Here is a 121,896-nt window from a genome sequence, read left to right on the forward strand (position 1 = left end):
ATGGCTCAGTAGGTAGAGGCACTTGGCACCCAAGCCTGATGCCCTGAGTTTGGTGTCCCGACTCTGCATGCAGGTAGGAGAGAAGCCGCCCCTTGGATTGTGGAATGAGCCTCCCCACATCTCACACACACACCAATAATAATATATTTAATAGAAAAATGATCTAGACTTGTAGCCAAGTGTGGTAGCTCATTTAGGAGGCTGAAACAGGAGGATTGCCATGAGGTTGAGGCTAGCCAGGGCTGCACGGTTAGCTCCAAGTCAGTCTGGGTTGCAGAGGGAGACCCTGTCTCACAAAAGCTGGCATAGTTGTTGAGGGAAAGCTTCTCTTGTTCTCATGTTTAAGCAACACCATGTTATTAAGTGTCCAAGTTACATAAAGAATGCAGATTCATCTCCGCTGGGGATATATGGAGCTCAATGGTAGAGTACATGCCTAGCATAAAAGACCCTGGGTTCAATCTCTAGCAAAGAAAGAAGAGAGAAAACTCATGGCATGTGCCATGGTCCAGAGTTGTATTCTCCAGGTGAGGAGATGGCACACAGTGTAATTTTGGTTCAGTGCTTGCTGGCTACTTTTTAGTGGCTTATGATGCTGTCTGTTAATAGTGGACCGTGTACCTTACCTTGTATTCTCACTATTATCCATAATGCCGAAAGATGGGAAGAGCAGAAATGCTCTGCCCTTACCCAAGTCCTTATGACGTGCTTCTGAAGGTTTCTGCTGATGAAGTGTCCTGTTAGTTCAATGACCTCTCCTCTTTATCTTTTGAACCTTAGATGGTTTGGTCTACAGCTTCGGGACCCTTCCTTGGAAAAGCGAATCAGCAGACATCTGTCCAAGCAGCCCTCTTCTAGAAAGTGCCTTGGTTGGGCACCATGTTGTTACGGTGGCAGCGGGGAGCTTCCACAGTGGAGCGGTGACAGAAAGCGGGGCGGTGTACATGTGGGGGGAGAATGCGGCTGGCCAGTGTGCAGTCGCTAACCAGCGGTCTGTGCCGGAGCCGAGTCCCGTCAGCATCTCTGACTCGGAGACCAGCCCTTTGTTGGCGGTGAGGATTCTGCAGTTGGCATGTGGCGAGGAACACACACTGGCACTGTCCATCAGCAGAGAAATCTGGGCATGGGGCACCGGCTGTCAGCTGGGTCTCATCACCACCACCTTCCCAGTGACAAAGCCACAAAAGGTGGAGCACCTTGCCGGCCGGGTGGTGCTCCAGGTCGCCTGCGGTGCGTTCCACAGCCTGGCACTTGTACAGTGCCTCCCCCCGCAGGACCTGAAGCCGGTCCCGGAGAGGTGCGTCCAATGCAGCCAGCTGCTCATCACCATGACAGACAAAGAGGACCATGTGATAATCTCAGACAGCCACTGCTGCCCTTTAGGGGTGACGCTGTCCGAGTCCCAGGCAGAAGATCACGTCAGCACGGCCCCCAGCCCCCACGCAGAGCCGGAGACGCTGGACGGGCAGGGGGAGGTGTTTGAGAACGCTTCGGCAGACGCTGACCCGAATGTGGGGACCGTGCAGACCACAAGTGGCAGTGCCGTTTCCTCTCAGCAGAACATCGAGGGGACGCCCGAAGGGTCTTCAGCCAGAACGGCGCCCTCATACCCCGACACCCAGGCGGTAACTGCATACCTGCAGAAGCTGTCCGAGCAGCCAGTGAGGGAGAACCAGGAGCATGGAGAAAAGCCACCCCAGCTCCAGGTAGCTGCTACATTTATAACATAAAGGTTTTCTTGGAGTTAAAGGATTTGTTTCTTTAGGAACTAAGTCCTGAATCTTGGCAGACGATTTTATTTTTTCCCCTTGTCAGGCTGCTGTAATTCTGTCTTGCTAGGCCTAAAGAGGGAGGCGCCTGAGTTAAATCAGATGGCTCTTTATTTGACCCTTCCTAATGTTGAAAGATGTCATGCTGGGCTTGCTTTAGCAGACTGAGAGAGCTGCTTGTTTATTTCCTTGTGTGTTGCCATCCTGGCCGAGTCATCACATTTTGGTAGTCCCCAGAAGAGTTTAACTTGGTGTAACCATTGGCTCGCAGAGCTGCTTCTGGACTGCACTGGTGCATCCCTTTAGAGTTCTGTAAAACTCTTTCCCTCTGTCTAGGGAGGATACCCGTTTGCAGACTGTTCAGTGGAAGGCAGATGTGTAACAGTTAACAGTTTCTAGACGTGCTGGTGCATGCCTGTAATCTCAACATTCAGGAGGCCAAGGCAGGAGGATTGTTGTGAGTTTGAGGCTAGCCTATGCTACATAGTATCAAGCTAGTCAGGGCTACAATTAACAGTCTCATAAAACAAAAGGAAACAAAAAGAGAGAAAAGAAACTTCAAGGCTTTATATTGTGTTTCAGATTGATTTTTTTGTTTGTTTGTTTTCAGTTATGACTGGGCCTTACTGGGCCTTATTTGAGGTGGGGAAATACTTTTGTCTTGTTTAAAATATTCTCATTTAAAGACTAATGAAATGGGGGACATTGCTGTTGGAAACACATTGTTCCAAAAGGTTTTCTCTGGGATTATCTTCTGATTTGCTTTGTGCCAAAGGGGGTTGTGGGGGGCGGGGCGACAGACTCACCTAATCACATCCACCTAATCACTTTGGAACTGTTGTCTGCTCTCTTTTTAACTCAGGGTCTTTAAAGTCACAAGAGCTCGCAGTTCTTTATCCCACGTCTACACTGCCAGAGTGAGAAAGTGGGATATTTTTAGATAGTCCTGCTTCACGCATGTGCTCTGAACTTGGTAGTATTTGACTTTTTTTTTTCTTCCAATTAAGAGTAAGCTGTTTATAAAAAAGTATTACAAAAATCCAAACAAAGCAGCATTAATTTATTGAGAATGTTTGTAGAAAATTCTTAAGACTGTACATGTTTATAAAAGCATTGACTTTGCTAGATCTCAAGTTTGAGGTTACTACAGGCTGTAGAGAACTTGTCTCAAAAACAAACACAGAAATCAAAAAAGTCTGTCCTTCTAGAAGTCATTCCTCCATTGAAGATAAAGCTAAAAGCTTGCTGTATACAGTCATTTGGCTCTCAAACTGCCACTGTCAAAAAAAAAAAACAACAACAAAAGAAATTGCCTTTTCCTTTGAACTTATTTTGATAAACGTTTGAAGTTTTTATCATGTATGTTGATTTTGACAGTGTGTGTTCCCACTAAATTTAGCTTAATCTTTGTAAATAACGTTTTAGCCTTACATCCAACAGTGAAAATTTTATATGCTATTCTTTATTATTGGTTGACTATGAATTCTAAAATTATGTCTTGAATCAAAATGACTAGTAATTGGTTTTTCATTACTTTATTCATTTAACTACAATAAATAGCTAGAATGTAGCTCAGTGGTAGAGCACTTACCTAGCATGCTTGAGGCTTTCAGCACCTCAAAATAAAGAATTTCAAAGTATCCATCCATCCATCCATCCACCCACCCACCCACCCACCCACCCACCCATCCATCCATCCATCCATTCATCCATCCACCTACCCACCCACCCATCCATCCATCCATCCATCCATTCATCCATCCATCCACCCACCCATCCACCCACCCATCCATCCATCCATCTATCCATCCACCCATCCATGTATATTTAGTAGATAGTAGCTTGAGGTTTGTGGGCCGTGTTCTCTGCCTTTCCTCTAATGGTAAGAGCCCCATTAGACTCCCAGAGTAGTCCCTCTCAGATACTATCAGTGCACTTTTAGGAGCCGTCAATAACAGAGGGTAGAAATCACCACATCACACTGAACAACTTGTCATGAGAACTAAATCAACAAAGTGCTTGTCTTTAACTGGATGCAGTTTCCAAACCTCTGCTGTTTGCCTGTTTGCATAGAAGTAACTTCTAAATTTAATATGTAATTTGACAAACTATATTGAGTACCCACTGTATACCAGATACTGTGCTAGGCACTGGGAAGTACTACAAGAAAATCAGAAGCCAGTGTTATTTCTGGTTTTTGTTGTTTCTGAGATAACATCTCACTGTGTAGCCCAGGCTGGCCTGCAGATCTGCAACCATGCTTTGCTGGGTTTGGTTCTGAATGCAGGACAGATGAAGGAACAATGTACATATCTTTGGGATCTTTGAGTATAAGAATCAAATTTTAAAAACAATTATTATTATTATTAATTTGTTTGTTTTTGTTTTTTTGAGACAGGGTTTCTCTGTATAGCCTTGGCTATCCTGGAACTCACTCTGTAGACCAGACTGGCCTCAAACTCACAGAGATCCTCCTGTCTCTGCTTCCTGAGTGCTGAGATTAAAGGCATGCGCCACCACTGCCCTGCTTATTTTTATTATTTTCAGTTATATGTGGGTATATGTCTGCATGTGGGTGTGTGGGTGTTGATATTTGGGAACTGGAGTTGCAGGTGGTTGTGAGCCACCTGGCATGGGTGCTGGGAACTGAACCTGCGTCCTCTGCAAGATCAGCAAGTACTCTTAACCACTGAGCTATCTTTGCAGCCCTCAGCTCCCATAAGAAGAAATAATTTTTCAGTGTAACTATGCTTATATCAAAAGTTTTTTTGTGTTATTGGGTATATTTAATGATTTTTTTTCCCTTTTAGTAAACAGTGGTATTTGATATTTCAACCTACTTTTCATTGGTACTGGACATTTTTTGGTTGAACTTTTTAATATTCCCATGAAGCATGCTACAAACACCAGCTCCACGTATTTAATTATTAACCCGTCACTTTCATCCTCTGTGGTAACCGGAGCAAAGGTTGTGACATGCCCAGCTCCTGTGTCATGGGAGGTAACTCACCAATAGGTCAGCCTAAGAAGGTGGTGTAAGGGATGGCAGGTCAGGGGCTTAACATTTTCTCCTCTACATCCTGTATCTAAATTTTCATTGGAAAATGTTTAAAAACGCCTCCTTTTCTTAAAATCTTATTTCTTCTCCTGTTTCTTAGCAGCACGCAATCATTTCCCTCAAAGTACTCAAGTAATAGATTGGAGTTTTCCCAACCTTCTGCAGGGCACTTTGTATTAAATCCAATGTTTTTCTTTTTTCTGTCTATTTAGTTTTTGAGACAGAGGCTCGCTGTGAAGCTGTGCTGGCTTTGACCTTGAGCGCCTCTTGCCTCAGCCTCCCAAGGGCCGCAGCCAGGGCCTCTCCTACCTTCTCTACCTCACTCTCCTTTCCCCAAGCTTGGTTTCATAAAGCAGCTAGAGAGCATTTTATTTTATTTATTTATTTATTTTTGGTTTTTCGAGACAGGGTTTCTCTGTGTAGCTTTGCACCTTTCCTGGAACTCACTTTGGAGACCAGGCTGGCCTTGAACTCACAGATTCGCCTGCCTCTGCCTCCCGAGTGCTGGGATTAAAGGCGTGCGCCACCACTGCCTGGCCTAGAGAGCATTTTAACATGCCCCTAAAAAACATGACACCCAGACAAGAGGAAGAACTTAGGTAAAGCACTATGTTTTAAGTGCCGTTTCCATAGCCTCTGTTAACTCTACAACCGGGAGGGGTAGTCTGGGATGGAAGATGAGTGGTTCTGCTGTTGTTGCCCTGGCAACATCCTTCACGCTCCGGTTACAGACAGGGTCTATTTTAGATTTTTTATGCAGGTAGCCATGAGCGTAGACCCCTCTTGACTGCATGGTAATACCTGGTGTTTTGTAAACTGTGTGTGCGCAGCTTCCTGTAGCAGAAGCCGTCCCTGACCTTCACAGTCCACCGACCACAAGCACCTCAGCCCTCAACAGTCTAGTGGTCTCCTGTGCATCTGCTGTCGGCGTGAGAGTGGCGGCCACGTACGAAGCCGGGGCCTTGTCTCTCAAGAAAGTCATGAACTTTTACAGCACTTCCCCTGGTGAGACAGGAGCCCAGGCGGGCAGTGCTCCCACAGGCCCGGAAAGTCTGAAAGATCTCAGGGGAGAGCAGGTGAAGCAGGAGTCAATGCAAGGGAAGAAGAGCTCGAGTCTCGTGGATATCAGAGAGGAGGAGGCCGAGGGAGGCAGTCGAAGACTCTCCCTCCCAGGATTGTTGTCACAGGGTAAGGCGTGGGGGGGCTGACTTCCGGAGACTCCTAGGTGCTCCCAGCATCACGTGCTGATGATCGAAGCTGGCATACTCAGATTCCGAGGTCTCTGTAATGGTGGTTTACTAGAATGGTGCCTTTAAGAGAAAGCTCCCTGTTTCTCTGCTTCAGAAGTAGTTACAGAACATAACTTCAGTTTTTTAAATGACTTTATTTAAAGTTTGTCCTGCTACCAAATTGATGTGTAAGATTTACTTCATGTTATACATTGTTTTCAACATCATAAAAGCTGGTAACTTTCTTTCAAAAGACTAATTGAATAAAACATTAACCTAGCAAGGCATAGTGACCCACACCTCTAATCCCAGAAGCACAGGCAAGCAGACTTCTGAATTGGCGGACAGACTGGTCTACATGCTGAGTTATAGGGCAGCCAGGCCACATAGTGAGACCCTATCTCAAAACAAAACAAACCAACCAGAAAAATAAACAAGCAAAAAAAAAAAAACAAAAACCCATTAACCTATATAGTCATCCAAAATATGTAAAGGCTTTTTTATTTTTAAATTATTTTCTGTATACAAGTGTTTTGCTTGCATGTATGTTTGTGCACAATCAAGACCTTCTCTCCTGCCCAGGGAGTCCAGAAGAGGGTGTCAGATTGTCTGGAACTGGAATTATACTTGTAAGCCACCATGTGGGTGCTGGGAATTGAACCTGGGTCCTCTGGAAGGGTAATCAGTGCTCTTACCTGCTGAGCCATCTCTCCAGCCCCTATAAAGATTTTTGATGCTCCCCTTTTAAAGCTTCATAGTTTAAAATTTTATGTCTGAAAATTAATCCTTTATTACAGTTGTTTGTTGTATATTTGAAATTAAAACTTGGCTTAGAAAGTATTAGCATTTAACTATATTTTGAAATAGGAAAGGTATTTGTCAACCTTGTGGTATTTTTATTTTTAGTATTTTTTTTTTAAGATTATTTATTAAGTATACAGTGTTCTGTCTCTGCATGTATGTCTGCAGGCCAGAAGGGGGCACCAGATCTCATTATGGATGGTTGAGAGCCACCATGTGGTTGCTGGGAACTGAACTCAGGTCCTCTGGAAGAGCAGTCAGTGCATTTAACCACTGGGCCATCTCTCCAGCCCCCTGTTTTTGTTTTTTGTTTGTTTTCTTGATGCAGGGTTTTACACTGTAGTCCAGGCTGGCCTGGAACTCTAGTTCAGGATGGCCTCAGACTCTCAGCAGGCCCCTTGGCTCATCAAGTAATACAGGCCTGAGGCACCACACCCATTTCTTTATCATAGTCCTTAGAATATACGTGCTCTGGGATGTTGATGAGAGTTCCATAGGGAAGCGGTCTGCGGCCAAACATTTGACAATATGGCAGGTTAAACATTTCAATAGGCTTCTAATTGCAGGTCTCACGAGCATTTTCTGCAGGCTAATGCGTGAGACTGTGCAGGGGAGAGAGAGGCAGGATGCAGAATAGTAGGAGCATTTCCCAAGCTCACTTGACCAGCAGAGTCAGTCTTCTGCAGAGAAGCTGAAAGGTGTTTTCCAAACACCCTGTTAGTGCCTGTCTTCAGAATGTCAAAGCGACTCTCCTTCACCTCCTCTCTCGTCTGTTTACAGTTTCCCCCAGGCTCTTAAGGAAGGCTGCAAGGGTCAAAACTCGGACAGTGGTTCTGACTCCCACATACAGTGGAGAAGCAGATGCCCTGCTGCCTTCCCTGCGGACAGAGGTGTGGACCTGGGGGAAAGGCAAGGAAGGACAGCTGGGGCACGGCGACGTCCTGCCCAGGTGAGTGCGCCAGTGGTCACTGACGAGGTCAGCTCAGGCAGGAGCCCTTCTCCTGAGGCCTCCACACGCCCATCTTCTCCAACAGGACAGTCACTGTGCACCTCAGTCCTCGGTGCCTAGCGGGGTACAGGGCTGGAGGCTGGACATGGTGGCCATGTGAGTCTGAGGCCAGTCTGGTCTACATAATGAGTTACATGCCAGCTAGGACTGTATAGAGAGACCCTGTCTGAGAACAAATAATAACCAACCAATAAAGGACTAGAGTATTCATGTACACTAGTCCATGTCCATTTTGACGCAAAAACAAATAATAACAAACCAATAAAGGACTAGAGTATTCATGTACACTAGTCCATGTCCATTTTGACGCAAAAACAAATAATAACAAACCAATAAAGGACTAGAGTATTCATGTACACTTGTCCATGTCCATTTTGACGCACGTTCATCCTAGAATGCAGAAAATGGTGTTAGGGATAAGATGGTATTTCATTGAAACATTTGAATAGTTACATTTTAACTTAGGAAGAGGAGCACGAGTTTCTGACCCCAAAAGATGTAGCTGTGCTCTTTAAAATAAGTGCCACTAAAGCTTTAAACTGTCTGTACATCAGAGAAGGCTGTCATTCTGTGTAATATGCACCCTCAGACTGTTACCATGCTTGAGTTCTGACGCTGAAGGTGTGGAAATAGACTGTACAGCGGTGGGCTGACATGTCTCCAGCGGTGGGCTGACATGTCCCCAGCGGAGTGCAGGGAACTGAAGTAAACAGTTGCCTTGCTTCTCCCTGTCGGTCTTCCTGTTCTACTGAGCCATGGGTAGTTAGTTCTATGGTCATTACATTTCTCTCTTACTTTGATTTGAGATAGAGTTGTATATGTGACTTAGACTGGGCTTGAGGCGGGGATCCTCCTGTCTCCAGGTGCTGGGATTTAGGCCTATGCATCACTTCTAGCTCAGCTTTCTTAATAGATTCTTAATTGCACGGGTTAAATTAGTGAGGATAGACAGCGCTTAAAACTAATGAAAACTGGGTGTAATGTTTAGAAGTAGTTTGATCATGTCCTCATTATTTTTGACATTTTATTTTTATTTAACAGCACTGACTGCAATTTGAAGGGCCTTGATTGATGCTGAAAAGATGTTGACTTTGCGTGTGTGCGTGTGTTTGTTTCCTTTAAGGCTTCAGCCATTGTGTGTCAAGTGTCTGGATGGTAAAGAGGTGATTCACCTGGAGGCAGCCGGTTCCCACTCTCTTGCACTTACTGCGAAATCTCAGGTAAGGGCAGACTCTGGAGGGATGGAAAAAAGGCCAGTAGGGAGCTTGTGTATGGGGGTGTCTATATTGGTGTGTGTGTGTGTATGAAGTTGGGGTGTCTGTATGATGTATGTGTAGGTGTTTGTGTATGATGTTGGGGTGTCTATATGATGTATGTGTAGGTGTTTGTGTATGAAGTTGGGGTGTCTGTATGATGTATGTGTAGGTGTTTGTGTATGATGTTGGGGTGTCTGTATGATGTATGTGTAGGTGTTTGTGTATGAAGTTGGGGTGTCTGTATGATGTATGTGTAGGTGTTTGTGTATGATGTTGGGGTGTCTGTATGATGTATGTGTAGGTGTTTGTGTATGATGTTGGGGTGTCTGTATGATGTATGTGTAGGTGTTTGTGTATGAAGTTGGGGTGTCTGTATGATGTATGTGTAGGTGTTTGTGTATGATGTTGGGGTGTCTGTATGATGTATGTGTAGGTGTTTGTGTATGAAGTTGGGGTGTCTGTATGATGTATGTGTAGGTGTTTGTGTATGATGTTGGGGTGTCTGTATGATGTATGTGTAGGTGTTTGTGTATGATGTTGGGGTGTCTGTATGATGTATGTGTAGGTGTTTGTGTATAATTAAGGGGTGTCTGTATGATGTATGTGTAGGTGTTTGTGTATGATGTTGGGATGTCTGTATGATGTATGTGTAGGTGTTTGTGTATGATGTTGGGGTGTCTGTATGATGTATGTGTAGGTGTTTGTGTATGAAGTTGGGGTGTCTGTATGATGTATGTGTAGGTGTTTGTGTATGATGTTGGGGTGTCTGTATGATGTATGTGTAGGTGTTTGTGTATGAAGTTGGGGTGTCTGTATGATGTATGTGTAGGTGTTTGTGTATGATGTTGGGGTGTCTGTATGATGTATGTGTAGGTGTTTGTGTATGAAGTTGGGGTGTCTGTATGATGTATGTGTAGGTGTTTGTGTATGATGTTGGGGTGTCTGTATGATGTATGTGTAGGTGTTTGTGTATGAAGTTGGGGTGTCTGTATGATGTATGTGTAGGTGTTTGTGTATGATGTTGGGGTGTCTGTATGATGTATGTGTAGGTGTTTGTGTATGAAGTTGGGGTGTCTGTATGATGTATGTGTAGGTGTTTGTGTATGATGTTGGGGTGTCTGTATGATGTATGTGTAGGTGTTTGTGTATAATTAAGGGGTGTCTGTATGATGTATTTGTAGGTGTTTGTGTATGATGTTGGGATGTCTGTATGATGTATGTGTAGGTGTTTGTGTATGATGTTGGGGTGTCTGTATGATGTATGTGTAGGTGTTTGTATATGATGTGAGAGTGTATGTGTATGCTATGTGGATATCTGTAGGATCTGTGGCTTTGCCCATGCTATGGCACATGGGGAAGTCAGAACAACTTTATGGGTTGGTTCTCTCCTTTTCCTTTACTTGGTCCTGGGGATGAACTCGTGCTGCCAGGATCACCAAGTCCAACACTTCTCCTGATTTGAGCCCTAGAACTGACCCTGTTGGAGGGTTTACAGTATCCTTTAGAATAACTAACCTGCTAATAATCCGGTAATTAGGTAGTGGAGGCATACCCACAATGGAGTTTTATGTAGTTATTAAAAGTGGTGGTGTATTTTTGTTTGTTTTTGAAATGGAATCTCACCTGCGGCTCAGGTTGGCTTCTGACTCAGCCTCTTGAGTGCTGGACTTTGAGGTATGAACTGTCACAAAAATGCTGATTGAGCTGGGCATGATGATGCAGTGCTTTAATGTCAGTACCTGGGACACTGAGGCAGAATTGCCTGTACTAAAGAAGCAGTGATAATTTCCTTAATCTATGGATCTATGTTTTGTTTCCTGTTTTATTAACACATTCTACATAACAACGTGTCTTAGGACATTTTCATTGTACGGAGTGTATTGTTCTCACTCCCTACTAGTCCCCTCCCTCTTCCCAGCCAGTCTCCCTTCTGCCTGCACATACCTACATGTGTGCACATCTGGTGGGTCCAGTAGGGCTCTTACAGGAGCACACGTACCTCTCAGTGCTCCACCACTGAAGAAGAGCCGTCTGGGGGTGGGACCATGACTCCTCTCTAATCCATGGCAGGGTGTTGGCAGACTTAAATCTTGTGGGGATCCTGTGCAGGTAGACTGGCCTCAAACCAGAGATCCCCCTGTCTCAGCCTCCTGACTGTGCTGTGATTACAAGCTTGTACTGCCATGCCAGGTTTCATTTCAGCTTTCTTCTTCTCCTCCTCCTCCTCCTCCTCCTCCTCCTCCTCCTCTTTTTCCTCTTCCTCCTCTTGAGATGGAACGAGACAGGTTCTCGCTTTGTAGCCCAGGCTGGCCACACACTGACAGTTTAGCTCAGACTAGGAGCTTTTCCCACCTCCACACTCCAGAGTGTGGGTATTTCAGGTGCAAGCCTCTATGTCCAGCTAGTGTCCGTTATTTTAGAGTATAGAAAAGGAGTGTGAACAGTTTCTGTGATTATAGGTGTAGTCTTACAAAGGTTCAGCGTTTACATGCAGAATCAAATGCACGTTCTTACCTGTGCGTCTGTTGTTTCTGACAGGTTTACTCCTGGGGCAGTAACACCTTTGGTCAGCTCGGGCATTCTGATTTCCCAACAACAGTTCCTCGACTCTCAAAGGTACTTTGTGAACTTAATAGCAATATATTCTGGAATTCTGTGCTAAAGCACTTTATATGTCTAAGGAAATTGTTTCTGTAGCCAAATTTAGTTTATAAATATAATTTTCCTAAAAAATTGATTAAAAAATGGTTTTATAACATGAAGCCACTCCCTTTTTAGCTAAATGTAATTTTTTTAAAAATGTTTTTATTTCATAGTCTTAGCTGTTCATTGAATATTTGTAGTATTTCTGTCCTTTTTTAGAAAAAGAAAAAAAAAAAGAAGAAAAGAAATAGAAAGTGCCTTCTTTTAAACAATTTTATTTGTTTGGTGTGTTCTGTGCTAAATGCCATCAAATAGTTTCTACTCTGCTTCTCTCTTAAATTTGGTTTTGACAAGCAATACTTTCCTGGTGTTGTTTGTATGGGTTTTTTTTATAGCTTACATCACAGTAAACCTTTTGTTAACCCTTTTCTGTAGCAAAACTAAAGGTTCAGAGGACCCCTTCTCTGCTTTATAAATGGGTTTTCACTTATGTAACACTGTTGAGAGAGTCGTAGCTTCTGGTCCCTTCCGTTTCGTTCTTGATCGGTTTCCCAGCCTCCCCAACACATTGGAGAAGTGCTGGACTGCAGCCACTAGTGCTGGTCCCTGCTGTGGGTTTAGAGGCAGGGGGCTGGGAGCTGGGAGCCGTGAGCAGGGGGCTGGGAGCCGGCCTCAGAGTGGGACTAGTGCTGGGCTGTGTTTCCCGTCCAAGATGGACGGACGGACGGATGCTCTGCTGAGAGCCATGAAGAGTAACGGGCTGGCTAGCTGCCTTAGTTTTGGGACCGTGTGAAGCTCTGGTGTGAACTTCAGCTAATAACCGTCAGTGAACTTAACTCTACTTGAACAGGACGACTGAAGGAAACACTGGGAAATGTTAACACATCACTGCTTGTAGTTTCAGTAGTAAATACTGAATTTCTTTTTAATTAAAATTTCCTTTTTGTTTTTGTTTGTTTGTTTGTTTTGGAGACAGGATTTCTCTGTGTAACCCTGGCTGTGTTGGAACTCGCTCTGTAGACCAGGCTGGCCTCGAACTCATAGAGATTCTCTGCCTCTCCCTCCAGGATTAAGCCACCATCTTAAAAAATTCTTCATTATAAATGTGTGTGGGTGCCCACAGAGTTCAGATGGGAGCATCTGATTCCGCAGAGCTTGAATTTCAGGTAACTGAGCTGCTGACAGGTGCTGGGAACTTAGGTGCTCTGTAAGAGCAGAACATGCACTTAACCGCTGAGCCATCATTCCAGCCCTGCCTTTAGCCTAAAACATTTCCTCAATATTCATCCCAGTTTCTATTACTGAAACGCAAAGATACAGCAAATCATTGCTCCTTGTTATTTTAATACAGTAGGAAGCGCTCTTATTCATATGAGGGAAAGGTTTTTAAGCCAGATCTTGTGGCAGCAAGCCTGTAATCCCAACTCCTGGAAAGGCTGAGGCATAAGGATTGGAATTCAAGTTCAGCCTAGGCTACAGAGCAAGTTCAGGGCCAACCTGGACAATGCAGAAAGACCCTGTTTCAAAGCCTTCCAGGAAGGGATGGGACTCTTACACACAAGTGTGAGGCCCTGGGTTCCATTCCAGCATTATGAAAATAAAGTAACAAAAAGCAAACAAAAGGAAACCTTATCAGAGAAAATGCCGTCCTGGAGTCAGAGAACTTGAAAGTCTGGCTTGCATTTAGCCTCTAGCATGGTGGAATTGGTTTCGAGGTTGGTCTCAGAACTCTGCATACAGAAATACAGCACTGGGGTTTTGCTTTCTTTACTTGGGAATGGGTGTGTGTTTGTTTGCTTCTCAAGGTCTGGAGGTGAGACCTAAGGCCTTCCCTGTGGCAGGCAGGACCTCCAACTCTGAGCTCCAGCCCACCCCACCCCACCACAGCCACAGCCCAAGCACAGATGACCTGAAATCCTCCCACTTACTCTACGAAAGCTAAAAATCCAGTGAGATTTGAGTTAGGGTTTTTGCTTATTTTACTTACTTGTTTGTTTGTTTGTTTGTTTTTTGTTTGATTTTTTTTTGAGGCATACTGTCATTATCAAGTTCAACTGGCTTTAAATTCTTGATCCTCCTGCTTCATTCAGTCTCCAGACTACTGAGGCTACTGCCGGCAAGTGCCACCATCACCATGCCCAGTTCTGAAATTGGAGTGTTTTTTGTTGTTGTTTTGTTTTGTTTTTAAAATGTGGTTTTCTGACAATTAACTCAGGCTTTAGAGGCAAGTACCTTTGTCCTTTGAGCCATTGCTCAGGCCCTCTTCTGTTAGTCTCGTTACAATTTATTTATTTATTTTACTTGTATGAATGTTTTGCTGGCATGTATGTAAGTGTATTGCATACATGTCTCAGATCCTCTGGAATTGGAGGTACAGATCGTTCGTTGTGAACCATCATGTGGGTTCTGGGAATTGAACCCAGGTCTTTGGCAAAAGCAACAAGTGCTCTTAACAGCTGAGCCATATCTCCAGCCCCCGAATTTGTTTTGATTGGAGATTATGTTGCCAATACTTGCAGGCTTGTTGGACTTGGTAGTTGGACTTGATAGTGCCACCTCCTGGTACTCAGGAGGTGGGAGCATTCAAGGCTAGCCTAGGCTGCATGGCAGAGAACCTGTCTCAAACACACAGATTGGGTGATTCTTGTAAACCTTGTAGTTCACTCTTCTCACAGTGAACTAGAAGTCAGTTGTTTGGATGGCTTGATTTTGAGAACAGTGTCATGTCGAAAGAGGTAGCTATGAGTAAGCAGTGAAGGTGTGTGCACACATGCACCTTCACACAGCCACCTAGAACTCTGAAGCAGTGGAGACGTGTGCACACACATGCACCTTCACACAGTCACCTAGAACTCTGAAGCAGTGGAGATGTGTACACACACATGCACCTTCACACAGCTACCTAGAACTCTGAAGCAGTGGAGATGTGTGCACACACATGCACCTTCACACAGCCACCTAGAACTCTGAAGCAGTGGAGATGTGTGCACACACACACTCACACAGTCATCTGGTTCTCAGAGCCTAACTGGATGGAAAGGATCTGTGGATTAGGGGTTTTGTTTATCTGCATAGGGGTGGAGGGAAGCTGGAGGTTGGGGCAGTGTTTTGTTGTAGCACACTTTCTTAATGAAATCTTAGGAGGAATGGCGTGCATTAGACAGAACCTTAGGGAATACTATTAATTAGGTGGTGGATTACAGGGCACCCAGAGCATTGGCTCCTGTCTTTAGATGGAAGCTCCTGCATCGCTATGTGGACTCCTGAGGTTTGAAAACCATCAGTTTCCAGCCATCTTCAGCTTGGTTCTCAAGCATTTGCATCTGTCAGAGTCACCTGGAGGGCCTGTTAAGACAGAAAGCCGATCCCTCCTGGGTAATCTGTGGCTGAGAGTTTGCGTTTCTAACATGTTTCTAGGTGATTGCTCCTGCTGCTGCTGCAAAGGCCACACTTTGAGAGCCACTGGCCTAGGTCCACGTAGATGGCTTCTCAGGGGTCCTGCCTGTTTCAGCATCCTGGGAGTTGGCACAGTGAAGTCACATCAGAGAGATAGTGAGTTACAAGTGGGAAACTGAATTCCAGCACCCAAGGTTTAGTTGGCAATAATGAAATTTAGCCTTTTTAGATTTTTTTCTTTTTCTTTTGATTTTTGACACACAGCCGAATGTGGATGGACAAAGGTGCATTCTAGGTGTTACTTTTAGAGCAGGACTCTAGAGCCTTCTCACTGTAAAATAAGCTGCTTATAGAGACCTATACAAATAACATTAAAAACTATTAAGAACTATGCCTTTTCCTTTCCATATTCTACTTTCTCAGCTTTTTATAAAAGTCCAATTGAGGTGTAAAAGCTGGTCAGGTTTCCTTTTTCTTCTGCTCTGTTCTGCAGTAATTGGGTACCATGCTGGGTGAGGTTCACGCTGAGGTGTGGCTGACCGCCTGTGCCTGCCTAAGTAACCTGTTCCATGCACCTGGACTTCTCCTCGGTTGCCTTGGACAGACGCTATCTTTCTGTCGTTTCAGGTTAACGGTGGAAACGGGGTCTGGAGTATAGCTGCAGGCCAGGATTATTCCTTGTTTTTAGTGGACACCGACGACTTCCAGCCTGGGCTGTATTACAGTGGCCGGCAGGACCCTGCAGAAGGTGACACCCTTCCAGAGAATCCCAGTGGGACAAAGACTCCAGTCCTTCTCTCCTGTAGCAAGGTGAACAGAGTTACAAAACAAACAGACAAAGAGCCAACAAGCAGAAAGCACAGGCGTAGCATTCCTCCATGAAAACGCTGCCTCGGCTGCTGCCCAGAGCGTATGCACTCTGCTGGGGTGAGCGCGCACACCAGTGATCCCGGTATCTCAGGAGGAGGCCGAGGGCTGCACAGGCCCGCTCCTGTGGCTTTTCATTCCTGTCAGTCTAGACACTGCCGCCTCTCGAAGATCTGATTAATTAATGTCTGCCTTTCTACCTCCTGCCTCGTTTTGTACACTGAGACCCTTAGCTTGTTTCTGCTTTTCCTGTTAAAGCAGCTCACATCCTCAGAGAGACGTGTCAGCAGGGGCTGTAACCCCAAGTGCTGGTACAGCCTAGACTTTGCATTCTCGTTGGAAAATGTGCTTTACGGACTGTATAGACTGTGGCTTTCTGGTTAGTAAGCTCTGAATGTATTGAGATAAGACCTTAATTGCCAGAGGCAGCGTTGGCCAACGTTTGGCTCTTGACTTACATGCAGTTTGTTTGGGGTGTGCTGATTGGCTCCATGCAGTAGCTGGCCTGTCACCACATGCCCTGTGAAAGACTTCAGTCTAAAGGATGAAATGGTGTGTGTCACTGATTTCCTTGGTAGGTTAATATTTACAGAGTGTACAGCCTATAATAAGTAAATGTGAAAAACGACATTGGATGTTTTGTTCATAGTGGGAAGAGCAAATGTTTAAAAAAAGTTCCTTTCAGAGAAAAACCTTAGCACACACTAGTTATAGACAGTTGTGGGTTACATGTGACATTCAGCACATGTGTACAAGGGGTAACGACCACATCATGGTATATTACTTACTTAGTATGCAGCATGTACACCTGCAGGCCAGAAGAGGGCACCAGATCTCTTTACAGATGGTTGTGAGCCACCATGTGGGTGCTGGGAATTGAACTCAGGCCTCTGGAAGAGCAGCCAGTGCTCTTAACCTCTGAGCCATCTCTCTAACCCAGATGTCATCTTGACATACTGATTTTCGCTCCTCTGCAACTATTCTGAGTAGTGGGGTTGCTGGATGGTGTGGTAGTTCTGTCTCTAGGTTTGTTTGTTTGTTTGTTTGTTTGTTTTGAGGGGCCATGTGAGTGTCCTCTTTGACAGCTTCTCCTTAGGTCAGTTTCCCACTTTTTAATTGGATGATTTGGGACTTTTTGATACTGAGATTTTTCAGTTCCTCTTCTGCTCTGGATATCCCTTCATCGGATAATAATCCAAAGGCATCTTCTCCCATTCTGTAGACCGTCTCTTCACTTCATTGCTTTTCCCCTGTGGAGTGGAGCTTTTGGTATAAGATGGTGTCCTTTGCCCTTGTGTGTGTGTGTGTGTGTGTGTGTGTGTGTGTGTGTGTGTGTGTGTTTATATTTTGGGGTCATATCCAGAAAAACCTTTCCCCAGGCCAATATCCTGAAGCATGTCCCCTGTGTTTTCCTTATTTTGTTTCTTGATTTCGATTTGTGAAGTAGAACCTTATATAGCCAAGGCTAGCCTCAAACTGATCCCCTACCTGGAACTGCAGGTGTGGCCACCATACCAACTCCTTTTTTTTTTTTTTTTTTTTTTAGTGCAGGGTTTCATACTTAGCCCAGACTAACCTAGAACTCACTGTGTAGCCAGGACGGCCTTGAACTCCCAGCATGCCTCCTGCTTCAGCCTCTGAGTGCTGGAATTACAGGCACAGACAACCATCATATCGGCCCTATGTTTTCTTGAAGAAAATCTCTTTATGTTGGCACTTTTAGGAGACAAGATGACACACAGACCTTTGGTTTAGCACAGGGTTCTGCTTTTTCTCATTAGTCTTATTTCCTGCCAAGTGAGTCTTGAGATGTGTAATTCTTATAGATGTCCAAGATAGCTTGAAATAAATACAAATAAGTGTATACAGTTATTCACATTTCACAGTGGTTTGTGAATAAACCAACTCCAAGACAAGTGAAAAGAGCGCTACTGTACAGTGTTGTAAATCTTCACCTTTAAGGTTTGGTAGTTTAGTAACCTGCTTACCAACTCTGGATGTCTTCACCTTTGGCTGACCTATCTGTGGCTATGAGCCCATGCAACATACCAGATCATCGCCCAGAAATTACACGTTATCAGCGATCTTTTTCCCTTTTCAGCTTGGCTATATAAGCAGAGTGACAGCTGGAAAAGATAGCTATCTTGCCTTGGTGGACAAGAACGTCATGGGGTATATCGCCAGTCTCCATGAATTGGCTACTACGGAAAGGCGGTTTTACTCAAAACTCAGCGATATCAAATCTCAGATACTCAGGCCTCTTCTTAGTTTAGGTAAGTTGACACCGTCCACTGTCCCCATTCCTGGACCATCAGGGCTCTCATTTTAGCTTCCTTTCTGGATTGTCAGGAAGCCCATTTGTTTGCTTGCTTTTTAGATAGGGTGTCCTGTAGCCCAGGTTGGCCCAACTAACTCTATAGCTGAGGAAGCTCTTGAATTCTTGATCCTTTTGCCTCCACCATCCAGTTGCTGAGATTAAAGGTGTGATTAAAAATAACTGGGGTACGTGGTAAGACCCTGTCCCAGAAACAGCCCCTGTCCCAACTTCCAGCTTGTCTAGGTCTGGCCCTGTACTCAGAAAACAGGTGAGATTTTCTCTTTGCTTCTCTCCCTGGCCTCAGTTAGGGCTTAGAACTTAGGCTAGCAGTCTAGCACATCAGCTTTACCCTATTAAGGGAATGTTGGCTTGTGTGGTGAGCTCATTGCTTCTAATGGAAAAATCCCCACTTTAAACAACCAGCTTAGCAATTTGTTTTTATTTATGTGGAGTTTGTTTGGAGTTAGGGTCTCATGTAGTCCTGGTCAGTCTGCAACTCTCTATGTAGCTAGATGACTTTGAACTCCGGTTCCTCATACCTTCCCCCCAAATACTGCAGCTACAGGCTTGGACCACCACTTCTGACTCATTGAACCATATTTGTGAATACAGTCCATATGTACGTTGAGGATTTTGTATTTTGTAAGTGTTGTGGAGCCCCTGTTGTATAAACTCTCCTCCAGAGGATGGGCTCAGAACTTAGGCAGGAGAAGGAAGCAGGGGGCACTTCCCAGGTTGCTCTCAAGGAAAGAGGAGCCTGGCGTCCGACCAGGTCTTGATCTGTCTGTTGATCTCGCTGTTCCCGTCATCAGTCTCATCGCTAGAAGTGAGGAACTTCAGGCTGGGAGGGCCAGACAGTCTACCGATGTCCCAGACCTGAGCGTGGCCTAGGCCTCCGGAAGCTTAGGTTTCCTGTGTGCTGAAGAGCTGGGTTCGACCATGGGCGCAGCATCGTGCAAGTTCCAAATGCTGAGTGAGAGCTCTCTGAGCTGGGGGTGTAGCTCAGCCCCCGAGGGTTTACCTGGAATACTCAAGGCCCTGGTTCAGCTCCCAGCACTGCATGGAACAGGGCGTGGCAGCATACACCTGTAAGTTAGCTCTGGGAGCTAGAAGCCGGGGATATGAAAGTTCAGGGTCATCCTGGGTCATAAGAAGACTTATCTCTAGAAGAGAAACATATCTATCTCTACCCTGTTACCATTGTGTGAAGTTAATAATTCATTTCCCTAGCTTTGTTTTACATTACCTATTTTCAAAATGTAACAAACATTAGCTTCAGTGGGTCTCTGGCTTGGCTGATAATTAAAAAATCACCTGGGGAAATATTTTCAGAAAGTCATAATAAAGCACTTGGTTTTCATGTTGTTATCATTTTGTTGCAGAAAATTTGGGCACTGTGACTACTGTCCAGCTGTTGCAGGAAGTCGCAAGCCGGTTCAGCAAGTTGTGTTACCTCATTGGGCAGCATGGAGTCTCGCTTAGCAGCTTCCTGCAGGGCGTGAAGGAAGCCAGGAACCTGGTCATCATGAAGCACTCGAGTCTTTTCTTGGACAGTTACACAGAGCAAGTATCACTCAGTCCATTGTCATGTCCAGTCTCAGCAGGGTGGTTCTGCGGGGACCGCACCTCAGTCAGGAGAGGCCCCGGGGAGAGTGCTCCTAGGCACCAGGACTGACCAGCAGTGTTGAATCTTAGCCAGCCCTAGTTCTGCAGTGCTCAAGTTCAGTGTTCTTTACAGGGGAAAAGGGCTAACATTACTGTTCCCCCATTTCCTTCTGTATCCAACAGAGATTGACAGCGCACTTTATTTACATACAATGTCCTGTCATGAGTCTGGTTATTTTGCTCACTTAAATACATTATACCACAATTTGAGGAAACGAAGAAGTGTTATTTAAAGAGCAGCTGAAGTGTGAGCCTGGTTTTACTGCTGTGTGACGGCACACTTTAGTTACATCTAACATAACAGTGTTTTCTGAATAACCCTAGGGATGATTATCCAAGGCGCTTTTCATGTTTTATAAGTAAGATATACCAAGATATTTGTAAGCTTAAACTGTTTCTCACTTTTTCTTGATTTGTATTTTGATACCAGGATTCAAGGGAATAATTTGTTATGTTAATGTATACCAGGTGATGCTGTTGATCTGATGGGTGTGTTGTTTTTATATGTAGTTATTTATTCCCCAACCATCTGACAGAAATTGACTCAGTGCCACCAAGTACCAGGCATTGCACAGAGTGACAGCATGGGGCCAGTGAGAAACACCTGTTGCCAGGGAGTTATAAATAACCCAAGGACTAATGCGTGTTTATTGTCAAGAGCTGCAGGCAACACTAATCAGAAGGATCTTTAAGGTTGCCCCTTTTCTCACCAGTAGAAACAGCCTGCCTGCAGTCGCCATTTCTGAGTTAGGATGTAAGTGACTTCAGCCCCAGGCAGATTAAATATACTGGAACTGTTGTCTAGGAAGAAGTATCTTGGCTTTATTCTTCTAACTCATCAACCATGAATAATAATGATAGAACTTGGCACACTGGTTTATTTTAAAAATTAGACTTTGTTATTTGTGTGAAGGTTTCAGCTTTAGTGCAGTTCCCCCCACCCACCCCTTTTTTTTCTTCTTGTATTCACTCCACCATGCCTCCATTTCTTTTCCCTCTCTGTTACTCGTGGCCTTATGCTTTAGAGTGCAGTTTTGATGCCTTGGGCTGCTGTTAAAGTGTAATAGTTATTCCTATAGGTAAGATAAAACGAAGTTACCTTTGGGGGCGGGGGGTCAGTGTTGAGACAGGGTTTCTCTGTGTAACAACAGCTCTGGCTCTCCTGGAACTCGCTTTGGAGACCAGGCTGGTGTTGAACTCACAGAGATCTGCCTGCTTCTGCCTCCCGAGTGTGCCAGCACCCCAGCTCAGTAATTTATATTTTTAAAGTCTGTACCACCATGGCTCCTTTCAGAAAGACTTTCCCGTCTCTGTCAGTATCAGCTGCTTGCTAGTCCAGGAGAATGATAGGAGCAGTCTGTCTATGTTTGTTCGGGAGCACTGGCGGTATTGAATCAGCGTGTTCTAATAGTGGTCTCACCCAGATCCCTAAGTGTTTTCTTAACCTTCAGTGTCCATTTCCTGAAGACTTAATTGGAGAACTGGAAACGAAGATTAGGTTTTCATTAAAAATCCTACAATTTGAACCATGTTCTGTCCAGCTTGTTAGGTTAGTAAGTGTCACCTGCCAGGCAGACCTGCTTGGCACAAGGTGCTTTTGAAATCCCTTTTCTGTTAACATCCCTACCCGCCTGGATTTATCACGCCCCTGCTGTGTCCATCTACCTGTTCTCCTCTCCAGTGGTAAAAGTTCATTAAGTTGACGTCACAAAAGTTCTGAAATCGGTGGGTAAGACTTCAGAAAGTGTCTAGATATGCATTTGGAACTCCACAGAGCTAATGTGCATTCCGTCACTAATATCTGTGTTCCACCCAAGGTACTGCGCGTCAGTTTCAAACTTCCTGGTGATGGGAGGATTCCAGCTCCTCGCAAAGCCTGCCATGTAAGCAGCCTGCACTTCCCTTGCCTCCTAACAGCCGCAGATCATAGCTTTGGGGATGGCTTTGGTTTTCCTGTTTTATTATTTCTGTTTTGTTTATTTCTTGAGAATTTCATACATCATATTTTTATCATATTCTTTCTCCTCCCCAAGCTCCTCCCAGGTCCTTCTCCTGCAAACCCACCCAGTTTTATGTCTTTTTCTCTTTTAAAAAACAAAACTGCCGGGTGGTGGTGGCGCATGCCTTTAGTCCCAGCACTCAGGAGGCAGAGGCAGGCGGATCTCTGTGAGTTCGAGGCCAGCCTGGGCTACCAAGTGAGTTCCAGGAAAGGCGCAAAGCCACACAGAGAAACCCTGTCTCGAAAAAACCAAAAAAAAAAAAAACCCAAAACTAAAAATCATGGGGTCAGTTCTGTGTTCAGCTACCTCTGAGCTTGAGGGTGTGGTTAATATACCCAGTGTCGGGGTACCGTTGTAGAGTGCTGACTTCCCTCTCCCGGCAGCTGTCAATCACATAGAGCTTCCTGGTTAGGGGTGGAACTTGTGTCCACCTCTCGTTTTCAGTGTTGAGACTTTGTCTGGTTTGACTCTGTCCAGGTTGTGTGCATGCTGTCACAGTCTCTGCGAGTTCATGTGTTCATCAGCCCTGCTACGTCTGGAAGATGATGGTTCCTTAGAGTCTCTTAAAAATCTTTGTCCCCTCTTCTGCACAGACCCCTGAGCCTTGAGGGGCGGGGGTGATAAAGTCATCCCACTCAGGGTTGAGTGCACCCTCACTCTCTGCACGCGGTCCACCTGTGGGTTTCTGTGTTACTCACCGTCTACCGCAGGAAGAAGCTTCTCGATGAAGACTGAGCAGTAGGTCAAGGGGTAGAGCAGTGTGTCTAGGAGTTGTTTTACTGCTGTGCTTGTTTAGCAGATTAAGTAGTAGTAGGGCCCGTGACCCACCTAGTCTCAGGTTCTTGACCTCATTAACATTGTCAGACACAGGCTCCATCTCCGGTGGTGGGCCTTAAATGCCGTTTTGAGTGGTTGGTTACCCCTGTGACGTTTGTGCCGTTATCGCCCCAGTGAGCATCTCTTGGAGGCCCAGCACTGTTGGAGCTTGCAGAGTTCACAGCTGGGTGAAACTGATGACGAGCTTCTTCCCCCAGGACTGTGTATTTTATATACACCTTATAGCACTATGATCACTAGTCAGTAGGGGTGACGCCTCCAATTGAGCAGCTACTCAGCTTCTCCATGTTCTGTGCATAGATGTGTAATGTTTTCAGCAATAGGGTCTCGCCGTCAGGGGACCAGTAAAGTAACACTGGCAATCGCCTGTAATGTTGAGGGGGTCTATAGGATCCCTTTGGCCAACAACTCCAAAAGATGTAACCTATTCTTGACACCGAGGGTTTCATTTGGTAGCATATGGTGTCTAGTTGGGGTATTGTCTCCCTCATCATATGATGACTCCATTTAAGCTCCTTTTATATATATTAGGAAGCTTCTACAGTGGGGGGGTTCCACATGGCCTTTTGAAGGGCCTTAGAATTTGTTATAGTGTGGGTATTTGGAACGCCATGGGACAGTATTGGCATTGAGTCATTAACTGTTAGGACAGGTATCGTTAGCCCCTGACTGTCATTAGGTGTAGGAGGGTTCTGAAGAGCACTGAGGTCAGAGGTGCAAGATGTGGTCCTTCTTCCGTGCTGCCTCTTGTTAGACCAGACTTGTTGGCCGGCTCTCCACAGCAGGAGCCGACCTGATTTTCATCTGAAAAGGTGAGAAGGTCTTCTCCCCTGTTGGTAAAGAACAGATAATGTCCGTCATGATCCCAGAAAGGTATATCTCGCACAGATCGCATCTGGCTTTTGGACGAATAATATAAAAGCCTCTGATAAAATACATTGATCTACTCATAAAGGCAAACCGATAATTCTCTATTTCAGTAGAAAATAATTCAGATATTTGCTCACCACCCACACTTACCAGGTTTGGCCAGGTTTGCTTTTATTTTTCTGTGCTATAGGAGTGGGGGGTGACATCTTGGCCTCACTTCTGGTTTTTGTCAGTCTAATTTTTTTTTTTTTTTTATTTAATGTGGCCTGTTTTCAGAAAAGGATTGCACTAGAAATTCTAAAATGAGTTGAGGCGCTTCCTCTTTTCTGTTTTCTGGAATAGTTTCTATGAGCGACTGTATCGTGAAGATTGGATAGAATGCATCTGTGAAAAAAAACTGTGTGCCCTTCTTTGGGAGTGTTTCCTGTGGGGAGTTTCTGAACTGGTGGTTTCGTCTGGAATGAATAAGTCTGTCTGGGTCTTGTTTCTTATGGCTTTAGTCATTATTTATTGAGAAGTCACTCCTTTCATCTGTTTCAAGTTCATGAACATTTCTCTAGTATAGTCTTCAGGGGTTTTCACCCCACAGCTGCAGTTCTTCCCACTGATGTTATTTCAGCCTTTAGTTGTTTGATTGTTTTGTTTATTGGGCTTTATAGGGTTTACTTAAAAGAATGTGGGTGAGGGGTCACTCACAGGAGCAGAAATGACTCAAAGACAGCTGCATCACCAAAGTCCACCCCAGCATGGGTGACAGCTCACACAGCTGGGAACCTGGAGCCCAGTGCACAGCCTGCAGGCTTCTCACCAGGTTGGAGAGTGTCTCTTCTAAGCGACTCCAGTCTAAAACTCTTCCAGGTAGCCGGTCTGGTCTCAGAGTCTTCTTTGCAGCTTGGCTTGTTTATACTTGGAAAGAAGGCACCTAGAGAATCTGGTCAGTTTCAGGAACTTCCTGGAGCTGTTTGGAGTTGTTTACCTTCCTGCTTAAGGAGCTTCCCTGCAGGGCGGAAAGATTGAGCTTTCCTCACTCTAAGAGGAAACTGTTACCCAGTACTTCACCTCTCCTAGCTGTTAGATTCTCTCTGTCCCTTCTCCTCAGTGATCCCAGAGCCTTAGAGGGATGACTGTAGATGTCCACCTCTGGCAGCTGCTTGTCCTCAGGAGCTCCACCAGTGTTTATGAGTTGAGGCTGACACCGTCGGTGATCTGCTCCTCTGGCTGGAGTCTGTTTTATTTATTTTAAAAATTATGACCATCTTGTCAGCAGTTGGCTCCCTCTTAATATTTTCCAAAGGTTGGTTGCTGTTGCTCATTTTAAAAAATGTTACATTAGCACACATTAATCATACGTAATAATGGCCTAATTAATTACAACATTTACACACATGTGTAGAATGTATTTTGATCATACTGCCCTCTCTTGCCTTCCTCCCACTCCCTCTGACCCCTTCTTCTTCCACCCTGTACCCTTCCTCTTTTATGTCTTTTTTTTAAACGTCCCAATGGTGTTGTAGGGTTGCTGACAGGACCATGGGTAAGGGGTTATATAATGTCCCGCTGGTATTGTAGGGTTGCTGACAGGACCATGGGTAAGGGGTTGTACACCAGGAGCACCATACTAGTGACTGTACCACTGAAGAAAGCGCCTTTCCCTTCCCCATTGACTTCTTATAAGTCCTTAGGGAGGGGTGGAGACTCCTGCTTTTTATTTCATTAACTTTCGGTGTTTCATTTGTGTTCGCCCATGAATCTTTCTGAGGCGTAAATTTAGACAGTTCATTACTTTTTCATTATTATTATCGAGACAGAGTAGCCAAGGCTGGCTTTCAGCTTGCTACATTGCTGAGGTTCTCCTTGAGCTACGCGCGCGCGCGCGCACACACACACACACACACACACACACACACAGCCTCTGCCTCCTGAATTCTGGGATTACAGGCATGTGCCACCACCCCCGGCATGTTTTACTCCTCTAAGGCTAGTTCAATGGTCATCTTGTGTTGACAGTTGAGTGAGAAGGAATAACTTAGACGCGCTTAGTTCCCTGTAGTGCTTGGGGCAGGAGCTCTGCTTCTCCTCTGTGTCGTTCCAGCACAGCTCAGCAGAGTGGCCAGACCCTCCAGATCCCTGTGACTCCGGGCTGTGAAAGTAACGGAATGGTGTCATTCATCCCCTGAAACTGTGGGACACGAGGAAACACTTCTATCAGAGTTACTGTTGCTACATTTAAAGTTCTATTTTATAGGTTAAAATATTATAGTTCTGTGAATTATACCTGGGTCATTTATACTATCTGTGTTCATTTTCATAGCACCAAGGCTGTGCGTTCCAAACAGTTACTGTAGTGAAACTTTCATGTAATATCATTCATATTATTTATACCAAATGATCAACTGAATCTTGTTTCCCTCTTTTTCAGTGATTTCCTAAATAAAAACCAAGAACTCCTACAAGATTTGTCAGAAGTGAATGATGAGAACACTCAGTTGATGGAAATACTGAATACGCTGTTTTTCTTGCCAATCAGACGACTTCATAATTACGCAAAAGTGTTGCTAAAGCTCGCCACTTGCTTTGAAGTGGTGGGTTCCCTGCGTGCCCCCTTGAATACTGGGGAAGGAAGCCAAGAGTCCAAGTAGTTTGGATCTCGTCACCGTGAGATGTTGCCCTGTTAAGCTGACTAAGATTGCTTTCTCTGTGAGGAAGTGGAAGGAGAGAGAAGCAGGGAGAGTGAGCTCGTCTCGAAGCTGTGGAGTCCATTTCCACTCAGGACCGTATTCAGAGCGCACTCACTGTGAAGCTGTCTAGTCTAGAGCCCGCTGTGAGCGCTGCTCCTTCAGGAACCTCAGGGTTGTGCGGTCTGAGTCACAGTCACATACATTGACTTAACACATTGCACCTTCCAGTCACGGTTCCTGCAAGACAGGGTTTCTCTGTGTAGTCCTGGCTGTCCTGGAATTAATTGGTTTTGTAGTCTAGGCTGGCCTTGAACTCAGAGATCTGAGTGCTGAGATTAAAGACCTGCGCCAGCACATGTAGCTTTTTGGTCACTGTTGTGAGCGTGTTCCGTATTTTCATTTAGCACACAACAGCCCTGTGTAGGTGTGACTATTACCCCCACCATATAGACGAGAGAACTGAGACACACCTGAGAAGTGCTCGCTTCCCGACTGCTGCCAGGGTCTGCCCCGTTTCACACGAACCCTAGCGGAGTGAGATCAGCCTCTCTGCCTGGCTCCCTTAGTGTGCCACTGTGTCCTCAGGCTGAATTTTCCTGGCTTGGCTATGACATACCTGAGCCCCACAGAGGCTGCAGCTTGGGGATAATGGCTTATACTCTCCCCCTTGGTTATTGCTCTCCAGGCATCTCCAGAGTATCAAAAGCTGCAGGATTCCAGCTCTTGTTATGAGTCTCTTGCTCTCCATCTCGGCAGGAAGAGGAAGGAAGCAGAGTACACGCTGGGCTTCTGGAAGACCTTTCCTGGAAAAATGACGGTAGTCCCGCCCACTGCCAGTCCCGCCCACTGTCAGTCCCGCCCACTGTCCTCCAGCAGCCTCTCTGCTCCTCACTGGCTTTTGACAGCAGCGTTACAATGAAGCCTTTCTGAGAACAGCAGCAGTGGGTGTTCTGGGTCCCAGCCCCTTCCATGGTTCCCGGGAGTCCTCTGCAGGCTCTCTGCTGCCTTTGTCTGTCTTGCTGCTGTCTCAGTCCCCTTGGGGCTCTGACATGAGCAAGTGTTCAGTGCTGCAGTGCGCCATGACTAGAAGCTTACCCTAACTGTGCCCAGTCCGTCCCCTTCACACACTTGAATGACTTTGACGGTTTGCTTGTAGGATTCCTTGAGGAAGCCAGAGCGCAGACTGCTGTGTGAGAGCAGCAACCGGGCCCTCTCCCTGCAGCATGCGGGCAGGTTTTCTGTGAACTGGTTCATCCTCTTCAACGACGCCCTGGTCCACGCTCAGGTAGGCTGGATGCCTAGCCGAAGAGAAGCCTTGGGAAGGCGTGAGCTGTAGCATGACAGGCTGGGCTGCAAGAAATGCAGTCGGGCGATTTTGTGGTTACACGAGTGTCAGTGTGCTCACAGACTCTGGAAGGGACAGCCTGCGGCACACCCAGGCCATAGGGTACAGGCTAGTGCGCCAGGCTGTGACCTACACAGCAGGTTACTGTACTGAACATGGTAAGCAGCGGCTCAGATCACGAGGCAAAGGAAGTTTTCACCTGGTGTGTCTCGGGGCTGTCATTGTCTCATTGACTGATACGTCATGTAGCCCGTGGCTATGTACCGTCAATTTATAGTAAGCATTGCTGTGATTTCTTTGTAATTATTGGATAAAAGAGAATGTTTAACTACCTACGGTGTTGGCTACATTTGAGAGAATTTTTCCCTCTCTCTTTTTTAATGCTAGGGCCTGAATCCAGGACCTCCTAAATATGAAGTGAAACACCTCCTCTCCCATTAAGCTACACCTTGAGCCAAGTTTTTTTTCTAGCTTGAGAGTGAGTGTCACCCATGTGAAAGGTCCTGTAGCAGAGGTGGGAAGGCCCTGAGAGGGGCTGTGATACGGTGATTGTAGCCGAGAAGGTGCCACCGACGTGTTCTAACCCTCTCTCTCGAGAGGTTTGTGCTCTAGGGCCCACCTGAGCTGACGAGGAGAAAAGACCTAGCAGAGACCGGAGGGTGCCGTGAGCTCCTCACAGATGTGCCTTCTCGTTCTCTGTTTCAGTTCTCCACACACCACGTGTTCCCTCTGGCCACGCTCTGGGCAGAGCCACTTTCTGAAGAAGCCGGCAGCGTGTAAGTGTGCCTCCTGTTCCCACTCTTCTTATTTCCTGAAGTGGGACGGTGGGGAAAGCTGGGGCGGGGGCATAGGAAGCTGGTTCCTCATCCACACTTCCAGCGCACTGGGTAGTAAAGTGTCTGTTGGTAATAAAGTGCCCTGTTGTGAAGGTTGTGGAAATACGTGGCGGGCGGGCGTCTTCGCTGCTTGAGTGGCCGTGGGGACACAGAGCCCTGCTGCTCGGCATCGGCTCCCCCTGTGGAGCTCACATTTGGAGCATGAGCATTTACGAGGTCTTCTCCTTGAATAATTGGGCAGTGCTCATGGACGGGAGCGGGGAGGGTCTGCCGTTAGAATGCAGCTTGCTGTATCTGCTGGTGTCTGTCCTGGGAATGTTTTAGGAATGGCTTAAAGATAACCACGCCGGAGGAACAGTTCACGCTCATTTCCTCAACACCCCAGGAAAAGGTTAGTCCTGCATGGTGTCTTCTTTCCAGTTTGACCTCTCCTGTCTGTTTTGTGAGTCAAGAAGAAACGTTGTTGTCGCTTCATTTATAGCCCTTAAGTCGAAACTAGATTTTTACCTTTTTGTTTTGTTTTCCTTAAACAAAGTCTTGCTGTGGAGCCCTGGCTAGCCTTGAACTCCTAAAATTCTTTTTGCCTTAACCTCTCAATTGCAGGATTGCAGGAGTGTGCCATGATGCCTGGCTGGCCTTTGTAGTTCATTTGATTGGTTGGTTTTGGTTGTTGTTGTTTGGTTGGTTGTTTTAGGTAGGGTCTCACTGTGTGCTCCAGGCAGGGCTGGCCCTCTCACAGCAACCCTTCTTGCTCTATAAAGAGTGACTTAACTTTAAACCAGTAGCAGTAACTTGTAAGAGCTGGTTCCTGTCGGTAGGAAAAGTGACAGGCGATGGAAAGGGTACAGCGAGGATAGCCTGCCGTACTCAGTGCTGCAGTGCCTGGTGGGTTATTGCCGGAAGCATCCGGACGTGAACTTTCTGCTCCTAGACCAAGTGGCTTCGGGCCATCAGCCAAGCCGTGGACCAGGCCTTGAGGGGGACGTCTGATTTCCCACTTTACGGAGGCGGCAGCAGTGTTCAGAGGCAGGAGCCACCCATCTCAAGAAGTGCCAAATATACTTTCTACAAGGATCCTCGCCTGAAGGATGCCACTTACGATGGGCGCTGGCTTTCGGGGAAGCCTCATGGCAGGTGAAAAATGCTGCTTCTCTGTTCCCGGGGAAGGGAGGGTGACCGTCACATTATGGAAAAAAGGGGTTGATTGTCTGAAACATTAGCTGACAGTTGTTACTTTTGTTTATATCTTCCAGGGGTGTTTTGAAGTGGCCTGATGGAAAGATGTATTCTGGCATGTTCAGGAATGGCTTGGAAGATGGGTAAGGAAACTGTTGAAACTGGAAGATGAATTTCAGTCTGGTCCCAAGTCACTGACTGTCAGTTGTTTTTCAAGGAAGTGGTTGATTTCTGTTGTTCAGGCTTGTGGGTGCTGCCCTAGGACTCATGCAGAAGATTTGCAGGCCCCTAGACAGCTGGGGCAGTGTTTATGGGAGTCAGCAGGCACGGCAGGGCCACCTTACAGAGGTCACAGAAATTGATTTTCAGTAGTTTTACAGAAATAGGTCCCCCCTCTTGCTGCTTTGAGGATGGACTCCAGGGCCTTGGGAGCACTGGGCAAGTATTCTACCACTGGGTTACAACCCCAGGCCGGCTTTTCCGTAGTTTCAAACTCGTTTCTCTGTTAAAAGGCAACATCTTTGAAGTGGTGTTATTGTAATGATATTCTACCGACGTTAATTTAGGAGAAGTTTGTCATTTTTATCACATTTATTACTTAATTCATTTCATTACATATTTGTGTGTGTGTGTGGGTGTGTATGTGTGCGTGCACATGTGCCATGTCACACATGGCCAGAGGACAGCTCCGTCGGTCCTCTCCTTTTGCTATGTGAATACTGAGGATTTGAACTCCGGCCACTAGGCTTGTCAGCGGGTGGCTAGTGTTTTTACCTGCTGAGCCATCTTGTGACCTGTCTTGTCATATTTGACAACATTGCAGATATATTTACAGGAGAAATTTATGGCAGTTAAATGTCTTGTGTCCTGCTAAGAAATTTGTCTTATTATAAAAGGATACATAAAATGGAGACGTTACTGTGCATGTGTGACAGTGTCAGATCTTGTGACTTCAAGCTCTTAAACAGGTGCTTAGAACGAAAGGAGAATTTGGATGATCTGTTTCCCCTACTAACTAGAGGGATACCCGAGCTGTTGTGTGCCTTGACTTCCCCAAAGAGGTGCTGCAGATTAGTGACAAAGATGGAGAGCACACAGGTGCGCTCAGGAGCAGGCCTGGGTGCCCTCAGCCTGTCAGAGGGCTTCATCCAAGAGAGACGAGCATGGCATCTCCGCGTCTTCTTACGCTTTTCATTGTCCTTGGCAGATATGGTGAATACAGAATCCCCAACAAGGCCCTAAACAAAGAAGATCATTATGTAGGCCATTGGAAAGAAGGAAAGATGTGTGGCCAAGGAGTCTATAGGTAATGGCATGATTGTCGATCTGGTGTTGCCTTTTCAAAGAACTGTAAAGCCAAAGTTCATGTGGACAGAACTTCTAAGGAGTAAACTATTTGTCTTTGTTTGTTTGTTTGTTTGTTTTCGAGACAGGGTTTCTCTGTGTAGTTTTGGTGCCTGTCCTGGAACTCATCTCACTCTGTAGACCAGGCTGGCCTAGAACTCACAGAGATCCGCCTGGCTCTGCCTCCCAAGTGCTGGGATTAAAGGTGTGCGCCACGATCATTTGGCTCTATTCATCTTTTTTAATCACCAAAACTATGTGCAGAGTCCTCCTTTAAGAGTATGCCCTGCAAAGCTACGCAGAGAAACCCTGTCTCGAAAAACCAAAAAAAAAAAAAAAAAAAGAGTATGCCCTGTCTGTGGCATGATGACAGTGTTATTAAATGTGCTTTGTAGCTCCATTGTACTACCGAGTAACTTTAATTTTTGAGGCTTAGTCCTTCAAACTGAGGGTTTTGATTTTTTTATGCTCATATAAACAAATAATTATAGCTACCTGTAAAAGCATAGCATTGTGTTTCCTGCACTTTGTAATATCCATGTTATCTTTCTGTCCTTTCCAACCACAGCTATGCCTCTGGTGAAGTGTTTGAAGGCTGCTTTCAAGATAACATGCGCCATGGGCATGGTCTCCTCCGGAGTGGAAAGCTGACTTCTTCTTCTCCTAGCATGTTCATTGGCCAGTGGGTAATGGATAAGAAAGCAGGATATGGCGTCTTTGATGATATCACTAGGTACAGTGCTCTGCTTCTGTCTTAGTGTGTACAGTGAGAAGATAAGGTTCCTAGACCACCCCTCATGCTATTTCTTTATTTTTAATTATGCGTGCACTGGTGTGTGTGTGTGTGTGTGTACATGTGTGTGTGTACACGTGTGTACACGTGGGTGCAGTACCTAAGGATGACAGAAGAGGGCATTGGATACCCTGGAGGTGGAGTTACCAGTGGTTGTGAGCTACCAATGTGGGTACTGGGAACCAAACTCGGGTCCTCTATAAGAACAGTACAAGTTGTTAATTGCTGAGCCACCTCTCTAGCCCCCTAAACCATGATACTTTTATGAAGACTTGAGCATCTTACATTTGTTCTTAACCAGAAGACCAAGAAGCAGTTGAGTGGAGCATCTTTTTTTTTTTTTAATTAATTTATTTATTTTATATTTATTTCATGTGCATTGCTGTTTTGCCATGGGTGTCAGATCCCCTGGAACTGAATTTACGGACAGTTCTGAGCTGCCATGTGGGTGCTGGGAATTGAACCTGGGTTCTCTGGAAGAGCAGTCAATGCCCTTAACCACTGAGCCATCTCTCCAGCCCCGAGTCGAGAATCTCAATTTGACAACATTAAGAAAACTTTTCAGTTTGAGGTGGTGGCACTTAGTGGTGCATGCCTTTAATCCCAGCTGAGGGAGGCTGAGGCAGGAAGATGGAAAGTTTGAGGCCAGCCTGGATTACGTAGAGATGAGTTCACTCCACCCAGCATGCCAGTGAAAAGAGAAAGAGAGCTTGCCATAAGGAGACGGTTGTCAGGAACCTTTTTTTTCCATTTTCTTATGGGCCAAACAATAAACTACTTCACAAAGTCAGGGTCATTCAGAATTCACATAGGTACTGTTTTTCCTATACATTTGTACATGCAAGTTTTTATTGCCTAAAAAAGCTACCAAATCTTTTTTATTTACTTATTTATTTTAGTTGAGATCAGCTCCATAGCCCAGGTTGGTCTCAAACTCCTTATATAAGTCAAGGATAACCCTAAATTTCATGTTCCAGTTTATACCTTCTAAGTGCTGGGTATAGGTAGCTGAGGTTAGCCTTGAACTCCTGATTCCCCCTCCCATTGCCTCTCATATTCTAGGATTATGGGCATGTGCCCCCAGGCCCTGCCATAATGTGAGTTTTTTTCAGTTACTTTTATGCTCCAGCAAGGTGACTCCGTATATGAAGGCATTTGCCACTGGGCTTAAGGACCCGAGTACAGTCCCAGGACACATGTGATGGAAGGAAAGAACTAACCACAGATTGTCCTCTGACCTCCACACATGTATTTGTGGCATTCATGCATCCTCCCGACCCCGACACAAACACAAGATGAATAAACAAAGTGTAAAAACTTTTATTTCTTTTACTAATAAACTATATGATGTTTATTCTTTTTTGAGACAAGATCTCTCTACATAGCCTTGGGTAGCCTGGGACTTAAAATGTAGACCAGGCTGACCTCGAACTCACACAGAAATCCTTGCCTCCTGAGCTGGAATTAAAGGTGTGTACCACCATGCCCAGCAAAATGTATGATTTAGCAAGTAGTTTATATTTCTCTGCCTCCCTATTACCTGTCTCCCTCTCTACCCAGGGCTTTGAACTTGCTCCCAAACCACAGTACTACTGAGCTACATCCTGGCCTTGTTTTATTGTTATCTTTTCTTTTTGAGACAAGGTCCTGCTCTCTAGCTCAGGTCTGACTCAAACTTGAAATCCCCCGGCTTAGCCTTCCAGGAGGTAGGACTGTAGTAATATACTACAGTACCTAATTCACATTTGATTTTAACCCCTCTGTGGAGCCCTGTCTGTTCTGGAACTCACTCTGTAGACCAGACTGGCCTCGAACTCACAGAGATCCTCCTGCCTCTGTCTCACAAGTGCTGGGATTAAAAGCATGCACCACTGCCACCCGGCCACTTTTTATCTTTTTAGTGGCGATAGTAAAAACCTTCTGAGTTTAAGTGGGTGAAAATTAAAGCCTTTATGACAAACTTTGGATAAGGAAAATAAAGTTTGATTCCATTATAGTTTGAATTTGTGGTACTCTTTTCAAATTACATATTTTATTTTGAGACAAGAGTCAAACTGTAGCGCTGGCTAGTCTTGATCTCTCAGAGGTCTGCCTGCCTCTTGCCTCCTGAGTGTTGGAATTTAAGGTATACTCCACCATATCTGACTTAATAACATTTTAAAGTTATCAAGGAAGTGTATGGAGTGTATTCAGTCTGTTGGGTGGAAGACAATGTCAGATTCCTGTGTGAATATTGCTCTGACTGAGATGTCTTTGGCATCACACTGTCTTGTTTGAAGAGGCAGAGTGAACGGCTTTAACTAGAGTGATGGCTCCAGTTCAACCCGGATCCCCTGATGACATTCAGATCCCCAATAGTAGTTTTTCTCTACTCTGTCCTTTGATTTGATTTTTCATCTTTCTTTCTTCTTATTTCTGTGCAGGGGAGAAAAGTACATGGGAATGTGGCAAGATGATGTGTGCCAAGGGAATGGGGTGGTAGTTACCCAGTTTGGGTTATATTACGAAGGCAACTTCCATCTTAATAAAATGACGGTGAGTGAAATGTGTGTATTTGGTTCACATTGGATTTTAAAATCTCCTATGTCCCTAACCTTTAAAGTCTTTCAATTAATGTTTTACTTTGGTTTCGGCTTCTTTGAGATGAGGTCTCACTCTGTAACCCAGGCCAGTCTGGGACTCGCTGTGTGACTACCTGCCTGGCCTGGGGCTCACGGAAAAACTGCTTCTGCCTCCTGATCCTGGGACTCCAGGCCTGAGCCCTGCTTGACTTTCTTGGATGGATGGAGGCTTTGGGGGCGTTGCTGCGTGTGCTTTAAGGCCTCCTGAAGGCTGTGCTGTGCTTCTCCACACAGGGAAATGGAGTTCTGCTTTCGGAAGATGATACTATCTATGAAGGAGAATTTTCCGACGACTGGACCCTTAGTGGAAAGGTTGGAAAACAGCTTTGTTCTTTTTTTACACTCTCTCTTATTTTTCTTGACTTTAAATTGTTTTAAAGAGTCTAAACTACTTTTTGTGCATTAATATTTAATTGCCTCAGCACCTTTTCCAGTTAAGTCTCCTTGATGCCTGTTGGAACTCACTGGCCGTAAACTCCCTAGAGAGTTAAGGATAAACCTGAACTTCCAGTCCTCCTGCCTCCATCTCGCACATTAGGGAGCGTACCATGATGCTCAACTTCTTTTTTTTTTTTTTGTATGTTTTCAAAAAAAGCAACTTAGATGAAGTGCGCATGGGTTGGGTTTCATCTGTTCACATCCTAGTTTTCTAGGATAGTGTCAGGTTACGGACTCAGGTGCCTTAGCGTTTCCTAAGACAGATGTGAACAGATGTGAGCAGCCGTGACTTTGAGCACCGCTTCAGCTGTGAATGGGGTCAGTGAGTGTGTTTCACACACACGACTAAAAAGGCTGCCCGTTTCCTGGGGGTTCTTTCTCCTTTACCATGAACTGTTCTCATACATTCTTTCTGGGCATGTGCATGCATGCATCTTTTGTTTGTCTACCAGAATTGACTGGCCAAGAACAAACTAAAACGGAAAGTGTTGTGCAGTTAGTGCCTTCTCCTGTTAATTTTGTGAATTTAAACACTCTTCTAACTCCACTTCTCTTTGGATTTACCCAGGGAACACTGACCATGCCAAATGGAGATTATATTGAAGGTTATTTTAGTGGAGAATGGGGGTCTGGGATAAAAATCACTGGGACCTACTTCAAACCAAGCCTGTATGAGAGCGAGAAAGACAGGCCCAAAGCCCTGTGAGTACCAACCCTGGAGTAATTACTGGGGGTTTTGAGTTGTCTTGCTTTCATCAAAGTTTCTTAATATTTTAAGACAAATTCAAGTTTTACAATTGTCCTTTTTAAACAAGCTATAACTTCCATAAATTACTGGCTGCCACCTGTATAGATGGCTACATCTGTAACCCTGGCTGAAAGTATAAGTCATAGTGCAGAGGTGTTTCAGAGTTGCAGATTTGGAAATGACCCGCTGGGAAGGGTGCACACAGGTGTGCATACACACACACACACACACACACACACACACCAGTACAACCTGCATCAATGAAGAAAAAGCAGAATCTAAGTATAATTTGTTCTCTCAAGTTTTGGGTTGTGTTTTCTCTATTGATTGCATCTTAAGCTTTGGAGTCTTTGGTTTTTGAGATGTCTTACTGTGTATCCCTGGCTGGCCTTGGACTCTTAATCCTCCTGCCTCAGACTCCTGAAGACTAAGATTGCAGCTGTGGACTACACACTCTCTGTTGTTGTTGTTTTGGGGGTTGATTTTTTTTTTTAAGATTTGTGTTTATATGTTATATTTTGGTGTTTACTGGTATAGAGGCCGTGGGACCTAGGAAAATGGAGCTGAAAAATGAGGTGGACTAAAGTCTTTATTCAGAGCATCAAATAATTTATACCAGTGGTTCTCAACCTGTGAGTTGTGACCCCTTTATCAAAACCTCTGTCCCCAAGAATATTTACATTGTGATTCATAACAGTAACAAAATTACTACTAGTTCTGAAGTAGCAATGGAAATAATTCTATGATTTGGGGTCACCACAACATGAGAAACTATATGAAAGAGTTGCCACATTAGGAAGGTTAAGAACCACTGATTTTATGCTCTGAGGGTTAAGAACAGTTTCATGTGTATGGTGGACAATCACAAGGACAAGCTGCATGTGGCAAAAACATGTTTTTTCATAGAGGCACATGAGTAACTAACAATAATTTTTTTTTTTTTTTTTTTTTTTTTTTGGTTTTTCGAGACAAGGTTTCTCTATGTAGCTTTGCGCCTTTCCTGGATCTCTCTCTGTAGACCAGGCTGGCCTCGAACTCACAGAGATCCGCCTGCCTCTGCCTCCCAAGTGCTGGGATTAAAGGCATGCTCCACCACTGCCCGGCAGCTAACAATAATTTGAGTAATCTGAAGTAAGCTCACTCCTGTGTGCCACATCTAGGAAGAGCACTAAAACATTCCAAGATCAGTTCCATGTTTTGAAGAAACTCGTCACAAGACTCTTGTCTTATTTTCTCGGAGTTTTCTTCCAAGCATTCAGAAGTCTTATAGGATTCCATTCTTGGACCATGTTCTGACATTTGGTATCATTTCAACATTCTCTGTTCCAGTGAGAACTTACTGCATTTTCTGTCCATGTTGATTTTTTGTTTGTTTTCAAAGTATTTTTATAAACCCGTATGTAACACAGTTCACAATTCTTACCATAAAATGTTTGAAGTACAGAAAACCACTGTTTTTTCAGGAGTCTATTTTTCAAAGTCAGTTCTGTAGAAACGTGGACATCAGAATCAATACTGTTATATGTGACAGTCCATATGCATTAGTATCTGGTAAACAAATTAAATACTAATTAACCAAAGTAAATCCCTTCTAAATTTCCTTCCAGTGTTTTGAGATAGGGCTCCCACTGGTATATTGGCACTTTGGCTCACAAAGTATCTTGAGTTGTATATTGGAAAGTTTTTCTTCTTGGGGATGATTTTTCACAAAGGTACGATGACTTGAAGGCTGGTGTGACTTTATTAGCAGGAAGCTGGGCAACCTGGCAGTGGCCGCAGATGAGAAATGGAGAGCAGTGTTCGATGAATGTTGGCACCAGCTGGGCTGCGAGGGCCCAGGCCAAGGGGAAGTTTGGAAAGCGTGGGATAACATTGCCGTGGCCTTGACCACCAGCCGACGCCAGCACAGAGACAGGTGAGCAGACAGCACACGGCAGAGCATGTGAAGTCAGAACCTGGAACCAGGCAGTAGTCAGTTTGTGTGCTCAGCACAAATGTAGCAGAGAGTCAGTGAGGGGCACTCCCATGCATGGTGCATTGTGGGTAGCTTGGACTGCTCTTCCTCCAGAAGAATGCCCTTGGAAAGGAAGGAAAGTGTGTTTTAACCCTTGAGCCTGGAGCTAAGCTCATTGTCAATCGGAAGGCTCTCTGGAGGAAGAGGCAGTATGGCTATAAATTTGCCTAGGGCTGCAGCCCTGCCAGCTATGGGAGAAATGTGGGTGGCAGAAACTCCTGGTGTGCCAGGCTTGGTGGCCTCTGTTCCTCCTGGTTTCTGCAAGACAGCCTTCTGCCCCGTGCAGCCTGATCAGTGAGCATCCAGCAAAGGGTTGAGCAAGGAAAGGCTCAGCACTGCAGGCTGTCTGCAGAGCCATGTTCAGAAAAGGAGTTGATGGAGAAGTGACGCCTGCAGCTGGACACAGAGGACAGCGTGCACACCTTTAGCTAACTGTACAAGCCCTGCTGATGAGATTCGGGAAAGGGCGATAGGCGGTCAGTGAGGCTTCTTTGCAAACCTCGAGGAGAGTCATAGGGAAGCAAAGTAAGTTCTCCGTAGAGAAGTCGATAATCTCCTTCCCGGGATCTTGAACGTTAGTGTCTGTTCATGAGTGACACAGCGTGGGCCACTGTGCCAACTCTCTCTCTCTCTCTGTCTCCCTCTCTCTCCTTGGTCCCTTCACTTGTGCTGTTGGCATCGTTTTAGTTTGGGTAGGCTGAGATTGTTGATTCAGGCACCTAGAGGCTCTAGGCTCCTTCGGAAGAAACCTTACTGCATTCAATAGAATCAGTGCACATGGGCTGTGCACAAGATGGGTTCCTCATATCACATAGAGTTTTGATCTTTAGTCTGAACTTGTGCTGAACTATATTTCCTGAGCCCTTCTTTTTTGTAAGATTCATTTTTATTTTTAATTTGGGTGTGTGTGGGGTATGTGTGTGTGTGGTGTGTATATGGTGTGTGTGGGGGGGTGGTGTGTGTGGGGGTGTGAGGTAGGCATGTGCATACGATGCATGTACCTGCGGAAGCCAGCGACTTTGGATGCCCTGAAACTGGAGTTACAGGCATTTTTGAGCCACCCTCTGGTTGCGGGAACCTAGCTAGGAGCCTCTACAAGAGTTGTGCAGTCTTAACCCATGAGCCATCTCTTGCCCAATATTTTGAGCCTTTCTATGTGAAAACAAAGAGGTCATTTTAATGCCTTGGCATGCATAGTTTCATTGCTGAGATTATTTGCTTAAAGGCCAAAATTTTGTGCTGAAGAGATGACTCAACTCATTTGAGAGCGGATAGTCTGCGGGCCTGGGCCAGAGATGGACAGTGTTGGGGTTAGGCTGGCAAAAACTTAAAAACAAGGATGGCGGAAGTGCTCTGGTAAGCAGTCATGGCCATCCTTGAAACAGATGTTAAAATGAAATTATCATAAAAAAAAAAAAAAAAACAGAAGACATAAAGAAGAAGCAAGTCTGCCAGGCAGAGGTGGTGCATGCATTTAATCACAGCAGCAGGAGGCAGAGGCAGGCAGATCTCTGAGTTTGAGGCTAGCCTGGTCTCCAGAATGAGTTCTACGACAGCCAGGGCTACACAGACAAACTCTTATCTGGGTGGGGTGACCTGAAAATAAAGAAAGAGAGAGAGAAAGAAAGAAAGAACCAAATTCAAGATTTAGATCTGAAAAGTGCAGTCACCTGAAGAACTCAGCGTGGACTTGGGAGCAGAAGTGGGAGGCTGATGGAAGAGACCGTGGACTTGAGGGTAGGTCAGAAGGACCAGCTGGTGTTAGCAGCACAGGAAAACCCTGGCTGGGGGTGGGGATGAACAGAGCCTGGAGAACTGATGAGTTTAAATGTGTGTGCTTAAGAGAAGAGCTGGAGAGATGCTCAGTGGTAAGAGCACTGGTGTTCTCCCAGAGGACCAAAACAAACAAACAACAACAAAAAACCAATTCTACAAAAGAAGAAATAATGATATGGGGTGGAAAAAATTTTTGAAGCAGTAATGGTTGAGAAAGGTTTGTAGTTTGGTAAAAGATGTGAACCTGTAAATTTAAGGAGCTGGGCATTTCTTGGGGAAAGTCAGAGGTAATCATGTTCAGAAGCATCACTTTCAAATTCGAAGAGAAAGATCTTGAAGGTGGCTAGAGAAAAGTTGCATCACATGTGGGTGCCACAGTGGGTGTGGGTGTGCTCAGTCTCAGCAGGAGCCTGCAGCCCAATATTTCCAGAACACTAGAGGAAAATTAGGTGAACTTTCATTCGTCTTCCCTCTCTTCGTTCCTTTTCTCCCTTTCTCCATCTGCCTTTCTTCACTTTTCCTAAGCCCACAAGCGTTGCTGAGCAGGCAACTGAATTTCTAGCCCCCGAACAGTCCGAGTGTGCTTGCAGGTGGTTGGTGGCACTGTTCCTTGCTGTAAACAGCAGGAAGTGCTCCTGGAGCTCTCAGGACAGCACTGGCTGCTCTGGTAGAGGACCCACATGGTGACTCACAGTTGCCTGTAACTCCAGTGCCAGGGGATGGGACCCTCTTCTGATATAGGTGGCCAAAAGGCACACATATGGTAAGCACACACAAGTACTCAGGCAAAACATTTATATGCATAAAGTAAATCTAAAGAATTAAATATCAAGAAGTGCTTAGTTTGCTCTTTGTGCAGAGATGCAAACATTTGATCTTTTAAAAGTTAGGTTTATGCTACTTTTCATTTGCATCTGATAATTGCTTTCCAATATCCAGCAATTAAAGAAAATTCAAATTTTGACCTTCAGCATATAATGACACCAGGAAATGTGTGGTAAAGGTAAACTAGAGTAGAATTGCATGGGCTTCCTTAACCAATGGCCCCCGAGGTTACCCACGCTCCTTGCTGTGGGCAGTGAGGCCTTGCTTCTCTAACCATTTTCATCTCTTTCTCTGCTCATTCATTTATTTATTTTTAGCTCTTCCCTTATTGCGTTTTCTTTTCATGATTTCCTGTAGTTGACATGAAGTAATGTCAAGTGCTGTTTTGAATAGATTTATGTAACAGCAGGTCATCTGCCATTGATGATCATGTGGGGCCTGTGCTAGTCAGTGGATGCTCAGAGTAGCAGCTCAGCCACGTTGAGCAAGATGCTCCATTTCCTCCTCAGCTGGTGACTGATGTGCACAATTACAAATGTTTTGCTTTCTCATGTGAAATGCCGGACTTTCTCTTCTTCACAGTCCAGAAATGTTAAGCCGTTCACAGACTCAGACGCTAGAGAGTTTGGAGTACATTCCCCAGCACGTTGGCGCCTTCTCTGTGGAGAAATATGACAACATCAAGAAGTATTTAATAAAGGTAACAAGTCAGAATGGTGACCTGGCTTTTGTCAGTTAGTGGTGAAAGGGCTGTAGATGAGCTGGGTGTGGTCATACACACCTGAAATCTCAGCGCCTGCGAAGACCAGGAGTTTAAGACCATGTGCTCGTAATTCTGAAGCCAGCCTAAGCCACAGGAAGCCTGTCTCACCCCCCCCCCCCCCCCCCCCCCCCCCCGCTTCACCCCCAAATCCTCCAAAACAAACAAAGTCATCATTCAGATGCTAACCCAGTCTGGGTTTTACTTTGTTCTGTTTGCTAAATCTTTGACCTTGAACTCAGGGCACTCCTTCTCCCTTAGCCTCCCAAATGCTGAGGCTTTAGTCGCTGTACTTGGCTCTAATTTTGTGTGATTGTTTGTAATGGACAGAAAATAATGTAGGGGTCCAAGGAAACGCTGAAGGGAGACCCCAGACTCCAACAGTGTGCAAGAACAAAGAGGATCTATTTACCGGCGTACGTGGGGTTGTTCACCTTTACAAAATGGGGACGACCTCTAGAGGAGAGCGCGCAGGCCCCCTTTAAGCACAGCTAGGGGAATTTTCAGGTCGTCTCAAACGTAATTGGTTAAGCAGGCAGCAGTTATGTTAGCAAGTTTGGATAGGCTGAGGTTCTGGTTTTTATCTGTGGACATATTTGGGCAAGTCCGGGCCTGTTTCAGGGGGTTACAGGAACGGTCTTTTGCTGGTCACTGTCTTGTGATACTGTGGGGCTGATTCAAGCCTTGTACATGCTTGTTCTCCCCCCCCCCCCACCACCATCTCATTCCTGCTGTCAGGGGTGTTGTTTGATTAATAGCCCTTTGTTTAAGAAACTGAAACTTGTTTCCACTTAAAAAAACAAAAACAAAAACCTGAAACCTAGATCTGGTTGTAAAATGGGGGAAATTTAGACCTCTCAGTAATTACATGTTTGTGGGGAACAATATGATGTCTCAGTACACTTATATATTATGTATTGATCATTTCAGGATACTTAGATATCTTTGTGATGACAAATCCAAATCCTTTCTTCTGTCTGTTTCGAGCTACACAATACTGTTAACCACAGTCCCCCACCACCACCACTAATTTTCTACAGTAGAAAACTGTTTAGCCATAAAAAATGACAAAATGAAATCCTGATAGAGAATACCACTACCAGAAAGATTTTAACATTTTAAACCTACCAAAAGACAGCCAGGCACAGTGGCACCCTGCTGTAATTTTAGCCCCTGAGAAGCTAAGGCAGGAGGATGACAAGTTGAGGCCAACCTAAGCTGCACACCAGGACCCTGTCTCCAAGACAAACAAACCAGCAGCAGTAAGTATTGTAGGTGCTGGGGAGACGGCTCAGCAGCCAGAGCAGAGGCCCCAGGCCCCCCATCAGGCAGCTCACAACTGCGTGTCACTCCAGCTCCAGGGCACTGCGGATTCGGCCTCCATGAGCACCTGCACTCAGGCACACACACATAATTAAACAAACAAAATCTTTGCAATATATAAAAAAGAAAACAAAAATAAAACAGGTCACAAGTGTGTATGGAATGTTGTTACCTTGAAGAAAGCAAATAGTGACGGTTGTTCTTACTGGTCCACAGTGTGAGACCTGTCTCAGATAACAGTAAGCGTTCACAACTCTAGCTCCTTACAGTTTAGATTGACTCTATATTTACAGAGTTAAGATTTTTTTCCTGACCCCCAATTGGCTCCGGGTATTGGGGAAATGGTTTATTCCCTGTGAAGGGTTTGTTGTGGACTGGTTTCTGCTGCTCTCACTGCATGTTGACCGACATCCTTGCCCCTGCCCCCTAGGCCTGTGACACCCCTCTGCACCCGCTGGGCAGGCTGGTGGAGACCCTGGTGGCCGTGTATAGAATGACGTACGTGGGTGTGGGGGCCAACCGGCGCTTACTGCAGGAGGCTGTCAAGGAGATTAAGTCCTACCTCAAGCGGATCTTCCAGCTGGTGAGGTAAGAGAGCATTACCCTGATGTTTGAAAACCCAGAGTGTTCTGTGAAGACAGAGTCTTCAACCTAAGCTATGTGTTACATCTTTGTGAGATGCCCGAGTGTCTGCTCCATCATAGGAAGCATTCATCGAGAGAATGGTTTCATGCTGCAGGTCCTTAAATAGATTAATGGAAGTACATTTCTAATTGGTTCATGCTTGTGCATTGAAAAAGATGAGCCCTAGCCAATGATACTTACTATTTTATTAGTGTTCTCATTAAATGTAAGTGCAGGCTAAAATAAGTGTGTGTTCGGTTTGCCAAGTCTAATTTGGTATAAAATATAGCAGTGTTATTTGTATTTAGCTTCTAGGCTAAGTCAGGTCTCCAAAACCTAGCGACAGAACAGATAGAGTTCACTGGAAGGCTGGTCTCTGAGGACACGTCCAGTCCCTTCACTGCAGCTCCATGTATACACATTTACTCTGTAGTGCCCGCTGAGCGCTCGTCTCTCAACCAAGCAAAACACTGAAAAAACAGTTTTCCTTCAGTTTGCGAGCCAGAGTGAGGAAGAGCAGATAGCACGTGCCGTGTGCCAGCCTGATGAGTTCTTTCGAGAACATAAGGAGGGACGGTGGGCTGGGGCCAGAAGAGAGGCTGCTGCCTGCCTCGGGGCTCCCTGTCCGAGCAGGAAGTGCCGAGCAGAGACCAGCAGTGGTGAGATGAGTCGTCAGTAAGAGGACAGATTCGGGCAGCAGCCACTGGAGCCTGGGAGCTGGGTTTAAACAAGTGACCTCTATTGCGTCACCCAGGACTTCCCTTGTTGTCACCAAGCTCAGAACTGCTGAGCGCATTTGGAAAGTGTCAGGTGTGGAGAGGGCGGTGTGTCTAGGGAAAAATCACAGAAGTGCAAGTGCTTCAGCTCCAGCCTTAGCTAGTAGGTGCGATGAACAGAACTGTCTACTTTGTGGTTTTAATATTCCCAACCATGCATTTAGAGCAGAGGTGACTGGCACAAACGGGCAGAATGACAAAGGCCACGAGGTAAGTCTCTGGAATAAAGCGGACAATACCAGAGGTCAGAGATGAAGACCTAGAGCAATGCTCTCAACCTTCCTGATGCTGTGCGGACCCCGCACAAGGTTGTGTGGTTGCTGCCTCATAACTGTAATTTTGCTACTGTCATGAATTATAAATGGAACTATCTGACATGGGACCGGTTTGTGGTCATGACCCACAGGTTGGGGACCACTGAGTTAGAGCAAAATATCAAGGCACAGAGGGAAAGCAAAACTAGGACATCCTTAATAATGTTTAGTCCCTTGTCATCATTTGATTCTCAGCAAGCGCATTTTAGAAAAGGCTTTGAATGCACATTTAGATGGCTATAGTTCACGTGTTCCATTCTGAGACTGGTGTTCAGAGTTAATGCGAGTGTCTGTTAGAGCTGATGCCAGTTGGCCTCAAGGGAGACTTCCCAGGAAGAAGACGTGTGTATCGTGGGGAGATGAGGACTCCTTAGTTACTGGACAGAACGAAGCCCCTGCTCAGGAGGGCTTTTGGAAATGTCACCTGACCTGAAGGGACGCTAGCCCACTCAAGCATGTGGCTCTGGCTGGCCTTGCCCTTCCCCCCCATTCCCTCGCCTTAATAAATTCCTAGATTCCATTCCTAAAGCCACCCCCCAAGGTCTTTTCCCTTTTGGCCACCTTCTTTCCTGAGACTGATTACCAAGTCTGTTAATCAAAAGCCCTCTTTGGCTCATCTAATTAACATGTCCAATTAAAATTAAACACCTCGCCGGGCGTTGGTGGCGCACGCCTTTAATCCCAGCACTCGGGAGGCAGAGTCAGGCGGATCTCTGTGAGTTCGAGGCCAGCCTGGGCTACCAAGTGAGCTCCAGGAAAGGCGCAAAGCTACACAGAGAAACCCTGTCTCGAAAAAACCAAAAAAAATAAAATAAAATAAAATAAAATAAAATAAAATAAAATTAAACACCTCATCCTAACACGGATTTTTTCCCTCTACCTTTATAAACCGCCATTTGCCCATGTGCCATGTCTGTCCCCTCTATCCAGAGGCCGTCCTTTGTCCTCTGGGACAGATGTCCCTCCCCCTTTCCTGTGTCCTCTCCCCCTCTCCCTCCTCCCCTCCCTCCTTTCCCACTGCACCCCAGCCCATTCTAACCCCGACCTCCCCTTTTCTCTTCTTAAGAATGGACCTGCAAGGTCACAGTCAGAAAGCAGCCACTTTAACTTTCCTCCCTGCTTAATGAAGGATCTCTGTGAAACAGGTGTTCGGGGGTCTGGAAGGGAACACACACACACACACACACACACACACACACACACACACACACACACACACGTTGTGTGGGAGTCCCCTTCACAGCCACTGCATTCCCATTCTGTAAGAATCATTGTTTGAGAGTCTCAGGGAACTGAAATAGTTCACGATACATTTTGATTTCATGGGCCCTTGGATAGCTCAGCTACTAGAAACTGATACTTCCTTTTGTCAGCTGCTCTGGACATAGAAATTTCTGGTTTGTTTTCAATCATTGCTTAGGTTCTTATTTCCTGAGCTTCCTGAAGAGGGCAGCACAATTCCTCTGTCTGCTCCTCCGCCCACCGGAAGGAGGTCCTTCTGCACTGGGAAATCAGATTCCACATCTGAGTCCCCAGAGCCAGGGTAAGTTGAGCTGGGTGAGGTGGTGAAGACGTGGGGTGCGGGCTGCATGGACTCCTGAAGAACCCCAAAGATAGTGCTTTCCCCAGGCCCCGTTCCTCATTTCCTCAGTGACCCTCCAAGGTTCCTAGTGGGACCAGTCACTGTCCAGGAAGGAGCAGCCGCACACAGCCAGGCAGGAAGGCTGCTGAGCAAAGGTGACGCGTGCTGAGTTAGGGGACCCCGCAGGAGCAGCCTCAGGATGGAAGCAAGAGAGATTTCAGTTTGCTTTCTGGCCTGACAGTTGGCCCAAGGCAGTCAGCTCGGGGTGTATAGAGCAGCTCTCTCATGTCCTGTGAGCCTTGTAGTCTGGAGAGGACGCTCGTCTCTGAACCCGTGTTAACGCTCCCGCCTTCCCACACCTTGGTTGTAGTTACGTAGTAACGAGTTCCGGCTTAGTGCTCCCTGTGCTGCTGCCCCGGCTCTACCCGCCGCTCTTCATGCTTTATGCCCTGGACAATGACCGCGAGGAAGACGTTTACTGGGAGTGTGTGCTTCGCCTAAACAAGCAAGCAGATATCGCTCTCCTGGGCTTTCTCGGAGTGCAGAGGTTGGTACCGTCAGGAGAGAACCAAAAGTTGGAATTGAAAATCCTTCAGCACCGCCAGGAACTCATAGGCATCTCCCTGTGTGTATGTGTGTGTGTCGTTTTCCGACCTGCTCATGGTCTTCATTTCTGAGAATGTTCATAGAGAGTTATGAAGTTGCTTATTCATCTGAACATGTTCATTATCATGTGAACTAAATGACTCGTCTGACCTACTGAAGATGCATAATTTATATTCCTGTTCCTTAGAAGAAGTTAATTTCTTTAAATCCTTGGTGTTCCTCGTCTCTTTTTCTTTCCCTCCTCATTTGCAATTTAGAATTTCAGATCACAAAAGTTTTCTATCTCAGACCATTGGTTCTTGTTCTGGGGAATTACATGATCATCCTTTCTAGAGCAATGATAAAGCTCATCCCCAACCCACCCAAGAATTATGTATTCATGCTGTATGAGAAGTTGATTTTTTCTAATAGACTATTTTAGCAATAAAAATGTGATAAAAGCAAATGAAGGAAGCGTTCTGGGCTGTAGTGTGAGGTGATTGGAATATAGAGTGCCAAACCTCTTTGGGATATGGTAAATGCTATTGTCAACATAAAACCCACAGCCCTCATCTTAAAGGGAATACAAGATTTAGGTTACCCCAAACCCCATGTTTCAACATGGAAGCAGATTTATGGGATTTTTATAGTTTTATACAACAAAGAAGTCAAGGCAAGTTTAAAATGCATTGGTGGGTACAGCAGACAGCAGGTCCATTGAGATGGGGGAGCAATTCCATAGACCCACAATGCTGTGTGATGATGCAGAGTAGAGCCAGGAATGGCTACTCCAGAAGGCTAAAACTGGTCCAAGGTAAAGTAATCAGCCTCTGGACCTGCGGGATTCCACTATTGCCACAGCACTGGAATTCCAGTCAGTCCCTCAGGCTCTACAGACACAGACTTCTTCCAGGAGTTTTTCGTTCACATCTAGACACAGCTCCTTTTCGGGAATTTTATTCACACTCTTAAATCATTTCCATGATATCTACTAAACAGGAAGAATAGAAATAAAAACGTGAAACTCAGAACCAATTTGTAGAGAAGTTGTTTTTAATGGGAACAGGGAGACCAATGTAACAATTACCTTTTTAAAGGGGGGTGTATCTACCAAAATGGTCTATTAACAATTGATGGTTTCATTGTAGGAAATTTTGGCCAGCAACCCTGTCAGTCCTTGGAGAGAGCAAAAAGGTATAGTAGAGTTTAGTTCCCACCAAACACGCTCTTCTTTGCGGAGAAGTGTCCACTTTCGTGAGTAGTGCTCGGGTTGATGTCAGTTCCCACCAGCTGTCGGGCCCCACAGGACCGTGCGGAAGATGCCTGCCTGATTGACGGCCGCTCTCCCTCTGCAGGTTTTGCCAACCACAAAAGACGCTTGTTTTGCCTCTGCGGTGGAGTGCCTGCAGCAGATCAGGTAAGCCCACGCTGTTGACAAGTCGTACAGTCGAGTAGTGGCCAGTCTGCAGGAGGGCAGAAAGAATGTCCCTGCCCTTCTCTCCATGTCATTTCCTCCACGCCTGGATGTTGTGAGAATTAGCAGGAAGATGACCAGGTCTCTGGAACTTGCGGGCTGTTTCACTCTAAAATACCCTGGTTTTCCAAGGCATGGAGAGCCTGCCTGGAGGCTCACCTGTGTGTTCCTGTCTTTAGCCGAATGGAAATGAACCAGCTTCTCATTCAGAAAAGAGATTCCTTCGACCAGTGGATCGAAGGAGCATTCTGTCAGAGTTCTCCCACGGGAATCTCTGGCAGCTGGAGGCTTCTTTGCCCAGACACTGCAGGATCGCAGAGGCCTTCCCCGCCACGCTGTGGTTGCCTATGGTGTCTAATTTGAGGCATGTGAGACCCAAGAGAGACTGTTTTTCTAAAAAATGAGTAAGAGATGGGTTTATCAGGAAAATCTAGGCTATCTTTTCACACTTTGTTTCCACTACAGCACAACCTTTACTCCGTCAGACAAACTTAAAGTCATTCAGCAGACCTTTGAAGAGATCTCCCAGAGTGTCCTGGCCTCACTGCAGGAGGACTTCCTGTGGTCCATGGATGACTTGTTCCCTGTCTTCTTATATGTGGTGCTACGGGCCAGGTATCCAGTCTTTTCTGAGGTCATTGTTATTCACTCTGGCACTGTTTGTTTTCCAAGTCTGCCCTTTGCTTCTCTTGAATGGATGATAGCAGGATGCCACCATTAGACTAGAAACCCACTTCTCTTAACCCATTCCACAATGGCAGTGTTTGAACCTGTGGGTCGCAACTGCCGTGGGGTCGAACGACATCAGTATCCTGTGTGTCAGATATTTACGTTCTGACTCCTAACAGTAGCAAAATTACAGTTATGAAGTAGCAGTGAAATAATGTTATGGTTGGGGTCACACATGTGTTAAAGGGTCTTAGCACTAGGAAGGTTGAGAGCCACTGCCCTATGCTACTGTCTTTGTGTTACACGCTCTTCTTTCTCTGCCACCGTCTGTTGACAGAAAAGGAAAGTCTGCTTGAAGCAGAATGAACTTCTCATCTTTTTCTGTCTGGGACAGGATTCGGAATTTAGGTTCTGAAGTCCACCTCATTGAGGATCTGATGGACCCCTATCTCCAGCATGGGGAGCAAGGCATAATGTTCACCACCTTGAAGGTGAGTGTAGCACTTAACAGTGTTGAACCTTAATCTGCCCGTCATCTACCATATTATATATAAATCAGTCAGTAGCCACGTTTCCTCACTTTCTCCTTTTTTGGGGGGATGTTGTTCTGAGAATGGGGTCTTACTCTATAGCTCAGGTTAGCCTGGAACACTTAGTCACCTTTCCACCAGCGCTTCCCAAGGGCTACAATTGCAAGGGAGAGCCACCCTGCCTGATCCACTCTCTTCTTTATGAAAACATTCAGTGTAGACTTCACTTTTTTCTTTAATTAAAAATAGATTTTTCATACAATATATTCTGATTATGGTCTCCCCCCTCCCCATTCCTCCTAGTTCCCACCTATCCTCCCATCCAGATCCACACCCTTTCTGTTCTTGTTAGAAATCAAACAGGCATCTAAGGAATAGTAGTAAAATACAGTACGATAAATACAAAACAAGCAGATTGGAATAGGGCAAAACAAAAACAAGAAAAAGCACAAGAAACACAGAGACACAGAGACACACTGTTCACACACAGGAATCTCATAAAAACACAAAACTGGAAGCTATAACGTAGATGCAAATGACCTGTAGGTTAAGAGAAACAAAAGCCCTGACTTGACATTATGAGACGAAGAAGCTCCACTGATAGTGTTGAGTTCGTTTTGTGTTGGCCATCTACTGCTGGTCATGGTGCCTGCCCTGAAGCTTCCTAGTGAGACTCCCTTGGAGAAACCAGTTTTTCATTGGCTCTCAATTGAAGATAGCCTCTGGGTTAGGGATGGGGGTCTGTGTCCATTCGCCTTTCAGTTCTGGGACCCCATATGGGGCAGATGTGTGCAGGCCCTGTGCATGCCACGGTGCATGCATCAATCCTGTTGCGTCTGGAAGGCCTTGATTCCCTGGTGTCTTCATCCCTCCTGGCTCTCACACTCTTCTGCCTCCTCTTCTGCAGGGTTCCTCCAGCCCTGAGAGGAGGGATTTGATGGAGACATCCCTTTAAGGGCTGAGTGTTCCAAGGTCTCTCACTCTCTGCATATTGTCTGGCTGTGGGTCTCTGTATTAGTTCCTGTCTGCTGAGGGAGGAGGCTTCTCTGATGGCTGAGCTGGATCTATGAGTATAGCAGAATGTTATCAGGAGTCGTTCATTTTTATGTTCCTTGAGCAGAACAGCAGTATTTGGTTTTCCCCTAGGTCCCTGGCTTGTCTAGTACCTAGTGGTTCTTGGCCACTCAAGCAGCACTGGGTATGGGTTCCATTTCATGGAGTGGGCGGTCTTAGTTAGGGTTTCTGTTGCTGTAAAGATACACCATGCCGCAACTCTTAAAAGGAAAACATTTAGTTGAGGTGGCAGCTTATAGTTTCAGAGGTTTGGAACATTATCATGGCAGGTGACATGGCAGTGTGCAGGAAGACATGCTTCTGGGGAAGAGCTGCTACACCTTGATATGCAGGCATCAGGAAGTAGACTGCCTCACTGGGCGTGGCTTGAGCATATATGAACCCTCAAAGCCCACCCCCACAGGGACACCCTTCCTCGACAAGACCACACCCACTCCGACACAGGCACACCTCCTAATAGTGCCACTCCCTTTGGAGGCCATTTTCTTTCCAACCACCCCATGGGCCTTGACTGAAATCAGATATTGTTAGATATTCCCACAAGCTTCGTGCTAGTACTTGGGGATCACTGGAGATGCTGCTCTGAAATGTGTTCTTGCAGGCAGGGTCGCTCTTACAGATGGATGCGTGTGTAGGGGTTGGTGTTTCTCTTTTGGTCGTGTTCAGAGGGCCTTCCAGTCCCCTGAACACTAGTCAGCAGGGACGAAGGCTCTGGGTGGGCACCAGCTCGACTCCTCCATGGTCCGTGAGTTGTGTAGGTGTTGACTTCAGCAATGGGTAGGGCCTTGCCATCGGTTTGGGGAGAGCCACCAAAAGCCTTGGCAACAACCAGAGCTGTTTGGGGGTTCCCATGGGGCCCCTTTGGCCAAGAGCTCAGTTAGATGTAACCCAGTCCTGGCACTGGAAGCTTCATTTGGTGACAGATGGCCAGTAGGAGCTCTGTTTCCTCTGTTACTTGGTGATGTCAGTTAAATTGCCTTCATCTATGGATTTTCATTTATTAAGCTTCTACTGGATTAGACCCTTCAAAAGCCCTTAGTTTTGGCTGTCTTTCCCCACATCTCTCCCTCCCTTCCTCCCTCCCCTGACCCATCCGTAACTATCTCTTCCATTACTGCTTCCTAGGGAGATCCATCTCCCCTCTAGTCCCTTACTCTGTACCTGATCTCTGTAGTTGTATGGATTGTGGCTTGCTTATCCATGACTTAACAGCTAATATCCACATATAAGAAAATACATACCATATTTGTCTTTCTGGGTCTGAATTGCCTCTCAGAGTAGACTAAATATCTTCAGACTCTATGTTGTTGGTACTAAAAGCATGATAATACATTAAATTAGGACAAATTAGACCTATACTGCCAAGTAATAAAATTTTAAAAATTATAATCTTTAATATGAAGTAGTATGTTATGGTCACATGAATAGAAAGTCCCTAGTGGAAAGGATAATGTTCATATTAACATTATAGTAATACAATTTCACATTAGAAATGGAAGGCGCAAACTAAAATTGGTAAAGATATTTAATAAATGTCAAAAAAGCATTATTGTCATTTGCAGCTGTCTTGGAGGTAGGCTGAGGCAGCAAGGCATGTGTGCTGTGGGGTTTGTAGAAAAAGGATGAGCAAAGGAAAGACAAGGCCGTGAAAATGAGCAAAACCTTAGAGCTGAACATCAGGTTTGTGGCTTGAACTAACTTTTAAACTTTTTCATGAATATTTCTGTTATATAAACTGGGAGAGAGAAAGTAGAGTGCATACTGTCTACAAATTACTTTATTAGTATTTCCTTGAAGAGTATGAAACATTCCAAAGGAAAATAAGTAAATGTGGGTGAGGACAAATGCTCAAAATCCTAGAAGTCCAAACCGAAGTTTGCTGTGCCTAAAATACCAGCAGATCTGTGTTCTGCTTCACCCAGTGCTGGTAGAGGTGCAGTGAGGTCACTTTCCACAGTGCTGGCAGTGGGGGAGTGCAGTGAGGTCACTTTCCACAGTGCTGGCAGTGGGGGAGTGCAGTGAGGTCACTTTCCACATGCTGACAGTGGGGGAGTGCAGTGAGGTCACTTTCCACATGCTGGCAGTGGGGGAGTGCAGTGAGGTCACTTTCCACATGCTGGCAGTGGGGGAGTGCAGTGAGGTCACTTTCCACAGTGCTTACAGTGGGGGAGTGCAGTGAGGTCACTTTCCACATGCTGACAGTGGGAGAGTACAGTGAGGTCACTTTCCACATGCTGGCAGTGGGGGAGTACAGTGAGGTCACTTTCCACATGCTGACAGTGGGGGAGTACAGTGAGGTCACTTTCCACATGCTGACAGTGGGGGAGTACAGTGAGGTCACTTTCCACATGCTGGCAGTGGGGGGGTGCAGTGAGGTCACTTTCCACATGCTGACAGTGGGGGAGGGGTGCAGTGAGTTCAATTTCCACAGTGCTGGCAGTGGGGGAGTGCAGTGAGGTCACTTTCCACAGTGCTGACAGTGGGGGAGTGCAGTGAGGTCACTTTTCACAGTGCTGACAGTGGGGGGAGTGCAGTGAGGTCACTTTCCACATGCTAACAGTGGGGGAGTGCAGTGAGGTCACTTTCCACGGTGCTGACAGTGGGGGAGTGCAGTGAGGTCACTTTCCACATGCTGACAGTGGGGGAGTACAGTGAGGTCACTTTCCACATGCTGACAGTGGGGGAGTACAGTGAGGTCACTTTCCACATGCTGACAGTGGGGGAGTGCAGTGAGGTCACTTTCCACATGCTGACAGTGGGGTACACGAGGTTCAACTGCTCGTGTGTGAGCAGTTCCGAGAGGTTATTAACATTCTGATCAACAACCGCAAAGTGTTGGTATGTTTGACTCAGGACCCTACTCCCTGGAATTCATCCCAGGAAACAAAACTCAAGAGTGGAAAGCATGCATCACCCTGGTGTGGCGTGCGTCACCCTGGTGTGGCGTGCGTTGTAGTTTGTAACTCCTAAGTATGACCACCGAAGGATCCCTGAACACGCTTCCCCAAAAGCATTCTTGGAAATTCTGACCTGCTGTGTGCGGGGCCACTCAGATCCTTTGGCCTGAGCCGTCTCGGGGAACTCTGGTCACACATGTCCTTATGTCCCTTCAGACCTCCCAGTCACTAGTGAATGTCGTGTTTCTAACCAGTAAAGACTAGTACACAGCTGATACAGCCTTGCTTCAGAAATAGAGGGACGTATGTACAATTGTGTTGTTGTTAATTACAGCTAGGCTGCACATAGGCATTGGATGGAGTCACAGGGAAGAAGAGCAGGGCATCTGTGTTAATAAGGGATTGTTCCTTCCCTACTCTTAAAAGGAAAACTTGGATTTGTTTTGAATTTTTCCAGGCATGTTACTACCAGATTCAGCGTGAGAAGCTTAACTAGGGGACCTGACAGCTTAAGAACTGGATTATCTGCTTCGGAGGCTGCAGCACCATCTGGCATCGTCTGATGGCGGCAAAAGGAACGGTGTTGAAATTGGAATGGACTGTGTGTTGTTTTGGTTGTCATTTCTGAGCCTTACTAATAATTAGAGCCCTGAGCTCAGGGTGGAATACCTACTGTATAGTTCAAATGGAGAATGGAAAAGGAAATAGGAATCCGCTTAGACAGTCTTTGCTGTGCTAAGATCCATACACCTACTTAGAAAAGGAAGCCGGTTACCTCTTTCCTGTAGTGAAAGGTGTCAGCTCCGTGGAATTGCAGGAAAATTTCCCAAGAAAGCTGCTTATGTGAAAGAAGTTGCTGACTGTTTTTAAGTTCCTGGTTTGTCCACATCCATTCGCAGTTAACCCCACATCCCTGGGCAAGGAGTAGGTTGTACTTGAGACTGAAGTAGCCGTACCTTGCCTTCCTAGGTCCCTTCCAGTCACTTGAGCAGCATGCTGCTTTGCTGGGGGAAGAAGAGGAATTTTTAAATTGCAGTTTTAATCTTTTATAAGCTCCTCCACCAGGGTATTTGTGGTGGGAGAGGTTCCATGAGGTGACTACGGCATCCTGGTCCAGACATGGAATACATCCAAATAGGAACTTCTGCCTCCTGATTGAAAGGACGTAGGAATACACTGGAATTCAGACCCTGATGCTGAGCTGCTACAGAGCCTCGCTGGTCCAGGCAGCTGCGTTCCCAGGAGGCCAGCACAGGCTTTGTGGAGCCGGAAGACTGGGAAATGTGGAAGGAAGGAAGCAGGGGGCTGCAGCCTGTGGCCTTCCCTCTACCTCACACTGAACTCAGAAGGGAAGAAAGGAAAGACACACCGGGCTGTTCCCACCTCAGAAGTATTGTGACACCACACTTCCAGGGTCGGCTTCCTGACAAACCCCCTGTAGGTCGTAGCTGTTTGGTTACACAGGTGCTCTTCCCGTCTCATCTGCTGTACCCCTGGGGAGCCGTGTCCTGACTCATGTGAAATGACTCGGCAGGCATTAATTACTTTTGAAAAGGATCATGATTTCCGAGCTACTTTATAATCAAGACAAGTGTTTGTTAAAATACTGTTTTGGAATGTTGGCTGTAATGTAACAGCAGTTTTCATAATAAAAGGCATTCATCTCCATGAAGTTGTTCTCTGACTGTGGACGAAACGACATAGGACAGACTAGAAGTGTAAAGAGTGCTCAGCTCAGTATTTCTTTGTCCACCTTGGAATAAATAATGCATGCCTCTGACCTCAGGACACCCTGGGGTTTTAGCTCACTTAACTGCAGCCCATTTTGATAATCCAAGGACAAGAGTCTTAAAGTCTGTTTCCTTGACTAAGACATTTGGTGGTGGTTCACTTTGTTCGTCTTTAGGGAAGGGAAGGTTGGAGCAGTCTCCAAGGAAGTTCCACCTTCCCACTCACTGCCCTCTGCCAGAATGAGCCTGCACCCTATGGGAGGGGACCAGGGCTCACTCCCTTCTGGGGATTTCCCACTTCAAATATTTTTGACTTTGTGGACCAACACTCAAATGCCACATTTGGCTAGTAAAGATAAAGTAATTAAACAAATAGCTCCTTGAGACAGAGAGATGGGATAATAGTGGAAATGGACGAAGACTCAGATAATGGAACCAGACAAATTCTCAAATGCCAGCACGCCATCTCCTCTCTGGTCACACATTGCAGTTCATCCTATTTCAGTCTTCAGTGGAGCTGTCTTAACACTACTGAGTCCTCATTCTATATGCTTTTTGAGTTGCTTCTTTAAAATGATACATTTTCAGGTTGTGTGTGGAAAATCCTAAATCTCCAGGCCACCAAGGGTGACTAGAAATGCCCAGCACCCACACAACTGATAAAGAGATCCCGATGGATGCTCACAGCAGCCCTCACAGGCAAGTGTCCATCCCAGCTCTCCCCGTTTTCCAGCCGTGAAGAGCTGTGGTTTGCTCTGCCCCTGAGCTGGGACTCCAACCCAGAGCTTCCCTCCTCTCCGCTCCTCTCTCCTGCCTGTGACAGATTAAGACTTCAGAAACTGAAGTTTAAAGGAAAACCCTGGTGGGGTGGTGGCACACATTTGTGATCGCAGCCCTTGGGAAATGGAGGTGAAGGCATGAGAATGAGGAAGTCAGAATTGTCTTCGGCGACACACACGCAGTCTGAGGCCACCTGGGCTCCATGAGACCCTGTCTCAAAAAATAATTAATAAATTTTAATAAAAATGTATTTAATAAAATAAAATAAAAACTAAAGAGTAGAGAAGAAAATCTGGTGGGATATCTGCTGTCCTGAAATAGTCAACAACAATATTGGCGACTGTAGTGGAGTGTGGTAGCAGTGTGAGAGGAAACTTGGTGAGGTGGGGGATAATGCAAATGAGATGCTTCCACCGAGGACCGGAAGGATTGGCGAGGGCCGAGGGCCGGCTTACAGGGAGGGAGTCAGTGGTTGGGCTGCAAGGTCAGGATTAAACCCCAGCATGGGCAGGGACTTTAGCCGGAGCCTCCAGGTGACTTTGGCAGCTGACAGCCGCCAGGAGTTCCTGCTTGCTCTTCTCTTGACAAGTGACAGCTACGTGTGTCCATCCAGGCAGGTAAGAGACTGCTCGCAATCCCGCATTTCCTGTAGGTGCCTCCCACAGCTGAACAGACTCTTGGGTGGTCTATTTCACAGTGGTTGACACCTCAGGTCACCTATAAAACGTTATGATTTTGAGAGGCCCATCTCTTTAACTGGAACAGTGAGTTATCACAGACTTCAAGTGAAACTGAGTGTTTATGGTCCCCATCTTCTTCCCTGGGGGCCTTTGATGCAGGGAAGCCAGCAGGCCGTTTCTCATGGTTACACATGTGCTTTGCTCGGGATTTCCATATTGAAAGATACTTTGGAAAACATGCATAATGGGTAGGAGGTCAGAATTTTAAAGCAGTTAGTGTGTCTGTAAAGCAGAAGGAAATGCTGCCTTAAAACATTTTCATTACATTTGTGTGTGTGTGTGTGTGTGTGTGTGTGTGTGTGTGTGTGTGTGTGCGCTCACATACACGTTTGTGGGGGGCCCCCGCTTGTAGAGGTCAGAACAACTTTTGGGAAACAGTTCTACTGTGTGGATTCAAGGTCATCAGGCTTGGCAGCAAATGCCTTCCCCTGCTGAGCCATCTCAAAGGCCAAATCTGACTTAAGGTAATGTTCAAGTTCCAGGTATTCATAATGTTCACGTGCTTGATAAAACAGCTTTTAGTGGCTTTTTTATACTCCCTGCCTCTTTACCCTATAAATTACATGTGGTAATATATTGTGTACCCTAGTAAACTTGCCTGGGGATCAGAGGACAGAGCCAGCCACTACATTAGACATAGAGGTCAGGCACTTGAGACCTCATGCCTTTGCTTGGGAAGCACACACGCCTTTAATCCCAAGAAGAGATGTCTGGGCAGAGAAAAGTATATAAGGCGTGAGGAAACAGGAACTCACTCTCTTTAGGCTGAGGATTTTGTAGAGGTAAGAACTAGTGGCTGGCTGTTCTGCTTCTCTGATCTTTCAGCTTCCACTCTGATATCTGGCTCTGGAGGGGTTTTTTGTTTGTTTGTTTGTTTGTTTGTTTGTTTGTTTGTTAAAAGATCATCTAAGATTCAAACAACAATTACACCTGTCTAGAATCCTCGATTCTGGGGAAACTCAAACCAAAGCACTTAGACACATGAGGTTAGTTTCCCATTCCACATAATGTCCTACCAATAACAAAAAGGACAGGTTAAAGAAAGATAGCAGGGCCGGGTTTGGAGCTCAGTTTGGCAGAGTGCTTGCCTAGTGTATGTGAAGTCTAGGGTTCAGCCCCCAGCACCGCATGAGCCAGATGTGGTCACACACACAGCACTCGGGAGGTGGAGGCAGGAGGATCATTTGTTTATCCTTGGCTACATAGCGAGTTTGAGGTCAGCCTGGGCTATATGAGACACTGCTTCAAAACAAAAGAAACCAACCAACAACAGCAACAAAAACCAAAACAACAACAAGAAAAACCGAAATAGCTGATCATAAGGCGTGTATTTCAATGTGTGGATGTGGACATCACCTTAAACACAGTTGAAACTACACAAAACCCAGAAAGGATGTAGCAACCTGGAATGCAGATACAGATACAATCACTGCAAAGTGTTGTAGTGATTTCCTAAGTCACAAGCAGGATTACCGTTGGCGAAATGATTTTCTGATTGGGTGGACTATTTGGTCAGATTTAATGTGCAATGAATTAAATTAATTCTCCAATCGTGGTGGTAGCATTTGCCCAAATTCTGTGTGTTTCAAAATTGCCAATTATTTTGTGTTTATGAAGGAAATTGTGTTCTAAGTTCGCATCATTCTAGGCTTGGTTTGGGTTGGTTTCTCCAGGGACACGAGAGTCCAATGAGACACTTGCAGGTTCTGCAGGCGCAGTGAATTGTTTTAGTTAAGGTTTCTATTGCTGTGAAGAGACATCATGACCATGGCAACTCTTACGAATGAAAACATTTAATTATGGTGGCTCACAGTTCAGAGGTTTAGTCCATTATCATCATGGCGGGGAGCATGGCAGCATGCAGGCAGACATGGTGCTGGAGAGGAGCTGAGAGTTCTATATCTTGCAGGCAACCGGAGGTGGTCTGTAACACTGAGAGACACTTAAGCAAAAGAGATGTCAAAGCCCGCCCCCACAGTGACACACTTCCTCCAACAAGGCCACACTTCCTAACAGTGCCACTCCCTCTGGGGGCCGTTTCCTTTCAAACCACTACAGTGATTGTTTATCATGTAGAACTACTTCTAAAACATTCCTGAAGACCCCATCTCCCCTTTGCCCTTCTTTTCTTAACCCTTTCGTCATCCTGCTGGCTGAAATGTAGAGGTGACGGCTGGAAATCATGCCGCCATCTTGGAGCAGATAGATGTGTGCTGTATGCATCCCGGGGTTGGGACGGTGAGCTGGCAGGACCCCATTACCTCAATACTTTATGGACTGAGGCTGACCTACCAAGTCTGGATTGTCTCTGCTTCTGAACTGTCAAATAAGGAACGCAGAAACTTCTAGGCCGCTGTTATTTTGGATCTCTATTTTGTGAGAGTAAATAGATCTAAAGCAATGCTGTTGGAAGTACATTAAATTAAGCTGTTCAAACTGGTTGTTAAAGATGTGTACTGAAACTGATAGGGCTAAGATATAACGCAAAACCTACGGGGCACTGTTGTCTAGGTTTTAGACAGGTTATAGGGTGAACCAGGAAGGCTATCAGGGGGCCTGGGGAGCCAGGTCGCTGTTACGTTGTCTCTAGATTAAGACTGTGTATGCCAGGACAGTAGTCTGTTTCACATAACGCAGTCCAGTCTTCTAACAGGAATTGTGCAGTGAGATCTATGAAGAATGCAAAGTGCAATATACAGAATGGGGCATCAGTGTGCATTCGGGCCAGGGAGACCCTCTGAGCTCTCAACAATGGGTAATTCACCCAGGAAAGCAAGTAGATAGACTATGACTTGGCAGTTATTGGAAAAGATGATAGGATTGTGAGATGACTCAGTACATACAAGCAAGGTTAACAACCTGAGATCTATCCCTACAACCCACATGAAGGAGGAAGAGAACTGACTCCTGCAAGTTATCCTCTGACCTCTAAACCGGAGCTGAGTCACATGCATATGAGTCTGTGTGTGTGTGTGTGTGTGTGTGTGTGTGTGTGTGTGTGTGTGTGTGTGTGTGTGTAAACATGATATAAAAGAATTAATTTTAGAAAAACAATGGAGTGGGGAAGTGTTTATGGAATAATAGTTTTCTCTTTCACACAGTTAGTAGCAGCTGATTTGGAGAGGAAGTGTCACAGGACAAGGCTATGTTGTATTTGATGTATACCCCAGTATGTGTGACTTAGTACTTGGCATACAGAATAACTGTTGCTGAAAATGTACTCCAGTACGCTGAGCGTTGTGTGGCTGGTGTGGCCGAGTGACGGCATGCTGCCGTTTGTCAGTCTGCTTCCTGTCTCTGACTTCCCTTTCCAAGTGTGCCAGCAGGGAGGATGAAACAGTCCGACAGAGGAGCAGAGCTGACGGACGAGGACGGGACACTCTCCGCATCGCCCAGTCCTGAGAACGGTATGTGTTACCAGAGTTCCTTTCCGAGGTCAGAGAAGACTTACCGTACTGTCTGCCTTTGGGATCAAGTACACAGAGACACCTGCTGTGGTCATTTCCAGAGGCTTATTCTACACCTGTGCCCACTGGCACTCATGCCAGTGATTCTGACAGCAGCTGTCAGTACAAAAAAGACAATTGCCCTGGGAGAGTCAGAGCCCCACAGGCCGCACTGTCTATATGAAACTCAGAACTGCGTACCTTGTTCACATCCAGAGTAACACTTGAAAGATTTTTGTTTTGTTTTGTTTGTTTGTTTTGTTTTGTTTTTGTTTTTGTTTTTTTGTTTTTTGAGGCAGGATTTCTCTGTGCAGTTTTGGTGGCTGTCCTGGATCTCGCTCTGTAGACCAGGCTGGCCTCGAACTCATAGAGATCTGCCTGGCTCTGCCTCCCGAGTGCTGGGATTAAAAGCATACGCTTCCAACTGCCCGGCCAATTTTTGTTTTTGTAATGAAAACAAACAAACAAACAACTGAGGACTTACTATGTATGTAGTTCTTTTGCTCGGTAGAATGTTGAAATTTATAATTGGAAGTCTGGGGGTAGTGAGTGAGGAGGGTGCTTGTCATCAGGGCTGGTGACCTGAGTTAGAAGGAGACAACCAAGCCCCTCAAATTGCCCTCTGACCCCCCACAGATGCATTTGCATATGCACACAATAAACAAACAAACAACAAATAAATAAATAAATAAATCTGAAAAAAATGTAACAGGAGGGCCATTCAGATGGCCCAGTGGGTAGAGATACTTGCCACCAGGGTTGACAACATCAGTTCCACCCCTGGGACCCACATGGTCTAAAGAGAGACCTGACTCCTACAAAGCATCCTCCGGCTTCCACACAAATGCTGTGGCCTGCATGCCCCCAGCCCCACACAAGTAAATAAAGAACTCAATGTAATTTTAAAACTTCAAAGTCCAGCGGGAGAGGTTTTCGGGAACACTCTCAATAAGTATTTTCAAAAAGGGTACAAATAGCCAACTGTGTCTGGCTTAGAGAAAGAAGGCCCAGAAAACAACTGGATGGTTTAGGGATAAATTCCTGCGTGGCAAGGCGGAAGAGGGGAGGTGGTGGCATCATCCTCACGGTATCCCATGTCCGCACATCACCATCATTCACCTACTGTTAGTCTCAGCCCCGCGAGAAAGCTAGCTGATTTGCAGTTTGCCAAAAGGAACTTTTTCCCACAATCACATGGTCTTCTGAAAGGCATAGCAGAAATGATGGGCCAGGGCTTGGAGCCACCCTGAGGCCTTAAATCCAGCGTTGCCCCACTCATACAGTGTCTGGCAAGCCTGGCATTCCAAGCAGCGTTGGTCACCCCTTCCCACCCCTCCTTGTGCCCCCCCCCACCCCACCAGCTGACCTCTGTCCTCCTTTCCTAGGCCTCTCCGGAATCCTGAGACTGCTGCTGCAGGAGCTGAGCCTTTTCTACAGCCGAGATGTGAACGGCGTGTGTCTCTTATATGACCTCCTCCGTTCCCCGTGGCTGCAGGCTCTGCTGAAGGTGAGTGCGCCAAGCCTTTGATCCTTGGCTGGCAAAAGCCAGTGTCTTGCTTGGACCCTTCAAGTTGCTGTCAAAGCATGCCGAAGATGTTGGCTTGTTGATTTGCTGCATCTTCTTTGTTTTGCATACTTTTAATTTCAGAACAAAAACAAAAAATAACAACAACAAAAGTCTCCATAAAACCCCAGCACACAACCTTGCTGTCAGCTTGAGGGGAGAATTTTCCTGGTTTAAGAAACAAGTATGGGAAAGAAGAAGTCAGTAGAGAGCCAGGTGGATGAAGGCCAGTCTCGCTGCTGGAGGAGCCAGGGGCTAAAACAGTACAAAGGTCGCAAGCTTCCCAGGGGGAACTCGATATAAACTGCTTCCATGTGAGATGCGTTCTCAGCACCCTCATGCAGGAGGCCAGCATCAGGGACAGTGATGCTGGACACCTCCACTGATGCTTGTCTTCATCAGGAGGCGGCATCAGAGACAGTGATGCTGGATGCCTCCACTGATGCATCAAGGACAGTGATGCTGGACACCTCCACTGATGCTTGTCTTCATCAGGAGGTGGCATCAGGGACAGTGATGCTGGACTCCCCCACTGATGCTTGTCTTCATCAGTGCCCAGGCCAGTTGTGATCATAGTTGGAGTTCTTCCGGGGATCCACATGTGAGAAGCCGGAAAGGAGAAGCAAAGCTTTTAACAGCAGTGCCACAGGGTCCTTGACAGCCCTGCTTTTGCCAGTCCCAGTCAGCTGCTGCAGGATCTCCACGATTGGGTGGGCAGGGTTGATTTCCAAGTGCCTTTCGACCATGATGTAGCCCCTGATGGAGTTGTCTCCTAGTGCCGGGGCCTTCGTGAACTGCCCTGCAGGCGCTGTCCAGCTACAGGTGCTCGTCATAATGCAGCCGAGTGAGGACGCATGCCTGTTGGAGACTGTCACCTTCTCCACCTTCTTACGCAAGCAACTGGGGGTTGCTTACAGTTTTAGAGGGTTAGTCCATGATCATCATGACAGGAAGCAGATGGGCACTTCACTAGAACCAGAGCCGAGAGCTTTATATTCTGAGCCATGGGCGGCCAACAGAGAGAGAGGGAGAGACACTGGGCCTGGCGCAGGCTTTGGAAACCCCAACGCCCACCCCAGTAGCACACCTCCTCCAGCAAGGCCACACCTCCTCCAGCAAAGCCACACCTCCTCCAACAAGGCCACACCTCCTCCAACAAGGCCACACCTCCTCCAGCAAGGCCACACCTCCTCCAGCAAGGCCACACCTCCTCCAGCAAGGCCACACCTCCTCCAACAAGGCCACACCTATTCCTTTCCAAACAGTGCCACTCCCTGGTGACTAAAACATTCAACCTATGAGCCCATGGGAGCCATTCTCTTTCAAACTACTACACCAGGCAAGATGGTGCACACCTGTAATCCCAGAACTCAGGAATAGAGGCAGAGTAATCAGAAGTTCAAGGTCATTCATGGCTAAAAGTCAATCTGAAGCCAGCCTGGAATCAATGAGACCCTATCTCAAAAAAAGTTGGGGTGGGGAGATACAGAGAGAAAGAGACAGACAGACAGACAGACAGACACACACACACACAAGGAGACAGAGACAGAGACAGAGAAACATATATATAGACACATCCCTGTTAGCTTTGGAAGCATTTGGGAATGCAAAACTATGTCTGATCCTTTCTTTACTGTCCCCAACTTATTTTTTCAGAGGCCCCTAAGATCACAATATAATTACCACAATAGCCACCAGTAGCTCCCCACAGTCTTTTGTCCTTAAGGCCAACTCCAGACAAATAATGCTTTTTACAAAAGCCACTTCTGCTTAGATGTAGTGGCGCACGCCTTTAGTCCCAGCACTTGGGAGGCAGAGGCAGGTGGGTCTCTGTGAGGCAGCCTTACCTACAGAGTAAGTTTCAGGTGGTAAGGAATGCATACTAAAACCCTGTCTCAAGAAACAAAACAAAACATCATTTCTCCTTTGTTAAAACCAGGAACTAAAACATCCATGGATCTGGTTGGAACTCTTAACATTTCCTTACCCTGATAGAATCTTCTAAGATTTGATTAAAAATTTGTGCACCTTACAGAGTAGATGTTCTAAACAGGTGTTCTTAAAAAAAGATCCTTTTGAAGTTATTTTTGGGGATATGGATTATCTAATTAAGCATGAAATATGGTCAGCCTTATAGTGCATGCTCATGTTATCGTCTTTAGAATGGAAGTGGTAACATCCTCTGTATGACCAAAGATGCACATCACTTGTTTTAAATCCCTTGGTCCCAGGTCTCACAGTTTAGTCTTGGCTGGCCTGGAACTCAGTATGTAGACCATACCTAGCTAGCACTTGACCCCTACCAGGAACACACTTGAGTACCAACCCTGCAGTACTGCAGGAAGCTTGCTCATCCCAGATAGAGATGGAAAGGCTAAGGTGCCTCCTGAAACTCCTTTCTCCATCTGTAAGATGAATTTGATTCCCAGAATAAGATGAAGGGCAGCACTGTGAAGCCAAGGCGAGCTTTGCTTACCCACCCTGATTTCTCGTCCAGTATGGAAAAGAATCCCCAAGGATCAGGAGAGATGAAGCTGGAATTTGCACTGGAGGATTGCCTGAGGAAAGAGAACTGAACAGCTTTGAGCACATTCCAAAGGTCTGACTTCTTATCCTGGACCCTTGGTGGGCCGAGAGCCACACAATGCATACCCTGCCCATCTGCCCAGCACAGAGGTCCTAAGGGGTCTCTACCCCATAGACCCTCCCTTGAGAAGCCCCTGTGTGCATTGTCTATAGATCCCTGTTGGCATCAGCATCAGAAACCTTCTCTTTACCTTCCTCACCTAAACAAGGGAAACATTTGTATACTTTTTATTAATGAAATTTCCCTGGGGCTACCAGTCTCCAGGTAGCAGCCAGGAGTGATGTCACTGAGGCACTGGGACCTCCACTCAGCCGCTGGAGTCACACGGTGTCGCTTGCTCAGGTGTCAGCGGTACAGCCACCTTGGCTGTTTCTTCCTTTGAGACCCTTTTCTCTAAAATGTGACCGGTCACATCTTCCATATCATTCTCACACTTGTGCCCTTCTGCAGGTCTATGACTGCCTCCAGAAGTTTAAAGAAAAGAAGCTCCTTCCTGCTACAACCCATGCACAGATCCTATCCTGTGAGGTAAGATGGCTCTGCCCAGAAGGCCCATAGAGCCTCTGATGATGTCCTGTGACCTGGAGTGTTTGTTTAAATGGAGGTTTCTGTTGGGAGAACTTGGTCAATGACTATGCACTTTAATAAATGTCCTTAATTAAATTTAATATAAAGCAGAAAATTGTCTTTCAAAACTAACACACATGCATGCATACACACACACACACACACACACACACACACACACACACACACGCATTCATGCACACACGCATGTACATTTTTATGAATCCTGTAGGTTTTTTTTTTTTTTTTTTTTTGATTTTTCGAGACAGGGTTTCTCTGTGTAGCTTTGTGCCTTTCCTGGGACTCACTTGGTAGCCCAGGCTGGCCTCGAACTCACAGAGATCTGCCTGGCTCTGCCTCCCGAGTGCTGGGATTAAAGGCGTGCGCCACCACCGCCCGGCCGCATGTACATTTTTAGCACATGACCATCTCTGCCTTTGCCCTGTCCTTCACATTCACTTGGCCCTATGTGTACAAGGTGACATTGTGGTAATGATTCTCCAGTTTCTATCTCCAACATGGATCTGGATCTTGTTTGGATTCCTGTCTTCGCTACCCAACTTCCTCCTGCCCGTCTTCCTCGAAGTTGGATGCACACGTCTAAGTTAGCATGTCCTCACATGTCCCCTTCGACTCACCCCAATCACAGCTTTTCCTGTCTCTGTCACTGCAGTACTATTGTCAGGCCGGAATCTTGTTGTAATCTGGGAGTCTGTTCTTTCTCTCAGATCTCACCAGTCATGTGGCAAACCTTGTCAGCTCCACTTCCAGACGCATCTGGATCTGGATCTCACCAGTGGTTTTTTGGTTTTTGGTTTGTTTTTTTTTTTTTAACTCTTTTGGGGGCCCCGCCACTCAGCTCCCAAATAAATCACACATGGAGACTTATTCTTATTTATGAATGCCTAGCCTTAGCTTGGCTTAGTTTCTAGCCAGCCTTCCTTAACTTTAAATTATCCCATCTACCTTTAGCCTCTGGGATTTTCCTGTTCTCCTACTTCTGTAAATCTTACTCTTACTCTGTAGCTGGCTGTGTAGCTGGGTGGCTGGCCCCTGGAGTCCTCTTCTGGCTACCTCTTCTCTCCTTTTTTTCCTCCCAGATTTGTTCTTCTGTTTATCCTCTCTGCCTGCCAGCCCTACCTGTTCCTTCTCCTGCCTTGCTATTGGCCGGTCAGCTCTTTATTAGACCATCAGGTATTTTAGACAGGCACAGTATCACAGCTTCACAGAGTTAAACAAATACAACATAAACAAAAGTCACACGCCTTACAATAGCATTCCACAGCACACCCATCCTGTGCCACCTAACGTAATTCAGTAGAAGCCATTGACACCCTTACAAATAACTGGGTGTTCCCTCTACCGGCTCCTCCAGCCCCACCTTTACTCCCCAATGTCTGCTTCCAACAGAGAAGCCTTAGACGCAAGCCAGACCAGTTGTTTCTCTGCCCCAGTCCCCCTTATGACCCCCCAACTCTGAAAAAACAAAAACAAAAACAAAAAAAAAAACCAAGATCCCAACACACTTGTACATGACTGAGCCTCTCTGGTGGCTTTATTTCATACTTATTTCCTCCACCTGCGCTCTCTGCTCCAACCATGTTGGCCTCATGATCGACAAGCTCCTGTTGCATCCTTTCTGCCCTGGCCTGTCCTTCAGCCACTCATGTCCTTGCTCATGAGTCCTCATGACCTTCCTATTCCATCGGTCAAAGGCCACATTCCAGGAAAAGTTTTCCTGGCCACTCATCTAAAATTGGACTCCTTCCTGGAACTCCCTGGCCAACGTCCCTGGTTTGTTTTTCCTCTTAACTCTTTATATCAGACAAAAACATTCATTTCTGTTGTATTTATTGCCTATGCCTCCCCCACCGGGATGTGAACTCCAAGAGAGTGAGAATTTCTGTCTGCCTGTTAACTATTCAAACAGTGTCCGTTACATAAAATGTGTTCAAAACCATAGAAGGAGTCAAAGAGAGGGGGAGGGGGTGAGAAAAAAAGGAAGAGACTGTGCCCTCCATTTCAGCAATCAGCAGTTCAGACTCTCCCCAGTTGTCTGCAGGGTAACGCACACACGGCATCTTACTCACTCTAACCCCCGTGGACAGGTGTGAAGCCTGGGACCTGCATGCTTTATTTGGCCATGTGCAGTGATGTGTGTTGCTGGGGATTCATACTTTGAAAAATGCTGTGCTGTGGGATGTCTTTCTGTATACTGTGAATACATGTTGTTCTGATTGGTTGATAAATAAAGCTTCAATGACCTGTAGTTGTAAGTTTTCCTGTGTCCCACCCGGTCCCACAACCCCTTGGGCCCAAGTAAACACACAGAGGCTTATTATTACTTACAAACTGTATAGCCTGTGGGCCAGGCTTCTTGCTAGCTAGCTCTTATAACCCAACCCATTTCTATTAATATATATGTTGCCATGTGGCTGTGATGTTACTAGTTTGCTGGCATCTTGTTGCTCCTTTGGTGGCGGGCTGGAGTCTCCCCTGTCTCCACCCTTCTTTGTCTTGTCTTTAGTTTGAATGTCCTGCCTAGCCTTATCCTGCCTTGCCATAGGCCAATGCAACTTTATTTATCAACCAATCAGAACAACAACATCACAGCATACAGAAAGACATTCCATAGCAATACCGTGTCCTCTGAAAGCAGGTCTACAGTTTGTTCTAAGTCATTTCACATTTGCAGCAAGTATCGAAATTGCTGATAAAATGATGTACTTTAAAATAAAAATCATCATTCCCATTTTCTACTCAAAGAATGGAGCTTCTCATGAGACTGAGTGGCCTGAATTCTCGGCTCCCCTGTAGCTCAGCTTCACCTGCCTGTAATGTACTGCATTAATAAAAAGCCATTTTAGCAATACCAGAGGAAAAGGCCTTGCTACTTAGGCTACCACGGGTTTAATCTACCTTGAGTCTTGGCTTCTGTCTGCTATGGTAAAGTCTAACAGCTAAGGAAAGACACTAGGCCCTGTCTCTGGAGACAGAAGGCTTCAGTAACAATGTCTCTTAGGTCAACATCATATTAGTACATCTACTTTTCAGCCTGTGTGAAGTTGACTAGGTGATAAAGATTGTTGTTATGAATGTGTATATGTCTGTGTAAGTGTTTAGTACATGTGTGGGGTGCCCTCAGAGGCCAGCTGGAGTTATGGGCAGTTGTAACCCATCTGAACGGGTGCTGGGAACCAGACTTGGGTCCTCTAAAAGATCTCTCAAAACCCCTAAGCCATCTCTCCAGCCCCAGGTGATGAAGATTTTAAGTATTTGATTTCATTTCATTTTGCTTTTTGGAAACAGGGTCTCACCTGTAGGCCAGGGTGGTCTGTGACTCACTTTGGAGCTAAGCTAGTTTCAGAATTTTGGTCACCCTCGTGACCTGGTCTCTCAAGTTCTAGGATTACAGCCATAAGGCACCTGGCTTAAAAACACTTTATGCTGTATCTTTTTCCATCATGAATCAGGTCTTGGAGCTGTTACCCAAAGCCTCCAGTTCTCCTGAGATCCAAGAGCTGAGGCAGGTCCTCCAGGCTCCACACTGCAAGGTAAGCATTTGCCAAAATGGACAAAGTTTGCCCATCTGCCATGTGACAGAGATGGGAAGAGTAAATACAAAGGATATAAAACATTGTCTCTGAACATATATTCTGTTTCTGTACATGAATGACAAACCGATTATACTTGAAGATGTGGGGCTCACATGTGATTGACTAATCACTGAGCCAATGCTCTCTCACATGTATGAGGAGACACTCAGAACTTTCCGGGGTGTCTTGTTCTCCCAAAAAGATACTATGCCTCTAAAATTCTGGGCAGTCATCCAGGGCAGCTCCTGGTTACACAGAAAAAAATCGCTATCCTTTCTCTCCATGTTGGGAAGATTTTGACTTTTGAATACAATGTATGAAATTATTTGGGATGTACATTTACTTGTATATATGTATATGTACCTTTATGAGTTTATGTGCACCACATGTGTGCAGATGCCTGCAGAGACCAGAAGGGGGCATCAGATCCCCTGGAACTGGAATCACAGACAATTGTAAACTGCCTGATGTGGGTGCTGGGAACAGAACCCAGGTCCACTGAAAGAGAGCAAGCTCTTTATTAACCTCTTAACCTCTGATCCATCTCTCCAGCCCCTGAAAGAGATTTCTGTACACTTTTTATTTTTTTTTATTTTATTTATTTATTTATTTTGGTTTTTCGAGACAAGGTTTCTCTGTGTAGCTTTGCGCCTTTCCTGGAGCTCACTTGGTAGCCTAGGCTGGCCTCAAACTCACAGAGATCCGCCTGGCTCTGCCTCCCGAGTGCTGGGATTAAAGGCGTGCGCCACCACCGCCTGGCTTCTGTACACTTTTTAACCTCTGTATTCCCGGACCCCTTGTCCATAATCAGGGAGCAATAAATACACACCTATCTCATAAGGTGACTGTGACTGAATTTGCTTAGGATTGTGCCTGACATGTAGGCGTGGTGTGTGTGGTTGGGTGTCATATAGTATCAAGTCACCGTCTTTCAGGGGCGTGTGTGCCACGTGTGACGTTACTCACCCTTCTCTTTCTGTTCCCAGGCTCTGCTCAGTGCCCATGATACGGTAGCTCAGAAAGATTTTGAACCTTTTCTACCCCCGCTGCCGGATGACATCCCCGACAGCGAAGAAGCCATGAGGATCGTGTGTTTGGTGAAAAACCAGCAGCCCCTGGTAAGGAAATCATTTATTTCTTCTTTAGGGTTATGCCAGGGCTCCTTGTGATCTAAGTTGTATCTAATGGTTACTTGACTGGTGGTTTTGTCTCAGTCACACACAGAGTGGAAATAACGACATGATAGCCCGTGTACTTTTTCCTGTGGTTCAAATGCTCTGCTGGACATAATGTTTTCATGACCAAAAGGTTTCTGTTAAGTATTTTTTCTTTCATGAGAAGACAAGATATAATATAAACTTTTTGGTGAAAAGACATCTGTATTATATATTTTATTTGTCTTTCATATATTTTACTCAATTCTAATGCACTGGCCTACATCTTTCTCTTTTACTAATAGGAAGTGGGTAAGACATTAATTGATTCTCTAAGAGTGCTTCCTTCTATTAGATTATAATCAAGGACACTTTATTTTAGGAAGACTCTAAATATTCTATTTCTATATATTATATGGAGGCCTTATGAGGCCAAGGTCTGATGGCCCTTCCTTTTTGATGGCATGATGTGGCTGATGGCCACAGGGTGACTGGGGGCCCCTTCTGGTTAGTAAGAAAATCATAGTCTGAAAGACAAGAGCTGTGCTAACTGAAGCTACCAGAAAAATGGTCGTGTTAGTAAGCCCAGAACCTATTGTGTTCTCTCTTTAGGGAGCCACCATCAAGCGCCATGAGATAACAGGGGATATCCTGGTGGCCAGGGTCATCCATGGCGGCCTGGTGGAGAGGAGCGGTAAGCTGGGGTGGCATGGTGTAAGCCAGACCCAGGAACACTGGATTCTGTGGCTTTTTCAGAAGCAAGACGTCTCTTTGTGCTCTTAGGTCAGGGCCTTCAGATGCTCCTTTGCTTGGCTAGTAAAAAAACAGGGACAAACGTTCCAGGGGACTCCAGCCCCCCTGGTTCAGAGCGCCCCTACATGCTAGGCTCTGTGGGAATGCATTCTTTTTATCATCCTCAAGGCAACGGAACAATGCAAGCATGATCATGATATTTCACAGATGGAAGAACCGGGCCTTACCTGGTGTGAAGAAAACCTTTTTGTTCTAAGAATTTGCTCTAGGGCTGGAGAGGAGGGGAGATCTGAGCTTGATTTGCACCAGAAGCAAAACTACGCACCTAGGAGACAGGCTGTGTCTCCATAAGGGTGTTTACCTTAACCCGGGGCCTCAGGGGCCTAGCGGGTGGTCTGACCAGCTGTTCTGTCTGTCCCTTGTCCTTGGATGCTTGTCTGGAGCTGGCCCTACCTTTGGATGTAGCTTAAAAGGATATTTGCAGAAGGCAGACATCTAATGCAAATGCTAAAAAGGGAACAGGGAGCCTGGAGCCTGGAGGCAGAAGGCCTTGTCTATGTGACCTTATCCAAGTACTTTGAGTGTTTATGCCCAAGGCATGATCCATCCACACTGTTATAAGTTCTTGGGGAAATTATGAGAGCGCACAAGAAATTCAGGGCAGGAAACAGCTGATATACTAAAAGCCGAATAACTCTAAATACTCCCTGAGATTTGGCTTTTTCCTCCAGAAGAATCCCTTGATTCTTCCAGGTATATCTTTACCATATACAGCTGAATCTCTGTTTCATATTCCTGTGACTCGTAGCAGTTTATGTGTGTGTGTGTGTGTGTGTATGTGTGTATTTATATATACATGTGTATATGTTTGTGTATGTTTGTTTATATGTGTGTATATGTTTGTGTATGTTTATATATGTTTGTTTATGTGTGTATGTGTGTCTATGTATGCATGTTTATGTATGTATGTGTTTATGTTTATGTGTGTTTATGTGTCTCTGTATGTTTGTGTATGGTATGTTTATATGTATGTTAATATGTGTATGTATGAATATTTATATGTGTGTGTTTATATGTGTGTATGCATATTTATACGCATGTATATGTATGCTTAGGTGTGTGTGTGTGTCTGTGTGTGTTGTTAGGGACTGAACCCAGACCTTGAACATCCTAGGCAGGTGCTCTACCACTGAGCCATGACCTTGAACTCACCCCCCCAGCTTCTGCTTCCCTGATGCTAGTGTTATAGATGTGTGTCACCACACCCTGTTCAAGGCTTCATCTTATCCCCCAAGTTGTTCCACACTGAATCTTTTGAAGAATAATTCATTCCTTTTCCTTTTCATGTGTCCTTCACTCACCCCCTGATGTCTTAGGTGCTCTTCTGGTCAGCATTTTGGTTCCATGTTACAACATCAGGGTAGAAAAAAATATACGCTCTTGGTGCCGGCAAAGAGGTAGAAAATAGAGCGCTCACAGATGGTTGTGGTGTTTAAGTCGAAGTGAACAGTTTAATTTTTATTTAAAAATTTCGAACATGCTTGGGGGTGTGAGCTTGTAGTCGTTGGAATGGTGGCCTCTGCCAGACCCTTCCCGTTTGTGTTCCCGTTCCTAGGGCTGCTGTACGCTGGAGACAAGCTGGTGGAAGTTAACGGTGTTTCAGTGGAGGGCCTGGACCCCGAGGAAGTGATCCACATCCTGGTAACTCTTACCTCCAGTCTTCGTTAGAGACTTAGTGACATGCCAAGCCCTACGGTGTATGTGCTGTGACTTGACAGGGCTTGAGTCCTGTAGCTGGAGTTTTCTCCAGTCCTGCCTGGCCCACGGTCAGGACAAATCTCTCTCACCCGCCACTTCTGCAGCCGCTCAGACCCAACCAAGTAAACACACAGAAGACTTATATTTCTTATAAACTGTATGGCCATGGCAGGCTTCTTGTTAACTAGTTCTTATATCTTAAATTAACCCATATCTATTAGTCTAAAAGTTGCCACATGGCTTGTGGCTTACCGGTACCTTACATCTTGCTTTTCATGGCAGCAGCTGGCAGCGTCTCTCTGCCTCAGTCTTCCACTTCCCAGAATTCTCCTCCTCCTTGTCCTGCCTACCCTATCCTTCCTGCCTGGCCAATCAGCGTTTTATCTATCAATCAACCATCCACAGCAGAGTCCCTCTGGCAGCTTTCTGCCTCCAGCCCTAGACCTTGTCTGTTGCCAGGTAACTCATCAAGCTTCGTGTTTAACCCCCAGAAGTCCTGGCAAAGGCTGGGGACATCCCTTCCCAAGCATCTCCTCCATAGGACCAGTCACCCCCAACACACACACACACACACACACACACACACACACACACACACACACACACACACACGTCCCTCATCGCCTGTGCTCAGCGGGAAACCAAGCCAGGGCAGAGTGAGGTTTCGGAGACAGTTTGAACCTGAGAAACATCCCCTCACTCCCTAATATATTCATACAGCTTACGTCTGTTTGACATCTTTCTCTGGGCAGCTTTGGGTGGGTGGAGAGAGGAGTCACCAGAAGCCATCATGTGGGCAGGGATAATGCTTTTTGCTCCTGTTCCTTGGTGGCTGGTGCTGGGAATTTTAGAAACTGAAGCGGTTCTTCAGGGTGGGTCCAGTGTCTGCCCAGCCTGTGTGCCTAAGCATCTCAGCCTTTCATCTCCAGTCCTCATTCTCACGTGTCGGGACTGTCAGCTGTTCAGCACTTACTCCGCGTAGAAACGTGGAAATGCTCATCCCCCCAGGTACACCTCTCCCCCAGGTACTCCCTAGGTTCACTCTAGGCTTTCACAGTGGTGGCTGAGAGATGAATAATAAGAAATACAGCCAGAGCACCTAAACATTTTGTAAGCTACCACCACAAGATCCCATGTGACACGGAAGGTCCTGCAAAGGGCATTAGAAGTATATCCATCTTGGACCAAGCAGCTCTGTACCTCAGCCTCCTGGCTGGCTCCAGCTGCGGAGTGGCTGGGAAGATGCTTCTTGGGAAGCTGCCAGGAGAAGAAATGAGGTCCGACTAATCTGCTGCCTGTCACCGGGTCTGTAGCTCACATCAAGCCAGGAGGGTCTCTTCTAGCCTGTTCTTTTGAAGGGCTCCTCCTATCCAGTTTTAGTTTGGAAGCTTGTTGGTTCTCTCAGAAGATGCAGGGGACCCCTTTATCCTTCCCGTCAGACTGGGGCAGCCGGCTTTGAACCGAGTGTTCAGGAAATGCTCACTGAGTGAGGAAGGACGTCAACGATGTTGTCTTCTCCCCAGGGTGTGTGGGAGAGAGACCTTGCTGAGTGAGGCATCCTTCAGCAGTGTGGAGGGTCCTGGGGAGAGGCCACCTCAGTGTGTGTTTCCATAGCCAGTGACCCTGGTGCCCCGCACGGAGGCAGATACAGAGGTCAAGTGCCTCCCAGTTTCCATTTCTAGGTGGTGACGGTTGCTGTGGTGAATGTTGTCCTTAGACCTGGACACATTCAGGCATTCCTCTGTCTCTGCACCGTGGAGCCCATGCTTTGCCATCCTTCCTCTTTGCTGTCTTCTAGACTCTGTCTTGTGGTACGATCATGTTCAAGGTGGTCCCGGTGTCCGCCCCTCCTGTGAGCAGCCAGCAGATGGTAAGAACTTCCCGCCTTTCCGCCTCCCACACAATGACGGTTCCTAGGTGTGCTGTGTAACGGTCCTGTCCACTAGACTGTTTGGGACAAGGGTTCAGTGTTCTGGGTGTTTCTCGGTGCTGATGACGTGAAATGGGGAATGGGTAAAGGAACACAGACAGCAGTGGAGAGCGACACCGTGAAGTTGAGATGTGGCCTCAAAAATGGTAAAAATCTGAACAAAAGTGTGTCAGAGCTGAGGGATGCTACCACACATTTTAAATGTTTCATAGCATCTGTTAACATCTACAGTAATGGGTTTCACTATGACATTTCAGACATATACTATATATATATAGTATATATAGTATATATAATATACTATATACTATATATACTATATATAGTATATATATAATGTATTTTGATCGTATTTAATCTGTCTTATTACTCGCTCATGTTCCACTCCCATTAATCTTCTTTATCTTCCCAACTAGCACCATTTCTACCTTCATATGTGTGTCCTCAGTGTGTGTGTGTGTGTGTGTGTGTGTGTGTGTGTGTGTGTGTGTCTGTGTGTGTCTGTGCGTGTCAATGAGATTTAGTTGGAGTTGTTAACACTGAAGCAAATGTCTCAATCTCCCCGTCAACCATTGACTGTTTATAAACCCTGAGGGGGAGGGGAGGGGACCCCATGAGCCCTCTGACAGGGTGTTGACCTGCCCAGTCATGTAGGTGATCACAGCGGCTGTGAGTTCAAGAGTGCAACAGCTTGTCTTGCCTGTGAGTCAGTATCCACACCACCTTTCCCACTTCCTCCGGCTCCTACATTATTTCCGCCCATCTACAGTGCTCTCTGAGCTGTGGGGTAGATAATAAAGATGTCCCGTTTGTGGCCATTTGTTCAATAAGCATCAGTCTCGGTACTCTGGCCACTTAAGAGTCTTTGCAGTAGCTGCTAGCCGCTCCACAAAGAAACTTCTCTGACCAGAGCGGACAGCATCACCGATCCATGAGTTTAAGCACAGTTATTGAGAAAGCAACTGGACAGCCACATCATGCCCGTTTAGCAGAATGTCAGCAATGGCTTCCCACTAGGACCTAGGACCTCCTCAGCCGCAGACTTTTGACAGTGTTTACAGCACTGAATGTGGGTTCTCTCTATGGAGTGAGCATCACATCCAGCTGGAATGTGGTTGGTGGTGGCCATAACAGACTTGCCACTGCTGCATCGAAGATCTCACTGTGCCTGGCTGGCTGCTATTACTACATACAGGTCCACGGATAAGTAAAGCTATTGATGACAATTCCTCCCCAGCAGCTAGCTAGCAGGGAGGAAGCTTCCGGCCTGATTTCTCTATGTCCTGTGACCAAGACACCAACAGCAACCCTCTTCCTCCACCATTTAGTTTAGAAGAGCAACTCTTTTTTTATGGTGAGGGTAGACAAGAAAGATGAGAGCCGCGGGCCGACGAGGGGGCCGATGGTTTAGTTGGGGTGGTTCTCGGGCAAGCGTTCCTCTGACAGAGCCGTTCTGCACCTGCTGTCAGGTTTATGTTCGTGCCATGATTGATTACTGGCCCCAGGAGGATCCTGACATCCCCTGCATGGATGCCGGATTGCCTTTCCTGAAAGGAGACATTCTACAGATTGTGGACCAGAACGACGCCCTCTGGTGGCAGGCCCGGAAAATCTCAGACCTGGCCGTCTGTGCCGGGCTAATCCCTTCTGACCACCTGCTGAAGAGGTGGGTGACCTGGCGTCAGAATTAGGCCATCAGGCAGTGCTTGGGACAACAAGTGTCTGAATATGTGACAAAGACACAAGCAGGTGGAAGAACATAGACCCAAAGTTTATAAAAACCAAAGCGTCAATTTACAGATAGACTTTCAGCTTCTTAAACACTAAGGGGACCAGGATACTTACATCAGCTAGAAGGGATAGAAAAGCACTTGTGAGGCTAAATTAAACTTTAAAATGTCTATGGTCTGAATATGTTGACCCAAGCCCCCATTTATGTGGTGAAATGTAATCCCCAGAGCAACAGTACTAAAAGGCAAGGCCTTTGGGAGTTGACTGGGATATGGAATAAGATTAAAGGATTATAGAATCAGCAGATTACTGAGAATGTGACTGTGGAGGTGTTGGCAGGAATAAGAGGCGTGAGAAATGAAATCCTGGAGAGTTTGCAGCTGTTGGGAGGGCACAGCCCCGGGGCGTGGCCGTGGGAGGCAGTGTCTGAGGAAGGATGAGCCTAAGGCTGCCGGGTATAAGATCAAGACCCCATGGGGTGGTGGTGCACACCTTTAATCCCAGCACTCAGGGGGCAGAGGCAGGCGGATCTCTGTGAGTTCAAGGCTAGCCTGGGCTACAGAGCAAGATTCAGGACAGCCAGGGATAGACAGACAAACCCTGTCTTGGGGGGGAAAAAAAGGAAAAAAAAAAAAGATCAAGACCCCAAGAAGCCCAGGTGTTAGAAGGAACATTTGCCTGCTTTAAACCATCCAGAATTACAGCTAGTGTTGAGAGCGTGGGAGCCGTCAGGAAGAATGGGAAATGACATTCCAAACGGGGACTCTTAAAGGAAAGGAAGGGTCTTTTCTGGAAACATTGGTGGGAATCCGGTACAGCCTCTGCCTCAGGCTCAGTGGAATAGAGTTGCTCAGCGCCACGCCCTGAGAGAACCCGCAAAGTCAGCCTGTCTCTGCTCTCTTTCTGCCTAGGAGGCAGCGGGAATTCTGGTGGTCTCAGCCGTACCAGCCTCACACCTGCCTCAAATCCACCCGATGCGAATGTGAGTATGTGAGTGTGTGCAGAGACCTCCAACTCCGCATGCACATCCCGGTCTCAGGCTAGCGTTCTGCTTGAGAGAGGGGCTTAAATATTCTCGCTGTCCCAAGACAATCCCCCTGCCTCCACCAGCCGTCAGAAATCCTACCGTAGGCTTTCCTTCCTTCAGTTTTCAGTTGACGAAAAGGAGTCTTAACATTTTTATTGCAGTGATAAACACCAAGACCAGAAGTGACTTGGGGAGGATAGGGTTTATCTGGCTTATACTTCCACATCATAGTCCGTCATCGAAGGAAGTCAGATAGGAACCTGGAGGCAGGTCCTGAAGCAGAGGAGGAACACTGTGTACCGGTTGGCTCTTTACTGGGCTTGTTCAGTGCGCTTTCTTCTACAATCCAGGACCGCCAGCCTAGGGATGGTACCACCCACAGTGAGCTGGGCCCTCCCCCATCAACCGTTAATCGAGACAATACCCCAACAGACTTGTCAGTCTGATGGAGGCGTCCTCTCAACAGGAGTTCCTCCTCCCAGATATGTTTATGTGGAGCTGACAAAACCAGCCAGCACAAGCCAGACACAGCCTCGTCACTTCCCCCCAACTTCAAGTCCTCCAAGACCCCTGCAACAATGTGGGTGTCGTACCTGGACACAGGCCTGTGGCTGTGCACCTGCATGATCTCCCTCTGTGTCTTTCCTTTTTTAATATTACGATTTATTTTCTTATTGTTACCTTGTGTGTTTGGGGGCGTGGTTTGCCTGCAGGAATGTCTGTGCACCACATGCATGCAGTGCCCCAGGAGGCCAGAAGAGGGCGTCAGGATCCTTGGGACCGGAGTTACAGAGAGTTGTGAGCCTCCGTGTGGGTGCTGGGGACCGAACCCAGGTCCCCTGGAAGAGCAGCCAGTGCCCGGAACTCGGAGCCGTCTCTCCGGCCCCCACTCCCTTTCTTTTTCCTACTGTAGATTGGACCTAGGACTTGATGCACTGAGTAAGCGCTCCCCCTCTAGGTAATGTCCCCAGCCCCAGTCCTGGGCCTTTGTGACTAAATACGAGACTGAGTTACCACTCAAGAAACTCAGTGTGGTCTTTATCCAGGGCTCTTCAAACAGGAGGGGAGGGGTCAGGAAGGGATCCTCAGCCATAAGTGCCTGCAAACTGCCGAAGGCCCTCTTAATGAAGCTGAGGGCAGTGGGAGAGTGGCCAAGGCAGGCTGACAGACAGCAGAGCTCACCGGAGCCTGCTGAGTGAGGCCTTCAGAAACGGCCCTCTGGCAGGCTCTGTAGGGGTTCAGGCTGGGGAGAGATGGGACATAGAGAGAACACACAGAGGAGACTCCATGTAGACCACCGACAGCAGCACCAGTATCACAGATTTGCAAATGGCATGACTTCCTGTTTGTTGTTTTCCAGTTTTCAAGCCAAAGATTGTTTTTCTTTGATTTTGTATTGAAAAAAATGTCATAATGCCCATGAATAGGTTTTTCTTTTTCTCTTCTTTGCTTTTTCCCGCCCCCCCCCCCCCCCCCCCCCGCAGTGTCTCATGCAGCCCACGCTGGCCCAGAACTGGCTATGTGCCTGAAGACGACTTTAATTCCTGATCCTCCTGCCTCCACCTCCCAAGCGTTAGATTAGGAGCGTGCACCGACTCAGCTCACAGAGGAGACATCCATGCAGTGCCTTCTCTGACACTGTGTTAACTTGTCTATCGGTTACAGACGCGTGTCTACACGCCACAGCAAATGCTCTAATGCCGCTGTTTCTTCTCTTACCTTCTCTTCAGAAGCATTTCACACCATCATCTTCCCAGTGACGTTTTATTTTGAAAAGAATTAACGGGTATAGATGGAAAGCGTCCTTTAGTTCACTCTCCTGTGAACTAAAGAATCATGGAGATGCTGTTGGCTTCTTAGTCAGTATCTGGTAACGAGTATGACCAGAGGTTGACACGCAGTCTGCTTGTGTGTCCTAAGTGTGATTTACGGTACATATTTTTAGAAGTCCATATAGAAAGCTGGCTCTGTCAGTGCTGGCACCCAGCCCCAAGTGTGGAAGACCAGGTCAGAGCCATTGCCTTACAGGATCATGGTTTTTTTTTTTTTTTTTTTTTTTGTTTGTTTGTTTTTGTTTTTTTTTTTTTTTGGTTTTTCGAGACAGGGTTTCTCTGTGTAGCTTTGCGCCTTTCCTGGGACTCACTTGGTACCCCAGGCTGGCCTCAGACTCACAGAGATCCACCTGGCTCTGCCTCCCGAGTGCTGGGATTAAAGGTGTGCGCCACCACCGCCCGGCAGGATCATGTTTCTTTTTTTTTTTTTTTTTGCTTACAAACTGTATGGCCGTGGCAGGCTTCTTGCTAGCTATTCTTATAGCTTAAATTAATCCATTTCCATAAATCTATACCTTGCCACGTGGCTGGTGGCTTACCGGCGTCTTCACATGCTGCTGGTCATGGCGTCGGCTGCAGTGTCTCTCTACCTCAGCCTTCCGCTTCCCAGAATTCTCCTCTCTCCTTGTCCCACCTACTTCCTGCCTGGCCACTGGCCAATCAGTGTTTTATTTATTCACCAATCAGAGCAATTTGACATATAGACCATCCCACAGCACTTCCCCTTTTCTTTTTTTAAAAAGGAAGGTTTTAACTTTTACATATCTCCAAAGCCAGCTTGGTATATTTGGGAATTTGGGCGTAGCTTCTCTTACTACTTCCTGCTGGAGGGGGGCGCTGTATCTTATGGGGACACAAAGAAAATTTAAGGATCATGGAGTAGTCCGTGAGGCTGTATCGTCTGAGCCAGTTGCCTTGAAACAATTCTGGATGTTGGATCATCTGGGCCATGGTGTCATCGGAGACCTTGGAAGAACTTTCAGGTGGTCTTGGCTGGTCAAACCTGATGGATCTTAATCTGGAACAAATCCACAGCCTCTGGCTTTCTGTAGAAACAAAAGCAGAGCCTCCTTTCCAAAGCAACATATCCTTACATCCAAATTTTGAAGTTAAGGTACCTTTAAAATACACATTTTGGCATAACTCAACAGCTTTTGCAATCAAATGTTTCTCTTCAGTTACGAATATCAAAGAGAACATAATCCAGATTCTCTGTGTGGTAGCCATCTTTATGTGGCTTATTTTTTATATTAGCTTGAGCCTATTGCTTTTAATTGAGGCCTATTGCAGCCTTTTAAGCCTGAAACGGCACTGTGGCTGCTGACTCTGCCCACTTCAGCTTCCCAACATGGCGGTGGTACGTTTTCCGCCAGTTCTGGGAGCCATCAATTTTCAGAAATAGTGGGTCTATGCTTCTTATCAAAGCAGCGTGTAGCCCAGAAACCTCTTTTTGTTTTGTACTAGCAAAAGCTAAATCCACCATGCAGCTTAATGTGCCACTTGCAGAGGCCTCATTCCCGCCATACTGCAGGTTAAGCACACACGCCAGGAACCCGCCAGTAACTCAAACCGGCAGGCTGCCGCTCATTTGAGAGAGACAATTAGGAAGCTGTTTTTAGTTCCATTTTAGAATCTTTTCTCAGGTTTTAGGTGGAAATTCTTGCCAACACGTTGGGCGCCATTTGTAGCTTTAGTTTTCCGCCTTGCCCACAGTCAGGACAAATCTTTGTCACCCACCAGTCCCACAGCCGCTCAGACCCAACCAAGTAAACACAGAGACTTATATTGCTTACAAACTGTATGGCCGTGGCAGGCTTCTTGCTAGCTATTCTTATAGCTTAAATTAATCCATTTCCATAAATCTATACCTTGCCACGTGGCTGGTGGCTTACCGGCGTCTTCACATGCTGCTGGTCAGGGCGTCGGCTGCAGTGTCTCTCTCAGGATCATGTTTCTTAAGGAATGCTTCTGATGGAGCACATCATGGCCCCAAACTGCTAGGTCAGTTCTTCCCGCTGCCATGCATGGTGCTGTGGTAAATGCTCTTCTTTTTCCCCTCTGTGTAAATCCTACCACATAGAAACACGTGTCGTGGACAGGCTGCTAGTGAAGGAATAGACCATCTAATTAACCAAGTTTTTGAGCATTCTAGTCCTGTGTTAGGTCATGCATGGTTAGTAAAAAGTTGCTTACCGTAATGCATTTATTGTCATCCTGTTTCATGCTCTCCCTTCCTCCCCTCCCCTACTCTCTCCCTTCCTTCCGTGCTAGAGTTGAGTTCCTACAACATGCTGTGCTAACTCAGACTTGAGAAGAACATGACTCCTACAGGGCATGTTGAGAAGGCATGTAATGCCTTTTCCAGCCATTCTAAACACATATTCATTTCTGAAGGGCAGTCATCAGGTGTCTCCATGAATCCCAGAATGCTAGTTGCAATGGTGATGCTTTGCCTTTTTTATTGCAAGTTAATCTGAAAAAACACAAGAATATGAACCACTATTCCTTTTTCTCCCTGTCTCCAGCATTTCCTATGGAAGAAGGTAAGAAATGGGGTTCAGGGAAACACCCTTACCTCCAAATACTCGTAGGAATTTCCTCTAATCTTCAAAATTCATTTCCGTTCCACTCAGCTATGTGAGGCTTTCCCTGTGTATCTGGTAGCGTGTTAGCACAAGGCAGGGAATTATCCTGATCTGAGGATCAAGGAGGGGGACGTGATGTTTATGCCTCCTGTTAGAGCCCTCGAGTCTCACAGAGCACAGGGCAAGAACAGCTCAGTGGGAGGTAAGAGTCCAGCAGGCTTCGCTTCAACCGTTTTATACAAATTTCGTGACATTGTAGGGAAGTTATTATTATTCTCATACTATGTATGAAAAACTGAGGTTCAGAAGAAGAGAATGCGTGTCTGAAATTGAAAACAGGTGGTCTGGAGGTTCACACTTCCATCTGGAGGCCTGTGTTGGGGGCTAAATGGGACCTTTGGGGATTATCTTTCCATTTGTTCTTGTTCGTTCTCTCTCTCTCTCTCTCTCTCTCTCTCTCTCTCTCTCTCTCTCTCTCTCTCTCTCTCTCTCTCTCTCTCCTCTCTCTTCTTGCTGTTTGTCTGGTCTCTCTTTTCACTCTCTCTGTCTCTGTCTCCCTCTCAGCTGCAGTGAAGGAAGTAGCCCTTTGTCTTTTGACCAGTATGAGAGTCTATATTAAGTGTTGTCCACTGCAAGAAGTTTCTCTGGCCAAGATGGCTACAGCGCTAGTCTTAGGGTACAAGCATAAGTATTTAGAAGGTAGTTTGTCCATATATCAATAGTAAATTATGCCCTAGGGCCTGTGACATCCAAGCCATAGGTTTTGGTCCAGGTTGTCAATATCAGTTTTGCATTTCTTTTCGTGGAACAGGCTTCAGATCCAATCAGAAATTGGCATCAGTGGGGGCCCCTTGCCCGGCCGGTCAGCACTGTAGTTTTCAGGATCCGCACTAGGTGGCGCTGTTGATGCCTTTCCCAGCAGGCTGCACGCTTCCTCCGGCACCATGAACACAAGCCAATGCTACCTAAGTTGTAGCGTTTTGTGTCCTGTTGTTCACAACATGCATTTCCCCCCCTCTGACACAGTAGAATTAGTTTTATCTCTCCCAGTGAGCAGTAGTTCTAGGGTAATACTGAAAGGTGGTCTGAGTTTGATTGACATCTCCTCAACAGGATTTTGGTTTGAATGTGGGCCCGTCTTAAGTTCTAAGTCCCCGCTCTGTTCTCTTCTAGAAGATAACATGAGGATCGACGAGAAGTGCGTGGAAGCAGGTAACATTTCCCCCGATTGAGTCACCACCGAAACGGGAAGCACCTCAGCTCTAGATGACCAGATGTAGAGGTGTCAAGGGGCCACCAGTCCCTTCCTTTGGAAGACATGTGTAAAATGAGCCCATCCATGCGCCTTTACTGTGGCTCTACACTTGGAAGGAGAGGCGAAGCTGGGGGGTGTCTCCAGGGTTCCATCCTGGAGTTGATCTCAGAACACAGAGATAGCCAGTGAGGTGGCGGCACAACGGGACGCCCACGCTCCTTGTGGAGTAGATGAAAAGAGCGTGATACCAAAGATTTAAAATGCAAAATATGCTTTTGTTATTACATTTAATGATTCTAGTCTGGGCAGATAGAAGTGGGCTCTATTTCTGTACTTAATGGTTTTTGTAAAATCTGGAGAGATTTTTCTCAAATTCAGCAGTGGTACAAGGACCGGCTCATGAGCCACTAGGTTTTGCGAGGAAACCATTTGGAGAGGCATTGGTCTGATAGGTGGGCTTGTTTGCTTTTTCTTTTGAGACAGGCTCTCACTCTGGATCTCAGGCTGGCCTGGTGCTCACTACCCAGTCTAGGCTGGCCTCTACTGCTCAGCAATCCTCATGACTTAGCCTCCTGGGTGCACGGATTATAAGTATGAGCCATCATGCCCCTCTCTAATGGATGACTTTGTCTTGACGTCATGGACTATTGTAGTGTTTAGAAATGAAAGAATTGGGCTGGGCGGTGGTGGCGCACGCCTTTAATCCCAGCACTCGGGAGGCAGAGCCAGGCGGATCTCTGTGAATTTGAGGCCAGCCTGGGCTACCAAGTGAGCTCCAGGAAAGGCGCAAAGCTACGCAGAGAAACCCTGTCTCAAAAAACCAAAAAAAAAAAAAAAAAAAAAAGAAATGAAAGAATTGTTTTTGAAAGATTCATGTATATATATTTCTGAGACTAGTTACAGACTAATATGTGCACTTTAAAAAAAAACCAAGATCCATAATCTTTTTCTTAAACTTGAGGTACTATTAATTTCCTTTGTACAGTTTAAATTATATTCTGTTAATGAATATATTGACATAGTTCAAAATTCAAAAAAGCACAGTCAATTAGAAGTTCCTCTCTGTGTGTTCCCTTGCTCCATTTCCCTTTTTAAAATGATGATGATGATGATGGGCTGGTGGAGGTGGAGGTGTGTGTAGGGGCCAAAGGACAACTTTTGGAATGAGTTCTTTCCTTTCAGCCTTAACTGGGTTCCAGGGTTCAAACCCAGATTGCCACGCTTGTGCAAGCAACTTCTTTTACCTGCTGAGCCGCCTTGCCCGCCCTCGGTCACCTGCAGTATCCCTCCAAACATACTCTTTGCAGATAAAAACAGTGGGGTGTGCTCTTCTCCCTGCCTTCCCGATGCCTTTCCCCCAAACACAGAAGCGCACATCCTTTCACAGTGCTCTCTTGCTCTGCATCTCTCCCCTCTCTCACATACAGTACTAAATACATAAGTTTATGAGAATAGCAAAAGTTGTTCCAACTACTGAGGTTGGCTTATCTCATCACTTGAACAAGCCTCCTCAAGCCAGCCATTCTTTAGTTCACTCCCCTTCCTATGCCCTCTGGCGGGGAGACCTTGACTCTGCAGGGAACGTACACACCTCCTACCCTGCTGACCCCGGGAGCAGTCTGTGTACCACATCCAGCGGTCTGGAGGAGTTGCCTATGGTGTTCCCCTTTTTACATTTATTTTCTTCTCTCCCATTATTTTATTTCTTTATTTAATGCTGCATCCCTCTTGGTTACTATAGCCCAACTGTTGAATGCAGTCATTTAAGTCATTTAAGACATATGGATGCCATACAGCTAACACTGACTTGATCTTGATCTCATACAGACACTTTAAAGGTAGTGCATGGGCAGAAGCATGGAGCAGGCTTACCCTGCTAAAATGTAGACTTGCTGAGGACAGTCATGTAATGATCATTTTGCTTTTCATCTCCACTGAACACCGTAGATGAGGAAACTTTTGAATCGGGTAAGTTAAAAAATGCGTATTTAGTACTAACTTTTAAATGTATATTCTATGTTTTGGTATAATTTAAACATATTTAGAAATATAACACAGTAATTGTTTAAATGAGAGTAAAATAATAAAGATCTAAAACCATGTGAGATGATAGCCAGGTTCATTTGTCTCACTACAGTAGCTTTTTTTTACCTATGCATATCTCCAAATTTGTTTCAGACTTCAGATAAGAACTGTGTAGCTAGAGTTTTCCTGGTCCTGCCTGGCCCACGGTCAGGACAAATCACTCTCACCCGCCAGTCCTGCAGCCACTTAGACCCAACCAAGTAAACACACAGAGACTTATATCGCTTACAAACTGTATGGCCATGGCAGGCTTCTTGTTATCTAGTTCTTCTATCTTAAATTATCTTAAATTAACCCATATCTATACTTTGCCACGTGGCTCGTGGCTTACCGGTATCTTCTCATGGCAGCGTCTGGCAGCGTCTCTCTGGCTCAGCCTTCCTGTTCCCAGAATTCTCTTCTCTGCTTGTCCCGCCTATACTTCCTGCCTGGCTACTGGCCAATCAGCGTTTTATTTATACAGAGCGATATCCACAGCAGAACTGAAACTGTATTTATTTATGAAATACTGTAATTTTCACCTACCCAGTTGCTTCTCACAGGACCAGGGCTGTCCTAGAGGAGGGTGCAGCTGGATTTCCGTGGGGCACTTCTTGATTGTTGCATCCATTGAGAGTAGTAGCATCCTCTGACTGGTCGGATTAGGAATGCCAGTGTCCTGCCGTGTATCAACCATCCCGCACCATAAAGGGCTGTCTCTAGACCCACATGTGTGCCCACTGGGCAGCAATAATTGCAGTTACAGATAAGTGTCCCTTTAATACATGATAGCGATGTAAACGTTTATAGTCCATGTGTATAGAAGGCGGCAGCGGGGGGCGGGGGGGGGGGATGACTCTGTGGATAAAGACCTTGCCGAGTAAGTGCAAGGACCTAAGTTTGAATCCCTATAGCCCAAGTAAAGCCAGGCACGGTGGTGTGCCTCTGTAATCAGAGTGCTCCTGTGTGGAAATGTGAGGCAGTGACAAGAGACTCCCCCGAAGCTTGCAGGCCAGCTAGCCTGGCACAGACAAGGGCAGGGCAACCAAGAGATGGCTCCAGAGAGGGTGGAAGGTGAGAACACGCACCTCAGCTTGTACTCACACTTCCCCACGTGACTGTGGCACACATGCTCCCTCTCAAGAATGTGTGCCTGCACCTGCATACACACACACACACACACACACACACACACACACACACACTCATGCTCACACACTCACTCATTCTCACACACTCATGCTCACACACTCACTCATTCTCACACACTCATGCTCACACACTCACTCATTCTCACACACTCATGCTCACATACTCACACTCATGCTCACACACTCACACAAAGAAGGCAGTCATTCTGGTGTCTCAGAATCAAGACATTGCCTTGTAGCTACTGAAGCCTTAATTTTCCACACTCTAGTCCACATGGTCAGCAAAGAGGATGGGAAGTCCAGTGTTTAGGAAGAATAAGCTTTCTTTCTTTTTTTTTTTTTTTGGTTAATAGATTACTTGTAATAATTAAGGCACTTTCCATGATCTATTTTTCAAAATACCATTGACATCATTCGTAGCAGACTAGATCCTATAGTGTAACTGGTTTCTGTGTTTAAATGGGCACCCTGTCCGGGTGTGCTATTAACTTGATTCTCAGTTTTCCTGTCTCATCAGTCTCTACAGTTCTTGGTGTGTTGTCTCTACTTTAACGGAGGCAGCTCCCCCCTTTACCACGTGTACATAAACTAGCCCATCATCACTCAGCAGGACACTTGAACGTTAAAGTTCACCCACCCCTTGGCTCTGTGCTCTTCTGCACTTCTATAAGGAATATCCACTGGTCCTCACACTTCTTTTAAAACCAGTGCTTCATCATGTGAAGTAGATATCAGTGTCTAGTGGTTTCTTCTATCTGCTGGAAAAATTATGCCGAAGAATTTATATTTGATATATATACTTTTCAAATATGAATGGCTTTGTTAAAAAATATCCTTGACAATAGAGTCAAGACATTGTATCAATCTTTTATAATTAGATGTGTGATAGATTATTTCTCCTATGAATTCATTTCCTACACATAGAGAGATCTGGAGCCAGAGAGATGGCCGAGTGGTTAAGAGCACTGGCTGCTCTTGCAGAGGACCTGGGTTCAATCCCCATCACCCATATGGTGACTCACAACCATCTGTAACTCCAGCTCTAGGAGATCTGGTGCCCTCTTCTGGCTTTCACGTGCTATAGCCATATACAAGGTACACATGCATACATGCAGACAAGCATTCATGTACATAAGTAAGTAAGTCTTTTTTAAAAAAAAGTATAGAGAGGTCACTATAGTATTCATCACTAAAGATGCATGAAGACAGATGAAGTTGTGAATCATTTAACTTATTTATTTACTAATGTTTTTTTCTTTTCTAAATGCCTGTTTTCCATGAGATGGTTGGCCCATTATGGATGATTTAATTTTCTGTACTTGGCTCAAAGTTTATGGTTGGCTTCATATGAATATTTTTAGATTATACTCATCCTTCTTTGTTCTGGTCATCTCATCATTTTTCCTGGAAAATTCTCTGCCCTCCAAAGTGATACTCAAGACCCAGAGATATTCACAGGGTCTGTGAAAGGAGAGGCTTGGAGTGGGCACACTGTACACCGGAGCCACATGGTCCAGGTATGACCGTGGGCTCTGTGGCCCTCCACCTCCTTGGCCTTCAGGTTCCACATCTCTAAAATGAGCAACACTCTCCACAAGTAGGGCGTTCAGAACAGAGCCCAGCATACAGTGAGCACTACATGGGCGTTAGCTGATGCTGCGGTTATGAAATCATTCACAGGGGTGGCCAGCTGCTGGCTCTCTAAGACCAGCATGTCCAAAGAAAGCACGCAGCTAACACAGAGCTCTCAAGAATGCTTTTCAAGTTGGCTCTCTTCGGAGCTCAATTAAGGAGTCGCTGTGCCCAGCTGGCATGTTTTCTAAGCAGATAACCCTTGGCAGTCATTCGTGAGACTCCTGTTGCTGGACAACTTAGTGGCTAGTTACGGCTCTTCGGTTTCTGCCTCTGCCTCTGAGTGAACTATAATGTGACCTTCTTGACTCTCTCCAGGGGGCAGTGATACAGCCTATTTAACTAGAAAAATCATGTAACAACAGCAGCAGAAAATCCAGCCACTTGAATATGTCTAGATAACAACAAGCAAAAATACCCAAACAATTTGCTCTGTGTTCAGACAGCACCCCCACCCCACCACCTCAGTCTTCACAGGACCAGCTGGAAAAGAAAGTGGTGTGTGTGTGTGTGTGTGTGTGTGTGTGTGTGTGTGTGTGTGTGTTAGGCCAGCCAGGGTGGAGGGATGATGACGTCAGGCCAGCGTAGAGTCTGCCCATCTGCCTAACTAACACCCTTCCCAGGAATGTGGCAATATGGCTGTGGGAAAGGAGAGAGAAGACTCAAAGCCATTGCCTTCCTATTCTTTCTTTCAAGTACAGTTTTGTGCCAATCAGTAGTCTTCATGAATGAACACCACCTTCAGGGACAGTGTTGATACACAACTTGCAGGACAAATTACTGTCCCCCGATGGTAGAGTCAGATCGCGTAGGTTTCTGAGTCCCAATGGTGTGGCTTTCATCTGCCTTGCCGATGATGTGGTGACACATCTTCCCTGCGGCGTCGTTCACATTTGTTTAATGGTTCACATTTATTTAATGGTCAACTCGGTCTTTGCAAGATTCATTTTTCACGTTTCTTTCTGCACTTGCTCTACTATCCAGAGGAACTTGCAGAAGGTAAGTGTTCATTTTTATCTCCTGTGTGTACCACGTAGTGCTACGCCGAGGTCTTTCGCCTCATAACTTTCAAGAAGAGATGACTTTTTTAAAGGTCAGATCAATAACTAGTCGGTGTCATAGAAAACATTTTAAATGAGCAATGAAGGCGATGAAGCTTTGTGAATCCACACGTTAGTGAGATTTCCTTGTGAACGTGTCCACATAACGTAGAAAAATGTGACTAGTCACTAGGAGATGGGATTAATTTTTATTTGTGTGTATGTGCTTGTGTGAGTGTATGTATGCCATGTATACACGGGTGCTTGTGGAGGCCAGAAGAGGGCGTCAAATCCCTTGGAGCCGGAGTTACAGGTGGTTGTGGGCCACCCACATGGGTGCTGGGAACACAAGTCCTCTGGAAGGGCAGGGGCCTCTCTTCCCCATGGGACCATTTCCCCAGCCCCTGAGGTTTTCTTTGTATTTTAAAATGTATTCTTAAGGCCAGGGACAGTAGCATATGCGTATAATTTCAGCACTTGGGTGGCGGCGGCAGGAGGATCACGAGTTCAAGGTCACCCTCAGCTACATAGCAAATTTGATGCCAGCCTAGACTACCTGAGGCCTTGTCGTAACAAACAAAACAATTCTTAAAAAGAAGGTTGTCTCTGTGAGTTCATCCTATGAACAAATGCTCGATGTTCATTATATCAGTAATCAAAACAGATCTGTTTAAGTTGAAAGGGGTTTAAATAAAAACAACTTGAAACTGGCTTTTATAAGATTTCCTAGAGTTTATTTCTGAGTTCCAAGGAGAAGCAGAAACAGGAGCCCGAACCAGCCCTGGAGGCTGTGGGGGCTGGGCATCTCCCCTCCTTCGTCTCGGGTGTTCCTGGCCACCCCAGAGCAAGGGCTGCTTTTTAGAAAATGAACAAACCACTTTTTACGGGAGGAAATGAAGACCCAGTAACACCTCTGCCCTAGCTGCCTATCTGTGAGAAAATATTTTTTTTACAGAAGCAGCTTCAGGGAGAAAGGGCCTGATTAGCTTACAGTTCTACATTGCAGTGTGTCCCTGTGGGGAAGCTGAGGCAGGAACTTCAAGCGGCTAGTCATAGCCACCGTCGAGGGCAGAGAGAAAATACATGTGTGTGCTCAGGTCATGTTCTCCATCCTTATGTAGTCTGAGACCCAAACCAGGGAGGACTGTTGCCCCAAGTGGGTGGGTTTCCTCACCTCAGTTAGTGTAATGAAGATAGTCTCCACAGATGTGCCCACAGGCCTGGATGATCTTGACAGTTCCCGACTGAGTTCTTCTTCCCGGGTGACTCTATGTCTCATATTGACAATTTAAACTGTCTGTCACAGCTGTCTTAGTCAGGGTGTCTGTTGCTGTGAAGGGATACCAGGACCACAGTAACTCTTATAAAGGAAAACATTGAATTGGGGCCGGCTTACAGTTCAGAGGTTTAGTCCATTAGCATCATGGCGGGAAACATGGCAGCATGCAGGCAGATGTGGTGCTGGAGAGGAGCTGAGAGTCCTACATCTGGATCAGCAGCAGCAGGTAGAGACACTGGGCCTGGCTCAAGCATCTGAAGCCTCAAAACCCAACCCCAGTGACATACCTCGTCCAATAAGGCCACACCTTCCAATAGTGCCACTCCCTATGGGCCTGTACTAGTCATTTTCATCGAAGCCACCACAACAACGTTACTACAGGGCCCACAAGACCACTGTCTTCAGGCAAAAGCTAAACTCAGCTTGTTTCTTATTTTCGTGACATCAGATTGTGTAGGATGTGTTTGAAAATGTATAACCAGTATTTATGTTTTTACTATAACTCAGTGTCTTGGTTTTTGTTTTGTTTTTTGTTTTTGTTTTTTTAAGACAAGTTCTCAATATAAAGCTCAAGTTTGACACAAAATTGTGGTCCTCCTGTTGTAGCCTCGTGAGGGTTGGGATTATTGGTGTGTGCCGGGTCCAGCTTCTTTCTCACAACTTTAATCAAGCCTAAAATAGTTGTCTACTCTCAGTCATTCTAGACAAATCATAAAATGCAGTGCTAAAGAGAGTACATAAGAGCAGTGTGTGTGTGTGTGTGTGTGGGGAGTTCAGAGAACGTTCTAGAATGCTGCCCAAGGGTAATGCCACCCCCAGAGAGCGTCACCTGAACCCAGAAGCTGAGGCCATGCATCTGCTGGTCGTATTACTGTCTGGTCCTCACATGTTCTCCGTTTTCTGTGTTCCAGCTAAAGAGGAATTTGTTGGCAACGGCCAGAAGTTCTTTATTGGTAGGTGTCGGCTGGTAAGAGGTGTGCGTCTGTTGCTTTTAAGTGCTATTCCCTCTATCCGGACGTCTTTGCGGAAAGCTGCCATTTGAGGAATCTCTCCAAGCTCTTTGTTCTGACTTCCCTCTGTCTGCTTTTCCTCATCCATAATCTGTTCTATTGATTACTCATTGTTATTATCTAACTTCACTGGATATCTTTTTAATTATTTGTCAGACACACATCTACTCATTTTTTTTTTTTTTTCGAGACAGGGTTTCTCTGCGTAGCTTTGCGCCTTTCCTGGAGCTCACTTGGTAGCCCAGGCTGGCCTTGAACTCACAGAGATCCGCCTAGCTCTGCCTCCCGAGTGCTGGGATTAAAGGCGTGCGCCACCACTGCCCGGCACATCTACTCATTTTTCCCCCTAGACTGTTCTATAGCCTATCTGTCTTACTCTAAAGAGACAGTTTCATGGCTACTAAAGCCAGCTTTTATGTCCAAATTTCTAGAATCTGTCACCTGAGCAGAGCTCTCTAAAGGAGCAGGCCTCCCCGGTTAAAACCACCCCGGACCCCCTTTTTCACCAGGCAGGGGAGAGGCACAGAGCTGCAGTCTGAAATCTAGAACGTTGGCCCCAAGCCTGGGCGCACTTTGGGATTGTTGGAGGAGCGTAAGACATAAGCACCTGCCTCTGCGCCTTGCTTCCGGAATTATCGATCTCAGTGCTGTTAAGTGAGGCTGAGCAGAGCAAGCGGCTGCACCAAGGTTGTGGATAAGGAGCCTGAGCAGGACCAGGAGGGAGTCCTTGGACGGCGGGGGCCTGGCACAGCGCTCATGCCAGAGGAGACAGTGGCAGCAGCTGTTATCTGCAGGCTCGGATACCCCACAACCTCGGCCGAGGTGACCCCCTCGGGCTGTTGTTGATATAAGTGAGTGTGTTGAGGACAGTCAGAGCCAGGGCTGAGAAGGGAGCTGCAAATGAGAAGAAAGTCTACAGTGAGAACTGTAGTGTAGCATTTATATTGTAGGGGCGGGTGGGCCCCGCCCCCGTAGTTTTCAGTAGAGATTGATAGAAAATATAAATGTGTTCATGTATCTATAAATGCACATACGGTTTCCAGCTTTACCTTCAGAGAGGACCTGCAAACAGCTGTGGAAATTCCAAAAAGGCGCTTGATTCTGTGGCAGGAATAATGATTAGGGGGTCTTGTTCGGCTGGAATCTCCAGCTCACTCCTGCTTGGTCTGGAGGGCCCCATTTTTTTCCCCCCTCTCTCCAAACCCTGTCCTCTCAGAGAATCTCTAACGGAGAAGAGCTGTCAAAAAGCCCAGTTCTGAGCCGGGCCGTGGTGGTGGCGCACGCCTTTAATCCCAGCACTTGGGAGGCAGAGCCAGGCGGATCTCTGTGAGTTTGAGGCCAGCCTGGGCTACCAAGTGAGTCCCAGGAAAGGCGCAAAGCTACACAGGGAAACCCTGTCTCGAAAAAACAAAACAAAACAAAACAAAACAAAACAAAACAAAAAAAAGCCCAGTTCCGTATTCTTGGCGACTGTGGGCCGTTCCAACCCTGAGGTCCCCAGCTGCCCAAGTCCCTGCCTGAGGTGTCCCATACTTGGGCACAGGCCCAGCTTACGGGGGACATCACCCCTGGCCTACAGGGTATTTAAGCTCCCTGCTTTGGTTCCGGCACGTGACTTCCCCCACCTCGATCTCTGGGGGCTGGAGAACCCACCCGGGAGTTCCTTTGCTCAGAATAAACCTGTTCTTTTGCTTTTCCAATTCCACCCGATCTGGTTTACTGTGTCGGTGGAGAAACCTACTCTCGAGGTACAGAAAACCTAACTTTGCAGGCCATGCTACCATCCTACCTAAGACACCTAAGCTGTCTGCATCTTGGTGTGTCCAGCCGAGAAATGGGAATGAGGAGCCTCCCCAGTGTTTCCACCGTGGCCTCAGAGCTACTGCAGGGAAGCCCCTAACCGCTCTCCCTGAGGCTGTTGGTCTCCTCTTACAGGTTGCATCCTCTCTACAGCCACCGAAGGAATCTTCTAGAAACATAGCCCAGGCTTCTCTTTACACACCAGCCACCACCCAGCACAGCAGTAAGGCCCCGTGTGGTCTAGCCCTGGCTCCTTCCTCAGGCTCTCCCCGCCTGCCTGTCGCTCGCTGCTGCCGAGTAGTTGTTCAGAGCTCTCTGCCCTCCCGATCCCCTCTCTGTCTCCTGTCTGTCTCCTGTCTTTCGTTCTGTCCTGCAGACACCGCCTTGGCTCACCCCTGATGCACTCAGCCAACCGCGCGTTGCTGGCTTTCTTTCTTTCTTTCTTTCTTTCTTTCTTTCTTTCTTTCTTTCTTTCTTTCTTTCTTTCTTTCTTTCTTTCTTTCTTCCTTCCTTCCTTCCTTCCTTCCTTCCTTCCTTCCTTCCTTCCTTCCTTCCTTCCTTTCTTTCTTTTTTTCTTTTCTTTTAACTGGACTGCCCTTCCCAATAAACTACCCACCACCCTCTGACTTCTCACCATTTTTTTTTTTCCTGAGGGTTTACTTTTATTCTTCATGTTTTGTGTTTCCTCCTCCAAGAATTGTAAATTTCGTGAGACTGTGACCTGGATTAGTGGATCACTGTATCCCTATCACCTAACAGTAGAGATGCTAGATGCCACTTACGGATACCTCCTGGAACATCACTACCTGCTTCTTCTATCTTGTTTAGGTTTTTTGTTTTTGTTTTTTGTTTTTTGAGACAAGGTCTCATTATGTGGCTTATCCTGGATCTCGCTCTGTAGACCAGGCTGGTCTCGAACTCACAGAGATCCGCTGCCTCTGCCTCTCGAGTGCTGGGATTACAGGTGTGCACTGCTGCACCCGGCTCACTATCCACTTCTCAAGACCCATATCCGTCCTGTCCTGCCTCTGACGTTTTGTGCATTGCCTCCCGCTTCAGCTGGCTTCCGCCGCAGCATGCGCCTCTGCCGCAGGAAGTCACACTTCAGCCAGCTGCACGCCAACATGGGTTGCTCCTGCAGCTGCTACAGTGCGGCGGGTGCCCCTTACGAGGAGGTGGCGAGGTACCAGCGGCAGCCGGCAGACAAGCACCGCCTCGTCGTGCTCGTGGGTACGGCCCTCAGGCTCTCTACTCAGCCCCGGGCAGCTGTCCTTGGAGAGTGGATGTTTGGTTTTTGTAGTAACGGTAAAAGCAGCGCTCTCTCGTTCGTTCGGAGAGCCGGGTTTGTGTGCATAAGAAAGCTTTCCCAGGCGAGCTTTCTTTGCCTTCTCTTTGACCTACAGTTGAACATGGAAGGCCATGATGTGTAAGAACCCGTGTATTAACAAGCCTTCATATGATGAGGCTCTACCTGATCTGTACTTTTTAAAAATCTGTTTAGAATTCGGTCTAGAAGCATGGGTGGCTACCTTAGCCGGCATCACGACTCCATATCAGAAAAACACCCTTCAATTCCATTCTCCAAGAAGTGGTTAGCCATTTTTTTTTTTTTTTTTTAAGAAAGTGTTTAAGCCGGGCAGTGGTGGCGCAGGCCTTTAATCCCAGCACTCGGGAGGCAGAGGCAGGCAGATCTCTGTGAGTTCGAGGCCAGCCTGGTCTACAGAGTGAGATCCAAGACAGGCACCAAAGCTACCACAGAGAAACCCTGTCTCAAAAAAAACCAAAAAAAAAAAAAAAAAAAAGTATCTAAATCTTCTGGATGTATTTTTGACGGGGAAAGGCTTGGGAGATCTGCTTTTGTGACCCAGACCTCTGCGAAGCAGGCCCCCTGAAGCAGTAGAAAATGATAACTCACTGCCATCGTGGTTTATTGAGTGGTGAGCGAGCAGTGGGTTCCTCGCAGAACAAAACAGGCCTGGCAGCCACCCCAGCTCCATCACCTGTGGTACAGGCTGTGAAATGGAGTTATCAGACCCTTTGTATTTGCAGAGAGAGCAGCAGGGCATTACTCCACGTGTGGGCTCTGTGTAACTGTGCAGGTTCTCAGCCCCGGGCAGTCAGTCCCACCTCCAGGAGAACATGAGACTGCTCACTCAAGCACCTGCTAGAAATACCACAGCATCCGTGAGGGACAGCGATGCATTCTGATTGTGACTTTGTTTAAAGAAGGGCCCAGTGAGGTCTCAGAACAGAACATCAACAGTAGTGGACTTTTTCGGGGTGACAGATCCCTGTGATTTCACCCCCCATCTCTGAATGTCGGAGTGGTATGTTACTTCACGGGTCACCAGGAAAATTCTCAGGGGTTTTCTGGTTTGTCCCGACTCATAAGAAGGGTTACGACAGACTTTCCCTGAACAGCATTGGCTCTCCAGGTCCTGCACCAGAGTGACTGAGGGATGGCTGTGGAACCCAACCCTTTCTCTCCACCTCTAATTATCTCTGCTGTGACTGTCTGTGTTCAGGACCTTCTGGCGTTGGCGTCAACGAACTGAGAAGACAGCTCATCGGGCTGAATCCCAGCTGTTTTCAAGGCGCTGTCCCGCGTAGGTTGAGCTTTCTTTCCTGGGGGCTCATGTTTTGGTAAAACTTTGTCTCTGGATGTACGGATGTGTATTTTTAAATGATTTATTTTTATTTCATGTGCATTGGTGTTTTCCTGCATGTATGTCTGTGTGAGATTGTCAGATCCCCTAGAACTAGAGTGACAAACAGCTGTGAGCCACCATGTAATGCTGGGAATTGAACTTAGGACCTCTGGAAGAGCAGTCAGTGCACTTAACCATGGTGCCACCTCTCCAGCCCCATTATTGTGTATTTCTACTAGGGTTTAATTTTTAGTAAGTCGTTTTTAAAACTCATACCAGAGAACTTCCTTTGCCGTAAACTAGAGAAGCTCTGGCTTAAGATCCCTCATTTCAGGCAGATGGAAGGTTCATAATGACGTGTAAACCGTGGGACAAAGGAGGCTGAGGTTGTTGGAGGCACCCAGATGAAAGTCTTTAAAAGAAGAAAAACCTGTCAAACACCTTGCACACATCAGTGTGTGAAAGGCTCCGGGGAGGGGTTAGTAAGGGTCTTCATGGAGCCTTTTATCAGAAAGAGCCTCTCTGGAGGATGGCTTCCAAGGCAGACTGTGGTGCTTCAAGGAAGACAGAGGAGCCTGGGAGATGACAAAACTTCTTCTGTGTTCCCTGCATGCTGGGGATGCGCAAGACTGCTGTCAGAACTAGAATTGAAATCCTGGATGTGGCCGATGACGGCTGGAGTTTGGAAAGGCTGCCCTTGTAGACTCTGTCACAGTAAAAGTCTTGAGATTCTTTGCAAGGGTCATAGCTGGGTAGATAATGTGGGGGAAAGTCAGCCTGGGATTATCACAGCACTGTGCAAGAGAAAGGTTCAGTAGAAGAAGCCAGAAGTCGATCTCCAGATGCCTGAGGTACAGAAGGGATGACAAAGGAGACTGGCTTTGAAATGGCCAGGTGTTGTTGGTAGCTCGGCAGGCTCTACAGTAGCACAATCTAACAGTCGTTTAGTGAGAAAGAGCCTGGTTTAAATGTCTGCCAAAGGAAGAACTGGAGGCCTTGGGATCAGCCATGTCGGAACACTTTCCTTCCTCCTTGCCTCTCTCTCCTTAGGGAGATAAAAACCGATGGAGGAAAGGTAGAAATGAACGAAAGGGAGTCACGGGAATTGTTAGATTTTTTTTCACGGGGAGGAAAGCGGAAGGGTCTTGTCTCAAGGAAGCAGGACCAGCCTTCTTGCCTGCGACCCCTTCTGATAGGCCGTGCTTCTCAAGTATGGCTTACACATACGAGAGTGAGCATTAACCGCACAGAGAAATTTGAATGGTCTCACCACTTTCAATAGTCTAGTTAAAGGTAAAATACCCACAGAATGCAGACATGTAAGTGCACAGGTAGCCATCATTAAAAGCAGAAAGAATTGCTTGTATTCTGTTTTGTTTTTTTTTTTAAGTCAGCTGAACAGTTTTAAAACTGGACACCTTGTCCAGACTCGAGTCTACCGTAGGAAATGGCCATCCAACGGGAGCAACAGAGGAGTCATCCTGGCAGGTTAACACAGTTCACTGCCTCTTGGGAGCTTTAGCTGTTGCTGGTTCTGCTTGCCCTCAGTAGGAACGGCAGGAGGAACTGCCTGGGTATAGAACCCGAAGGGTACAAGGAGGAGCTGGACAAAGAAAAAGCAAACACCACTCCACGGTGACCCCGGAGCCCCTGGGAGGGGACCGTTGGAGGTCTGGTTCAAGCTCCTTACATGTCATTTTTATCGTTCTAGTTTATCCTTAAACATTGTCGAATGCAAGAACAGATTTTTTTTTTTAATTCGCAAGGGGAAGTTGTTGTAACAGAGAATATGGAATAGTAAGCATTACTGCATGTAGGATACAGAATTAGAATGGTGTATTGTTCTTGAGTTCTAGAACTCAAACTAATGCCTGGAATGTAATAGGCACATAGTATATGTTAGTTGAATAAATAGACAATAAATAAATCCCTTTTACATATTTTGGAGGGACTTGTGTATTCTGTACCAGATGCCATTGAAAGATAAAAGTGAAGAGTCTAAATTAAAGAGGCCACATCAAGGAATCAAACTGAACCTAGACTTGGCCAATTTTCCCTTCTTTATCTCCAAAACCTCTTTCTTTGGTATTAAAGAATTACCAAGCCTGCAGAATGCCGTGGGTTTTCTCTGTCTTTCAAATCTGAGACAATCTGGTGTAATAAAAAGCAGTCTGGGAGGAAGCATTAGTCTTATGAATGTGAGCAAAGTGCTGACTCTCCAAAATTTGCAGTTTCTTATCAGTAAAATAATAATGTACCTGGAGAGCAGTGTGAGAGATAAAATGAGATCATCAGAAGTGCATTATCTAAACAAAAGATGCTGTTGATATTGCCATGAAGGAACATGTTTGCATGTTAGGCCTCACATTTAGTTCAGCATTGCCTGTTTTGAAGTAACAACAGGTGGTTCCTTGTCTGATATTTATGATACAGTCTTTCCCACACTATGAGCAATAAATAAATGTTTGTAATTGGTGGAACTTGACATGGGAACTGTCACTTTATCACCAATTCTTATCACGTTGGTTCCAGCATCTTGTCTATCTGTTTATGCCTTCACTTATTTGTTTTACTTGGGAATCTCTATCCAAGTGTACATTTGGTAACAAATCAAAATATTTAGAAGATTCTGAAATTTTCATTCTCTTCTCTTGTAGATACCACCCGTTCCCCAAAGAGTTATGAAATGGATGGACGTGAGTATCACTACGTGTCAAAGGAAACATTTGAAAGCCTCATGTATGGACACAGGTAAGGTCTGGAAGCCAATTCTTCCTTCTGGTTATTTGATAGTAGTCCATTTATATGCATTAGCCAAAGCTGTTGGCACTAACCCCTCAGTTCTGAAGAGCTGAGAAAGGAATATGCACTGATGTACTAGATCCAAGTGTTCAGGTTTGGGAAAGGGACAGGCTTGAGGTTCAAGCTTCAGAGAGTTTGAAGAAGCAGGTAAGTCCTTGGTTTTCTACTGTTTTTTTTTTCCCCTCCTGCTGAATACCCACTTATTCTTCTTGTGCCAGCAAGAGCCACGCATTCCATCCTGTTGGAGTTCACATTTGTGTCCCAGTTAGCTTTCTGTTGCTATGGAAACACCATGACCAAAGGAGCTTGGAGAGGAAAGGGTTTACTTGGATCCCTTAGCCATGTCACAGGCGGTCACTGAGGAAAGTCTGGACAGGAAATCAAGACATGAACGTGGAGGCAGAAGCTATCGGAGAAGCCATGGAGGAATGCTGCCCACTGGCTTGCTCCTCCTGGCTTGCTCGGCTCCCGTTCTTACACAACCCAAGACCACCTGCTCAGCGTGACACCACCTGTAGTGGGCTGGGCCCTCCTATGTCAATCATTGATTTAGAAAACACCCTCACAGACTTGCCTAAAGGTAACCTGATGGAAGCCACCCCTCAGCTGAGAGTCTCTCTTCCCACATGACGCTAGCTTAGTCAGGTTGACAAAAAAACAAACAAACAACAACAACAAAAAAAAAAACAACAGCAAAAAAAAAAAAAAACCCAAAACTACCGAACACAATTCATATTCCTGCTGCTCATATTTTACTTGTGGGGGAACTGTCTCCTGTGTCTTACTCTTATAGGATGCTGGAGTATGGTGAGTACAAAGGCCACTTGTATGGAACTAGCGTGAATGCTGTGCATGCAGTCCTTGATGAAGGAAAGATCTGTGTCATAGATTTGGAGCCTCAGGTGGGTCTGCAGTAGAATATTTCCCATCACTCTAAAGTCACAAATGCATGTAATGTAATCTATGTTGTGCACATGCCCCAGGCTCTAATTGAGACTTTTTTTTTTTTCTTGAGATAGTGTTTCTCTGTGTAACTTTGCGCCTTTTCCTGGAACTCACTTTGTAGCCCAGGCTGGCCTCAAACTCACAGAGATCCATCTGCCTGGCTCTGCCTCCCGAGTGCTGGGATTAAAGGCATGCGCCGCCACTGCGTGGCTAATTGAGACTTTTATTCAGCTAGATTTTTAAGAGTAAGACCACTTCTTGTATCTCAGGGCCAGGTTGTTCCTTGAAAAGCAAATTGGCAACATTTTGCTTTTAGTTGGAGGGGAAGTCTTATTTCTCACACCCAGAACCAGAGCTTGAGTGGATAGCCATAAAATAAATAAAAAACAAAACAAAACAAACAAGCAAAAAAAAAAAAAAAAAAAAAAACAACACTTCCCGGCTTTGACACTGATCACAAACTTGTCAAGGAAACTTCTTGTGAAGATATTCCTTTGTACAAAAGGTAATGCTCACTGTTGGCATACATGTGTGACATGCCTGGACCACGTATGAAGAGAGCAGGGATGCACTAGCTGAGGTAGGATCCCTGTGTATCCAGGCCCAGCTTTCCGATCCTTGCACTTTTCCTTATTCATTTAAGAATACACTTTGTGTGCTAAAAAAATTAGAGGAAAAGCAATTTGTTCTTTCCTGAGTCAGAGCTGGGGGTCATGAAGATGGAAGTGGTGTCCAATGCGAGGTGCTAGCTAGAGGAAAGGGAGGCGAGGTAAATAGACCTTTCCTGAATTTTTCTTTGTTTTTGTCGTGTGAGGTCATACACAGGAGTCTACTCTCGGTAATCAGCATTTTGTCATGTATAAGATTTATTTCAATAATTCAATAGCTAGTATTAGCTAGAAAGAGGAAGGGCTGGGATTTTAACTTGGAGTCTAGAGCCATATTTATTATTCAGTTGTTTCGATTTTATAATTGAGAACTTGGGGACACATGAGACTATGATCACATTGACTAGAGGAAGCTAGGACCTCTATTTTTGATTTTTAAAAATGTATGAGGTGTATTTGAACGTGCTGTGTGGAAGCCAGAGGACAGTTTTCACAGGTCGGCCCGATCTTGTACGGTGGGTTCCAGGGATGGGACTGGGCTCTGCAGGCCCGCACGGCAGGTGCTTCTGCTGGCTGAGCTGTCCTGCTGGCCCACATCTGTCTTTAACTGCGCACTTAATTTTTCTGTGTAGGATATTCAGCTGGCTCGAACCCATGACCTGAAGCCCTATGTCATATTTATTAAGCCACCTAACATGAGTTTCATGAAACAGTCTCGGAAAAATGCTAAGATTATTACTGACTACTTTGTGGACATGAAATTCAAGGTAACTCGAGTACAAATCTTGGAATACTTTTAGATATGGCTAAGTGGGAAGATGGTCAGGCTATACTGGGTTGAGGACCATTCATTATTTTCATCTTTATTTAACCCTCTCCTCAGGTGCACATCTGATAAAATGGTTAAAAAAAAAAACCCAAACCACTATTATTTCCACAGAATCCTTTAAGGTTTTAATGAGTAATGTCTTTAAAAGCCATCCTTTTAACCAGATGGTGGTGCATGCCTTTAATCCTACCAGCACTTGAGAGCAGAGGCAGGTGAATCCCTGAGTTTGAGGCCAGCCTGATTTACAGATCAAGTTCCAGGGCAGCCAGGGCTACACAGAGAAACCCTGTCTCAAAAAACAAAAATAAAATTTAAAAAAAAAAAAAAAAAACCAAAGCAGCCCTCAAAACAAAAACAAGCCAAAAAAACCCAACAATTATTAGTTATTATTTACAGATATTAAAATAAGGTTTAATAAATTGTGATGCTATTTTTTCTTAGCTTAAGAAAAAGATCTGTAAGCCACAATTTATAAAGCCAAACAAATTGGTGTGTATACGTCTATTTGTATTTTTGAATTATTTTTACTTATTTTTAAAATGCTGTACTGAGTATAGCACACACACACAGAGTAAATAGATGTATAAATTTTAGAAATAAACTATTATATTAAGTATACAATTCAATATATATAATATATATATTATATATATATAATTTTTTTTCTCCCCGACACAGGGCTTCTTTGTATAGCCCTGGCTGTCCTGGAACTCACTCTACAGACCAGGCTGGCCTCAAACCCACAGAGATCTACCTGCTCGTGCCTCCCAGTGCTGGGATCAAAGGTGTGCGCCACCACCACCTGGCTGTATTGACTATATTTATATTGTTGTGACATGTACTTTTCGCCTTGAAAACTAAAATAAAAATATGATTGCTTCACAACTCTGCATGTCCTTTGCACAGGGGCCATTGCTAATCTCCATATTGTCCCAGTGTTAGGATGTCCTGTCAAAGCAAGCCTAAAGTATCTTCATGGTTTCCCTTATCTCTGAGTATTTTTATCTCCATATTTTCCCAGTGGCTATGAAACTATGATTCTCCTGTTTGACTTTTTGACAGTTGATGGATATGACAGTATTTTCTAAGTCTTTGGGGCTTTTAAAACTCTGTTCTTGTTGGGCATGTTGGCACGCACCTGAAACCTCAGCACTTGAAGCAGGAGGATCACTAGTTTAAAGCCAGCCTGGGCTACATAGCAAGACTCTGCCTCACAAATCCAAAATAAGAAAAAAAAAGGCAAAAAGAATCTAGAGGAGAGATATTTGATATAAACTGTGTTTATAAATAGCCTCACAACTTTGTATAACAACCTGATGTGTCCGTTCCCCTGTCCCCCCCCAACCTATACCCCACCCCACCCCCACCCCCCGGCCCCCAGACAGGTTTTCTCTGTGTAGCCCTGGCTATCCTGGAACTCATTCTGTAGATCAGGCTGGTCTGGAGCTCAAAGACCTGCCTGGCTCTGCCTCCCCAGCCTGGCTAAAAAGCTGGTGTCTTATTGCCTGTCTTACTCACATTTTTCAATCTCTCCGGAAGGATGAAGACTTACAAGAGATGGAGGATTTAGCTCAAAAAATGGAGAGTCAGTTTGGCCAGTTTTTTGATCACGTGATTGTGAATGACAACTTGCAGGATGCATGTGCCCAGCTGCTGTCTGCCATACAGAAGGCTCAGGGGGAACCGCAGTGGGTACCAGAAGCGTGGATTTCTCCTGGCACTGAGTCTTAATCAAGTCTCCTGTTTAAAACTGGAGGCTTGGAGTTGGGGATTTAGCTCAGTGGTAGAGCGCTTGCCCAGCAAGGCCCTAAGTTCGGTCCTCAGCTCTGAAAATAAATAAACTGGAGGCTTAATATTGTGTCCTAAGGATCCAGCGTAACAGCTGCGCTAGAAAACAGCAGCATTGACCCATTAGACCTTCAACTGTGACGTGCTGCAGCTTATTGTGTGGCTCTAACTAGCACTTTGTAATGACAGGGAACTACTTACCCGGCTCGGTCGGGTTTTTCCGTCCTCTCCCCATAGGAACTAATGGTAGGCATGTGAATAATGCTAAGTCTCTAAAGGTGACAATATTCATGTGAGAATTACCGATTTCATATGGTGTTTGTAAGATTTAGTTTTTTTAAGTCTCTTTTGAATAAATCGGACAATAAATAGTTAATGGCTGAAACTATTTTACTTTGTAAAATATTTTGTCTTTTGTTTTATTTTTACAAAAGTGCCTCGTTGACCAATTCAGCAAGAATGGTTCACACACATATCTAGCAAGGAAACCTATGGCACTGTCAATCCCAAATCAGTGTCCAAATTAGTATAGGGCATAATGGACCTGTCCTGGAGGCCTCTATATGAGCAAACTCCAAGATGAGGAATCTTGGTCTCCCTAGATCCGTCAATTCCAGCTCCCTGCACCCATGGCTGCTTATCTTCATATCCACACTTCCCTCCATTCCCATCCAACACTTTTTTAAATAATAAAAGGATTTTAAAAAAAGCTTGTTCTTTCTTAAAGTGAACATACTATCTAAAACAAACTCGGGGAAAATTAAGTAGCTTTACATGATGCAAAGGTGAGATGGCCTTTGGCCACAGGTTGTGGTTGTGAACATCTGAGAACCTGATTTTACAGCGGTCCCCATGGAGAAAACAATTAGAACTGCGTATGTAAATGACACTCTAGGCCGGCCGGGGATCTGGAAATCTGGGCCTGGATTTCCAGTGAAAGATTCCCCCGTACCCTGCCAGCTCCAGGGATCTCCCCTCTAGCGGGGCCCCGGCAAGGCTGGAACCAGGCCTGGGGGCGGCTGCCTCGCCAGGCTCCGCTAAGCCGCCGCCTCCCGCAGGTCCCGGGAGGGAGGGAGGCCCGGGGGACGGGCGTCGCGGGGAGCTGGCCTCGGGCGCGGGCGGTTGCCCCCAGGGAGCCCCGCGGGAGAGCATCATGAAGGCCGAGTCGGAGCCTCCGCTGGAGGAGGGCCATGCGGTGAGAGACGAGGGGCGCAGGACCCGGAGCGTGGCGATCTGGGGGTGCCCTAGCCAGCAGTGACCCCGGCCGAGCCGGGAACGGAGGAGCACAGCCCCGGTAACCGGGCCAGATCCGGGCGGTACTGCTGGGCGGGGCCCCTCACCGGAGAGGAGTCCGACGGAACTTCTCCACGCTGCAGTCCGCGTTGCCATGACGACGCCTTCCCCGCGGCTTCCGGTGGGGAGTTTGGATCCGGGTCTGGTCGCGCCGTGCCCGTTCCCGCGCAAACCAGGACGACCTCCCGGGGAACCGTGCGTGAACCCGCTCCGCTCCTGGGAACGTCGGCCGGTGCCCAGGCTCCCCCTTCAAGCTTAGTCTGAAGGGGGCAGAGCGGGTTCGGACCCGGGAACCCCAAAAACCTCCCGCGGGGACGGTGGGGATGCTTCGGCCCGGCAGCCTGAGGGGCGCAGCCCGATGACGCTCTGCGCCTGCGCCTGGGTGGGCGGGGCGAGCGGGGCGGGGCGGGGCGGACGGGCGGGTGCTGGGACCCGGGGCTCCGCCGCCGCCCCTGGAGACGCGATGGGGAGGAAGCAGGTGGTTAGCGAGCCTCAGGTACTGTCGGGCTGCTGGACTTCATTTAGTCTTCCCTTGAGCCGTCCTGGTTTTGAGGGGCGTAGGGCTGCGGTTTCTAGATGGGCGAGATGGGTCCTTTTTGCGGGACTTTTGAAATGTGGACCGGGTCCCACTTCATAGCGTCTGGAGAAGAGTAGCGCTTTCGTGGGACCATCATTCCTTCCCAGTTGTCATTTTGACTGCTGTGTAGCATTAGGGCATCCTGCAGTGTCCTAATCTTGTAGCATCTTCATGAATCTGTTTGGATGCATACAACAGTGGATTGCTAAAATGTATGCAAGCCTGTGGAATCAGTGCCCTCTCTGTAAGCAGCATGAGATGCTTGAGATATTCATTTGACTTCTAGACACTTCCGTTAGTATTCAGTTCCTTTAAAGATTTATTTGCTTTCTGAATATTTTGCCCGCGCCTGTCTATGTGCACCACTTGTGTGCCTGGTGCTCAAAGAAGCCAGGAGAGGCTGTTCATTTTCCTGGAACTGGAATTATTGGTGTCCGCGAGCTGCTTTGTGTGTGCTGGAAACAGAACTGAACCTCTGCAAGAGCAGCCGTGCTCTGAACGGCCGAGGCATCTCTCCGGTGCTTGGTAGTCTATCATGAAAAGTTTCAGAATGCTCTCAACTAATGCTCCCTGAATTCGCAAAGGTGATTTTTCTTACACAGGTAGAGCAGTGTAAATTGTATTCCACCACCAATACTTTCTGTTCTAGAATATGTTTTCTATTTCTGTTTAAGATATCTTTTTAAAAAGCGTGTTACTTTGTGGCATAAAACCTCAGTTGGCTTCCTGCTTAATAAAACAAAATCCATATTCCTTTCCTTGGTCTGCAAGGCCCTACTTAACCCAGCTTCTACGCGGCTGTCCTTGGTAACTGCTCCAGCCTTGGTGCTTTTTTTACCTAGAGCACTCGGAGTCCAGGCTTTCATGAGAGCCTTACCATTTACTCCCCATTGCCTGCAATGTTGGCTCCTTTATCATGCAGGTCCCAGCTCAAATAACCTCAGAGAGGCTTTCCCTAAGTAAAGTAGCACTTCATTCCTTCTATATAGTTATCTATCATATCTACACACACACACACACACACACACACACACACACACACACACACACAGTGTTCTAGGTTTATATGTAACATTATCTTCCAATACTTAGCCACCAATGGAAGTCCTGTAAAGGGTGGTGAGCTCCATTTTGATCCTGTTCTGAATGCTCACAATAGGCCAGACTGGTTGGTGGAAACGTAAGACGAGAAGAATTTTACATGGGATGTAGAAATAGCATATCTAAACTCAGCAGTCTGGTTTACGTTATCACCTGCCAAGTTTCACTGATAAATAGCTTCCAAAAGATTTGAAGAGAATTTCTGATCCCTTTTATTTGCCTTACATCTGAACATCGGGTTTTTGGATGTGTAGCTTTGTGGTACTTGAGATGCATGAAGGTACGATGCACTGGCTTTTGTTTATGAGGTTTTCTGTTTGTTTTTGCTTCTGTCTTTCCTTTACTCCTGCAGCATCCTCCACGGGCTCTTCCACCTGTGCCAAGGTAAAAATAATGTACAGTCATTTCATGATTGAACTTGAAAAATGGAAAAATAGGTGGCTGGGTGGTGGTGGCACACGCCTTTAATCCCAGCACTCGGGAGGCAGAGCCAGGTGGATCTCTGTGAGTTCGAGGCCAGCCTGGGCTACCAAGTGAGTTCCAGGAAAGGCGCAGAGCTACACAGAGAAACCCTGTCTCGAAAACAAAAACAAAAACAAAAAACAAAAAACAAACAAAAAAAAAGTAAAAATAGGCAGAAAAAAAGGAATAGTGTGGTTGAAAGCTACAATGCTTCAGGAAAACAACAACAAAAAACCTTCCTTGAAGACTTTCCCTGAAAATTTAGAGGCAAAAATTAAATTTGAGTCATGAGAGTAATTGCTGTAAGTAATAGAAAAGTCTTAATCCAGCCCAGTAGAATAATGGTCTGTTCTGAATGTTCTGGTGTCCTGTTTACCAGAATTCTCCTGATGCCCTCATCTTTTCGGGAATAATTCCGTCAGAGCCTAAGCTGATTATAATCAACAAAGGAGAGTTCTTAATCCGATTAGTTCCTTTAATTAATAGATAGTAGGGAATATGTATTTGTGTTTTCAAAGTGTTTTTAACAGTGCTGTTAAAACAGTATACTACTCACAGATAATAAGCTAGTTTATAAACTAGCTGACTGTGTGAAAACTTGTTGTATTTTTAAGGTTGTAATGATGTAAGTCAGTTTTCAGTCAGATAATAATTAAGTTTGTTTGTTTGTTTCTATTTTTTTTTTTTGTCCTGCCTATCACATTTGGTTGGGGTCATGAAGTGCTATTCAAGGTGAGTTGGTTTACTATTAGTGTGAAAAGTCCTCCTGCAGTGTTTGGTGTTCTGAGATAGGCATGGTGATGAGCAGAGAGACACATACCGTTACTCCTAGTTCTGGGAAGGCCAAGGCAGGGAGGCTGTGAGTTTGAGGCCTGCATGGACTACATAGTGAGGTCCTGTCTCTAGGGGATTCAAAAGTGGAATCTGGGGACAGTGGCTTACATCTATAGTGCCAGCCACTTAGTGGAGTCTGGGGACAGTGGCTTACATCTGTAGTGCCAGCCACTTAGTGGAATCTGGGGGCAGTGGCTTACATCTGTAGTGCCAGCCACTTGGAGGCTGAGGGAGGAGAGCTGCTTGAGCTCAGATGATGATGATGATAATGATGATAATTTTATTTGATTCCTTACTTTGTTTTACTTAGAACTGAATCTGAATATAGTCTATAAAATTGCAGTATCCATTTGCTATCACGGTCTCCCGTGACTGCCATTTTAAAATGGTGTATGGTATACAGTACTAGATTGCTCTCTGCAGTCCCCGGAGTATATCCATCCCTTGACTTGCTGATAGTTCTGCGTTAGACTCTACTTTTCCTCTTCCCCTTTAGGCAGGCTAGCAACTCCAAAATGTTTATCCACTTAATATCTTGCAAGATTGTTAGAGGTGATGCAAAGTGGGACCACCAGGATGACTTAGTGGGTGAAGGCCCCCGCTGCCAAGCCTGATAACCCGAGTCTGATCCCCAGAACCCACCTGGTGGAAGGAAAGAATTGATTCCTGCAAGTCGTCCTCTGACAGCTACATGCAGGCTGTGGTGTGCACATCTACACACACACACACACACACACACACACACACACACACACACGCACATCATCCACAAAATAAATGTGTTTTTTTTTTTTTCCTTTGAATAAAAAACCCTACTAGGTTAATTGCAAAGTCACCGGGCAACAGTCCGGAGCAATTGTCTTTGTGAACGATGTGGTGAGATCTAGACCGCTTTTGTCACGTGGTTCTGTCTTCCTAGTGTGAAGCTTCTCCCCGCCCCGACATGCAGCTGGCCCTTTCAGAGTCTTGGCTCACAGATGACACATATCACTCCCATCCAAGCACTGACCAGGCTTCACCCTGCTTAGCCTCTGAGATCGACAAGATCAGGCACCTTCGGTGCTACAGACAGACACATACCACTTCTATTCAAGCCCCTGGCCAGAACCAGTCTAGACCATTACCTCAGCGTCCGGGACCAGGTGGACGTTTCTTGAGTCCGCTTTCTAAGTTGCAGATGTAAACATCACTGAGCAACAGTGTGCTACTGGAACCACGCTGTGGGCGGTGCCAATTGTGGGCGGTGCCAATTGTGGGCGGTGCCAATTGGCCTTGCCAGTTCCTTAAATTTCATTCCCCTCGTGTGTGAATGTTGGTTGGCTCCAGAGAAGAGAGGGAAAGTCTTCCTTACTAGAAGTTCTGTTCAGCTGATTCTCTGCCATTTTTCTTGTTGTTCTTTCTATTTTATAGATGAGATTCCACTTAGCCATCCTAAGAAAAAGAAATCCAGAACGAAAAGCACACTAGGTAAGAAGTTCTGTGTTAATGGGGGAATCACACGTTTTCCCAGAACCTTACCCATGATCAGCGCAACTTACAGAGTCAGGGTTCCCGGGCACCAAATCATTAATATGTTGTGGACAGGGAGGCAAGGCCATGGGCCGCCTGGAGAGTAACTAGGTACGTTCACAGAATAAAGTATTGTGACTCCCATGTTTACTGTTTACAGTATTGTTGCACTCTTCAGGTCTTTTGTCCCTAGATAACATAAGTGTTTTAAACCTCTACTTGGTTCTAGACCTTTGAACACAATAATGGACTTAGAGACTTGGGATTCTTAGCTCTCCTAATCTATGTTAGAGCAGGACCCTGAAGGCAGGCTCACATCATCTGTGTCTTCAGGCTTTAATAACAGCAGGACCATGAACCTCTTTTGCCACAGTTGCCTACCTGGTAATCCTGGATGGGCTGGTAATCCTGGATGGGCTGGTAATCCTGGATGGGTTGTTAGTAACTCAGACTCAGCACACTGGGAATTCATTACCCTCAATAGTCAGTTTTGGTTTTCACTATTTTCCTAGTGGGCTTGGAACCTCAAAGTCACCATTAGTTGATCTCTTCACTCATTACTTAACCCTCTCACAAGCCTAAAAGTCTGTGTAGGGATGATTGCTTTCTTGTATAAAAGGAATCCTATTCTATAGGTACTGTCTTGGCTCTTTATAGAGTATTCTGGGTGTCCCTAAGCAGTGACTTTATAGTAGTATTTAATCTTTAACGTAATGTCATTTAATTTACTTTGAGACTTCGTTCTAAACAGTAGTGCAGTTCCACGTACCGTAGTGGCTTGTGGGGCGAGGGTGTTTCTAAAGTGGCCAGCCTTGGCGGGGGCGTGCTGTTGATGCCGTGGGCTCTACTAGCTTGTCCTCAGGGAAGGGTCTGTCACTTTCTACCGTCATAAAGCCTGGGAGTGTCACCTTCTCTAAATCCCTGACGAAACCGCCCCATGCCAGTCTCTACTGTTCATTAATTCAGCGACTGAAAAGTAACTTGGCCTCCATTTGTGGAACTCCGCCGTGAACTGTGGAGGGAACTGTGGAGGCGGTACAGTCCTTAGGGCAGGGGACGAGAGTTGTCTATTATGTCACTTTGAGTTTGCCCCTTTTTGAATGCTTTGAACGTTCTGAAGCGATGTCTCCTCCTCTTCATTCTGCAGGCCTTCTCTTTGGCCCTCTCCTTCTCCTCAGCCTTCCTAACCCCACGTTTATTTATTTCCCACACAAAGCCCAAAGTTAGAGAGGGCGGGGCATGAAGTCTTCAAGGCACAGTTCGGAGAAGAGAAGGTGTGGGTGTACAGAGAACACCGGAGGTACCCTTGTCCGTCTTTCTGACTCAGTGGTCTCCGCCCAGGCTGACGCGTTTTCCTCCTGTCTTCCTGTAGCGTCTGCTTCTTCCGAAGGCCTCGCCGAGCCCGTTGTTGACAGGCGCTCTGAGAGCAGTGAGCCGCCAGTGGCAGGCCTCAGGGAGTCCCCAGAGGCTCCTGTCCAGAGGAGGCAGAAGAAGACAAGGCCACCTCCTGGTATGTGAGGAGACCAAGGCTAGACAGTGACCGAAGGTGGGATTTGAACCTTGTTCCCATAGGTGTGCTCTTGCTTGCGTTCTTACAACACCCGCCACTTCAGCTCCAGTGGCTTCAGGCCTCTTTTCAGGTTCTTTGATCATGTATGTGTAGTATATGAGAGAAGGAGCCCGCTAACAGCGACACGGAGTCTTATGAATTATGAAAGTGTGGCCACTAGCTTAGGCTCATTCCGATGGCTCTTATAACGTAAGTTAACTCATAATTTTATTAATCTACATTCTGCCACATGGCTTTCACCTCTGTCCCATTCTTTGTGTGCGACTCTTTCCGTCTCTCAAGGGCGTCTCCCCTTCCTCTCTCTGCCAGGAAGTCCCACCTATCTCTCCCGCCTAGCTGTTGACCGTTGACTTCTTACTACACCAATCATAGTAATACATCTTCCCACAGTGTACAAATATCCCACAACACGGCAGTTACCATTTATTGAGTATCTGTGACTCGGGCAGTGCTCTCAATGTAAGCAAAAATACTGTGTGCGTGCGTGCGTGCATGCATGTGTGTGTGTGTATGTGTGTGTGTGTGTGCACGCATGTGCATCAAGTTAGCGATGCTATTTGCTTTTTAAATTAGAAGATCTAGTGTTGATCTGAGCATAGTACATACCTGTAATGTGTACCAGCACTCATAAGACTGAGTGAGGCAGGAGGATTGCAAGGTATAGGCCAGCTACATAATGAGTTCCAGGCTAACCAAAGCTACAAAGCAAGATCTTGTTTCAACAAAGACCACAATACAAAAATAAAATCAAAGCTAGTGTTAATGGGAACAGGTACAGTAATACAGTAATAGAAGCATAAATTACATCAGTCTGTCCAGATGTCTAAGAGTAAGAAACAGCTGTAATAATTGATACAATCAAAGGATATTAGCTTTACAGTAGAAATGGGTAACCACCAGAACACTGTGGTTAAATAATCACAATTTATCTAAATAAATGTAGAACGAGCACAGGTTAGAAGGATTGTGCAAGTGAACTAGTGTCCTGGGAAACCATCTGCAAAGTACTGTTGAGTCAACAACAAAGGTTATAAAACAGTATGTATTGGGTGGGGTCTCACTTTCACAAAAATATACTAATATTGTTATTACTTATTATTAATTTCCTGTGGTTGCTGTAACAAGTTACCATAAACTGGGAGACTTCAACAAACAGCATTTATTTCTTCATAGTTCTAAAAGATGGAAGTTCAAAATCAAGGTGTCCACAAGGCCATGCTGCTTGCAGGGGCCCTAGGGACGGTACCTTCCTTGCCCCTTGGAGCATCCAGTGTTGTGGGATGATCTTTTTGTACACTGTGAAGATGTGTCTTTGCCAAGGTGCCTTCTGATTGGTTTGATAAAGAGCTGAATGGCCAATAGCTAGGCAGGAGAGAATAGGCGGGACTTCCGGGAGAGAGAGGAGGAGAGAGGCAGAGGTGCCAGCAAGACACTGAAGAAGTCATACATATGGTACTAAGGAGAGGCGATTGAGCCACATGGCAGAACACAGATTAATACAAATAGATTAAATTATAAGAGCTAGTTGAATTAAGCCTAAGCTAAAGGCCAAGCTTTCATATTAATAATAAGTCTCCGTGTAGTTATTTGTGAGCTGGTGGTCCAAAGAAAAGTCTGACTACATTCTAGTAATTGTTGACGATCGGCGGCATCCCTTGGCTGTGGAAGCGTAATGCCAGCCTCTGTCCCATCTCACACTATTTCATTTTGCCGGTTTCCCTGATGCTCTTTATGTAAGAAACCAGTCATTGGATGTAGGGTCCATCCTCACCCAGCATGACATCATCTTAACTTGTTTATATCTGCAAATACTCTGTTTACAAATACAGTTATTTTAGCAGGTTCTGGGAGTTGGGACTTGCCTGTGTGTTTCTGGAACATAATTCAATCCAGAGCATAGTCTAAGCACACACAGACCCAGTGAAAACAGTGGGGTGTTAGCAGTGCCAACAGTGATTAGGTTAAAAAAACAAACAAGAACAAAACATGGTTTTTCATTTTTTTCCATTTAAGAATCCTTATTACTTTTATAGTAATTAGAATAGGACAGTGGACTGAGTTTGTCAACATAAAACAAAGTGAAGGAGTAAGTATGAGGCTAGTGTGCACTGTTAACACAAGTTAGTGTTTTGTTTGAGACAAGGTCTCACTGTGTAGCCCTGGCCAGGCTGGAGTTTACTGTGTAGTCCAGGCTGGTCTCAAATTCACAGAGATCCACCTGTCTCTGCCTTCTGAGCACTGGGATTAAAAGTGCGTACTACCACACCTGGCTAAGTTCTTCATTAAAACAATTTTACACTTCTGTACTATAATTTCAAGTGTTAATGTCAACCAATATGGAAAAAAAATTAAGAAACCTAATCCTAGCTGAGTATGTTGTGACATGTATTTAGCAGGCAGTTCTCTGAATTTAAGTTGTCTACACAGCAAGTTCCTAGGCAGCTGGGGGTACCTAGTGAGACCTTGTCTCAGACCCCAGCACTGCCCTTAGTAGACAAGAATTGGTCCAACTCAAAATCTTCAAGTTCTCTGGTCTCCCAAAAGTCAGGAGACTGTGTTGTTCTTGTTTTTACCTTGTAATCGTGGGTCACGTCTCATTTTCAGAGTTGGAGACTTCCTTCGCTGGAAAGCCATCCAGTCCGTCTTCACTACGAAATGAAAACGGCATTGACGTGGAGCCGCCTGCGGAGCCAGTGATTCCAAAACCACGGAGGAAGGCAAAGTAATAGTTACCCATCCTGCCAGCTCTCCCTAGGAGGTGGTGCTGGTGTTTAATTCAGAGATCTGGATAGTAGCTCCTCACTGGGTCTTGGAAAGCACTGTATTTGTATGTGTTGGGATAAGTGGTATTATAGGAATACAAGCTAAACCAATGTATGAGAAATTTGAAAAGTATAGAACACCAAAAACAGAAAAGAATAGTGTATGGAAAGAGCCTAAGGAGTCATCTCTAAAAAAGCGTGAAACGAAGAAGATACTTTCATATGAGTTTCAAAAAGTGAGATAAAGATTAATGATTAAAGATAAGCTACTGTGATTTGTTTCTTTATGTTAATGGAATTTGAACTATTTTGCAATAAGCATAACTATTGTGTTTTAATGTAGGAAGTTGAGTCTTATATAATATACAAGAGCATACTTGACGAAAAATACCCTGGAAGTTACATAACATTGATGTTTGTACTTAAAAATGACTCTATAAACAATAATCAGTTATATTTAGAATTTTATAATTTTAAGTCAGGAGCCATTCTAGTCCAGTCAGTGACCGTTTTCTAGATGAGAAAACTGAGATCCATAAAAATGTGGGCAGTTTGAGACCTGTTTGTATAGTTCATAACAAATCTGTTTGAGTAAACAGCATATTTTTACACTCCAAGTTCAGGACTCTTTCCATTACATTCATGGGTAATTTCTTATGTGGGTCTTTAAAAATTCAGGAATGATCTATTTTTTCAAAGATTGTCCCTGATTTCAGGAAAACCCAGCCAGCCGAACTACAGTATGCTAATGAGCTGGGAGTGGAAGATGAAGACATAATAACGGACGAGCAACGCACTCTGGATCAGCACTCGAGGTTCACAGCGCCCACTGGGATCAGCCAGCCTGTCGGCAAAGTGTTTGTGGAGAAAAGCCGTAAGTAATCTCATGTTCTGGACTACAATTGCTCTAAATACGGTAGAAGGAAATCTCTAACCTGGTAATTATAGTTCTGATGACCTGACTGAAGGAAATAATAAAAAAAAAAAATATGAATGACAATTGACACGCAAAACTGTTATTACAGTATTTTTTTTTTCCCAGCTGGATTTTATTTATTTATTCTTTGTTGAAAATAGTTTTTTTTTTTTCTATGCAATATATTTTGATTGCAGTTTCCCCTCCCCCAGGCCAGGTGTTGCCCTTAAGAGGCACCGTCTACCCCCTGTGAGACAGGATCTCTCCTTGGGCTGGAGCCCATAGTGCAGCCCAGCTGGCCGTCTTGTCTCTGCTCCCGAATGCTGGGATTCCAAGCACGTCGGCAGCGGCTGTCAGGACAGGGCGTTTCTCCAGCTGGACCACCCCCCATCCCCTCGTTTTTCTAAGCCGTGTCACCCAGTCATTCTTATTCCGGTCTCCTGTAGTGTAAAAACTTCCCTGTTGAGGAACTGATCATAAAAGGCTCAGGGGGTTCTGTTGGCTGTCCAGTAAATTTTTATTTTTAAGAAAATTAGTTATTCTTTCATCCTTCAAAACATCTGAGCAACAGGTTTTGTGAGGGTGATTGAGATGGAATCTTGCCTGCCTCCTGAGGTCAGTTCTGGAAGAAGAACCCTCCTAACCAGTGTAAGTGTGAAGTCTTACTCCCGAATCTCAGGAGAACTTTATGAAATACACTACCTCTTTCCTGCTTATACAGAAGGTTGTATGCACCCTCCAACATCCTTCCTGCCAATACAGAAGGTGTGTGCACACTCCAACATCTTTCTGAAAATACAGAAGGTGTGTGCACACTCCAACATCTTTCCTGCTGATACAGAAGGCTGTGTGCACCCTCCAACATCTTTTCCCAAGAATTTTGAAGAATTTTTAAAATAATAGCTTGCCCTGATACTGTAAACATTTTAAATTTTATTTAAATTATTTATTTTTAGAAACCTATTTTTTTATTTTATGTATATTTTGTCTATGTCTTGTGCTTGCAAAGGTCAGCAGAGGCTATCTGATCCTTGGAACTGGAGCTGTAGGTGGTGGTGAGCCACCAAATGAGTGCTGCGAACTGAACCCAGGTCCTCGGCAAGAGCTCTTAACCACTGAGCCAGCTCTCTAGTTCCTGACATTTTAATTTTAATATTCCTAAAGTCTCTAAGTTACCTCTATAGACTGTCATGCTAAAGGCTTTTAAACTTAATTCTGAGTTGAAAGTGTATCGCTGTAATTCATTAAATACCATTGACTCTTAACATTGTCATTTAAACATCAGCTTTGGGTTGAGAAGAAAGCTTATTGGCATTGCATTATTATTATTTTTTTTTTTTTGAAGATGAGGACATTGTACATCTAAGCTGCCAAAGTGAAAGAAGAGAGAGAGAAAAAAACTTACACAGTCAAGGAGAATTTTTAGATTAAAAAAAACAACAACAAAAAACAGGAAAAGTTCAGTCCTAGTTTCAGCCCTCCTTTTAACTTTTTTAAGCATGTGTGCTTGTGTGGTTTATATGAAAGACACGCGTGTGAGGTCAGAGGACACGCTTGTGGAGTCAGTTCTGTCCCTCTACCTTTGTGTGGGTCGAGGGACCAAGCTTCGGCCATCGGGCTAGATCTGAGCAGCACCTTCACCTCAGGAGCCACCTTGCAGGTCCCGCCCCCCCAGTTTTCCCTGCTTTAAGATTTTGTTTTGCTTTCAGTTAATTCTCTTGTGTCTGTGTGTGACTCTGTGTGTGGGTGTATGTGGATGTGTGCTCGAAGACCCGTGGAGGCCAGAGGTGCCGGAGCCCTCGGACCTGGAGCTGCCGTTGGAGTCTGCGCAGAGGTCCCCGGAAGAACACTCTTACCTGCCAAGCCATCTCTCCAGCCCTTGGCTGTTCTTGAGACGGATTCTCATGGAGCCCTGGGACCCCTGCACCCGCTGCCAGGGGACAGGCATGCACTGGTGTGCCGGGCCGACGCTCCCACATGGCTTCTTTCTTGCTAGTCACCGGCAATTGTGTTTTCTCCGCTCTGCTCTCCAGGGAGATTTCAGGCGGCAGATCGTTCAGAGTTGATCAAGACCACAGAAAACATAGATGTGTCGATGGACATGAAGCCGTCCTGGACCACCCGGGATGTGGCGCTTTCGGTGCACCGAGCTTTCAGGTGGCCGCTTTTTGTTGATGTTCACTAAGCATGTGTTAATTGGATCTTGTCATTTAAAACAAAAGGAAAAAGCCGTGCCTGTTCCATACTTTAAACAAAATCAACAATTTACAGTGATATGTAGATTTATTTTTATAGGCATTCCACTTGTTCTTTTCATAATATGTTGAATTTTATGTTATGTGAAGAGATTTTAAAAATGCTTCAGCTTTCTGTTTTAGTGATTGGTGTGTAATTAAACCCTTTCCCGTGCAGGATGATTGGTCTGTTTTCGCATGGCTTCTTGGCTGGCTGTGCCGTGTGGAACATTGTCGTGATCTACGTTCTCGCGGGAGATGGGCTCTCTGACCTCTCCAACCTTCTGCAGCAGTACAAGCCCTTGGCATACCCGTTCCAGAGCCTCCTCTACCTGCTCTTGGCTCTGAGTACTGTTTCAGCCTTTGACAGGTGAGGCTGTTGTGACGGGGGATCATCCTTCTAACTCTGCTTCAGGGAGAAGTGGTGAGCAAACCGTGTCACTAACGATGAGTTTTCAAAATCGACGTCATCGTTGTTAAACCTGTCTTTGGGGTAGCATGGCCTCGTGGCTTCACTGTATCTTCAGAGATCCTGTTTCCAAATGGTGTCACCTTCATGAGTACTAGGCTTAGACGTTGATCACTTATCTTGGGGAACGCAGGTCAACCCATGTTTTAACAATCAGCAGGGCTGGAGAGATGACCCAGTGGGTCCAGATGCCTGCTGTCAGGCCTAACGTTCTGCTACCCAGGACCCACATGGTGGAAGGAGACAGCCAGCTCCCTGAGAGCTGTCCTCTACCTCCACATGTACACCATAGCTTGAGTGTGTGTGTGTAAGTGTGTGTGTGTGTGTGTGTGTGTGTGTGTGTGTACACATGCACAGCTGTCCACACAAACTAAATAAAATGAAATAAAATCACCAAAAAAAAAAAATCCTGCCTACTCACTGTTATCATAGTTTGCTTCTCTGTTTCTGTGATAAAACACTCATCAAAACAACTTGGGGAGGAAAGGGTCTGTTTATCACACACTTTAGAGTTCCCCCGTCAGGGGAACCCACAGCAGGAACTCGACAGGGCAGGAACCTGGAGTCATGAACTGAGGCGGAGACCATGGAGGATGCTGCTTCCTGGCTGGTTCAGCCTGCTTTTCATACAACCCAGTACCACCTGTCCCAGGATGGCATCGCCCACAGTGAGCGGGGCCCTCCCACGTCAATTCTTCATCAAGGAAATGTCCCCCTAGACTTGCCTACAGGCCAGTCCTATGGAGGTGTCTTCTTAGTTGAGGCTCCCTCTTCCCAGGTGACTCTAGTTTGTATAGGTTGACAAAACCAACCAGCACCGTGGCTTGATGGTCTACAGGAAGAGGAGGAAGCTAGTGATTTTTGCAATAATACTAAATAGTCTTCTTGTTGGATCTTTGATGTGTCCTTTGTAACAAGGTAGATGTTCTTTCCTGTTAAGTTTAAACTTGAGCTCCTTAGAGACCCATGGGCGATGATAGACTCAAGAAGGGAAAAGCTTGAAGGAGGAAGGACCAGCCGCACGATGACGGAGACTTTCGCATTTTGTTCTAGGACTGACTTTGCTAAAACATCAGTAGCCATCCGGAACTTTCTGGCCCTGGAGCCAACGGCTTTAGCCTCCTTCTGTAAGTAATAGTTTACCTTGACAACTGTTGTGATTGAGGAGTTACACTGTTATGTTGAACCAAGAAAAATACAGAAGTTTTTAATATTATTTCTTTATATGAATCATTACTTCTAAGCCTGTGAAATTGTAATTTAAAACATAGTAGGAGTAATTTTGATAGAGTTTTTTTTGTTTGTTTGTTTGTTTGTTTGTTTTTTGAGGCAGGATCTCTTACATAGCTCAGGCTGGCCTTGGACTTCCTGTGTGGTTGAGGATAGCTTTGAACTCCTCATCCTCTTTGCTCTCTCTTGAGTACTGGGACTTGCAAGTATGCCCCGCCGTGCCTGGCTCACAAGTGTTTTTCAATAAATGATCATCTAAAGGACTTTCAGAAGCTGAGTTTGTGTGTGAGGGCCTGGGGTTAATGCCCTGCACCAAAAATAACAAAGTTAAATGTGTTGCCCTTCATTACGTATTTGGCTGCTGTCTTTTCCACTTAGCATTAGGCAGACACAGCTGGCTTGGCCTTTTAGTACTAAGTACCATTTATGTATTTCTGGCAATCTACAATACATTTTGTTTTGAGTTACAAGAATTTTATTAAAGCTAGTGTGAGGAGCTTGAGCAATTCATCTAAATTCTTAAAAGATCGTCTAGGTTCCTTCTTGCCAATTCGGATGATAAATAAGGTAGTGCTCATCTATTGCACTCTGTGCCGTATCCATGCCAAGTAATGAAAAGCTGCCAATTGATGTTGAGTGAATTTCTTTTGTATAGTCATTCGCCAAAGTGTGGATTATTTTCCCCTTAAAGAACCTACAAATCCAACATAAACAGAAGGTAATATTATTAGTAATTTGACCTTTTTTCTTCTCAGTGTACTTTGCTGCTCTAATACTGTCTCTGAGTCAGCAAATGACAAGTGACAGAATCCACCTTTACACCCCTTCTGTGAATGGAAGCCTCTGGTAAGAATTCACAGTAATGTTAGCAGTTGTTATGGTAGCAGCAGCCACAGGGGAGTAATGATACTTCTCCACATGTTCATCCACAGATCACAACCAGCCCACATTTCTGTTTATAATAAACCACAAGAAGAAAATACCTATTCTGTTGGTTAATGGATAATGACCTTTTTATAGCTTACTTTGGCTTTTCTCGACATGTATTATCAAGTAGCCTAGGCTAGCTTCAAACTCCTTATTTAACTGAGGCTGGCTTTGAACTCCTGATCATATTGCCTGTACCTCCTAAGTGCTGTGGTTACAGGCAGTCACTATACCCAGCTTATACCTGGGTTTGTAAAGGAACTGTCTTCTTTTCAAAAATACGTTTTAACTCTTCAAGTCATCATACAGTGGGTTGGAGGTGTCCTGTGCCTTTACCCCAGGCGGAACCCTAAGACCACAGAGCAGTGGTGTGCAGGTGCCTGGAACAGAGGCCAAGAACTGAGCGGTGCTAGAAGAGACTATGGGGGAACCGGCATTTTTAGACGCGTGGCCAGCTGCTGCTGGGGTTATAGGATGCTGAAATTCCAGTCTGTTTTGAGACAGTGAATAGGGGTGGCTAAGAGAGAACGAGAAGATGGTCAGTTGAGGAATATTGCCATGGTGCTGTAAGGGAAACTGTCAGGACTCTTGAGGGGAATACCAACTTTTCATTTATACTAATCTACAGAGATCTGTTCAGAGTTCAAGTTGGCTTTGAACTGCGGGTGTGTGCAGGAGGCTTCTTCCATAGTTTGTTTGTTTTGGGAGACTCTCACTTTATTTCATACTTGGTATTGCTCTAGGAGAGGACTGCTTTTTAAAAGTTTATGAAATAGTTACATTTGGACCTGTGAACAAGAATGAAGGCATTGCTGCTGAGCACTTGCTTCTCTTCTCCAGGGCAGCGGAAGTTGAGGAACAGATTCTCGGGCCGTGGATCATCGTGAATTTGGTGGTGGCTCTTTTGGTTGGGTTGTCCTGGCTCTTTCTGTCTTATAGGCCAGCCATGGATCTTAGTGAAGGTATTAAAATAAAAAGATATGAGTATTCTGATAAGGATTTTCTCCCGATTTTATGAAGTTTCCCAATAATAATTTAATGACAAATACATTTAAAATAAGATATCAGAAGGACAATGAAAATAGCTAGGTCTCAGAATGGTGGAGGAAACAGGGTGGAGGGCCTGGAGAGTTGGAGCCTGGAGACACTCAATGAGGGGCCTTAGCCTTCTGCACATCCAGACGGTGTGCCTTCTTGGAATGTTTGGGTGTTGCTAAAGCTCTCCTCTCCTTATCCTCGGTCTTCACTTGATGACGTCACGCTTCATCAGTGTAACCTCTGTCACACAGACGTGAGTCTCGTTGGCACAGACCCCGTCCGTTCTTAGTTTACCTTCAGTGTGCCCAGTGCCCAGTGAAGCCACTCATCTCTCGACCCCAGGCCCTTTTCAGAACACCCAAAGGGAGACTCCATTAGCAGACGGCTAGCTCACCAGGAAGAGCTCTAGGAACACTTGGTATTTTTTTTTTCTTTTTTTCAGAGCTGAGGACCAAACCCAGGGCCTTGTGCCTGCTAGGCAAGCGCTCTACCACTGAGCTAAATCCCCAACCCAGCACTTGGTATTTTACTGTACACTGTACCTCCTTGACAGGGCTTCCCCATTTTCATCCTTTCACACATGAGCACTATAGTTACATCATTTCTGCCCACCCCCAACTCCTCTCATGTCCCTCCTTCCATGACCTTTTCTTCTATAATTATTTTTGTTACATTAAAGATGCGAATGTGTATAAATTATATGCATATAAATATACAGTCTATTAAGCCCAGTTAGTGTTGCCCATATGTGCATGTGAACAGATTACACCAAACCAGAATGTGGTTTCCGTGTGTATCTCATGTGTGAATGCACCGTTTTGCGTGATAATCCTCTTGTTGTCCCTCTAAATGTCCTGCTGCTTTACCCAGTTCGCTGTCTTGGGCTTTGGGGCTGGGTAGCTGGTCGGTCGGTGGTCAGAGCGCTTGTTATGCAGACATGAGGCGCTCCAAGCACCTGTGGAAACCCAGGCACAGCCTTGTGCACCTGCAGTCCCAGCACGGTGAGGGAAGGCGGGTGGATCCCGGAGCTCATGGCCAGCCGGCCTCGCCAAACTGATGAGCTCCGGTGAGAGACCCTGCCTCAAAAATAATGTGGAGAGCAATAGAGGAAGACAGCTGACATCAGCCTCCAGCTTCTCCATGTATGCGCACATACATGCACACACTCATAGAACACGTATACACCACACACATTCATACACAAAAGCATTGCACATTATATATTTTGCTGTTTTTTGGGTTTTTTTTTGTTTTTTGTTTTTTCTCACAAGGTATGTTTTTTTTTTTTTTTTTTTTTTTTGGCCAAAGATTTTTTTATTTACTGGTTTATGTCAGAGAACTTTTATTTTCTGTATTCTCAAGGTTTAATTTTTTTATATTTGACATTTTAATAGTAAGTAATGTTTCTATGTGGAACAATAGTTTAATTATGAAAACGTCAACTAGCAGCACTCTGGAGTGCTGCTGGGACTGACGCCGTGTCTGGCTGGTGTGTGCCGGTTCCACATTAATTATAATGAGTGTGATGCGTAGCGGGAGTTTTAGGAACCTGCTGGCTTTCAAGGATGGTAAATTTAAGAAGTGAGAACAAAGTGAGGGTAATACCTAGTCTATTGGTCTTTTGAAGATGAAATGGGATAGCATATTAACACCTAATGTTAGTTCGGAATCCTACTTCTCCCCTGCATTTTCGATTACCTGATGGAATTAGACCTCTGAGCTCTTTAATGATTCTAGACTTCCTAGGCGACTTAATTTTCTTGGTAAGATGTGTTGCATTGTCTTTATTATGGGTACTTTATTTTAAGAGGTTTATAATGAACTTAAAACTTGAACTTTTAAAAATATAAAACATATACACTTGCTACTAGCTTAGCATTTAGATAAAAGACTCCCTGAATAAGTGCCGCTCCTACTTGAGGACTTTGTATTAGCATGCATACGTGAGGAGCTGAGGCAATGTTTACAGTGTGATATGTTCATTTTCTTCTCCAGAGCTAATGTTCTTCTCTGATGTGGAAGAGTACCCTGAGAAAGAAGTCCAGCCGACTGCGTAATGCCAGCCCTCTCACTGCAGTAAAGACCCGCATAGTGCCCACCCTCCACTGCAGTAAAGACCCACACAGTGCCCACCCTCCACTGCAGTAAAGACCTGCATCTCCCCACTTTGTTTTTAAGCATATTTTTATAAGATCTGTATATGTGTATTTATAATTGAGCTTTTGTTATATAATGCTGAAATGCGTCTGAAGATTATGAAAAATGTTTAAATTGCATCTGGTCTTTATACCCAACATTAATTTCTATAGTACTGTCACCTAAGTGATACAGGAGACAATGGGCTAAAAAAGCAGGCGGAAGTGTTTGTTTCCTGTTCTCTCAAATCTGCTATGTGCATAATCATAATCATAATAAAAAGCGCCAATCTAAAAAAGCCATAACCTCAGTGTTATAGAATAGATATCACGTTTAAATGTAAATTTAGAGAATAGGGTAGAAGGGAAATGCCTTCATTTTGTATTTTTGATGTCTCCTTATTGAACACACTACAGTATAAAATTTGTGTTTTCTGAATCTGGTAAATGTTTGTGTATCATGTAAGAATTACATTGTAATTTAAATTGAAAGATGCTTTACTTCATGGCTAATAAAACAGAAATATTTTTGTTTGAAAGTTTTCTAAGTTTTATTTTTCCCTTTTAAAATCTATGCTGGAGGGCTGGAGAGATGGCTCAGAGGTTAAGAGCACTGACTGCTCTTCCAGAGGTCCTGAGTTCAATTCCCGGCACCCACATGGTGGCTCACAACCATCTGTAATGAGAGCTGGCACCCTCTTCTGGCAGCAGGCGTACATGCAGACAGAACACTGTATACATAATAAATAAGTAAATCTTTAAAAAAAAAATATGTGTGGTTCTCTTATCTGGTTGCACATCAGGATCTGTGGGGGAGCTTTAGAGAAACAGCTGTAACCGCTAGCAGTAGTGGTATGTGCCTGTAATCCAGCATCTGGGAAGCAGAGGCAGGAGAGGCAGGAGATCAGTGCCACCCTCAGCTACTTATCAGGCTTGAGTCCAGCCTGAGCTACATGAGAAACCATTTCAAAAACCAAAATCAGCAACAACAAACTCAAACCATGAGCTGTGAACCAGCTCAGGCCTGTGATTTTGGGCTAACCTCTGTAGAGTCTCCCCGCTGCCTTTTTACCGCTGATGGATATCAAACCCAGGGTCTCATTCTGGTAGGCAGGTGCTCTACCATTGGGCTGCATCCTGTGTTTCTGTCTGTCTGATGAGAAAGGGTCTCGATGACTATCCCAGGCTGGCCTCAGACTCCTGGTCTTCCTTCCTAACTTCTTGAATGCTGAGGTTGCAGGGCCTGCTTGCTGCTTCTTGTGAGTCACAAGAAACGTGAGTGGACGTTC

The 121,896-nt window shown here is 45.7% G+C and overlaps 3 protein-coding genes across 8 annotated transcripts in view; all 3 read left to right on the plus strand.

Moving 5' to 3' along the window:
- Als2 (alsin Rho guanine nucleotide exchange factor ALS2) overlaps nucleotides 1-54,587 on the plus strand; it is a 72,776-nt gene extending 18,189 nt beyond the window's left edge. For 3 of the 5 annotated variants that reach the window (XM_015993940.3, XM_076550343.1, XM_006975035.4), the window contains exons 4-34: nucleotides 781-1,706; nucleotides 5,658-6,015; nucleotides 7,638-7,806; nucleotides 8,990-9,086; nucleotides 11,661-11,738; nucleotides 15,789-15,971; nucleotides 18,130-18,301; nucleotides 19,728-19,908; nucleotides 21,828-21,893; nucleotides 26,137-26,299; nucleotides 27,081-27,212; nucleotides 27,552-27,680; nucleotides 28,446-28,516; nucleotides 28,901-28,967; nucleotides 29,508-29,710; nucleotides 29,830-29,895; nucleotides 30,960-31,058; nucleotides 31,665-31,829; nucleotides 34,313-34,424; nucleotides 34,745-34,822; nucleotides 35,517-35,650; nucleotides 37,444-37,611; nucleotides 40,894-41,011; nucleotides 42,825-42,982; nucleotides 45,529-45,651; nucleotides 46,061-46,237; nucleotides 47,424-47,469; nucleotides 47,631-47,692; nucleotides 48,215-48,364; nucleotides 48,813-48,909; nucleotides 53,377-54,587. In XM_015993940.3, coding sequence (XP_015849426.1) covers nucleotides 781-1,706; nucleotides 5,658-6,015; nucleotides 7,638-7,806; nucleotides 8,990-9,086; nucleotides 11,661-11,738; nucleotides 15,789-15,971; nucleotides 18,130-18,301; nucleotides 19,728-19,908; nucleotides 21,828-21,893; nucleotides 26,137-26,299; nucleotides 27,081-27,212; nucleotides 27,552-27,680; nucleotides 28,446-28,516; nucleotides 28,901-28,967; nucleotides 29,508-29,710; nucleotides 29,830-29,895; nucleotides 30,960-31,058; nucleotides 31,665-31,829; nucleotides 34,313-34,424; nucleotides 34,745-34,822; nucleotides 35,517-35,650; nucleotides 37,444-37,611; nucleotides 40,894-41,011; nucleotides 42,825-42,982; nucleotides 45,529-45,651; nucleotides 46,061-46,237; nucleotides 47,424-47,469; nucleotides 47,631-47,692; nucleotides 48,215-48,364; nucleotides 48,813-48,909; nucleotides 53,377-53,415 — 4,787 coding nt within the window. In that variant the 3' untranslated portion in view covers nucleotides 53,416-54,587. Of the gene's footprint in view, nucleotides 1-780; nucleotides 1,707-5,657; nucleotides 6,016-7,637; nucleotides 7,807-8,989; nucleotides 9,087-11,660; nucleotides 11,739-15,182; nucleotides 15,318-15,788; nucleotides 15,972-18,129; nucleotides 18,302-19,727; nucleotides 19,909-21,827; nucleotides 21,894-26,136; nucleotides 26,300-27,080; nucleotides 27,213-27,551; nucleotides 27,681-28,445; nucleotides 28,517-28,900; nucleotides 28,968-29,507; nucleotides 29,711-29,829; nucleotides 29,896-30,959; nucleotides 31,059-31,664; nucleotides 31,830-34,312; nucleotides 34,425-34,744; nucleotides 34,823-35,516; nucleotides 35,651-37,443; nucleotides 37,612-40,893; nucleotides 41,012-42,824; nucleotides 42,983-45,528; nucleotides 45,652-46,060; nucleotides 46,238-47,423; nucleotides 47,470-47,630; nucleotides 47,693-48,214; nucleotides 48,365-48,812; nucleotides 48,910-53,376 lie in introns of those variants that run through there. The other 2 variants (XM_006975036.4, XR_006063113.2) reach the window with 2 other exon arrangements.
- Nucleotides 54,588-59,488: 4,901 nt separating this feature from the next.
- Nucleotides 59,489-101,935, plus strand: Mpp4 (MAGUK p55 scaffold protein 4). The gene is made up of 21 exons (XM_042260320.2): nucleotides 59,489-59,576; nucleotides 61,001-61,122; nucleotides 64,217-64,294; nucleotides 67,807-67,887; nucleotides 68,916-69,047; nucleotides 69,696-69,777; nucleotides 71,452-71,537; nucleotides 73,393-73,464; nucleotides 74,994-75,190; nucleotides 76,167-76,231; nucleotides 80,640-80,657; nucleotides 81,873-81,911; nucleotides 83,902-83,922; nucleotides 87,786-87,800; nucleotides 90,032-90,073; nucleotides 92,990-93,160; nucleotides 94,456-94,536; nucleotides 97,236-97,329; nucleotides 98,174-98,282; nucleotides 99,566-99,700; nucleotides 101,302-101,935. The coding sequence occupies exons 1-21, from the start codon at nucleotides 59,501-59,503 to the stop codon at nucleotides 101,491-101,493; spliced, it is 1,908 nt and encodes a 635-aa protein (XP_042116254.1). The 5' UTR covers nucleotides 59,489-59,500; the 3' UTR covers nucleotides 101,494-101,935.
- Nucleotides 101,936-102,685: 750 nt separating this feature from the next.
- On the plus strand, nucleotides 102,686-121,146 carry Tmem237 (transmembrane protein 237). 2 transcript variants are annotated; one of them, XM_006975037.4, is made up of 13 exons: nucleotides 103,240-103,339; nucleotides 104,874-104,905; nucleotides 105,705-105,715; nucleotides 107,228-107,284; nucleotides 108,699-108,836; nucleotides 111,501-111,618; nucleotides 112,375-112,532; nucleotides 114,608-114,731; nucleotides 114,987-115,178; nucleotides 116,331-116,404; nucleotides 117,263-117,353; nucleotides 118,275-118,396; nucleotides 120,468-121,146. In XM_006975037.4, the coding sequence occupies exons 1-13, from the start codon at nucleotides 103,307-103,309 to the stop codon at nucleotides 120,527-120,529; spliced, it is 1,212 nt and encodes a 403-aa protein (XP_006975099.3). In that variant the 5' UTR covers nucleotides 103,240-103,306; the 3' UTR covers nucleotides 120,530-121,146. The 2 variants fall into 2 exon arrangements, with proteins under 2 accessions (XP_042116253.1, XP_006975099.3); XM_042260319.2 differs by lacking the exons at nucleotides 103,240-103,339; nucleotides 105,705-105,715 and adding an exon at nucleotides 102,686-102,745.
- Nucleotides 121,147-121,896: the final 750 nt, after the last annotated feature.

The sequence above is a fragment of the Peromyscus maniculatus genome, chromosome 13 (genome assembly GCF_049852395.1).
Source record: "Peromyscus maniculatus bairdii isolate BWxNUB_F1_BW_parent chromosome 13, HU_Pman_BW_mat_3.1, whole genome shotgun sequence".
NCBI classification, from domain to species: domain Eukaryota; kingdom Metazoa; phylum Chordata; class Mammalia; order Rodentia; family Cricetidae; genus Peromyscus; species Peromyscus maniculatus.

Bases quoted from the DNA above. Each gene is read 5' to 3' on its own strand.
- Mpp4 (XM_042260320.2), top strand. From the start codon at position 59,501: ATGAAACAGTCCGACAGAGGAGCAGAGCTGACGGACGAGGACGGGACA. The intron at 94,537-97,235 runs GTAGGTTGAGCT...CTTCTCTTGTAG, and splicing joins TTTTCAAGGCGCTGTCCCGC to ATACCACCCGTTCCCCAAAG. The intron at 98,283-99,565 runs GTGGGTCTGCAG...TTTTCTGTGTAG, and splicing joins TCATAGATTTGGAGCCTCAG to GATATTCAGCTGGCTCGAAC.
- Tmem237 (XM_006975037.4), top strand. From the start codon at position 103,307: ATGGGGAGGAAGCAGGTGGTTAGCGAGCCTCAG. The intron at 103,340-104,873 runs GTACTGTCGGGC...TTACTCCTGCAG, and splicing joins AGGTGGTTAGCGAGCCTCAG to CATCCTCCACGGGCTCTTCC. The intron at 116,405-117,262 runs GTAAGTAATAGT...TTTTCTTCTCAG, and splicing joins AACGGCTTTAGCCTCCTTCT to TGTACTTTGCTGCTCTAATA.